The sequence below is a fragment of the Panthera tigris genome, chromosome C1 (assembly GCF_018350195.1).
Source record: "Panthera tigris isolate Pti1 chromosome C1, P.tigris_Pti1_mat1.1, whole genome shotgun sequence".
In the NCBI taxonomy this organism is placed as follows: Eukaryota; Metazoa; Chordata; class Mammalia; order Carnivora; family Felidae; genus Panthera; species Panthera tigris.
This window is the reverse complement of record NC_056667.1, coordinates 204,140,391-204,284,255: the sequence shown is the minus strand read 5'-3', so window position 1 is coordinate 204,284,255 and position 143,865 is coordinate 204,140,391. Positions and strand designations below refer to the sequence as shown.

Below are 143,865 nucleotides of genomic sequence, written 5' to 3'. Positions count from 1 at the left end.
TTTATCTATGTATTCATTTTTGCTGGGGTGTATTAAAGCAATTCAAGACGTCATACTCTTTCTCCTATAATACTTAGTAGACAGAGAAGATAAGAACTTTTTTCATAATCCCAGTGTTATTATTATAACAAGCAAAATCAGCAATAATCCCTTCATATCACCTAATAACAAGTTCTGGGCTCCATCTCACCTGTCTGGGCTCATTGGCCTAAAGGAGAGAGACAGGACACATTTGTCTGACACTTGAGTCTCCACTCTTCCTTCTCCCTGCAGACCCGTCTCAGGAGAGCCTTCCCTGAGCTCCTCAGGGATCCTCTTTTTCAAAGTGGTACTGATTCTTCCACTTCCTTGGAGCTGTAAGGGCATAGTGACTCAGGGGAACTTTGTGTGTGTGTGTGTGTGTGTGTGTGCGCACGCGCGCACATGTGTGTGAAGATTGAAAAATAAATTGGTTTTAGTTTAATATACTTGTGTTATTCCACACTGTCCAATTAACCTGTGCTTTCCTAGGGTTACTTTCATGGGGCCACATGAATGGTAGACCACAGTTAAAACAAACAGGGGGAGGGGCGTCTGGGGGGCTCAGTCGGTTAAGCATCCGACTTCGGTTCAGGTCACAATCTCACGGTTCGTGAGTTCGAGCCCCGTGTCGGGCTCTGTGCTGACAGCATGGAGCCTGCTTTGGGTTCTGTGTCTCCCTCTCTTTTTTTCTCCTTCCCTGCTCACACTCTGTCTCTCTCTCCTTCAAAAATAAATAAACATTAAACAATTTTAAGACCTTCTCCGACAGCAGGTGCAGTATTATATGCTCCTGATTTATCAGCCTTCCCCCCCCCATTTTTTTTTTTTAATAACAGTGAAGAACAAAGTTAATGTTGCCAATAACTTGGTCACTTCTTTTCCAGCTTACAAATCACCTTTTTGGGTAACAGGTCAGTCGGTTCCGGACCGTGACCCTCTCTCTCCTTTCACTCTGGATGGCATCTGGGGTCAAGGAGGGCAGAGGCAGGAGGTGGGGAGGAGCAGGTTGGTCCTTGCTGGCCTCTGTTCAGGTGGCCACCCTCCCACCTTGGTCCCTTGTATCCCTAACGCCCTGCTACTGAGACCTCCTGCCTCGGGCCCACCTGCCTCTTCCGTCTCCCAACTATAATCTCCCTCTGGACCATCTCAGACACATCCGCTCCCCTCAGCGCTCAGGAACTTTTGTGTGTGCCCTCCAGGAGTGCTCTGGAGCATCGAGAGACTCGACACTGTGGAACAAGCTGTGTCTGATTCTCCCCACGTGGAACTGCTCCTACCCCATCGCTATACCACTCTGGGCCTGTGGGTGCGGCTTCTCTTAGGGGCTTAGAATTTCCCCAGGATATGTTCTAGAGGCGAGACACAAACATTCATGTCCCGGAACCCCCTACAATATATCTATGGGCTACAATTACCCTCTCTCCAGTTTTTACTTCAAGAGGGGCTCAAGCAGAAAAGCTTTTGAAAACGTGTCTGATCATTTAAAAATTTTTTCTTACCATTTATTTATTTTTGGGAGAGGGAGAGAGACCATGAGCAGGGGAGGGGCAGAGAGAGGGGGACGGAAGACGTGAAGCTGGCTCTGCGCCAACAGCAGCGAGCCTGCTGCGGGGCTTGAACTCAAGAACTGTGAGATCGTGGCCTGAGCCAAAGTCGGATACTCAACTGACTGAGCTACCCAGATGGCCCTCAACATTCTTTTTCTGCTCTCCCTTCTTTTCAAAGATTTTCCCCATGTCTTAACTTTTCCCTACATCTTCTTCCAGAAGCAGACCCTGAGAGAAGCCGTGATCCCAAAGGAACAGCAAAAGGAGAGTAAGAACAGGAAGCTGGGAAGAGAAGACAGCCACTAAAGGGTACCCTGTCAAGCCAGCTCCCACTCTCAGTGTCTGGACCTTAATTCTGCTGGCAGAACGCAGAGAGCAAGGAGAAAGTAGACACCTCAGAATTCACTTGGCTGAGGAGGGAGGAGGGAGCTGGGGTATGTATACACCAGCCTCTCACTAGTCCTTGACTGAGGACTACTCCTGGGGGCATTGATTCCTCAGTACTCTAGGCAGCAAAGGAGACTGGTTGCAGGAGAAAGTTCTCAGGGATGGAAATTCAGGTGCTGACACTCTTATGACCAAATATCGGCTTTTACGTTATTATATTTTATGTTGAAGTTTCTCACCAGTTGTACTGCAGTCCACCGGTGTGCCGTTAACGGACTGGGAAATACTGCTTCTCTCAGCTCTTTCACAACTGAGTGGGGTCTGGGGTGGATGTGACCCAAGGACCAGTCACCAGCTGTGACAGCCTGATGGGGCTGCAGAGCTTACATGGTCAAGAAAGGAATGGCACGTAAAGATATCCACATCCTAATCCCACAAACCCATGAATATCTTACTTTACATACGTGCAAAAGGGACTTTGCAGATGTGATTAAGTTAGAGGTTTTGAGACAGGGAGGGTATCCTGGATTATCCAGGAGGGCCCAGTGCAATCATGGGTTCCCTATAAGAGGGAAGCAGGAGGGCCAGAGACAGAGCTAGAGATGATGTGAGCCTGGAGTGATGTGCCATGAGGCAAGGAATGCAGGCGTCCCTCAGAAGGTGGAAAAGGCAAGGAAGCGCATTCTCCCCTACAGCCTTCAGAGAAATACAGCTTGTGATTTTAGCTAAATTTACCCCATGGCCTTGGGTAAGCGATTTGGACCTTCATGGTCTAAATATCAGCACCCCTATTATAAAATGGGAGTAGAAAGACATAGAAATTGTAAAATACTGCTGGGAAGGTCTACAAATTTCAGAGCAGAGAAGTCATTTTTCAAATTTCTTACACAAAAGAAAAAACATTTTAAGACACAACAGTTACCCAGGTGCCCCAAGAAAAAGAAGAATCTTTTTTTTTTTTTAATGTTTTTTAACACTTACTCATTTTTGAGAGACAGAGAGAGACAGAGCATGAGCAGGGGAAGGGAGAGACAGAGGGAAATACAGAATTTGAAGCAGGCTCCAAGTTCTGAGCTGTCAGCACAGAGCGTGACGTGGGGTTCAAACCCATGAACCATGAGATCATGACCTGAGCTGAAATTGGACACTTAACCTACCGAGACACCCAGGTACCCTGAAAGCTAAGACTCTTAAAAGCAAATATTAATAGTCCCCTGGGGAGCACAACAGATATGTATTGTCTTGCATAAACTACAGTTTAAGCAGAGAAACACACAAGAGTGCCAAAGTATCAAAACGCCACGAATCCAGTGAAACAAGACAATATATGAGGAAACAGGATGAATTTATTACGTAAACTACAAAATTTACCTGGTTATTCTTTCTTTTTACCCAAATATTGCTGAAACAAAATTAAAACAAGCAATGGAAAAAGAAATGGTTTTAAGACTTACAATGAAGTTCGCAAAGAGAAAACAAATATTCTTTTCGAAAAAAGCTCTTCCTTCATAAATACTAATACTAACAGAATAAAAGCATTTTCTTGGATGACAAAATGTGTTGCTAAATAACAACTCAAACTGTCAAAGGATAATTAATGCTTACTAAAAAGTAAAGTCATCCAGCCAATAAATTTTGCAAATTGCATTTTTCAAGGACAATGGCCTACAAAAATTCCACTTCTGAGAATCAGTCTTAAAGAATTAATCCAAAATATAGCAAAGGCTATATGATGAAGATTTTAATTGCTTGAGGTGCCTGGCTGGCTCAGACAGTGGAGCGTGTGTGTCTTGATCTCAGTGTTGTAGGATCTCAGTGTTGTAAGTTTGAGCCCACGTTGGGTGCAGAGATTACTTAAAAATATATATATTTAAATAAATGATAAAACTCTCTTTCCTAAATTTTCTTCAAAGTAGTTGAACAATTTCTAGACATTTTTAAAAATTACTATTATCTGTACATTGTAAAAAGTATTAAGATGCCCTAATGCAGTAAATACTAAATCAAATGTTGCCTTGGAAGGTTTTGCAAATCTTGCTTACTGGATTTTACTGGAAGCGATACAAATGCACAGTGAGCAGATACGTCTTTATCCCAAAGAACGTTAGTGGCCTTGTGATTGCAAATTCCCATGATTAACCACATTAAAAAATCATAATAAACTTTTTATCTTAGAACAGTTTCAGATTTACAGAAAAACTGCAAAGACAGCACAGAGAGTTCCCATATACTCCATACTCCTTTTCCCCTATTATTTACATCTTATGTGACTAGGCCACATTTATCACATCTAATGAACCAATCTTGATCTACGATGACACTGAAGTCCATGCTTTATTCAGATCTCCTTAGTTTTTGCCTAATGTCTCTGTTGTTCCCGTATCCTATCCAGGATATCCCATCGTATTTAGCTATCCTATCGCCTTAGGCTCCTTTTGGCTGTGATGTTTCTCAGACTTTCCCTGTTTTTGATGACCTTCACAGTTCTGAGGGGTCCTGGTCGGGTATTCAGTAGCATACCCTTCTATTGGGATTTATCTGATTATCCCATGATTAAACTGGGGTTATTGAGAGGTTTTGGAGAGGAGAATCACAGAAAGTGCCCTTCTCAACGCATCACATCCAGGGTACCTGTGATTAACTTGACTTATCACTATTGACGTTAACTTGGATCACCTGGTCAAGATCAGTTTTTATTCTGAATTATTTTTATTTACTGAAAAGAAATGATAATTTCCCTAGAATAAGCATCTTTTTTTTTTTTTTTTAAATCATTGCAGTTTGGGCCTGGCTAGGTGGCTTCTTTTCTCAACATTTTTATGGCACTTATCACGTACCAGGCACTGTCTGAAGCTGAATAAACATTAACTCATTTTGACCCTGCAACAACCCTAGGAGGTGGATACTACTCTCCCATTTTACAGGAGAGAAGACTGAGGAACAAAAAGGTTAAGTGACCTTTTTTAGGACTATGCAGCTAGTAAGTGCTGGCAGCAGAGAACTTGTTCTTAACTACTAGACCATACCGTCTCTCCACAATGAGAGGAAACTTACACCATAAACGAAATACATTCATTCTTTTAAAAGTTGTATCTTTGCAGTATAGAGCAATGAGATCTAGCACCTCAAGTAACCTCTTAATTGATCCGTGTGTCCCCCTTGAGAGTCAGTTCCAATTCTGGCCCACGTATCACTCTCAAGCTCAAACTCCCACGGGCACTCCTGCTATGTGTTGACCATCAACCAGCCAGTTGTCTGCAGAATTAAGCCCTACCCGGCTGGTTGGAAGCATTCCAGGCTTCCCTTGATGGTGCCCTACCCTCTGCACGCTCTCTCTCTGAAGCAGGCCACCTGCCATGCCCTCCACCTACCCGCTTTCCCTGATGCCGCCACGAATGTCTTCCTGCATTTTTCTAAACCCTCTACAATTCACTCACCATGAGTCTGTGGAAACTTCTTACATCCCCAGAGCACCAACAATTTCTCTCTCCTCTTTATTCCCACCGGACCTCACCCCTGGACTACAAGCGTGCCTCATTCTGCCTCTAAGTTTTGCACACATATTTAATGTCCTCTTAGTTTCTGGAAGCCAGGTATCTTATCACATAGCAATAATGCCTGCCAGAATAGGACCTCAATACATGCCTAATTGACGCGATCCTGTTTCTATTTTAAAATGTCAGCTTTTTGATGGACTCCTTTACTACTTGCTTCTGAGTGGCATTATCTGCCTCTACATCTATTCTTCCAATATTACCAATGAGAGATTTCACGTTGTCCTCATATTTCATACAGGGCTTTATTTATTACCACTAATGGATCAATAATACGTGGTTAGATTCCTAGGTCAGGGTTCCTGCTCCTTGTCTTTCTGACCAAGTCGCTTCCTATATCTCTACCTCTGAAATAATGGAAGACTTGGGTTAGGACCGCTCTGTCATTATTGGCTTATCGCCTTGGGTTGGTTGCACAAGCCTTCTGGGTCTCCCTCATAGGGCATTTGGGAGGATTGTTGAGATCAGGAAAAGAAACCCCTGATAGAAACAATAGCGGGTGTTAACAGGGGGTTGGGGTTATGTGTGTAAAATACTCAATTTTCACAACAGACTTATGTTAACTACTCATCCCACATTTACAGTTTGGAAAACTGAGGCACAGAGAAGGGAACGAGGATATCGAACACTACACAGAGAGAAAGGGTGAGAGGAACACCTAGCATTTGGACACAGGACAATGAATCCTAAAACCGAAACATCCTCTCTGTTTCGACAGTTGATGAAGGGAATATATACATATATATCAACTGTCGAATATATACATATTCAATATAGACATCAATATATACATATATATGTATATACATTCAATATAGACATCAATATATACATATATATATGTGTGTGTGTGTGTGTGTGTGTGTATATATATATATATATATATATATATATATATATGAGATTACCCAAGACCATTGGTGTCTTTCATTTACTCAGGTCTTCAAAAAGAACACAAGTCAGACAATACTGATTATCTAATATGTCCAAGGCAGGAGCAGGATTCACGAGCAAAGCCAATGCAAACCCGATGTGAATATTATGTTCCTCGTTTCTGACTTAAGATCCCTTTCAACACAGTTTTTGCCACGAGGAAAGCCTAATTCCTACACGAATGACCAAGCTTTACTATTTACTGCTGCAGGTAACTGTGAGCCCTGGGCCCAAGGGCTCATTAGGGCAAATGCCTGCAGCACTCAAACTCACACCCTTCAGGAATGTCACGGCCCCTCACTGAACTGACGAAGGCTCCCATGGGACACCTTTATGAGAGTCCTAAATAATGAGGGACAGGCCCTGGGGTATAAATAATTGGGAGATGCTGGGTCCCTTTAAAAAGCTATCCAAATTTCCAGAGAGTAAATTCCAGCATCATTAATCGAATTCTGGCAATCGCTTATGAGCCCGTAGACAGAATGTATTATGGATGAAAAGTGTACCTGGACCTCTCAAAGAGGATGCTATGGTATCTAAGAGACCGTGAGCTGTAGAAGAAATGCTGGGAGCTGCTAAATTATTACTTTGCCTACCAACGTGCTCTTTGCTTGCACCAGTTAGAAGCTGGGAAACGTTTCTGCTTTTGGGTTCCCCATAACCGAATCTGTGATGTTGGTGGAGACCTGCGATCCAAGGACCGCCCCCCGCCCCCCACCCCCGGCCATGTCACCACTGGGGAAAGGGTTGCTCCTGACATCAAGTGGGTAGGGCCCAGGGATGCCACTAAACCTCTGGCAGTGCAGAGAACAACAACAATGAACTGTCCATCTCAGAATGTCAATGGTGCTCAGGCTGGAAGACTTCACTACAGCCCCTTCTCCATTCTTCTATCCAGTGCTGAGAACGCAGAATAGAGTGAAAGTTCAAAATCTTCAGTTGTTTGGCCCAAATGCAGACATGTGGACTTTCAGAACTCTTTTTCCACCCCCTTTTGGCATGGAAGTTACACATGTCCCAAGAACTGGGTGGGTGGGAAGGACAAGACATAAACGCACAGGAGCCGTCCTGTTTTTGTGCTTGTTTTTCCCCCCATGACCTGCTTTTAAATGTTTCCCACAACAGCAATATGTCTTTTCTCAGTACAGGGCTAGTCAGGGCTTACATAGAAGGACCCAGTTTAAAACTGCATCCAAAATGCATGATTCCAGGCTCTTCACAATCCTGCAGCTCAAGGAGGGAACGAAAAGGACAGGAAGCTAGTGCCGCCACTCAGAGGCTGGTTGGCATAACTTTGTAATATCCCAAGGCCAGATGAGGGACTTCTCCTGATGTCCCACCACCCTGCCCTCTACTCATCACAGCTCCCCCGTCACAAACTAACATACTGCAAAAAGAAACAGTATTACCCCAAGTCATAGTTATCAAATCTGAAACCAGGAACTAGAAAGCTAAAGTGGTCTCTAGTAAGTTGTCCAAAGACCCCTCACCCTTAAGACATCTATCACATTCACGATTCACAAAGAGTAAACAGTAAATTCCGTTTCAAATATCATAGAAACTTACCAGCTGTTTAGGACAATTCCTGCATTGGTATCTTACTGGTTCCTTTCCGCCATTTTCCTTAAGCTGATTTTCCATTCATCTGTCCTTTCCACAAACATTCTCTGGAGCATCTTACTGCCTTCCGCAGATAACACAGAGAAGAAGTGGAAACACTCTCATCTCATGGGAACCCAGAGTACCCTCCTCTTCACCTTCCTTGTTGTGGTTCTCTCTCTTTTCATGGGGGCAGGTCCAACCTGGAGAAAAAAGGGAAGAACTTTCTGGTTAGGAATATCTGAACAGCACCTTTCAGATGCCCCCCCTCCTCGCAAACCACCAATCCTATGTTCTACTGAGTGCTCCTTTCAAGAAACACTGCTTCTTGCTAAGCTGCCCAGTAGAGTTTCTATTAGTTTTAATAAATCAAGAGGATCTCTTCCAGTTACTCAGGGAATTTTTGGCTCTCTACATTCGCATATTAAAAGTTTAAGTGGAAGATGGTGGTGAGTGATGCGGGGGGGGGGTTAGTTTAAGCTAGACTTTGAAATGCGTGAACCTGTTTGAGAACAGCAATCCCCCCCCCCTCTGAAAACGCCTGCGCACCAACGAAAGAGCTACCTCCTCCCCTGTGGTCAGCGCCAGGAAATCAGCAAGACCTGGCTACGAGTCTCTGTCTTCTTGCCTTCTTAAATCCCAGCAAGCAATATTTCAAGGGGGAAAGAAAGATACCGTTTAGCTCCAAAATTTCCTCCAAACGGTGAAAGGGAACATGCCAGCCCTCCGCTTCCACACTGTGAACGCTGCAGGGCTACCTGGGCTTTGCTAATACAAGTGGAAAGTGTATATAAATGGCAGGGTAATTACTGGCTTTCGCCCTTGGACGGAGAAATGAGATCACGATTTTCACGAACAGGAACCGGAGCTGCCGCCGCTGCCCTGGCTGTCGCTTCCCCTCCCTGCGCGGGTCCCGCATTACATCACCGGTGAGCTCTTGCTGGTGGGGGTGGGGGGGGGGGCGGGCGAGGAGGCTCCGCCAGGGACTCAGCCCCAAACCAAGGGGAGTAAACATGGAATAACGAGGGTAAACGGGAGGAGGACGAGGGAGAGGAATAAGGAAAAAGCAGGACCAGGTTTCCCACCGCCACCACCACCCCTCATCTGTTTGCCGGGGAGGGGGAGGGGGTGTGTGCAAGGGCGCCACATCCTGAAGCAGCCGCACCCCAAATTTCGTTCCTGCACCGCCCCCCCCCATCCTCCCTCCACTTCCAATTCCAACAAAAACTGACATCCAAAGGGGCCAGGAGAGCGGCCTTGAGAAGCTCAGGGGGGGACTGCGGAGAGACGCCAGGGGATTGGGAGGGACCGAGGCGCCCGCGCCTTGGGGCAGCGTGAGGGAAGGCGGTCGTCGCTGCGCCCCCGCCCGGCCCAGCCAGCGGTGCCTCCCCCGCCAGGCGACAGCAGCCCGAGGGGGGGAGGCAGAAGCGCCTCCTCCCTGCCGAGAACCGAGGCGACGACCGAGGGGGAGGAAGACTCCTCACCTTGCCCCCGATGAGGGGCGGATCATGCCATGGCAGCGCCGGCGAGCGACAGCGGCGGCGGCGGCGGCGAGCGGAGCCCAACCAGCAGCCCCGGGAGCTCGACAGGAGCCGGGGTCGCCGCGGCGGGAGCCCGGGACGGCGGGGACGCGGCCGCTCGGAGCGCCGCCGTGACCGTCCCCGGCCTGCCTCCGCTCGAGGACTACGAGTGCAAAATCTGCTACAACTACTTCGACGCGGACCGGCGCGCGCCCAAGCTGCTGGCGTGCCTGCACACCTTCTGCCAGGAGTGCCTGAGCCAGCTGCAGCTCCGCGCCGCCGCCGCCGCCGCCGCCGCCTCTGCGAGCGCCGCGCCTGAGCGCCCGCTGCGCCCGCCGCCCTGGCACGGCCCGCCCGGCGCCATCGCGTGCCCCGTGTGCCGCCACCGCACGCCGCTGCCCGACAGCCGCGTGCACGGCCTGCCCAACAACACCAAGCTCGCCGAGGCCTTCCCTCTGGCCCTGCGCGCCGCGCACGACCCGCTGCCCCAGGACCGCCTCCCGCCGCTGCCCGCGCGCCGCGCCGCGCCCGCCGCCGCCGCCCTGCCGCCCGCCCCGGCCCCGGCCCCGCCGCCGCCGCCGCCCGCGGAGGACGCCGCTCGCGAGCCCCGCGCCCGCGCCGGCCTGCGCGCCCCGGGCGCCTACGAGAGCTGCCAGAACTGCAAGCGCGCCGCGCTCACCGCCGGCTGCGTGTGCGTCGTCTTCTCCTTCCTCTCCATGGTGGTGCTGCTCTTCACCGGCCTCATCTTCGTCAACCACTACGGCGGCGGCGGCGGCGGCGGCGGGGGGGCACCTCCCGGCGGCGGGGCGCCCCCTGGCGCTGCCCCCGCTGCCGGGTCGCCCTCGCCCGTGGGGCCCATCTGTCTGTCGGTGGCCAGCATCCTGGCGCTCTTCTCGGTCGTCGTCACTTGGGTCATCTGCTGGCTCAAGTACCGGCCCGAGGGCGCGGCCGCTGGCTCGGCGGGGGGCGGCGGGGGCGGCCCGAGGGCGCGGGCGGCGGCTGGCGGCGGCGCGCGGAGGAGCGACACGTAACGGGGCCTCAAGCCGGGCCTCCGCCAGCACCTCCAGCCCCCGCGCGGCCCGAGAGGAGGGGGGGGGCGGGCCTCCGGCTCCGCGCGCTCGAGCTGCGCCCCCTCCGTGCGGCACCGGGACGCCAGGCCACCACCGGGCCTCGGCGTCGCGTCTCTCAGGCCTCCCACGCCCCGCCTCCTCCGTGCGGGGTCGGCGACGGACCCCGAGGAGGCGGGGGTGCTGCTGGGGAGTCCCGTCTCTGTGGACTGTGCAAGATCGCCCTCCGCTTCACGCACCACCCAGGTCCTCGCCAGAGTGCACGGCCGTCCCTCCCCCGAGTCCGAGGATTTGCAAAGAGAAGGAGAAGAGGAGTGGGCCCCCCGCCGCCCCGCCCGAGAGCTGATTTTCTAGCTGCCGCGACTGGAGAGTTTCAGGGGAGAGGTGCGCGCGCGCACGTCTGCCGCAGTTGTGAAAGGACTTGAATTGTCCAGAGCAAGGATGAATGAGATGTCCACGTGAAACAAGGGTGTCCCCGCTTCCTGGCTGTCCTGGAAGGCGAGTGAGCCCGGGGCGCTGAGAGTGAAGTCCACTCCCCGGGGACACGGCGCGGGAGAGCGGGGCGGCGGCACACGAGGCCAGCCGCGCGCAGCTGGGCGCCCCTCGCCCTCCCCGGCAGGTGCGCAGCGCGCCTGCGCGCTGGGGCTGCCGCCACTCAGCCGACGGGAGAGGTGGCGGCGCGCGCAGGGCTGCCGGTGCCGCGGCTCCCAGCTCGGCGGAGTCCAGAAGTCCCATCCTGAAAACTTAGGATTGTTTTATTCACAGTGTTACTATACCAGGAAGTCATTTCATCTTCTGTAACTGGACTCAGGGAGCTTAAAGAGCCCGTTCTCTCTTCTCCTCTCAAAACTGACTTACTGTTGCCCCCACCTGGAAGATACTGAAAGCTATTCACGCAGAATATAAGCTGTAGGCTTCCTCTGCCTTTTTTCTTCATTTCGTTTTTAAAATAATTTATTCTAGAATGTATACATCTGGAAATTTTGTGCATTTAAATTTCCAGGGAAGTGTTTGATAAGCAGTAATATTTCTCCCGTACCTCCAGTCCAAATACATTTCAAGATTAGGAGCAGAAAATAAAGGCGTGTTAGTGATTGGTTCAAGATTTTATACCGTGAACAACTACTGACTTTAGATTATCTGATAAAATAGAAAATAGCTCCCAAAGACAAAACTGACAAGTCTTTCTTCCTCTGATTACAAATATATGTCACACTTACCGGGAAAATATTATTTTGAATTTAACTGTTTGATATTGGAAATCACTGAAAGGTTCACATCGGTCATATTAGATGAAAAAGAATACATATCTACCTGATTTTCTAACTAAAAAGATGTATTACGAGTGTATGTTGCAGGTGGATTAGATGCCTTTTTAAAGAAAAAAAACCCACTGTTTCAAATGTATTTTATATGAAAACATTCTTTATTCCATCTCTTCAAATTTGGAATAAGACAAAGTTTTCATGTCTGAAAATCACAGAAGCTGTTGAGGGTATGCTGTTATTCCTCATGTATTTAATGCAAGCTGTCTGCATGATATCCTGACATTATTCTATTAACTGAACTTGAATGGAGCATTTGTATCTATCATAGAGTGAAGTAATTTATTGGTCACTGATAAGTGATATGGCTGCAATTTAGGAATTGCAATATGGTGTGTTTTATGTCTGCGTTGTCTTAATAAAAACGAGAAGCATTTATAGAAAAAAAAACCTATTTTCATGAAATTTATTTCATGGGGAAATTGCTCCGAGTTATTTATGGCACTCTTCTTGAAATACTCATCCCCATCCAAATCCTAATTTCACATTTTGAATGAGGCTGAGAGAAATAAGTCACACATGGGAGGAATGTACATCGCGAGGGCGGGCATTTTATGGAATTGTTTCTAGGGTTTCACAGGACTTCTGAAGGCCAAGGGAGATCTAGCCATTGTATTTTGAAGGGAGAAGCAGCTTACCCATCCACTAATATAACATCCACTAAAACTAAACTCTGCTGTCAGGTTTGGTTCTCAGTTTCTGCTAAATGTTTTCAGGTTCCTAATGTTTTTATGTTCCTAATACTAAGAGTCACATTTCAGAAACTAGCTTGGATTTGTTTACACCTCCAGCAAGTAACTTGTGTTACTTCTCTGTTCGTTTTTATCTGTTACTCTTTGTTTACTTCCAGTGCTGAGATTCTGTTTGCATTCATAACTGTTTCGTTGCACAAGTAGATCTACACGTGTGTGTGTGTGCGTGCTACCGACAGAAGTTGGCTTTGTGTATGTAATGATGTGTTCACATGTGCACACACACCTGTTTGTTACTTCACACTCTCAAATTGGCAACCTGGAAGTCTGTCTAAAGTTATTTGGGGACCAGCTTGCTTCTTATAGAGTTTATTTACACTCCACAGAGGAAGGTACACCAATGACATAAACTGAATTATTCCTTGTAAATGAGAAAAATGTCTGAATCGCCTCCGTCACAGTACAAGCCACATTCTGCTTCCTTCTTAGGTTGCACATGTAAATTTCTTATAATGAGAAATTTGAGCTAGAATACTCCTAAATATAGGAGTCAAAATAGACACAGTTAGTAGTTCAGTACCTAAACATGGTGAGATTTATTTTTTCTTGGCTGACTTTGCATTGCAGCTCATTTCTGACTTCCTTATCAGGAATTAAGCGACAGGACAGAGCAGCGGAAAACATGTGTTCAATTTCCAGTTGCTTTCTGTTATTCAAGTAGTCCCCATTTTGCAGGTGTGCTTTAGTCATCCTAAAGCACTTCCTACATCATGCGGGAAGTCCTGGTATACCAGCTCCTAAGACAAAGCAGTTTAAAAGGTAATTCTTGAAACGGTCCCATGAGTTGTAGAGAGGGCTCCTGATGTCAGTGGGTGCTTTCCTCCCTTCTCATGGAAATTCTCACCTTCTTGGAAGTGCCTGACCCAATTCTGGACACATCTCCACCTCATGAGTGTTAACTGCCAATAAAATCACTGTAAAAAGCCAGCCCTGGGGGCTCCTGGGTGGCTCAGTCAGTTAGGACTCTTCGTTTTGGCTCAGGTCATGATCTCGCTGTTCCCGAGTTCGAGCCTTACATGAGGCTCTGCGCTGGCAGCATGGAGCTTGCTTGAGATTCTCTCTCTTCCTCTCTCTCTCTCTCTCTCTCTCTCTCTCTCTCAAAATAAATAAACTTAAAAAGGCAGTCCTTCTCTGGCTTGCACACCTGCTCAAGAACTTATGGTTTCCATGGTCCAGGTTCTGCTTAGGTTCTGGAGCATCAGGTTAGAGTTACCATCATGATTCTGTAAAGCCTACATTTCAAGCAAAAGAAACTCATCTTGCAGGTCATAGATTAAATCCTCAGCCTCTGAATGCAATACGATTTGGTAAACGGTATCCATATCTAGAAAGAACATTGGTGTGGGATCTAAAGGCTAGGAGCAGCACCCAGGAGATGTGAGTCCATACAGGCTCTCCTTTCTTTGAAAGACCTGGTGATTAATTTAACCTCTTTGAGCCTCGGGCTCCCTCTGCTACAAGATGGGAACACCACGTATCAACCCTGCTTACTTTATAAGACTGGCTTAAGGACTTGTATACAACACAAGGGCATATGAGTGAAAATGCTTTGGAAACTGAAGCCCTACCTATTGGGATGAGCATTAGGTGTTGTATGGAAACCAATTTGACAATAAATTTAATATTAAAAAAAAAAAAAAGGAAACTGAAGCCCTGTGTGGATCTATGGCCTTGTTTTCACTCAGATTTCCTAGGGTCTAATATCACCTCTCCAGAGAGGTGTGCTGTGATCACTCTATGCCAAGGGAATATCTACCAAAATTTTCTTTTTTTCTTAGCACTTATTACTGTCTCCAGTGGTCTTATTTAATGGTTACATGCTTTATCTAAAACTCCAGAGCAGATCTTGCCCTCAATCTCTAAGGGCAGGATCCTTGTCTGGTCACACACTTTACCCACAAAACCTTAGTCAGCCCTCAGCATACGGTAAGTGGCAGAGTTTTTTAAGTTGGCCGAATGGGACCCCCTGGACTGAATGTTAAGCAGCTTGATTCCCCTTAATAACTCCTGAGACCCTGGGGGGCTTAGGTAAACAGTTGCTTTTCCTGATTTCATAAGAATTTTTGAAAGGTGAAAAAATATACTGGAAAACCACTTTGATTTTTCAGAGCAATCAGTTCATCGCAGTGAAAATCCTAAGTGTGTTATATTCAGTGACAAGACAGTGGAGAGGCTGAAGGACATTTCACCTCCATTTCCGATCATTTTCTGCATTGTGAGATTTCAAGGTATGCCTCCTTTTGGCTTCCTTCTTTTAGGACCATGACTGCTCAATCTCCTGCAAAGCTAATAGCACCTGCATTGGTGGGACATGTTTACTGGGCAGTGAAATTTCCCCGCAACACTGAATTTAAATTTCTCATCGTTCGTTATGTGCCTTTTTAATTCTTTCATCTTTGCTATTTCAAAAATGTACCCTTCATAGACCGGCTAAATTTATAATCTTAATAGCTGAGTAACCCCCCCCCCCATGATTCCGTGACCCAACTCAACCTCTTTAATCATTTATTTCCCATTAGCTAATATTTGTGTTTTACATTTCTGCCATGATACACAGTTGATTAAATTCATGTATTAGGCAATGAATTGCATCCCTGCTATGTATGCATTTACGTTTCTTTCCCTTTGAAACAATATGTTTTTATTGTATGCATTACAGTGTAATTGTGAGAAATATCTAGTATTTACTACAGTAACTATTTCTCAAATAAAGGTTAAAACTGACTGCAGCCAGGTCTTAATTTGAAGTTATATGAATGGGGAAAGTGTGAGAGAGATTTTATCTATCTTTTGCTAGATCTCTTTTGATTGTCCATTTAAGAAAAGCTTGGTAATGTATACCATAAACATGTTTGTCTCCGTCAATCAAACTTGAGGCTTCTGTCCTCTTAGGGAAAACTAAAATGTGCTCAAGAGAAGCAAGTTTGTTTCTGTGATACATTTACCATCATTCCTGATTATAAATCAGGAAGAAAGAGTGTTTAATATTTACATTTGGGGAAAGCAAAAGTGTTCCATATTCAATTTCCAAGAATATTCCTAGGAGCTCAAGAAGAATGTGTACACTTCCTTTAGAAAAAAAAAAAATGTCTTTCATGTAAAATTGGATTTTCTTTGGTTTAGAAATACCACATCTCCATGGGGTGGAGTAAGGGAATGTTGAAGACAGAAGAAAGAAGGTAGAAAAGATATGCAAAAAGCTTCTCCCCGCCCCTAATATTTAAAAAACACATTTCAAAATAAAGAGAGAAAGCGTTTAATCACTTCAAGAACAGAACACTAGGTATGATCTTGACCAATTACTATTTTTTAAAAAACCATGGCAATCCAAGGGCGGCTCAATTATCTCCCACCACAATGACAGACTTATCTGCATCGTGTAGAAATAACACATTTATAAGTCTACTGTGTGTGGGTTTAACAATATTTTATTGTCAAACTTGAGTGGTAGAGAACAATTACACCTGACTTGTAGTTTGGGGGAAGAATTGAGTCCAAGTGAGAAATAAACAGTTACTGCCCAGGAAGAATGTTTGGGACCAATCTCTGCACAGCAACTGATTTGTTCATTGAGACCATTTCTTGTTAGATTCACCCGCAGCAAACTTGTCACCAGATGCGAACCTTAGCAGAAGTTCTCAACGCTGACCGCTGACCGCAGGTTAGAATTACCTGGAGCTTAAAAAAAAAAAAAAAAAAAAAAAAGGCACGTGTCTGTCCCCAGAGACATATAGTTAATTGCAGGAGGGGAAGTGCATCAGTATTTTTAAAAAGGCGCCCCAGGTGATTATACTGTGCAACGAGATTTGAAAGCCATTGTATTTCACAACGTTTTTATTGAAATACGACCTTCTCCTTAATCTCACTTTAATGAACTAAACGCCACCAGGTCTCTTAGAAACTGGGAGACTGTGGAAAAATGCTTGGATTTTGCAAGTGGTCAAAATTTAGCTAACTGGTTTGGGTGACTATGTAATCGTTGGTTTTGGTCTCTCTCTTTCCCTCGGTCTCACTCACAAACACACACACACACACACACACACACACACACTCTTGTTGACTTTGTGTTCCCAGGAAAGTTAAGCAAATATTTGCATCTCCATTTGACGTGCTGTGATCTTTCCTAATGCAGGGCGGGTGCCGCTGCGACTCCGGGCCCCATAAGACTCCCCTGTTCCTGCAAAATGGGTGAGTGCTCTCCAGGACCCCTGAGTCATCAAAATTCAGTGACAGTGTGAGGATTTGAGGGCGGATTATCTGGATAACCAGGAAAGTCTCGAGGTTAAATTAACAAAACCTTGCCAGTGACAGCTGTGAGTGTCATCGCCAGTGACAGCTGAAGGAATCTGCTGGTCGCCAGTAGGATGGTTGTGGAGCAGATCTAGTGGTGTCATGTTTTAAAACATTCACTAGGAGAACTATTAAATGCTTTGAAAAGACCCTTCGGAGCAGTCATTCAGCGTGCAAATTAATTCCACGCTGTTGGATCCAGGTGTAAATGGATTTGCTCTGAGACCCAGTTTGCTGCCCGGTGGGTGGGAGGGTGGGGATTACCTCGATTTCTCTACTTTTGGACGCGGACGCCCGTGGTGGCTCCCAGTTGAGCCGAAGGACTCTGAGGCGGGGGAGGGGAAGCAGGGCTTTCCGTTGGAAAGCAGTTGGCTGTCCCTGGTTATTCCCGGGGACCGCCCACCCCGGGGGCCGCCACCTGGACAGGTTCCCTGGGGACAGGTCCTAGGGTGGCAGGGGGAATCCCGCATCCTGGGGCTGGCCTGAGTCCCTCATCTCCAGTAGCCTCCTGGGCTGGAGAGAATCTGAGGCAGCTTGGGGTGACAGGCTGATCCCCACAAGGCTGGGGCCAGCCACTGGAGCCTGTCCCGTTCTCAGTCCCTTGGTCCAATCCTCGGCCTCGCGGACCCGCACGCACTTGTGATCCAGAAGGGCAGACAAGAGAAGCCGGGATGAAAGGCACAAGGACGCTCTCACGTGACCGCTGGTTTCGCGCGGTGCGGTGGTGGTGGTGGTGGTGGTGGTGGTGGTGGTGGTGGGGACCAGTTTGCACTATATCTTGTCGACCCCAGCATCCAAAACCTCCGCTCAGTTTGTTTGCGTTTGTTTGGAACCTGGTCTTCAGCCCAGCCCTAACGCCCTGGATTTTGTGACTGCTCCTCCCGCATTGCGGGGCTGAAGGTCTGTTATTTGTGATCCGATGATGTATTTACCATCCCTGAATGCCCACATGACCTTCCCAGGGCCCTCCTCAAAGCTCTGAGTTCGCACCTGTTCTTAAAAATAGCGGAGAAGCTCAAAATACGGAGATAAAGAAGAAAAGAGATGCAGAGTGGGGTGGCCGTCGCAGCCTGCGAAGGACTTGGAGTGGTGTTAGCTCAGTCCTTCCTTCCTCCTGTGCTTTCTGGGCTGTCCAATACCCCCATTCCCCCACAGCTTTCAAAGACACAAAAGGTGTCCAGACCAACACTGCTTTTGTCCGGGGCAGGCCAGCTTGTCGCGAACGTGAAGGGTGGGGGCTTGGAAGTACCTGAAGAGTCCTTGGGTTTCCTCTAGTCAATTCCTTGGAGTTCCCCCCCTCCCACCACACACACACACACACACACACACACACACACACACGCAGATGCCGCACCAGCTTCCCACCGAGACTTTACAGGACCACCTGTCGGTCCAGCAGAAGGCGACGTTCGCCCCTGGGCTGGGAGCCTAGGAGGACTTCATAAGCCCCAGTGACGACACGTTCCAGATTTATAGCCAGTCTTCAGGGAGTCAGGAAGACTTGGATTCTTTCTGCAAATATTCAGCCCGCCTACCACATGTCTGGCCCGAATTAGAGGCGGGTGGATGATACCAACCTGTCTCAAGTTCTTCTCCGCATGGAATATGGGCTAATAAGTTCTCCCTGGGAGTAAGAAAAAGGGTTGGTTAACATAAGCAAAAATTTTCAGTAGGATTGTATCATTCAGTACGTTTTAAAGGGAGAGTGAGATGGAGTAGATTACCACATTCTTTTCAAGAGAGATAAGATAGGGCGGTGCCTCCCAGAAACATTAAAGGTAACTTTAGTTGAAATTTATTTACAACCAGAACAAAGCAAACAAAGGAGAGGTTAAATATTGGGCAGCCCCCAGATCTCATCCCTTTGGGGTTTAATCAGAGTGGTGAAAACCTACGGCTTTCTTTTTTTTTTTTTAATTAATTTTTTAAATTTTATTTTTTTAAGTAAACTCTCCTCCCAATGTGGAGCTCAAAGTCACCACTACTCCGAAATCAAGAGTAGCATTCTCTACCCACTGAGCCAGCCAGGCAACCCAGAAACCTATGGCTTTCTAACTGATCAGGACTGTCAACAAAATGCCCTGGGTTCAAATCTTAGCTTTGCCACTTCCTAGCTCTGTGGCTAGGGCAAGTTAATTAACCTCTCTGTGCCCCCTTTCCCTCATTTTAACTAGATACAATCTGGTTATTTGGAGAAGTTGTAAAACTGTAAAGTGCTTTGAACAATGCCAGCACCTTCAAAGTGCTCAATACTATTATGTAATACATATATAGCATTATATAACATATAATAGTACTATAATATTATAGTAACATAATAAGCATAAAATAGTAATATAATGTGATTATGTAGTATTACTATTATATATTTATGTGAAGTTAATGTATCATTGTCATCGAGGACTGCTGTCACCGCATAACGGGCTTATGTTCTCCCAAAATATATTCGAATTCTTCCAAAACAGCTTATTCAAGATTGGGAATCCAAGAAGCTGGTTCAAGATACACTAGGCCTTCCAAAGTCTCATGCTGCCAACCCCAGGCCACTGGTCCTCAGAGAAGTCTCCTGGAAAGTGTGGTCCAAATCCTGGGAGTGAGGCTGAGAGAAGCCAGAGCAGTCTTTGGTGGTAGACAGTGGATGAGGGAATCCCCTTCCTTGGTTCCTCCCTGGCAACTTCTGTAACTGATACTTTAAAAGGGTTTGTTTCAAGGGTTGATTTCATTCATATCCATCCTTTCTCCCATCACCCTGCCCTTCGTCAATGTGTAAGCTGGCAAAACTCCAACCTGCATTTCATTTATTTTTGACATAAATGAATTTGAAAACCTTGGGAGCAAGCCACATGGAATTATTCTTAAGTCAATATTAAGCAAGGGTATATGTGACATGTCTGGCACATAGTAGGGTTACAACTATTGTACTTTCCTTCCTAATGTCCTTTTCTCCATCTCACTCCCCTATATCCCGCTATCCCCAATATACAAGTGTGCCCTTCATGCTCACGTATTCTGGAATAGTGAAATGGGGATTCTGGTTACTTCCAGTGCAAATGTGTCCTTCATATCAGAAACAGTCCTTCATCGTTGTGTAGTATGAATCCACCTTGATTGACACCAATTGGGATTCATTGTATCAGAAATATCTTGGAGCGCCTCTGTAGCTCAGTCGGTTAAGCATTGGACTTTTGATTCCGGCTCAGGTCCTGATCTCACCGTTAGTGAGTTCAGGTTAGTGAGTTCGAGCCTTGCATAGGGCTCCATACTGACACTGCAGAGCTTGCTTGGGATTCTCTCTCCCTCTCTCTCTCTGCCCCTCCCCCCTCTCTCAAACTAAATAAAACTTAAAAAGTGATTTTTTTAAAAAAAGCAGTATCTTAGTCATACTGTTTCTTCTGCAGTCATACTCTTTTTCTCCTTCCCTTCCTCTTTCCCTCTTTCCTTTCTCTTTCTCACCTTCCCTCTCTCTCTCCCTCCTTCCTCTCCCCTTTTCATACTGTTTTCATACTGTTCATACTGTTTCATACTTTTCATACTGTTTTTCATACTGTTTCTTCTGCAGTCATACTCTTTTTCTCCTTGCCTTCCTCTTTCCCTCTTTCCTTTCTCTTTCTCACCTTCCCTCTCTCTCTCCCTTCTTCCTCTCCCCTTTTCTGTTTAAAAAAAATTTAATGTTTATTTACTTGTGACAGAGAGAGTCGGAGCATGAGCAGGGGAGGGGCAGAGAGAGAGGGAGACATAGAATCCCGAAGCCTGACGCAGGGCTCAGGGCTCAGGGCTCAGGGCTCAGGGCTCAGGGCTCAGGGCTCAGGGCTCAGGGCTCAGGGCTCGAACTCACAGGTCTTGAGATTGTGACCATGATGCTCAACCGACTGAGCCACCCAGGTACCCCGCCCCTTTTCTGATTTAAAGCAATCTTCTCCCTTTCCAGGAGTTCCCCCCTCCCCCATCCCAAGCCTTCCATTCTGACGGTACTTCCTTCTTTTTGAGCCCCAAAAGCTTCTTTCATTTCTCCTTCCCAGGGTGACCTGCCACTCTGGTCCTGAATGCCCCAGGGTCTGGCTCCTGCCTTCCTGGGTCACTGCCACCCCCCATGAAACCACACTGTTGGCTCTTTTAAAACTGGGGCTTCCTCACCAATCAGATGAGTAGAGTGCAGCCCCTGCCCCCACCCCAGGGAAATGTGACCTTGTTCTGAGGGACCTGAAAGTATCATTTCTATTCCAGGGGTGACTCTTACGACCCCATTGTGACAGGGCAGCCTGGGCTTTGTGAGACCCTCTTCAAACAGCTTTGGAGATTGATAACTTAGGTCTGGAGATGCCATAGGGATTCCCTTTCCACTAAGCCTGCTCAGCTCTCTCATAGTTACACAGTTTCTTTTTTTCTCCTCTGCTAGGTAGCTCCAAAGTTTTGTTTCATTAGTAGTTTTTGTGATAAGAACTGCTCCCTCTAGCTGGGCGGTATATCTGCACACTTCTGAGAGAGCTGTGGCCTCTTTTCCGGCCCCCGCTTCAGGGCTCCAGTCTGTTGCCTCCACTTTATCTGTTGGGTCCCTCGGTCCCAAATCTCCGCAGGGAAAAATGTTTTCAAAGCCTTTATATCAGTAATTTGTGGAGCCTTGTGAAGACACTCTCTCCTGAATGTTCCTGTTTTCCATGTATCTCAGAAGACCACCAGCTGGAGAATGATAACTGGTTCTCTAGGATATTGACTTTCTCTGGAGATTTCCCTCTCCCATTCCCCAAGAGGTGGGGGCAGCTGCCCAAATCACCCAGGAGACACATACATGTCTGCCCCTACGGTGTGAAACAGGGCACTTCTACCTCTTCCAACATTTCCCCTGCCTGGAAGGAATTTCCTCCTGTTTGGGGATGGGAGTGACAGGTCCTGTGACAGGGAGTCAGCCCGGGGGGGGGGGGGGGCCTAGACAGGAAGAAGCTGGGCTTTCGTTTTCTTTCAAATAAAAATACAATTTGCAGACAATGGGGGCCAAGCTGAGGGCCCCCAAACCCAGCGTGGATTTTTGAGCCACAACTATGGGCTCAAGCTGTGGGAAGGGAGGAGACCAGGAAGTCCCAGTCTCCGGGACCTCCAAAGGTGACATCTGCCTTCCTCCCGGAGGCAGAGAGAGGGTTGGTCCTAGGAAGCCTCCACCTGTTTGTGAGAAGATTCAATCCTCCCTGTCACTACTTTGGTAGCCTGAAGGAAGTGTCTTCTCAGAAAGAGGACATCTGCAGGTTTGGCTGGCCAGAGCCTGCCCGAGTTTTCCACGGCTTCAGAATGCCCAGTCACTCACTACTGTAGTCAGTGTATATGGTTCCTTCACTCCATCCCTTTGGCCTTATCCTTCCCCAGATGCTCCTTCCTGCCCTCCCTTCTCTTCAGAAAGCTACCTCAGAGGACCTGCTCAGGCTTCTGTGGCTGAAATAACAAGGCCCCCACCCTACTTCAGCGGTTTATGCCCACCCCTCCTCCCTCAAGTCCTTCAGCACCTCCAGACTGAGCCACATTCTTGCAACCAATCTCCTGACCTGTGGCATTTTTATTCTTTTTAAAAAAATTTTTTTTAACGTTTATTTATTTTTGAGACAGAGAGAGACAGAGCATGAACGGGGGAGGGTCAGAGAGAGAGAGTGGGAGACACAGAATCTGAAACAGGCTCCAGGCTCTGAGCTGTCAGCACAGAGCCCGACGCGGGGCTCGAGCTCACGGACCGTGAGATCATGACCTGAGCCGAAGTCGGACGCTCAACCGACTGAGCCACCCAGGCGCCCCTTTATTCTTTTTAGTTATTTTCTGGACGGTCGGCTCTGCCGGGAGAAGGATGACTTTGGTCTGTTTCCAGGAGGAGTGTAGCCCCAGCTCTTGGAACAGCACGCAGTAGAAGCTGAATAGGTATGTGTGGAATGAATGAAAGTTCTTGCGTGCGCCCTGTGATCTGCTCTGAGAGCCCAGCTGACCATTCAGTGGGAGATAAGGGGTAGAATAAAATAATCAAAACCACATCAGGGAAAGGCTTCAAGGGCCAGCTTTGGCACGTGTCTCGGGCCCTGGAGATGACCAGGGAACAAAGGAGCCTGAGCATTTAATGAGAACTTTCTGAGGGGTTCGTGAACGATTGAATGGGAGAATGTCAGACACCAGAGTTTGCCAGGGGAGGGTGTTGTTAGCAGGCCACTGGCTCTCATACCTATTGGCTCCCCCAGTGCGGGCTTCTCTTCAGGCCAGTGGGTCCCAGGGCTGTGAGCCAGGGCTCTGCGGTTCCAGGGACCCTGCTCAGATGACTGCGAGGTGCGACTTTCCACTTCCGGGGGACACTTCCTTGGGCCAAGATCGCCCAAAGACGCAAGGGCGAGCAGGCCCGTCCTTTGGAGGGCAGAATCGACTGAGGACCCAACCTCTGACGCCAGGCTTGACACAGCATTAACTGGGCGGCAAAACCAAGAAAGGGAACTAGGAATGGACCCAGTGTCCCTCGGGGTCGGATCCTCGCCATCAGAACGCAGAGAGCCCAAGAAGAGAGCTTGCACAGTTTCTACCTCATCTGTTAAGGCCTCTTCAGAAGTCACTGTCCTGTTAGATTTGTGTCCCCAAATCCTTTTTTAATCCAGCAGAATCTCTTTAAGGGGTAGAATCTCAGCCCCAATGGTCCAGGCTCAAGGTACAGAGAGGACAGGACCAGCAAGATGGAGGTGGAAGGATGGGGGTGACAGGGGCTCTGGCTCAAACCAACTCCGGGCCAGGTAGAGAGAGGTGGTTGCACAAGACACCCCTTCCCAGGGCACTCTCCAGGGTGAGCATTGGGTCCTTGCCCTCAGAGTTCAGCAGGGCTGCGGGGAACCTGAATTTGTCGACCTCCATCTCCAGCCAGCTTTCCCACGCGCGACCTGGAGGCTTCGACCTTTCCGGATTTCTCTGCCAAGAAGTGGAGCCTCGATACCCCACCCTCATCCCACCTAACCAAAGCAGGCGTCTTCTGAACCCCTCCGTGCCCAGTAGTGGGCCACCTGGGCGGCTTCTAAGATCTTCCCAATTCCATCCTCCGGGCAGCTTTCCGGGCATCCTTGGGGCCTCTGGACTGGGTTTTCTGTCCCCCAGGCCTGTCTCCTCCACCCGGGGATAAACTGAGCGCCCCCAGGATTGTTGCTGAGCGCGGATTTGGGGTCCGCAGAATCGAGTTTTCTCCGGCTCCTCCAACGAGCGTCGGAGGCCGGAGGGTAGGGAACGGTGTGCACCGGGCTAGGGAACGGAGGGTGAGGGAGGAGAAAACGGGCCGTGAGCGTGTTGACGCCACTGTGTGTCGGTTTCTGTGAGTGTGCACCAGTGCGTGCCCGGATGGGGGCGGGACAGGAGTGGGGGGACGGTCGGGCAGGTCCGGCCTCGCGCGCAGAGGGCTCTGGGGTGCGAAAAGACCTCCTCGCGGGGATCCGTGGGACGCGACCGCCCCACGGAAGGTGGACGGAAGGGAGGAAACGCCAGCTTCTGGCTCCTTCCCCAAAAGCGCTCTGGGAAGGGATTAGGCGCCCCCTGTACTTTCGCTTTGGGCGTGATTGATGCGAACGGCTCTCCGAGGGCCGCGCAATTAATAAAGATTACGCTCGTTTAGTCGAAACGTCCCTCTTAATTAATGGAGAGAAGGGCGCGAAGGGTGATTTATTTGCATTTGCAACACGCTTTCGGCCTCACGGGATTTGCGGCGAGGGCGGCCGCTGGGGCCCAGGACTAATTGGCTACCACCCGGTTGAGGCCGACTTGTTCCGGACCGAAGTGTCCCCCATCCTGTTCCCCTCATGTCGCCGCCTACGGGACCTACTCCCCGGGCCTTACACCTCCATCCCCCTAACTCCGTCTGAAACCACCCCAGATGCAGGTGGGCTTCCCTCCCTCGAGAGCACTAGCCCGGCCCTGGCGGGCACTCCCTGCCCCGCACACTCCCCGTTGCGCCTCATTACCGCCCCCCTCAAGGCTCTGGAGGGGATCTCCGGGAGGCCTGATCACCAATCCCCGCCGCCCCAGCTTCCGACGGTGCCGTCAGGGAGGGGTTGAGTCTTGGAAAGGAGCGCTAGGAGTCCCCCAGGCCAAAGGGGCTCTGGGAACCTACCCGCTACGTATGAATGTGTGATCGTGTGTCTCAATGTGTGTGGGTGAACGTACGTGCCTGTTATGTCTGTGTTTCTAAGTATCTGAGTGGTGCGTTGTTGCTAAAATACCACTCTCTCTCCCGCCTTGCTGTCCACCTGCTACAGCCCGGGCGGGGGAGGGGAAGTGCAAACTTTCCCCGAAGCGTAGCCGCATGAAAACACTCTGGCTTTAGCCGGAGACTTTGTGCCCCTGGGTGGGGGGAGCAAGCGCTTCCCACCCAGCAGGGGCGGGAGCGGGGGGGGGGGGGGGGGGGCGGCGAGAGTTGGGGGGAGCTGCGTGGCCGCGTGGAGGGCGCAGGAGTCAGGAAGAGGCTTCAAAGGTTTCGGTAACGACTCTTCGGCCTTTATTTATGCCCCTATTAATACAATATCCATCATGGAGATATCGATCTTTATCCTTTAAACTGATACGCTAGGAATCAATTAGCCATGCAGATTACATTTCCTACATATCCAAATGTTAATCTTTCAGTCTCTGGGCCAGTGATATATATTTTTGCAGCCAGATAGTATTAGATTTCGTTTAGAAATGGGAAGAAGAAAAAAGGCTCTCTGAAGCGCATTTCTCTTGGGGCTACTTGTCTTAACTCTTGGCCCCCACTGGGCCCTGGGGTCTGGGGGCCAGGATACTTCTTGGAGTTTCCCAGGGCAAAGAAGCAAGACCGCGACGGCGACCAGCGCGCAGGGCCACCGCGGGGACGCGGTACAGCTTTCTGTGACAGGACTCTGGGCAGCCGGTTAGCGTCAGGTCTCCACTTCTGGTGGGGGCTCCTTCCAGCTAAACCACCCTGTCTGGCAGGCCCCTTTCGATCGCTTGTGGCGTTCTGGATGGTCAGTTTCCATCTTTTCAGTTTCCCCTCCAGGGTTCTCCCAACTCCAGGCTTCTAAAATCAAAATTATTCTTCTACTCCTCACCCCCCAAACCCAAGGCTAGTTTAAAGGTCCGTCTCCAGAAAGAGAAACCTAATTTAAAACACGAAATCGGTGTTTTCCTGGGGGAAGGGAGATGGAGAGAAACTTTAAGGTCTACGAAGGAACGTAATGGGATCCTTGATGTTTAAGAAATTGGAAGGGTTGAGGCAACCTGTTTAGCTTGTGGTGATTTCTCTCCTCTCCTCTCCTCTCCTCTCCTCTCCTCTCCTCTCCTCTCCTCTCCTCTCCTCTCCTCTCCTCTTCTCTTCTCTTCTCCTTTCTTTTTTCCCCTTCCTTTTCTTTTTTTTTCCTTTTCATTTCTCTCTTCTTTTCTTTCTCGTTCTTTTTCTCCTCCTCCCTACGAAAGGCTGGTGGAGTCAGGAACGGATGCATCCTGGGGCGGGGGTCCCCTCCTCTGTGCACAGTGAGCTCCCACGGGCCACAAGGAGGCAGGGTGCATGTTGCATGCTTCCTACTGTTTTCCTCCAGTCCCTGGCCCCAGCCGGCGTGGCTCTGGGAGCCTCGGCCTCTTCTACCTCCCCCCACCTGTTGCGCTCACTGCTGGGAGTTGGCTGCAGAGTCTTTCTCGCTCCAGGCGAGATTTTAATCCCTGCGGACTGCGGGTCCTGGGTTTACTCACAGCTCTGCTGCCTTAGGCTCCCGTGCCCTCACTATCCAGCGCATCCTGGTTCAGCTAGACACCCAGGTCTGAACATTCTTCTTGAAGATCTCTCTTTTCTTGCTCCTTGCATCCGCTCCGTCCCCACCCCCTGAAATCCTCGTGGGAGAGAAATTTCCCGCGGGGGCTAAAGATACGCAGGCTGAGGAGCTGTGGCAGATCTGAGTTTTGGCTCAGGCAGTGGGGACGTACGGAGTCAGACCTGGCCTGATCCAAGTGAAAGGCCTGTTAGCTTTCCCCCACCTCCTCCACTCCCCTCCCTCCTCCCACCTTCGTTTCCCACATCCCATCCCCCCCCACTCCAGGAGTTCCTGGAATGGTCATTTGCCTTGCTGGGTTTTTTTGTTTTGTTTTGTTTTTGTTTTGGCCTCAGGCTCAAAGAAACCCTACAGACCCTCCCGCCTCCCGCAGCCCTCCTATCAAGTTCTCCAGCTCTACTCCCAACCCCCCCCCCCCCACGTCAGATCATCTGCCTCTTTCCCTGGGCCCATCGGAAGATGCCCTGCCAAGACCCCTCAGTCCTTACCCCCACGCAAACACCCTGCTTGCTCACAAGCCGAGCAATTGTCGAATTAATCAACCCCCCTCCCTGCGCCGTGGATTCTCACCGAGTTGGGCAGAGCATTTTTGAAGATTAGAGAGGACATATTCTAATTTTTTTACAAGACGCTTCCCCCTCCCCCCCCCCCCCGAATTGGGCTCTGGCATCTTGTCTTCCTTATTTGCACAAAAATAATTTTTGTAGAGCCAAACAAACGTCTGCAGGAGACAATTTGCCGAGAGATTCATTCTCTCCCTCCCTCGCTGCCGTTAAATTTTTTTTTTCCTTTTACATCTCTCTTCTTCCCCTCCTTTCCTTTTCCTTTCCTCGTTCTCCTTCTTGTCTTCCCACAAACCATATGTTCTTTATTGAGAATCCGCTCACACGTTCCCGGCCGCTCCCCCAGCCGCAGCGGCACCGCAGGGGCAAAATCACTGTGGTTGGCGCACATCACATTTCAGTGCGGCGCCCAGATCCCCATCCAGTCCCTAAATCCGACCTCATCCCGACTGATTTTCCAGTGGGGGAGAAGAGCGGCGCCAAAGTTTTTGACAAACAACTGCGGGGGGCCCAATGCTGGTCGCCTCGCCTGGCGCTGCGCGGGACGGCGGGTTTAACCCAAGCATTCACCAACCCCGGATCCTCGCATCCGGCCAAGACGCGCGTGGTCAAGGACTCAGTGCTTTGCATTTCCCTCGCGTGAACGCGGGGCAGCCTTTCTGAGAAATTGAGGGCTTCGTGGTGTTTGCTCAAACCACAGACTGCAACCCCGGGTGATGCCTGGGACTCGGCGAGCGGACAGGCGCGGCCCCGCGGGGCTACCACGCCAGGCTGCCAGATCCCGCGCCCTCCCGTTGGGGCAAAAAAGGCCCGGGTGGCTGCGTGGCAGACGTCCCCGCCCGGGCCACTCAAGAACAGTGTTTTACATAGATCATAATTTTCTTAAGGCCTTTGTCTGGCTAGAAATGGGGTCGCCTCTTAGAGGCCAAGAGAAGTCCGGGGCTCATGAAAGGCTGGGTCCACAAATGCAAGAGCTGCGCGCTGAAGGGCGTCCTGCGGCCCAAAGCAGATGGCACCGGACCGCGACTGGACTGTTGATCCACACATCCAAACCCGGGAGCGGGAGAAGCTTGTTCAAGTGAATGCGGCACGCTCGCCCCAGGCTTGGACAGGCAGCCAGCTGTCTATTTCACCTGACGTTCCTCTGAAACTCGGGGCAGAGGAGGCATCGGCGAGTTATCCTTCTCCCCCGCCTCCCACCATTATCTTCCTATTGCCCTCAAGGCTTCAGTGGCATTTTGCACGTGCACGGATAGCGCGCGTGGACACCACGTTCGTTCTGGAAACTGTCCTAGAGACTTTCCTGCCTGCTTTCTGGGTAATTTGTCAGCCTGGGGAAATGATGCTGCCTTCCAAACCTGCGTTCAGTGCCGCAGGGGCGAGGGCGCTTGCCTTCCAAGACCCACTTTGGGGCCACTCCTTTGTCAATTGGCGACTGTATCGCGTCCAGAGGCAGCGCGGAGACTCTGGCTCAGAGGCTTGGGAACGGGGACCGGGCCTGGGTGGACACTCCCTTCCTGCTCCGGGGAATGGGGGGGGGGGCGGGGGTAACTTCTGCTTCCGGAGAGACTTCTGAAAGAAGGGAGGCACAAGCTTCGGAGATGGGAAAGGAGTGGCTGAAGTGTAGAACCGGGGTTCGTTCTCGAAACCAATCTGGAAAGCAGGGAACCACCCCACCCTTCCGCGACCTGTTGCGCTCATCTATGTCCAGGCTCCGGCTCCGGGCCTGGTCTGGTTTGGCTGCGAGTGGACGCCATGGGCCCGAGAGCCTCAGCCAATGTCGCTGTCCCGGCCTTCCCTGGTCGGAAATCAGGGATACCAAGTTCAAGGAACTTGGACTCCCGAGGTCTTTGGATCCAAAGTGGCCCCGCAGCCCTAATGACCCAGCTGCTGGGAGACTGAGGGTGCCCTCTCACCCACCTCTGAGTCTCCCGGGTCCTCTGACCGCCACCCGCTGGAGAGGGTATGAGTTAATCTGGCTACAGAAGAAGAGCTCTCCCGCAGGGGAAGGCCGGGGAGTAGAGATCCTGGAGCTTGAGGCCCCCAACCCCCCCCCCCCCCCCGCCCACACACACCCTCGTGGCCTCCATTTGTACGTTTTTATAGCAAGTGGTGGTCGGTTTATGGATGCGCATACTGGACTGGCTTCCATGGGTACTTCCAGATCCAGTTCAACCCGCAGTACCTTCGTTCCAGGATGCCCCTGGCCCTGTCGCTCACGGTTGCTGGACGTGCAACCCGGGAGAAGGAGTCTGCAGCCCGCGCACCTTCCCTGATCTGCAAGCTTTGGGGAAGGAGAACATCCAGCCGGAGCGCGCCGGGTCAGCGCCGCGAGGGTTTGGAGACACAGCCCTCGGCTCAGATACAAATGAGACTCAGTCCCGGATGTTCCTGGGTTCCTTTCAGTGGCGAGTTGAGTCCGCATTTGCCCTCTTAAAATACACCTTGGGTACCTCCCTCTTCCAACTACCGCTGACCCTAGAAAGTGCCCTATCGGCTCCACTCAACTTTTTAAAGACGGAAAACTAAAAAAAAAAAAAAAAAAAAAAGAATTTCTAGCTCAGGGGTTGCAATCCCTGAGAAGTGGCTTAGGAAGAAACAAGGACACGGATTTTGGTGATCCCCAAAAAGGAAATGAGAACGTTTTCCCCTTGACAAATTGAATCGTTTTATGTAATATCAGGTTAAATAGGGCTTCATTTTAAGCGGTGACTCTCCTTTGTACTATGAATGCACGTCAGCCCCCCCCCCCCCTTTGGTGAGTGAGGAGATGTCCAGACTTTTTTCCGTGTTTCCAGAGGCCTGTCTCCGCAGCTCGGAAGGTCAGTCAAGCCTTTTAATGTTGAAGCCCAGCCAGCCGAAAGCTGCCTGCTTTTCCCACTTGCGAGTGGATTTTTAAAGAACCAACTCCCAGAAGGTTAAGCAGTTATAAGCTACCCACCCCCCCCCACCCCATCTTCCCTTTTGAGTTTGCCTTAATTAGGGGGTGGGGAAGTGGGGTTGGGGGCCGCCTTCACGTAAAAACTGTCAAAGGAGTTGGGGGATGGGGGACCTAGAGAGAGGGGTGGGGAACTCCGGCGCAGGAAAAATTCAAAAATCGTAAAAGGAAAAGGGGGAACATGAAGCCCAGAAGTCATTGTTTCCTTTATTTCAAAGGGAAAAACCTGCCCGATTCTCATCCTTTTGATTGATTAAGGCCCTGAATACCTCGCAGCCCCAGAGTGACAGTCCTTGAATAGACTTCAGCGAATAAAGCGCAGGCAGAGCGCGGGGCTGGCACTCGGGGTGTAAAGGAGGCGAGTTCGCTGGCACTTACCAAGTTATAAATAAAGGGCTATGCACAATGGTACCTTCTCTAAGGACAGACAGTCTTTACAACACTCCTGGCGTCATATCCTGCTGGGGACACTTCAGCTCCTAGCCAAGACTTCGCTCCTTTTATTTTTCCAGCAGTTTAGTCTGAATACCATAATAAATTCCTGAGAACAAACGCAGCAGCCGGGCAAAACTTTAACATACAGACACATCTCTGCTGCCGCATTGGGGATCTATACCTCGAGATTTAGAGCTGGGGCTTCCCAGAGTGGGTTTTTCAATCAAGAGGCAGTTTTCTTCTCCCTCCCCACCCCAGACTTCAACTAGCGAGTCCTAGGGCCTCCCCAATGGCTGCCGAAGCTCCTCACCACTCCTGCTCCCAGACCGAGAAGACAAAAGAACTTTATCAGCACACTCTGGACTCCTCCTGGGAGGAACCCCACCGGGAGGACCCCTATAACAAACCTAGGCCAAAGGGGCATTGACCAGAAGAGAGAAAGCTAAACAAGGGAGGGGGGGCGGGCAGAGGGTCCCAATGCCTTCTTATTGGAATTGCGCCCCTCCAGTGGTTGTAAAACAAACAAAAAAAAAAAACTAGAAAAAAGAGTCACAGAAAAATAGAGACATAGACAAGGAGACGGAACGGGAAGAATAGAGTCAGAGACGGAGAAAGCCACACAGAGATACACAGAGGGAGACAGAGACAAAGAGAGCAATAGAAAGTCAAGGAGAGAGGGACACACGTGAAGTGAAAAAAAGAAACAGGGACTCCTCTCCTCTGCGCAGCTGCCACCTCCCTCGGGCTGTCTCTTCCAGGTTCCACGGCTCTGCCCTTCTCTTCCGGGGAAGGGGAGCAGCGTGGGTCCCTCTCCGGGCCGGCCAAGGCCTTGGCACCGCCGGGGATGGGAAGAGAAAGTGGCCGCTGTCGCCCAATCAGCGCGTGTCTCCGCCACCCGGGACGGTCTCCCCGTCGGCCAATCGCAGCTCAGGGCTCCTGACCAAGCTTTGGGTGAAAGAACTAATAAATGCTCCCGAGCCCGGATCCCCGCACTCGGTGTCACGACGGGAGGAGATTCAGGCCGGCCGCGCTCCCACCCCCACCCCCCCCCTCCCTGGCTCGTCGCGGCGCTCGCAGCCCCCTCCCCAGCGCCCCCCGCCGCAGGGCCACTCGCTCAGACTCAAACCAAACTTCTCCGTCCTGGGCTCGCGATCCCGGACTCTGGGGCCTCCCTGCCCGCCCCTTTCCCCGGTTCCTTCCCGAGCCGCTCTCTGGACGAGGAGCGGGCAGCCCTCCTGCCCACGTCCCTCCCTCTCTTTCCAGCCTTTTTGGGGAGGGGCTCCCCACGCTCGGGGGCAGTTCCCGAGAGCCGCCAGCACCGCGCTCGCCTTTCTCTTTCGCCTTCACCTGGATATAATTTCCCAGCGAAGCTGCCCCCAGGATGACCACGCTGGCCGGAGCCGTGCCCAGGATGATGCGGCCGGGCCCGGGGCAGAACTACCCGCGCAGCGGCTTCCCTCTGGAAGGTAAGGGTGGGGGGGCGCCTCAGCGTCGCGCGGAGCCCGGGGCCCGAGCCGGGCTGCTCCAGCGTCTCCACAGGCTTCCTCGGCGTGCCCTGGGAGCCCCATTCCCTGGGTGCCCCGACCCCCCCCCCCCCGCCCCCCGAGCTAACAGTCGGGGAGAGATCTCCGCTCGATTTTCTCCCTGCAAACAGAGCGCAGCTCTTTCTGCAAACCCTCGCGAAGCTCGGCGGCCAGGCCTGCTCCGGGCCGGTCCACTTTCCTCTGCTGTTTTGCAAGTGCGGCGGCGGCGGGGAAGGGATGGACCGGCTTCTGAGCGCCAGAAAGTACCATCTCCGCATTTTGCCCACCCCAGGGCCTTTCATAATTGTCGCGGCTGCGCGGACATTTGCTAAGCTCTTGTTAGTTCCGAAAGAATTTTCTCGCCGGCCGCAGAGTGCAGTGGCAGGAGCCCGGTGGCTTCGTGCTTGGAATTTTTAGTATTAACCGATTAATTAATTAGAGTTCCATTCATCTCAAGTGGCATCTCGAAGTTTCCATAAACCCTTTTGGGGGAACTGCCTTGCAGTCATCCAGAAGGGAATCCCAAGGCAGGAAGACTTTGGATAGTTGAAGAGGTTGGGGCAGCAAGAGCGGGGGGAAGCTGATCCAGAGGCGTCCCCCCTTCAGGCTGGGTCTGGAGTAGAATGTCATACCTAGAGCATGGATGGAGGTGAAGGGGGCTGCCTGCAGACCCTGCTGTCCTCTGGGTCCCCAGGTGTAACAGGTGACTCGCTACCACCTGAGGCCTCCTTTGGGGACCCTCTTTGACCTTTGGCTGCTGCACTCTCAGCCAGAAACCCCAAGGGCTGTCAGCTCCTCTGAGTCCCTTAGAAAAGGAGTGGTTCCAATTGAACGGGGTTTCGGGGGAGTGGAGTTCAGGAGGCCAGCGTCTGGGTAACCTTCTCTCTGCCTGGAGGCTGTTTCTCGAGCAAGCTTCAAGATACTGGCCCGAGGGTCTTCCCTTCCAACCCCCACCCCTTGCCAAAGATGCCACTTTCTCCGGGCCCAAAAGGAAGACAGTTTCTCTGGGGCAAGTTAGTTTGCTGTCGTTGCTGCCCCTTCACACAAGATTATGTGCTCCCGAATTGCTTAATACTTTCAACAGATGTGATTGGAAGAGGGGCTGGGGCTGGGAGCCGGCTGTCTTGCATTTTCAGCTGTGGCTGTAACACGCGGATTGTCCCCAAGCGTCAGGAATTAGGTGGGCTCATCTTCCCGGCTGCTCTCTGTTCTCCAGAAGTGACTTTTCCTTTGCCTCTCTTTTCGCCTTCCGCTCCCAGTGTCCACTCCCCTCGGCCAGGGCCGCGTCAACCAGCTCGGTGGTGTATTTATCAACGGCAGGCCGCTACCCAACCACATCCGCCACAAGATCGTGGAGATGGCCCACCACGGAATCCGGCCCTGCGTCATCTCCCGCCAGTTGCGCGTGTCCCACGGCTGCGTCTCTAAGATCCTGTGCAGGTACCAGGAGACCGGCTCCATCCGTCCCGGTGCCATTGGTGGCAGCAAACCCAAGGTGAGTGCTGGGGCCTGGCCCCGGAGGCCTCCAGGCCTGTGGTCTCCCCGGTTAGGGAGGATCAGGATCGGGGCAGGGGGCAAGGACGCTCATCTGGGGCTTTCCAAGGAGTTATTTTTCAAGACTAGAAAGAGGTGTGGGGGGGGGAGGGGAGGAGAACAAGGTTGCTGCCTGGGCGCTGCTCCTTGATAAACGCTAAGGGAAAACTCCAGCCTTTTTGCAAAGGAGATACAGCATTTTTAAGAATGTCCCGGAACCCTAGAATACTCATCAAATTATTTTAATAGGCAAACACATAAAGCATGCAACTGTGCGTGCCCACCTGTTGCTGGTTTCCCAAGAATCTTCCCAGCTCCGACCCACCGCACCACTTTTGCCAGATCTAAAGAGCCACTTTTGGTTTTCTAAATGGTTTCTCTCCCACCTTCTGTCCCCAATCTCCTCCAGTCCAAATTGTCTTCGGGGAGTCAAAAGCTAGGGTGATTTGTTTCCTTTGTAATGGGCAGATTACTTGGCATTTAAAAAGCAGTTTGGTACTATCCTCAAATTATTTTGGTTCCTTTTAAAAAATGAAGGAGTCACACTGGCTAAGACTCAGTGGGAGGGGATTGCAGTGGGTCTGCCTTTTCTTCTGGATGTGGGGAAAATCCAATATAATTTTCTAGTTGCCACGGGGCAAAATCGAAAGGAGGATTCTGGCAAACCGAAGACTTCCAAACACCCTCCTTCCTCCCACTCCTAGCTCCCTTTCCAACCTCTCCGAGAATCTATAGAAACAACTTTTATTGAGAGAGAGAGAAAAAAAAAAGACCCAGTGTTTCAAATTATCCGTATTTGTTTACCCACTCTGATTTTTTAAAACCCATATAATCACCTTTTACATTGCATTCTGCTCTTGAGGGTAGCTAAAATCTTGTGCTTATTTTTGGAGAGGTGCGAGTTGTAGCTGTAACTTGATTTTTCTGCTTCTCCTTCAGACATTCCCCTTTTTAGTTTCGTTTTCATGTTTCTGTGTAAGGAGTTGACTTTATTTTCAGGGATCAGAAAGTAAACCCCTCTCCCCCAAGATGTTGTAAGTCTTCTTAATTTATCCTAAGTGCCCAAGCTTACCTAGGGAGGAACAGGGTCGACAGGGGTGAGGTGATCTCATTTCTACCCCTTCCTAAAAGTAAATTGCTCCAGAGAATGGGGTCCTTTTGCTAACAAGGGGGACCTTCCCAGGGGATTCAGGAAGGAGCATCCCACCGGGCCTGGAGGCGATGGGGCCACCACATTTGGCCCAGAGTCCTGGGTACCAACGCCTGCCTGCCTGTTCTCTTAAAGCAGGTGACAACGCCTGACGTGGAGAAGAAAATTGAGGAATACAAAAGAGAGAACCCGGGCATGTTCAGCTGGGAAATTCGAGACAAATTACTCAAGGACGCTGTCTGTGATCGAAACACTGTGCCCTCAGGTACGAGGCCCATTAACATCTTCCCCAGGCGCCGTCAGTCGCTATTCCCCGGGCGGGTCATCCAAGCCACAATCACCCCAGAGATCGATCCGGGCGATCGGGAGGCAGCCCCTCCCAGGGCCCTGAAATATTCACGAGCCAGACGCGCTCTGGGTGTTTTACCCAGGGAGGGCTGAGCTGCTGGTCCTGGGGTTGAGAGACCGCCAACGGCTCCCCAAAGAGGATTTCTGTCGAGGACGAAAGCAGGAAACGCGAGGCGGAGGCCAACTGTTTATTAATATTGATGTTCCCTTTTAAAGAGAAACAAATGTTTTGGTAACCCCAACCGAAGGGAGATGGGGCCGCGCCAGCCCAGGCTCTGCCTAGTGCGCAAAGGAGGGGAGGCTTCGGCAACGGCCCGGCTTTTTCCCGAGAGTCCCAGGGACCATCCGGCGCCCCCGGCAGCCGGGGGGAAGGCGGAGAGAGGGGCGAACGCAGGGCGAGCGCGCGGGAGCGCGGGAGAGTTTGTTTTTAATTAAAAGGAAACTCCCTCCCCCCCACCACCACCCCTGCGAGAACGAGATATTTCAGAGTATGGATTTGTTTACCAGACTGGAATCTGGAAAAAATAAATGGGGGAGAGTGCATTTTCTTTTGATTTTTTACAATAGGAAACGATTCTGCAGTTGAAATTTAAACCCTTTATAGCCTCAAAAAAACGTTGAATTGCAGGGGACGGGTCCGCTGTGGTTCTTCCTCCCTTAACGCGAACCGAGGGGGTCCAATACCCAGGTGGTGGTAGGGGTGGTGGGCTGGCCGGAGAGTTCTCTTGGATTGGAGATCCAGAGCCCCGTCTATAGAGTCAAAAAGGGGAATGCTTTCTGCCAAGAGGGACACAGACGGCGGCTCCCGGCCCTAACTTGGGAGGTGAGGGCTTCCCAGGCTTCGGGCTCCCAGTAGCTCCGCGTAGATAGGTGCAGACTGTGTGGTGGGGGGATTGGAGTGGGCGGGTGAATGGGGTGGTAGAACGACGGAGACACAGGCGAGGACACAGGCGAGTTGTGCAAGGCAGCCTCTCTACGGCTCGGGTCGGGGGTTCGGGGCTCCTACGGCCCGGCCTGGCACGGCTCAGTCGTCCGCGCTCCCTCCCTCCCCCCCGCGCCTCCAGTGAGTTCCATCAGCCGCATCCTGAGGAGTAAATTCGGGAAAGGCGAAGAGGAGGAGGCTGACCTGGAGAGGAAGGAGGCAGAGGAGAGCGAGAAGAAGGCGAAACACAGCATCGACGGCATCCTGAGCGAGCGAGGTAAGCGGCGGCGCGCTCGGGCGGCGCACGGAGGCCCGCGCCTCGGCCACGTCCGCGCTCTGACGTCGGCGCCCAGAGCGCCGGCCGCTCCCGCTGGTGTCAAGGTCTCTCCCTTGGTACCCACTGCACCCGCGTACGGAGCATTCACATGAAAGACCAGAGACGTACTTGAAATTAAAACAAAAATCTCTGGTCTTTTTTTTTTTTTTTTTTTTTCCTACTTTGTAAGCCTTTCTTCTGTACCAGTCTCAGCCCCTTGGAGTCTGGAACCGCGAGCTGCGGTTTGGTGAAGGGCTTCCCACTTGCCCTCAGGTATACAGGACCAGGCGTGGGGGGTTGAGGGGCTGGGGACAGTCTGTGAGTCCCCGGAAGCTGAAGGAACTTTTGCGCCCTCAGGAAAGGCCCAGATTTCCAGAGTTTCCCATTATCAGAGGAAGGGCGGGGAGAGAAGGATTCAAAACTCTTTGGCGCAGCGGGGGGCCCCCAAATTCCGAGCCTTATACATACATACATGTAAGTTGGCTGTTTTGTGCTTTAAATTGTTTTTCAAATGCGATAGGGTTGGATTTCTGTGTGTGTCTAGGAAGTAAAACCAGCCTAAGATGTGGGCTCTTGGGCCCGCCGTTTTGGCACCCTGTCTCCACGGGAAGGCACAGGCCACCTGCTCCCTGTTGGCTGTGACCTGGCATCATCAAGAGAAAGTCTCTCCTTTGGAGCCATAAGTGCGGCTTCCTTCTCGTCTACCTGCAGCACTTGGTCTGGAGAGTCTAAAGGTGTCCCGCCCCCGCCCAAGGAAAGGCAGCCCCCCAGGGGAGGTAGAAGTTGAACCAGAAAGGGGTCCCTGCAGCAGTTTTCCCGTGAGCAGTTTTGGCCTTGGGGATGGTTGCACCTCTTCAAAGGCATGGACGGTGGGGAGGCACCTGGAGTCCCAGCCATGCCTAGAGTTCCTGCTTCTGGGCCTGGACTTTGGTGGGTAGAAATGAGTTTTGACTTTCCTTAGAAGGGCAGGCGGCTCTCCAGATGGGCTTGAACACCCACTGTGACTTCCAGAGTCAGGACTGTGGCTTCCAGAGTCAGGACTGCGGGTAGAAAGCTGGTTACTGCTTTTGCCTTCATTGCCCAACCTGGCGGATGGCAGCAGCTTTGCGAACCGATGCCAGCTCTGTACACAACCTTGAAGGGACACTCAGATTTAGATGTTACAAACCCAAACAGCAGATTTCAGGGATACACAGAAGCCTAGATGCTCCGGTACACACGGACAACCAAGAAAAGACACCCCCAACCACGGCAGGGAGATACACATGCTGTTGTTTCCCTCCCTTTAAAGCAGGGGACTCACAAGGTCTTAGTCTAAGCCTCTCCTCTGGGAGGGGTGATTTGCTGCTGTAGTCTCTGAGGAGACACCCCAGCTTTTATTCCAGACCTAGATGGAGCAGAGAGGTACTGGTGAGGGAGGAAGGAGAGGAACCAGCTAATCCCAAACCCAATGGGCCCCTGCGGGCACAGGGGCAAGAAGCCCAGAGCTATCAGAGAGGCTCAGGAAGGGGGGGGGGGCACGGCTTTGCTACTTGTTGCTGGAGGCACCGGCGGCCGAGCGGCCGCTCCCTCACAGCACAGGCAACCGAGGCCCAGGAGACAAAACGCCCCAAATGAGCTGGTCAAACATTTGTACAACTTTTCCAGCTTTTACAAAGAAGGCCTTCTCTACACAATCTACACTTGGAGATGAACTTGGGAGACAAAGCCTGGAGAGTCCATTGAAACTCACACTTTAGCTCGGCCCAGACAAAGCTCCAGCTCGCAGCAGCTTGATGTGAACAAAGGAAGGCAACCTTTTTATAATTCAAGGAGAAAAGAAGAGAAAACAGCCCCACAAAGGGCTGAGAATAGACATTATGGGCTTGCAATGAGGGATGAATTATTCAATGAGCTCCAATAGCTGCTGCGCCAGGAAGTTTTATGGACTCTCCAGCGTGGAAAAAGTGGCTATTTCACCTACAAAATGTTTCTAGTCTTTTGGGCCGTCTAGCTGGGCCGGCTGCCATTCAAGGGCAATTGCTACCATTTTTAAAATCAGAGTATTCTCCCCAGCGGGGGCTGTGCCGTTGAAAACACACACACTCCGCGGAGGCTGAAGCCTAATTTAATTTGGGGTTGTCAGAGAGGATACAGCGACCGTTTCTTTAGCGGCTCTAGCTCCCTTTCCAGATAAGCCCTGGAGGGCATATGGGGCCCAGAGAAAGGACAAGTGTAGGAGTGAAGTATAGTTTAAAGGGAAATCTAGGAACCTAAAAAAATTACCTCTGTTCTGTGGGCACCAAAAGTTATCGACTGCCCCCGCTTGTAAAACGGGATGAATGTTGATAAAGGGGTCTGAGTTCTCTGGGGGAGGGGGAGGAGGCTGGCCTAGAAAGGACCTCTGGGTGCTCTGAGCAGGGGACGCGCTCTCTCTGGAGGTTCCAGCTTCCTTGCGGGGTCGGGAAGGGGGGCGACGGAAGCTGAGACTGGCTTGCCAGGAGACGTCTTTCCGCTTGTCAGACTCGAGGGCACAGGAAGAGAGGCACCCCGAAAGAGGTCAGAACTGCCTTCGCTTTTCTCCAGCGTTTGGCCTTTCTTCTAGGTGACCCCCTTTACCTTCTCAACTTTCCCTCGTCCCTTGCCCAATCCAAGGGCAGCGCGGCGTGCTGACTCGGCGCGCTCAGGCCCTTGCGCCCTGGAGCGCGCTAGACGCTGTGCAGCCCTCCTCCGTCCGTCCTTCCAGCTCCTTTGCCCGGGTGAAAGGAGAGAGCTGGGAGGCCAGGGGACAGCAAACCGCCCCCCATCCCCACCCCCACCCCGCTTGGTCCCGGCCCTCCGGCCAGCACCGTGATCGGAACAGGCGCAGTCGCAGGAGCCAAGCCCCGGTCGCAGCATCGGGGGCTGTGGGCACAGCCTCCGCCGCGGCCACTCAATGGGCGCCTCTGTTCCTCCCCCAGCGCGGCGGAGCGGGCCCGCGGGCGCCGTCACAATGGGTCGGCCCCCACTCCTGCGCCCTGCGCCAAAGCGCCGCGCCGCGCCGCCCCCTCCCTTGCGCTCCGGCCGGCTCGAAGCTTAGCTCGCCGGGCTGCAGCCGACTCAATTGCCTCCTTTATGTCCTTCTCACTTTCATCTAGACACAGCCCGCCTCCCCCCCTTCTTCTCCTTTTTTTCCCCCCTCTCTTGCCTGAGGCTCACATTAGTGAAATTTCTGCAGCCTCCCCCCATTTTTTTCTTATTTTAAAGAAAGCCCTTAACACAAAAGCAGTGACTAATCAATAGAAAGTGCTCCTTCATCATCTCCTCCTCCTCCTCCTCCTCCTCCTCCTCCCCCTCCCCCCTCCCTCCCTCCCTCCCCCCTCCTCCTCCTCCAGCAGGGTGACGCTTTTCCTGTTTGTGAGTTTTGGGAAACATTTTTGCTTTGTGCCGTAATGGAATTAGAGGACAGATGAGGACTGTAAATGGACACGCGACGGCAAGACTCTCGCTTAAATATTTAGATGCAACATTACAATTACCGACTTGTTGCAGAGGCTTTGATGTGGCAGTTCGGGAGTGCGGGGGGGAGAGAGGCCAGATTGCCCAATTGATGTTTTGATTGAGGCTGGAGATACACTTTCCTAGGACTTTCCTTTCCCGCTTTAAAAATCACTAGTGAGCGTGGGAGGTTTGCAACAGTTTCAAAGATTGAGCTCAGAGACCGCAAGCATAGGTCGGTTGGGGCTTATACTCCATTCATATCTCTCCCTTCCTATTTGACATTTATGAAAAGCAGGTCTGTGTGTTTTTTTTGTTTTTTTTTTTTTGTTTGTTTGTTTGAGAAAGTAAAAGTGACCAAAGTTTTGCTCCTGTTTTGTTTGAAACCTTGCGAGCTTTTCTGAAATAACTAGGACGCTGTCAGTTTTTCCGCGGGGCAGAAGATAAAGCAAGTAAAAACGCACAGAAGTTGTAAAGGCCCTTGAAATATTTCGTTTCCAATGGAATCATGAAAAGAACACTTTATCATTGACGGGGGCGCTACTGAAGTCGAGAGGAACGAAGGCCATTTCTTCCCCCCGACTTAGCAAGGGAAGGACGTTTTGGCGCGAGGCAAAGCGGGGGAGGGGGGGAGGAACTTTCCCACAGACTGAAATCCCGAGGTAGAAGATCTTAGGTTTGTGGCATCGGAACCTTTATTAAAGTGGACAGGCCACTCTCCAAGTCCGTTTGTCAGAATCCTAAATTTGACCCCAATGTCGCCTTCTAGTCTTTTGAGTGAAGTTTATGTTTTCTGAAGTCCTTAAAATACGCAACAAGGAAATAGCACCCATGTAAAAGTGTATTGGAAATATCAGCACTTGAATTAAATTAAAACACCAGGCTGGGTCCTTTTCAGGGACGTAATGGTAGCGATTTTCCTGTTGGAATGATGAGAGAGAGAGGGAGAGAGAGAGAGAGGGAGAGAGAGAGAGAGAGAAAGAGAGAGAGAGAGGGAGAGGGAGGGGGAGAGAAAGAAAGAAAGAAAACAAAAGAGGAAAGAAAAAAGAAAACCACCAGAGTTCAGATCTTGCAGGTTTTTCTTTTTTGCTTGTTTGTTTGTTTGGCTGCTGTATGCTTACTTTCTGGCCTTACTGAAAACATGCAGATTTTCTAATTAATGCTTGAAATCGTATGTTTATTTTGGGGCTTGATTTGATTGTTGATAGCACCGGAACGGGGACTAGGGGCTTCAAGTGCGTAATAATTACTGAAGGGTCATTTAAGAGTCCCCAGGGCTTCGCAATAAAACCCACCGGGGCGGTGAGGCGGAACCAGCAAGTGCCCCGAGGTTCAGGAGAGTGGGATATGTGGAAATCAATCAGGTGAATAGGAGCGTTGCCACTGAACTCAATTTCCATGAATAAATATGTTTTCAAGACAAAAAAAAAAAAAAAAAAACCCTCCTAACCATAAGGTTAAATGTTTAAGCTGCACATAAGTAAATAGCCAATGAAAGTTAAAAGTCGCAACATCAGCCCTAAACAAAGAGTGAGACCAAGTTTGTTCAGGACTGAGGACAGAGAAGGTTCAGTTCGGTGGGGTTCTAGACAGGTAACTTATTTATGTGGGTAAATAAAGATTAAAGAACCATTAAGAATGTACATATATAACTAACAAGACACTAACAGGCAATTAAGCAGTCAGTTTAATGCCTTATCTCACTGGCTGCTCTGGGGTTGTTTTACAACTAGGAATTAAAATCTGAAAAGGAAGTTTTCAGCAGCTCTGGCCAAATATTGATTAAGTAGCTGTTTGTTGATAGCATTGTTACGCATTAAAAGGCCGGGATCGCGGCCCCTCAGTGGCCATCTTCTATTGTGAGGCATTCTTAACCACAGAGATCAAAGCGGGATCATTTCAACTTATCTGTCTTGGAAAATCCTCCTTTTCCTCTGAAATCTCTAAGGAGGATTGGCCAAATTCTCTTTAAGAAATAGGAACCCAAACCAGTTACACGTCGTAGGTTTGTAGAGAAGAGACGCATGGGGTGTTTTTAATTATCCTATGGTGATTTCTTGTTTAGAGCTTAGGCTAAGATGGTGAATTTATCATCAAGTAGATTCTCATTTTTGGAGGGTGGCCGGAGGCATGGCACCTACCATTCTCTCATCCCTAAATTTCTAAACGTGGAACTTGCTTTCGCCGCAGTTGCCCTCGAAGCTGGAAGGATGGAAAGGAAAGATGTCAGATTTTTATGTAAAACTAGGTGGGGACTAGGTAAATACACAGGAAACTGGGAGTTACACTAAGTATGTTTCTCTACATGTGCTTCTATATTTTTTGTTTACATGAGTCTCATGCATATTTTTAACCCTCTATAATGTAGGAGTCGATATGTATTTGTGTATAGTTTGTGCATCGTTAGAGTTTATAAGTTGCTCACTATGAATTATGCTGGCAGTAAACTATATCCAGTTGCACAAAGACTTATTTGTCCAATGGATTACACTTTCTAGAGTCATCAGAATTTGAGATAATAGCACAACCTCCCAATTCTTATTCAGCCCTTCTGTTTAATGCTAGGAAAAAAATTTCCCTGAATGATTTTATGACTTTTTAGCTGTTGATGTTTAGATGAACTATTAGACTTTTCTTTTAAGTTTAAGAATTCAATATATCTAGATAAATTTTTCTTTTATTATGAGAGTTAAAATTCCTGCAAGACCTTTTTTAGAAATACCATCTCTGTGCTTAATTTGCAAATTCCAACAAATCACTCTGAGGTTGTGAAATTTATGCCAGATTCAGGCTTTGGCTATTCAAATATGCATCGTGGATCTGTCTTTCTGAATCTTCTTCTCTGATTGTGTTCATTGAAGTCCTAAATAATTGTGCATAGGGCTTTATTTTATTTTGTTTTTATTCTTTCTTATTCACTCTTGAACAAGATGAGTCTTGACGTACAGAATTACTAGTGGATATTTTCTATTCTATTATCATCTCCCAATTAATTAATAACCTACCTGTGCTCAAATGTTCTTTGATATAGTCCCAATCATTCAGTGTAGAGCAACTGTCTGAAAAAGATTAAGCTGGAAGTGTGAGTCAGCTCAGATCTGTTATGGTTACCCTGTCCTGGGTCCAGATGCAGCATTAGGGCGTTCTTTGTTGCATACGTCATATGTACATGTATATGAAATATACATATGGAGCTTAAGTGACTGTTCCCCCTTGGGTATCAGGCTATGTATTCCTATACTGTGAAGGCGGGGGGCAGCAGAATCGAGCTCCAAACTGGGTCTGATCTCAGTACCAAGGCAGAATTCCTGATATGAGAATTGGCTTATGTCAATAATATCTCAATCAAGTTGGGGGGGGGGAATACGATTTGATATTATTGTAAAAAAAAAAAAAAAAGGATGGGTTGCCTTTCACCGAGGAACTATGATCAGAGAAAGTGGAAGGGAATTTCAGAAGTTGTCTTTCTCTTGGAAGATGCACAGCAAATCAGGAACAGAGGACCATCTTCTGCTCTATTGGGAAAGATTTTCTTGCCCTGTACCTGCCAGTCTCTGGTGGAGAGGGTCACAGTGCACCTTTCAGCTCTGCCTTGTGGTGTCGGGCCAAACACTGAGCCTCAAAAGCATGGAACTTTTGCTGGAATCAAGACCTCTGTCTTCTAAGAAATCTTTCTCTCAAATTATCTGTATTAGGATTATGCTCCCCAAACATATAATTTCCAGTTTGTTACTGGAACACGCACAGTTATCAAAATGCCCATTAACATTAGAAAACATATGTTCAGGGGAGAGGAGTTAGAAACGTCATCATTGTCAGAAGCAGATATGAAAACCATGCAAAGCAGTTGCTGAGGACACTTGAGGAAAGGTTTTATGAATTCGTACCTTCAATGTTGGTTTTCCTTCCTTCCTGATAAAAACTAAGACTAACAGACTTCTGCGATGGAAGTGACCACTTCTCTTTAAGGTAGAAGAAAGTGCCTCATAATAAAGGGTGATGCGAAATTTAGAATTTGATTCAATGCACATTTCTCCTAAGAAGGGCAATCTTGAGAAAGAGTTTTATCCCGCACATTGCATGTAGCAAAGTTTGTAGCATTTTGATTTTTGTTGCAGGATTTTAAGTAAACAACAACAAAGAAACTCTTCTCGTTGGGGTGAAGCAACTTGATCAAAGTAGTCTGAGTTTTTATGTCCTCCTTACTGCAGTGATTGAGGAATCAATCTCCCTCAGTAAAACAAATTAGAAGACATGACAGGCAACAAGAAGCTAGCTGTATATTTGTCTCCTTCACCTATATTTTTGGATTTTGTGACTATATGCACTTTTCTTTGGCCAGATTCAATGCATCTACAACAGTATATTAACATAAAATCTCAGTTCTAGGGGGGTAATCAATGGATTCCATTTAAAAATAGCTGTTCAAAACACTTTGTGACGAGGATAGGAGAGACTCTTCTTGGCTGAGGGAGAGGAAATACCACTGATTTTCAGCATTAACAAATGTCCAGGGTCATATTGGGAATTCAAATAGTATAGTTTTACGGAGGCTTAAATGTAAATTTTCAGAATTTTTATAATCGGCTGGTAGGCATATTTCTGGAAACTGCCGCAGAATTAAATGTCCTTGCCTTTATGTCGTTAGATGGAAATAATAAGTAAGTTAGGGTAGAATAGTTAAGAAAAGAAAGTTAATTGCTGTGCAATTAAACCAGTGGGATTGGTTTGGTTTTTAATGTACTTTTATAGTAAATATTTACATGGTCACGCACAAATTTGCATTTTTAAAAAAAAATTTTTTTTTAACGTTTATTTATTTTTGAGACAGAGAGAGACAGAGCATGAACGGGGGAGGGGCAGAAGAGAGGGAGACACAGAATTGGAAACAGGCTCCAGGCTCTGAACCATCTGCCCAGAGCCTGACGCGGGGCTCGAACTCACGGACCGCGAGATCGTGACCTGAGCCGAAGTCGGACGCTTAACCGACTGAGCCACCCAGGCCCCCCACAAATTTGCATTTTTAATAGAAAGCTTGCATTTGTAGGCTAGTGATTTTATACGTACACCGCAATGCTAATAGTACAGTCAATATATACCCTTCTTATCTCTGTTTTTTGGCAAACCCTAATATAGACATGACTTATCCAGTCGACAGGCACTTGGGCATTGTATGGGGATATTAATATCTTCCTTATTTTCTTTATAGGGCTTATGTTTTTTAAAAAACATTTTTTAAATGTTTATTTTTGAGAGAGAGAGAGAGAGAGAGAGCGAGCACAAGCAAGGGAGGGGAAGAGAGAGAGAGAGAGGGAGACACAGAATCTGAAGCAGGCTCCAGGCTCTGAGCTGTTACCGCAGAGCCTGAGGCAAGGCTCAAACCCACAAACTGTGAGATCATGACCTGAGCCAAAGTCAGATGCTTAACCAACTGAGTCACCCAGGCACCCCCAAAAGCATTTTATTTTTAAATAACTGTAGACTTATGGAGTCTGTCTTCAAACATATTAAAGTTTGGCCAGTTTTCAAATATATTACCATGATTAAGAAAATCTTGGCGTGTGTGTGTGTGTGTGTGTGTGTGTGTGTGTGTGTCTCAGTTACCATGGTTGAGCTTAACCTGAACTAAAGAAAATTAATTGGTCCAATTCATTTTGTTATAAGAAAAGCAACAGGTTTCTTCTTTTTGAATTCCTACTTGGCCAGTTTCCTGATTGAGTGTTTCTTGTATGTTCTGACTTAATCACACCCAAAGTCCTCTTTCCTGCCTTTGCTTGCATTGTAAGAGCCTAGTACCCAAGGTAAAAGGGGCCTTGCCTCCCTTATTTCACTCTAAAATTGAGACCAACCACACTTCAGGTGTGATCCCCTTGAACTTCGGCTTTGAAGTCTATAAGATGGGGCACATCATACTACTTTCCCAGGGTGATATGAGAAGAAAATGAGAAAATGCAAGTTATGTGCAAATTACACGTATGATAGGAACACTCAAAATCTTGGGGAGAAAACCTTCTGAACGTGCAGAAAATGACCAGCCTGCTGGCAGATGGGCTCTGCCCAAAGGCAGATAAAAGCTTAATTCAGGGCTTAGGAGCAACAATGAAGAACACACACACACACACACACACACACACACACACAGAGTCCACTTTCACTGAGTCAAAAAGATTGAGTTTGTAAGCAACTATTTAATGTAACAGATTTTATTGTCTTAATAGATAAGAAAAATAACAAAATTCTAAAGCCATTCACTGAGATGTCAAAAGATATTTCTAAATTATGTTTTTCTCCTAGTTCTACAAAGATTACTTTTCTCTCTTAGATTCACTTGGCTCTTTAAGAGCCCTCCATATCAAACTTTTCTTCGATTTTTTTTTTTTGCACAAGTTCTTTTCTCTCCAGAGATTGACAAACAAGTTGTTGTTTGAAAATCGGTCTCATACATGCATTCTTACTTGTGAAATTCTGTTGCAATGCTGCATTTTCCGGAATTGGTCTGGCATCATCTCTCATTCTGTCTGTCCCCTCTTCAGCCCCCTCCGTGTTCTTAAATACCTCCTTAGCTCCGCACGTGAGATTTTGTGCATTCTTCTTTCTTTGTGCATGATTCTTCTTAACCCCTCTCCTATCAAATTCGAGTTCAGAAATATTAAAGAAACTTTCCAAAATAGCATTCGTGAAGTTGGAGGATACATTTCGGTGACCTTTCTATTCGATTTCCCTCCATCCAGTTCCCCGAGCTCGGGAACTTGTGTGTTGTGTTTTCCGGGGTGCCGTTTGGAGAGTTGAAAACAAAGTAGCCTGGCTTGTGAGGCTTGGGGGGAGGGGGCTGGAGAGCTCCTGGCCCGCGTTTCCCCTGCTGGAGCGCCTTGCTGGTGCAGCCACTGCAGAAAAGGAAGGTTGTTTTCTTATCCCCGCATGCACTGGTCTGACCTGTCTCTGAAATAGGTCAGGCTGGGGCACAGCCAGTTTATGCAGCTGTTGGGGCTTAGGCGTCCCGGCAGGCGGCCCCCAGTGAACTGATAAAAATTCGCTGGCGAGCCATTGGGCCTTCCTTCTGGACTGTGCTGCACCCCTGCGCCCTCCCCCCCCGCAAGGCTTTTAGATGCAAGAGGACTCCTGGATTATGGGGGCCAACTCTCAGCCTCAAAAGGGAAGCGTTCTTTTATTCCGGGGATTGTACTCTTGTTGATGCAAACGTTCAAAAGAAATATATACTTTGTCAGATTTCAGTTTTAAATCGTCCCATTTACTTTGACTGAGTAAAGCATTCACTCTGCGCCTAATTCCAAAGATACAGAAGGATTTACAGGAGCAGGTGTTAATAGGTTTTCTTCCCATCTATGTCCCTCAGTATCTTGGTCACCCCTCTAGTCTACACATAAATAATTACATTGCTCTCTCTCTTTAAAAAATATTCTCCCTCCTTTTGCACAAATGGTAGCTCACTATAGAAACTATTCTGTGCCTTGCTTTTTTTTTTTCTTTCCATTTGAGACTATATCTCAGCAATTACTCCACATCAGGGTCTGATGGTCTCCACAGCCTTTTGTATAGCTGTATAATATTCCATTGCGATGGCAAAAGGTGATTTATTTAGCATTAGATAGTGTCCAATCTAACGTGTGTGAGTTTATTTATAAAATAATTCCTCCATGGTAGGGACAAAGAGAAAGTGTTTGCAACTTTGGTGGCTTTGGTGGAATTTTAGTACTGTGTCGAGAACAAATCATGGGATACTTAGCATGGAGCAGGAGCATGCTGGCCACGTGCACGAGAGAAATGAAACCGTTTTCTCTACCGCTGTGTGTTTATAGGAGCCGAGATTTTTGAAATTTCTGCTTAGGAAGTTGGTCTTCCAATAGCGACTACACTCTGGAAATTTCCTCTACTCTCTTTTTGTTCCAAATGGAGAAATCTCTAAATCCCAGGAAAGCTTTTTTCTTTGACTTTTTGGTTCCTCTTTTTTAAAAAAAATTTTTTTTAACATTTATTTACTTTTGAGACAGAGACAGAGCATGAACGGGGGAGGGTGAGAGAGAGAGAGGGAGACACTGAATCTGAAACAGGCTCCCGGCTCTGAGCTGTCAGCACAGAGCCTGACACGGGACTCGAACTCACGGACCGTGAGATCGTGGCCTGAGCCGAAATCAGATGCTTAACTGACTGAGCCACCCAGGCGCCCCTCCTCTTTTTTTCTTATCTACTGTTCGCTTCACTCCCCACCCCCATCATTTATTAACATATTTATGTTAAGCCTTCTTAGTTATTTTTCCTTCTGGGCTGGAAAAACTATGGCTAATTTTATAACAATTTAGTGGCAACTTATCCTGATGGTTTAGTTACGAAAGAGAAGTTGTCTTTCAGGGTCACCAAATTCGGTTTGAACTAGTAAGAGAGCAGGTCATGAATAGTAAAACACGTCTTGTATTTCTGATTCTTGAGACGGGCTGGCCCGGTGCTCTCGGGGGTTTCTCGAGTTTGGGAAAGGCTGATTTTTAATTTTGCAAACTCTTAAGGGGCATGTATCCATTCCCTCCTATGCACAAAGGACTTTTTATGTTTTTGCACATACCTCGCCTCCCTCAAATCATTTCAGCCTATTTTCCCTTCAATCTGATGCCCAGGAATTCAGTTGTTGATGCTGTTAAGTACCTGGCTTACCTAAGCTGGAAGTCCGAGTCTGTGAAATGAGCCAGAGAGAGCTGTGTTCCAACCCTATGAGAAAAACAACCCGCTGCAAACCCTCTTGGGAAAACTGAAGATGTGAACGCCAATAAATGTTATGAAGTGAATGTTTCGAGTCATTCCTTTTTAGGAATGGGCCTTGCAGAAATGGGAGAATAAGCTAGGAGCTAGGATTTGCTTTTGAGAATCAAAATCTTGATTTGGTTAAAAAAATAAAAATTACCGAGAAACAGAACCCGTCTTCTTTCTTGACCGTTCTTGCCGCCCGTCCCCGGAGCACGGTTGTGCCAGGCAGTGGCAGGAAGGTGAGTTCTTCTGCTAGAACTTTTGTGTGTGCTTCGACAGAACGCAGCTAGGTGGATCCTCTCGGTCCTCTCCCTGCTTCCTCTCTGACTTGCTTATGGAAATCTAAAGGAGTCAGTTTGAACATGCAAACAGGCCTGGTGTCCAGAGCATCTGTGAAGAGCTGAGAAGCATCAGAAGCAGCTTTTTTTCCCCTGCCCTCTCCCAGCTCGGTGCGTAATTTGGATTGAATCAGGCCCATAATTTGTGACCTCTGATTACTCCCGGCAAAAGTAGGCAACTCTCCACATAGGATGGGTGGTGGGGGTGGGGGTGGGGGTGGCTAGGGAGGGGTTAAGTTTGAAGAAACGTTGATTTGTTTGTCAGACTGCTGTGACGTTCCCAACAGAAATTTAGACCCTGGGAAAGATGCGGTTTTCAGAGCTGTGTCGGCAGAGTAACCGAACTTGAGATACTTGACGCGTCTTTACACGGTTCTCATCCGCACAGGTACCGGGAGAACATTCTCCAGCGGGCTGGCTCAGGGTCAGCGAGCAGGGATTTTGGTGGGAGAGCAGCTCCCTCTTCTGATTTGTACGTTTGCCGTGTTTTTTTTTTTTTTTTTTCCAATAAAAAGGGACCCATGAATTCGTTAGGGGAAATACTTCAACTTTCCATTTCGTGATTCCCAAGTCAATGGGACCTCAGGGTCCGGAATCATTGGTTCAATTTGAAAAATGTTGGAACTTCTAACATCTTCTCAGACCATTTCTAAAAGGGGCTGGGGGTCCATTTCAGGAAGTCCAGCAAATAAATGGGGTCTCCTCACGGTGCCTCCGGCAGACTAGCAACATGCCAGAGAGGAATATGATTTGGGAAGCCATCCAGTGTGGAAACTTTCCAGGCGGTGGGCTTGCTTGGCTTTTGTGCAGACAGGGCACATCCGGGGTTTGTGTGCGCACGGCACACGTTTGTCAGAGGGCGGCAGAAAGGCAACTTCTATGGTTTCTTCCTGGAAGCCAATGTCTGCTTGTGGTCGCTGGCCCTGCCAAGCTCTGAATACTTGCTGAATTTTTGTCTGAAAAAAAGATGGCAAACGGAAGACTGGGATCTCAGCATCAGGTCAGACACTACAAAGAGCCAGGCTGAAGAGTCCAGGGCTTAGGGGGGATGCTGGGTATTGGCCCCCCCACCACACACACACTGGGGGTTGGGTTCCAAGATGGAGGCCAGGCTGGAAAGTCAACTGGCCTATTTGGGATTTAGCTTCTGGGCTCTTCTCGGGGAACTTTCTGGGCCCTGAATCCTCAGTGTCTTTTTCTTCCCTGTGGAAAATTGTCAGCTGGTGTGTCTCAGGCCATTCCTGAGCCGAAAGCCAGTTGGTGGCTGGGAAGGCCGCCTCACCTTGTGTCCCTCAGAGGCTCATGTGGTGGTCAGTAGAGGGTGGGGACATACAACTCTTGTGCAGGTGGGAGCAAGTCCTCATTACCTGGTGCACCTGTGTCATGGGGTCTGTCCTTTTTTAGGGAAATTGAAACTAAGTTCCTGAACGGGCTTTTCTTTCTTTTCTTTTCATGTTTATTTATTTTTGACAGAGACAGAGCATGAGCGGGGGAGGGGCAGAGAGAGAGGGAGACACAGAATCTGAACCAGGCTCCAGGCTCCGAGCTGGCAGCACAGAGCCCGATGCGGGGCTCGAACCCACGAACCATGAGATCATGACCTGAGCCGAAGTCGGACGCTCAACCGACTGAGCCACCCAGGCACCCCTAATGGGCTTTTATTTCTAATGGGGTATTAGCATATACCTTGGGCAGATAAGGAGAGGAACAATTTCCCTATTACAAAATACAAATGACACAGAGCACCAAATTTGGTCTGTATTTGGTTTGCTGTCTAACTTTATCATTTTATTGAATTACTATAATTTAATGTTACTAGTTTAACAATTTTCCCCCGGAAATGAATCCTTTTTATTTTTTCCTTTAGTTGAAGACCCAAATTAAATTCATTAGGAAGGACAATGACAATCTTTCACGTTGCAATTCCTGGTACTTGGAAAATCCTTTTGGAAAAGCTTCAGGAAAAATAGAACTGTCACTCAAACTGTAGTGTATAGGAAACGATATTACCGGAACAAGTTTGGGCCTTCTACAGGGATGTTTGAAAATCTCCCTACCCCAGTGCTCTGCCTTTCAAATCTTTTGAAAATGTTTCCCCCCATTTTCCTTTCACAAAGGGCTCTCTGGGCTGACCTGGGGTAAAAAGAGGGAGGTCGGTCTTGGATGTCGTCTCCTCTCCTTCCCTGTGTCCCCCACCCCTTGTCCTATTTCCACCAACTCTTCCTCGTTCACGTCGAGACTCAACCCATTACCTCTTCCTGGGATGTTGGCAGTTTCCAGAAGGACCCTGGGAGCTCATAACCTACCGTGGAAGAAAGAATCTCTAGTGGTAGAATTCTAGGTGTCCATGTAGGAAGGACATTTTTGTGGGGGGTGGGGGCAAGGGATGGGTTTCTGGTGCCCCTCAATCACACCCCTGTGGATCCTCTCTTCACTGTGAGTGGTGAGACTCGTTCTGAAATGAGGGAGCTTCTTGCTGGTGAGTATGGCCTGCCCGGGTGTGGTACACCACTGAGCTATCCAGGAGGAGGCAGGTCCAGGTAGGGCCGAGAGCATTCTCCATCGCAGGTAGATTTTCCACACTTCCTGGGTGCCAGGGAAGGGCCTTGGCTTGTGTCCTTTGGACTTCCTGAAGAACAGAAAGGGTCTGTTCTGGCCTAGAGCCACAGGCGTGGAGGGCACTGAGGGGCCTATCTTGCCTCAGAGCTCAAAACCCTCCTAAGGAACAGACATCCGATCTGAGCTCTTACGCTTTTAGTGCCACCTGGACAGATGGCAGAGGTCAGAAGAAGTGAGGCTCCCTCCTCTAGAGGACTGGGGCCCAAGGGGCAGCCATGATGGATCCACTGGCTGGGAAAGCTTCTGGCAAGTGCACTGAAGCACTTCTAGGAATCTTCTGGATGGCCAGAGACTCCTAGACTCTCAGTACTGGAGTCCTGGAGAGCCTCAGCAACACGACGCTTTGGAGAATGTATGCCACGAGCGCCCCAGGGGAACAGCTGGGATTTATTGCATCCATGATATATGGGGTTCAGAAATAGCCTGTCATGTTGGTGGACTATTAACTGACGACCCTGGATTCCTGCTGAGCCCCCAAAGTGGGGGCTTGATCACTCAGACTTGATCGACCTTTTATAAGTGTTAGGTAATGACAGCAGGCACAAGCATGTAGAAACAGTCTACATCTCCCCCAGGCCTCCTCAGGTGGAGGATAAAAGACGAGTCCTTGTCAGAGAGGTGAGCGTATCGTACAGTGAATGAACCTTGAGTTCCGGGGCTCCTCACCTGCGTGGGCCCTTCCAGGCTCTGGAAGGGTACCTACAGCGTCTTCATGCCATTAGGTTTTTGGCAAATGGTGCCAAATTAAGGTCTGTTCGTATTTACTGCTCAGAAGGGGCTCCCTCAACTATAAAAGCTTCAGGTCCCTCAAAGCTGTGTTTATCCTTGTCCTTGCTTAGTTTCGGGTAGGAAAGGTAGAAGTGAGCAGAGATGGTCCCTGAGCATGGAGACGGCCTGGTACACCTGTGTGAGAGCAAAATAGTAGTAGTAATAATAATAATAATAATAATAATACTCAATTTCCCTCCACTGTGTCTTAGGCCTTAGAGTTGGCCAGGATGCTTCCTCATTTCTCATGCCTTATCCTGTTTACTTAGGGGACCAAAGTCTGAGCTACTGAGAGTTTACCCATGTGGCCCTGATATCGGACAGCATCTTAGGTCCTTGCAGGGAGCCCCTTAGAGGGATCCTGGACAGATTCCTTACCAGAAGATGAGGAACATCCACTCCCTGGACACAGGGAGGTGGGCAAGAGCCCTAATTTTGGGTGGGAGGGGGGAGGCTTTGATTTCCTCAGGTGTAGAAGTTGGATTGGGCAGTTTTTAGATGTTTCTTGTAGGTCTCCAATACCATTGCTATGACCAGGTCGCTTTCCCTCTCTGGGCCTCATTCTCCTTTCCTCCGAGAACAGAGGCATTGGCAAGGTGAAGGGTATGGTCTGCCCCAGCTCTGGCAGGACGTGGTGTCTCCGGCCACGTGTCATGTCTGTTCTCAGCAGACTCAGCCGGGAGCCCCAGGCAGCTGTTTGAAGAAACAGTGGGGCCTCTGGGCAGCCGGAGAATCAGGGCAAGGATGTCTTAGAAGGAACTCCTATCTGTCTCGTCTGTGGAAAGAAGGATTCCAGGTGCTGGAACGGTGAGGGTGGGAACAGAAGCTTGCTGTACTGTTGAACAGGTGGACCCACTGGCTCTTCCCCGTCCATGTGGGGCAGTGCACGGTTTCTTGTACCTCCTGTCAAAACTGTGGCTTCCAGAAGCGTCTGGAAACCCCTGGGGATATTATTTGGAGAGCTTCCCCTTAAGCTAGAGTTGCTGAAGCAGGACAGTAACATTCCCTCTTTCAAATCATCTGTGTCTGGACATATTTCCCTGTGACCGGAGAGGGACACATGAGATTTCTGGTAGCTGACCAAGTCAGAGCTGGAAGCTGGGCTTGAGGAGAGAGAATCAGACAATGGTGCGTTCACTTCATCTGATTCTGCTGTCAAATTTTAAACATAAATTAACTCCCCCATCAGTAGTTGTCAAAAACTAAATCAGATAAAGTGGCTTTTTTTTTTTCTTTTGCCTTGGGTTAAAAGACACGCATAGACACTCGTGAATTAAAAACAAATCATATTTGAATCAATTAAATTTTTTCATGCATAGTAGAGTTTGAGAGAAAACTCAAAGATTAAACAGTATATAATTTCAAATCCGAAAAGTTTTGTTGTTTGTGCAAGGCCTTTGCAATTAAGCGTTTTAGAAATTTGAAAAGAATGTAAGAAATAATTTTCTTGCATTGAAAGCAATTCAAGGCAAGATGTCATAGCCTATCGAGATGAGATTTGAATTTTTTTTTCTCTTCAATGTTTTATTCTTTTATTTTTGCGGAAGAAAATTATTTGAGGAGTCAACATCTACATATTGACTTTTTAGGTCTATATTCTGAAAATAGACGATGAATCATTCAAAGATGGTGAACCTTCACTGCAGAGGCAAAATGACGAAGCTAACAATGTAAAATGCATTGTGAAAATTTATTTTTTGAAGAATTTTTAGAGCATTAAATTTTCCAGACTAATCTCTGCATGCATAATTTTTCTTACGTATCTGATAATCTATGGCTCAAGGTTTGTTGAGGCTTTCCTTATCTTAAACAAATGGGTTTGTGGAAACACGTGTGAGCAAATATTGCTACAAAATATCAACTAATCTTCTGAAATAGAAGCTGAACATTATAAAACGAGAACATCAGGAAGGGGAACTCTACCCCTTTATACGTTCAGAATAATAAGAACTACTGTTTACCATACGAAAGAGTTTGTTTCTATTTTTCTTAGTCATTATCCTGTAGTCAGATCCAATGTACTGCGATTTTGAACTTTGAATCGCAAATGAAAATTTTTATGTGATAAGAGAGAAAGTCACCACTTGACCTGCAGATTAAAGAAGAAATCTGATCTTAGCTACTCTTAGCCAACATTAGAATTTTTGTTGAGTAACTCCATACAAATCAAAACAATTCAGGTTGTCGACTCCCCTTTCCGTACCCGTAAGCCAACCTCTGACTTACGCTGCCCACGAACTGCACTCCCAGCAGGTTTGAACAAGTTGATTTGGTGAGTTATGGCATATATTTGTTTAATATAGTTTGAATAGTAAGATAACCACATAACTTTTAGAACGGCAGGCATTTATAATGCGTTGCCAAGTTTGGGGTGGTGAGCAGTGCTCGATCTAGTATTTGATTTCCTCCACTTACTTTTCTTTCATGTTTTCTTAGGGAAGTGCTAGCAAGATTCGAGATTCGGAGAAGAGTTGCCATTCTATTTAACTGTATGAAAACATTAAAGCGTTTTAGGGAATGCAGGAATACATATGCTTCAGGTTAAAATATTGAGACATCTTGGATATTTTGATAATATTTCCACTATAAAGTAGCAAGAGCAGACTTATTTTTCAACTTCCTTTAGACAGGAGGTTACATTCGTTGATTAAAGTAATTTGAACACTTTGGAAGAACACTTCAACTTTCTTGTGGTGAGGCATTTGCTGTTTTCTGCTGTGCTATTAAAAGAGGTGTTTTTGTTTGTTTGTTTGTTTGTTTGTTTCTCAGTAGAGTGCTATTATGGTTGTTTTGTGATTGCTCAGAGGGATTTTAAAGTCAGTGTGAATACAGATTGATATTCACTGAAGAAATGAAATCAAATGCTACAGCTAACCGTAGAGTGACAGTCTATGACATACAAGGTTGGGATGCATTTCGCTGAAATTATTTATGTTAACGAGGCTGAAAGACTTTGTTGTACGGTTCATTTTGGGTGCTTGAGATTAAAAATATCCGTTTAGGATTCGGAGAAAATGAAAGTGTTGCTGTGTGCAAGGAGAGGGGCTAGCTGAGCAGAAAACGTTCTAGAGAGAACTTATTCTGAACGTTCTTCAAACGCTGCGGATACCGTCTATTTCATTTCTCAAGGTCCTTTGTGAAGTTGATTTCTCACATTAGGATTAAAAAAGTAATTTCCCTAGAAAGCAAATAAACGCCAAAGTCCAAATTCGCTAGCAGGGCAGATTACGATTTAGGCTCGCTTTTATTCAAACGATGGGAATTTTCTAACAAAGGGAATGAGTTGACGAACAAATTGAAGAAATTATAGCACCTACTTTGTCATATTGTGGTTGAACTTTTATTCTCTTATAGTCCCAAGGGCTGCCAGATTACCTAAAAAGAACAATGAGTTTCTCAACAGAAAATTTAAAAAAAGAAAGAAAGAAAAAGAAATTACCGAGGGATGCTGTAACCTACAAAACAATTGTTCTTGCTAAGCTTTGTGCAGCTTTAAATACAATTGAATATTAATTCTATCAGACCCAGTTGACTTAAAAGCTACGATGGATCAGGAGCTGATTTTTGGCATTCCTTCATTTTTCCACTCTTTTGTTCACTTGACACACAGCTTTTATACACTGGCTTTGCGGGAACCACTGGCGTGATCTCCGAACAATCTGTTCGAGGAGGAAAGGGCTCGTCCAACCAGCAGCCAGAGTTTTAATTAAATACTGTTCATCCTGTCTATCTCAAACAGCTGAAGAAATAGCTGTTGGCATAAAGGTATCAATGAACTTATGTTCTCTGGTGTTAATGGGGCAAAGAACCTTCTTGGCGCTTAAAAAGCAAAACAAAACAAAACGCATACAACGCACACACCCCAAAATCGTGTCATTATTATTTTTTAAGTTAAGAAGAATCACATCGAAGCAACAGTCCCGTTCTGTGGCGCTAGACTCTGTATCATGTTGTAAGGGACACGCAGGTTGAAGAAATTATTTTGTTTATTAATTCAGGTTACACGTCCTGCCAGGCTGGCTGGACGAGAAAGGCAAGAGAGGTGTAACTTTCAGCACACACTGATTTGTTCTTATTACATCACAAAAGTCTATTTCTTTATCATGTTATCATTCAGTTAATAAAAATTAGCTACAATAACAGCATCAACTTAAAAACCCCTCAAAGTCCGGGGGATTTTCTTTCACAATGAACATGAATACTGTTCAGAAATACAAACAGTCAAAGGATAACTTTAGGTCTGAAAGGGAAACCTGGCAAGGGTAATTGAATAAGCCTGGGTCCCTTGACTTTGTCATGGTGAGGGCAGTCAACATGTCATAATTAGGTTTATTGAGGGCCATTCCAACAATCTGCTTCTTTTCTTCCTGCCTTATTGTCCACAGCTAGGCAAATAGCCAAGGGACAAAAGGAATCAAGTGCTGACAAAACATGAAAGAGGAAAAAGATTTAGCTGCTTTTATCAAAGAAACTGAGAAGGACTTTGTGTAAATAAAATAAGCGACTGGCCATCCTGCATTTAGGCAATGCCGTTTTCATTAGAATTAATTCTTGACATATTGGAAGAGTTCCAAGGGAAGGATTTCTACTTCTGACAAGTTTAATTTGTAAATTAAAAACAGTTGGTTAAACATGAGCCTCCATCAACAAAACTTAACCAAAGCCATACACGGCAAAGGCCTAAGCAGGTGAAAAAGAAGATGACTTTGAAAACAGTCTTCCCCCAAATTATGCAAATTCTTATTACTTCATGACAACTGTTTCCCATTGAAGGCCTACAGCAGGATGTCTGCTCCTAGAGGTTTGTTTGGATCACATTTTCTTCCCCTCTAAGCCCCTTTAGTTGACATAACACTCACTCCGGGCTGGTTCTTGGGAGAAGTGGCGAGAGCGGAAGAGGTAGACTTCACGTGTGTTAAGAAGCCGAGCGAATGCAACTTTTCGAAGTCTGCAAATTGCAGGACAGGCTGCTCTGTTTTTTCTTCCCTGAAGGTGAGAGTTTCTTGCGAGCACGCTTCTGATTCCTAACGGGGGATAAAGGGTAGGAGCTGTGGCTGCTGTGTCTTCGGCACTAAATATTCATCAGACCCCCCGGGCCAGGTTGTCTGTGTGGAGGGTAGTGCGCAAAGTCAGCAGCTCAGCTCTGTGGTCATGAGTTGGTTAGAGAGGCAAAGTGCGAACCTTCAGGACGGAGGTCCAGCTGGCCTCTGGACAAGACTCCCATTTACGTTTAGGAGAGCCCTTTAATAAAAACAGCTCTCTGTGACGTTGGGTACGTTCCTGTTCCCGTTTTGGCACGTTGCAGGTTAAGCTTCAGGGAGGGGTGGCTCCCCCGGACCTGAGTTTCGGAAACTTCTTTTGCCAGCTGTGAATGGAAAGGTGGCTAGAGAAGAGAAGGCGAGCATGAACGATCTGTCCCTTGGGAACATCGATTCTGCTGGAGTATCAAATGCCCCTGAGTTTGATCGAGAGTCACAGAGGAAATAAGAAACCTGTTACTCGGGCAGCTTTAAGGAGATGACTGTTTAGATGTGAAAACTTCCCGATGCTTTACTTCACCTGACACCAGGGCATATTCGAGATTCACACTGCTTCGTTCCTAGGCACTTGACATGAAAGTGAAAACATACTTTTCCCCCCATCTGAAAAAATAGAATGACGTCAGGTAGTGGGTGTGAAAACACTTGTAACTGTAAAGCCCTGGACGCATGTGAAGTATAATCATTACTATTGGCGCTGCTATTATTGCTTCGTTTGAATGGAGCTAATCAATGGTTGCATCTGTATGAGGAAATTGAAATACATGGTCCAAACATTTCTCTTGTGGCCCATTAAGCTGGATTTGCAGTGTGTTGAAGTTTATTCCACTTGTGGCTGTCGGTAAAGAAACCAGAGCACGTTGGGCTGCCAAAATCTATTTCTGCACCAGATGTAACTGTGATTTCATGAAAGACTTCGGAGTTAAATGACTTTACTTTCCGAGCCGGTCTACTGTCTTTACTAGCGGTGTGATGGAGGGAAACTCGCTCGCCACCCTGAGCTGGATTCTTCTGAGGTGGGACTGATGATATTTGCTCCACCAGCCCCAAGCGTGGTAGTGAGGTATTAACGCCCTGAACACATGGGGAGTTCTGAACAGGTATGAAGCATTATTTCCTCCTAATCTGCTCCTTGCTTTTGTGCTTATTGAAACAAGATTTGGGAGCTGATTGAGTTGCCTTAATGCTTTCTGAGTACGGTCTAATAAGAATTAAGTGGATCTTCCTGTGGTCAGTCCAAAACAGAATTCCTTCCGTATGCGGGACAGAAGGGACCTAGCTGTTGAGATCACACTGCTTTACTGCAGAGCAGCACCCTGGTGCATTTCTGGTTGAAAAGCGGGATGGGGGAAAGTGCTGTTAGGGGTTTGGATCTGGGCAAAATAAGGCTTTTGATTTCCACATTGTTCTGATGCCTGTTGGCTCATGTCACAAGATTAGAAGGCCCAGCAGGCCAGGAAGGAGTTTCTCTGGAAGGAGTTGGAGATTTATGCAGATTGACTGCCTCTCTGACATTTATTTGCTGCCCTTTTCTCCCTCTGTTCTGGCAACTATGAACCAGATGGACAAGCTCATGGAAAATAAGGCCAGTGAAGAGAAGGTGCTTTTGATTTCTTCAAAGATAAGCTCTCTCTCTTGACCTAGCAGTGGCAATTTTCTAAATTTTTTTTACATGTTTTTATTTATTTCTGAGACAGAGAGAGACAGAGCACAAGTGGGGGAGGGGCAGAGAGAGAGGGAGACACGGAATCCGAAGCAGGCTCCAGGCTCCGAGCAGTCAGCACAGAGCCCGACGCGGGGCTCGAACTCACAGACTGTGAGATCATGACCTGACCCGAAGTCGGACGCTCAACCGACTGAGCCACCCCGGCGCCCCCGCAGTGGCAATTTTCTGCGCACGAATTCAAAATTGGCATCTCACTTTCAGAGGCCGTTTGAACCACTTGAACAAGGACCTTCCTTGTTACGTCATGGAGAGTAAACTGAACTCTGTTTATCAGGCATCCGCCGGGGGAGGAAAGTCCAGGGGATGGTCCGAATGTTGCGTCTACCAGAGGCCAGCCATCCATCCACTTGGTAGCCGGGCACCAAGGATGTTGTCTGAGCTTTAGTTAAGATGATAATTCACTGAGACTGAAACCCTTCCTTCAATCACCAGCCTCTCCAAAAGAAGAATGATGGAGAGGAGAAGCAAGGCTTACTCTTTCACTGTGATCACTTACGATTTGAGCAGTATTTTACCTTCTGTTGACCTCCGGTGCTGCTGATAGACTTAGTCCATTGTTGCAGCTACAGTATCACAAGGGGGCAAATGAAGGCACCACCAAATAGTGATTTCCCTGGGACAGATCTCGTCTACATCTAGAGATGACTGATAAAAGTGTTTTACTATTTTAGACTCAAACTAAATTCTCTGCACTGGAAGGGTTAGTGAAGCATCAATCATTTCAACACAAATGTTCACATCCAAAGTAATTATGTCCGGAGCACTGGGACTTTTTTTTTTTTTTTGCGAAGGGTACATGTTTTCCCCCCTACGTTTTAAAGTCTTAACATTTTACCTCGGTGTTACCAATGGCACGAAGCGAAAATACTTTATCTCCGGCCTGTTGTTAAGTCCCGCCCTTGGAATTTCAGTGTTGAAATATGGGATTAAAAATGGTGAATGGATTTGCTAACTACATGCAGGGTTTTTTTGTTGTTGTTTTTTTTTAACGGATGTTTGGGAGGGGATGTGCGGCTCACGAATTTAGCCTTATTATTTATTTCATGTTGTCGCTGTTTGTAGGCTTTTTTTTTTTTTATTTGTTTACTCTTGTTTGTTTGAACTAATCACTACTTAAGGTCTTTTCCTCCCCTTCCCCAAGCCTTTAGCTGCGGTGACCATTCAGGCATAAAAACGTGCTTATCTGCAAATGAATGGCAGCTCTTCGCTTCATTAAAGCCCCTTTCTCTTTTGGCACTCGCATTGTGACCCTTTGATATTAATTCAAAGGGCAATTAAAGAATGCGGCCCATCTTTGAAGTAAGGCATTCAGGGCAAGGGTAGGGATGAACCTGGGCCTCTGATGGACTGTGTGTATTCAACAGGCCTTTTCAAGGCAGTTTGAAGTGAGTCAAAGAAAATGGGCAGGAGAAGGTCAAAGAGAAAAAAGGGGCTAAAGAAACAGTCTGTATTTGTTCGGAGTATTAGCCAAGCAAACTGCAAATAGCAACAAAATGAAACAGTTAATAGAGCAGCCAGACAGAGCCATGTCAATCACTTAACTTGGACAGCATTAGGCCTACGGAGGCTCCCTCCGCTGTGTTACCTAATTATCTTGGGAAAGGCAGTAACTGGAAGTAATGGTATTGTATTTCTTTCTGCTTACTGCCCAGAAAAGGTGATAAATACTCACTGCTCCATAATTATGCAACATATATACATAAAGGAGGAGGAGGGGGTAGGAGGAGGCTGGAGGGGGGGGCGGGGGCTGCATTGAAGTCGAGTTCCTAGGAAAAAGTCCGAATATGGCACAAATATGGGATTTTCAAACATTAGCATGCTGAAGAGTCACTTAACTCGATTCATATGGAGCTGGCTGAAATATGCAGGATTTCTTCTTTAACAACCCTTAAAGACAAACATGTTTACCCATCTAGGAAAGTTCTTTAGGAAAAAAAAAAAATTAGCCAGCAAAAGCTGTGCTTAAATAATGTGAAGGATTTGGCTAACACTCCACTCTGCCCCCGTGGAGAAGAGGGGATTCGGAGCGAAGTGGGATTCCTGTCTTAGCTTTCCCCATCGTGGCTGGCTGTTGACACACCCTTGGGGGGAAGTGGCTGGAAAGCCTTCCTGGGTAACCGCCGAGCTGGGGGTTTGTAGACGTCACCTAGGGGGGTGAGGTGGGGTGGCAGGGCTGGGGGTCTGATTGGAGGCTCGATCGGTTTCTATTAGTGTGTTGAGCAGGGATAGTTTTGGATTCCACTTTTTATGGGTCATTTTGAAAGACAAAAAACCTTAACCAAGCACTTCTTTGCAAGTGTGAGCAAACTGATTTTAAAAAAAGATTTCCAGGCTTCCCCAGGGGTGGATAGGTAAGAGAGGGAGAAAACCCCAAACACCTGTATAAATGTCTGCAGCTAGGTCGAACCAAAGGTGTCTCTGAATTACAAAACACCGAGGCTGGCTTGTAAAGAGGTCCCTGAGGACGCTGTTCGGATTTTTTGAAACATGGGCTGTTGCACATTGTCGTTTGATGTCGCGTTTTGGGCATAATGGATTTTGTTTGGAGGGACAGTAATAGATCTGAAGGATCTGTTATGCAGCTTTTTGACATACTGTTCCAGAATGTAGCTATTAATGTAAATGTTTCTGCCTTTGTTAAAAAGTCCATTATTGAAATAAATACTGCATCACTCTGCCTTTTAACGCACCAATCATACCCTGGTGCTTGAAAACTTTCCTTGTTTAAAAAAAAAAAACCCCTGATTTGGGGGGTCACCAATGATGATCGGTATACAAAACTAGAAAAACAAATTATATGGTTAATTTTTGAATCTAGTAATGACTTTAGCTATATAGTAGAGTCAACCTACACATTCTCCCTCCTTGTCCTGTTTAAGGCTACGACAGAACAATGTTTGAGGGGGTAAGAGGTGTTTTCTACCACAGAAACAGTCAACAGAACAGTAGCAGCTTAACTAGCAGGAATCAACTATGTGATTTTGTAAATGCCCTTAGGTGTCTCGGGAGGAAAGTACCGCCAAATACTCCAAATAATAAAAAAACCTAAGTAAACAATAATTGTAAAATAAGGAAAAACACAGGCAATAATAGAAGTAGAATAAATGAGCTAGGACATTTCACCAGTAGTAACCACGGAAACTTTTCTACTTCTAGAAGGAGGGCGTTTCTTTTATCAAAGGACTCCTTTGGATGTCCTTTTTCAGGGTGATTAAAAATCATAGTATCTGGAGCTATTAGGAAATGTCCATGATCCTAGAATACTGAAAATGCTGGTGTACCTTTCAGATCAAAGTCAGCTCTCGTGGGAAAACTGGGGGTCTTTGCTGTCACCATGCTCTCCCCACTTCTGGGTGATTTACAAATTTCCACCAACTTTTACCCTTCTAGCCTCTGTTTTCTTACTCCTTTTCCCACACGAACTCCCAGTTTCTGTTTCAGTAAGTGAAGGCTGGGGACCCGTGAAGAGCAATTTATGATCCTGTTTTCCTCCCATTTTAAATTTGCCCACCGGCCTGAACTATCAGAATCACATGCCCCTTTGGGTGAGACTGTGGTTCGGAAGTCCAGATAGATTATTTCATGGGCTCCGCCTACCCCGTGGTGCATTTCAGATTGAAAGGGCTGAATGTAGTTTACAGAGCAAGGTTATAGTGATTACACTTGTAGGTCCTGCTGTAAACAGCTTCGATGCCATATGCTTTCTCAGGTTTACGATGCTACCCACCTAGTTCTGTCCTTCCAGAGCTGCATCCTAGAAGCACATAGGGAATTCCTGGAATCTGGATGATCTTTGGGATCTGTTGGTGTTAATGATTCCCCCCAGTTAGAATTTATCCTTGAATTCACAGTCGGCCCTTTAGGGGCCAGACAGATAACAACAAAGCAATAATGAGAATGTACGTCCTATCTGATAGCTAAGGATGCGAAAGTTTAGAGAGGTTGGGTAATGCATCTTGTCGAGGTGGTTCTGGGCTCAGAGTCCAGGTCTGCCTGACTCCAGAACTTGTATCCCAACTGGCACACTGCTTAACTGGGTCGTGGCTTCTGGGAGACAAGCTGCACTGAGTGAGTATTGAAGAGCGGGTCTGTTTTCAGGGAGTGTACTTAAGTGCTTCTGCAGCTGGTAGGTTTATGAAACCTACTAATGGTAGGTTGCCGTATAGAATCGTGATTGAAAATTATATGAGAGAGTACACAGGGACACTTTGTGCCCCGCAGTAAGCACCAGACTCTATCTTTGTTCATCTTATTCGTGGGGTGTGGCTCAGAGGTGGGATTCCCAGGAACTTACTTGAACCCCTGAGCATGCTGGCTGTTTGCTGGGTGTTGTAAGGTGTTCTAGGTGGGGAGGGGAAGTCAGGATGCAGTCACGAATTGTTTCTGTGTCGTCGTTCCTAGCAAATCGCCTGGACAGAGACGCACCAGAGGGAGCCCCTAACTTATGGTGATTTTTCTCCCCATTCTAAGGATTTTGTATTTGTAAATCTATTTTATTTTATTTTTATTTTATTTTATTTTTATTCTATTCTATTCTATTCTATTCTATTCCATTCCATTCTATTCTATTTTATTTTTTTTATTTTAAGTTTTTAAAATCCCTGCAGTTAACACAAAATAACGTTAGTTTCAGGTGTAGTGCCTAGTGATTCACCACTTACACACAACGCCTGGTGCTCATCACAAGTGTTCTCCTTAAGACCCACCACCCATTTAACCTGTCCCCTTGCCCACCTCTCCTCCAGTAACCCTCAGTTCTCTGTAGTTAAGAGTCTGTTTTCTGGTTTCATCTCTCTCTCTCTCTCTCTTTTTTCCCCTTCTGTTCATGTTTTGTTTCTTAAATTCCACATATGAGTGAAATCACATGGTATTTGTCTTTCTCTGACTGATTAATTTTACTTAGCGTAATACTCTCTAGTTCCATCCCTGTTGTGGCAAATGGCAAAATTTCATTCTTTTTTATGGCCGAGTGATAGTCTATTATATATATATACCGCATATCCTCTATCCATTCATCTGTCAATGGATATTTGGGCTCTCTCCATAACTTGGCTATTTTTGATACGCTGCTATAAACATCAGGGTGCATGTATCCCTTTAAATCAGTAATTTTGGTATCCTTTGGATAAATATCTCGTAGTGCAATTGCTGGATAATAGGGTAGTTCTGTTTTTAACTTTCTGAGGACCCTCCATACTGTTTTCCAGGGTGGCTGCACCAGTATGCATTCCTACCAATAGTGTAAGAGGGTTTCCCTTTCTTTGCATCCTTGCCAACACCTGTTGCTTCCTGTATTTGTAAATCTATTTAAAAAAGAGAGTCTTTCGAAGAGGCGTCTGGGTGGCTCAGTCAATTGAGTGTCTGATTCTTTTTAAAAAAAAAAATTTTTTTTTAACGTTTATTTATTTTTGAGACAGAGAGAGAGACAGAGCATGAATGGGGGAGGGGCAGAGAGAGAGGGAGACACAGAATCTGAAACAGGCTCCAGGCTCTGAGCAGTCAGCACAGAGCCCGACGCGGGGCTCGAACTCATGGACCGCGAGATTGTGACCTGAGCCGAAGTCGGACGCCCAACCGACTGAGCCACCCAGGCTCCCCGTGAGTGTCTGATTCTTGATTTTGGCTCAGGTCATGATCCCAGGGTCATGGGATCGAGCCCTATGTCGGGCTCTGCACTGAGCATGGAGCCTGCTTGAGACTCTCTCCCTCTCTCTGCCCCCCCCCCCCCCCACCGCTTGTGCATGTGCTCTCTCTCTAAAAAATAAAATTTTAAGAAGAAAAAAAAGAGAGTCCTTCAAAACCTAGGTTAGCTACTGGATACTTCTGGCACTGTTGTGTTTGTCCTGCTTTTAAACCCTTGGAGAGAAACCCTCTGTAGGCACGGGGAGCCAGGTGATGGCAGGAGGTAGGAGATGGCTTACTTTCCTGATTTGTTGGTTAAGAGTTTGATTCATTCACAGGCATTAACTGAGAATTCTAGCTGTGCTGTCGGATTCTATGCATGTGTACATGAGCTAAAGAAGTCAAAACCATCATCCTGTTCTAGAATTGTTTGAAGTCTGGCTTGCCAAATGTTCTAACTTCTGGTATTCTGAAAGAGAAGAAAAACCTTGTTCCAGATATTAGAAGTCCACACGAAACTAACTTAGAACCACTGGGAAAATATAGAACCTGGAGAATCAGAATTGATCACAAAGCGAGAGTAACAACCTGTGTGAATGAGGAGAGACTAGAACTTATTCAGACACCAATCCAGATTGTTTTATGAGAAACATACAACAATCCACACAAACCAACCACACTTATCGAATGTCTACTCTACAGTAGTTACTGGAAAGAATAATGATGAGCAAAGTATGCCCTCTCCTCTTGAGAAGCCTATCGCCTGGGGGAAAGATGGTCACGTGAGCAGATCACTGCCAATCACTCGTTGAAGGGCTTGTAAAGCCCAGGGCACTGTGGGAATGCAGGGGGAAATTGTTTGGCCATCCCCAGCCTCAGGGATGCTTCCTGGACAAGATCTCAGAGCTGAGTTTTAGAAGATGACTAGGAGTTGGCCAGAGCCAAAAGCACTGAAGAGGAAAGGTATTAAAGGCAGAGGGCACAGCATGGGCAAAGACACAGAGCGGCCAAAACACAGTGTAGGTGGGAATTGGCAAGCAGCTGAACACAAAAAGGGGTCCTGTCACCAGAATTCCTCAGTCTTAAAAGGCAAAATAAGGGGCGTCTGGGTGGCTCGATCGGTTAAGCGTCCAACTTCAGCTCCGGTCATGATCTCGCTGTCAGTGAGCTCGAGTCTTGCATCGGGCTCTGTGCCGACCGCTCAGAGCCTGGAATGTGCTTTAGATTCTGTGTCTCCCTCTCTCTCTTCCCCTCCCCTGCTCATGCTCTGTCTCTCTCACTCTCAAAAATAAATAAACATTAAAAAAAAAAAGCAAAATAAACTTCCCCCTTTTCATCTCTCTTCTGTTAAAAATTAACAGGCGGTATGCTCTAAACACAGCCACATTTTCCAAAGGCTAAGTGGGTCGCTTACCCCCCACCCCAGCTTTATTAAGATATAATTGACAGATAACACTGTGTGAGTTTTAAGTATCTACCGTGATGGTTTGATACACATTTATGTATTGCAAAATGATTACCACCGTAGCTGAGCTAACACCTGCATCACATCTCATAGTCACTATTTCTCGTCCCTTCCCTCATCCTCCAGCCCCTAGTAACCACCATATGGTCTCTGTTTCTATGAATTTGACTTTTTTAGATCCAACGTAAAAGTGAGATCATCAGGTATTTGTCTTTGTCTGACTTAGTTCACTCAAGATAATGCCTTCAAGGTCCATCTATGTTGTCCCCATAGGTAGGTCAGTTTAACATGGTTATTAAGGAAGTGTTTGAAAAGAAAATGAATTTCAGACAGCTGAGGCTTTTTTTTTTTTTTTTAATTGGACAAAACATTCTCCTCCTATGAGTGACCGTCTTGCGGGAGCAGTTTCAGGAAGACCGGAGCCTAATGGACACAAACGGGAAGTCTTCTAGAATGTAACATCTTTACTTTTATGCTCTGTTCAAGGAGGTAATTGGAGCCTGGAGTTATCAACTCATTGCATTTTTATAATTTTCCTTTTTTTTTTTTACTTTAAATTTATTGTTACAAAATTGTCCCAAATAGACTTTCTTGGATTTCTTGTATTTGTGAATTTCAAAAAAAAAAAAACACGGAACAATTCGGTGGCATTTAGTACATCCGTGATGTAGTGCAACCATCAGATCTGTCTACGTCTAAAACATTTCCATCACCCCAAAAGGAAAGCCTGCACCTTTAAGGAAATGCTCCCTAATCCCTAGTAACCACTAATCTGTGTTCTGTCTCAATGTCCTTAACTCTTCTGGGATAGTTTTTCTTTTATGTAAGTGGAATCATAGGATATTTTATATAAATGGAATCATAGGATATATGATGTGTGGTTGGCTTTTTTCATTTAGCATAATGTTTTAAAGGTTCGTCCATGTTGTAGTATATATCAGTACCTCATTCTTCTTTATGGCTGAATAATACTCCATTGTGTGCAAATACCACAATTTGTTTACCCATTCTTCCATTGGTGGACACTTGGACTGTTTCTGCCTTTTGACTCTTATGGATGGTGCAGCTATGAACATGCGTGCTTGTTCTTTTTTGGAATTTTAACACATATATAAATTCGTGTAACTGCCTCACAATCAGGATAGGGAATAGTTCTGTCACCCCAAAACTCTCTCTGCTGTCCCATTCAAATCATACCCTCCTCCCACCCCTAACTCCTGGAAACCACTGATCTGTTGTCCATCAGTGTCGTTTTGTTCTTTTAAGAATATCCTATAAATTGGGCTGCCTGGGTGACACAGTCAGTTGAACATTGGACTCCTGATTTTGGCTCACGTCATGATGCCAGGATTGTGGGATCGAGCCCTGCATTGGGCTCTGCACTGAATGAGGAGCCTGCTTGGGATTTTCTCTCCCTCCCTTTCCCTCTCCCTCCACCGTTCCTCCTGCTTGTATGTGCACCTGCTGTCTCTCTCAAATTAAAAAAATAAAAAAGAATATCCTATAAATCGAACCATATAATATGTAGCTTTTTAAGATTGGCTTTTTTCACTTAGTATAATTATTTTGAGATTCCCTCAAGTCATTGCATGTGTCAACATTTTATTCCTTTTTATTGCTGAATAATATTCAATTGAATGGATGTGTCATAGTTTGTTGATCCATTCACCTGTTGAACATTTCAGTTACTTCCAGTTTTTGTTCATTGTGAATAGAATTGCTATAAACATTTGTGTAAAGATATTGTGTGAACACAAGTTTCATTTATCTTTACCCCAGGTTGTGGAATTGTCAGGTCACATGTTAAATGTATGTTTAACTTTCTAACTTTGTAAGAAACTGCCCAACTGTTTTCCACAGTAGCTATATCAGTCTGCCAGCAACACTTGAACATTCTTTTTTTTTTTTTTTTAATTTTTTAATCTTTATTTTTGAGAGAGAGAGAGAGAGAGAGCGGGGGAGGAACAGAGAGAGAGGGAGACACAGAATCCGAAGCAGGCTCCAGGCGCTGAGCTGTCAGCACAGTCCCGACACGGGGCTCGAATTCACCAACCATGAGATCATGACCTGAGCCGAAGTCGGATGCTCAACCGACTGAGCCCCCCAGGCGCCCCACAACACATGAACATTCTAGGTGCCAGGTACATCTGTGCCAGGCCTTCGTATTATCAGTATTTTTTTCTTTTTTAAATTTTAGCTATTCTAACAGATGTGCAGTGAAACCTAATCATGGTTTTAATTCACATTTTCCTAATGGCTAATGATAAAGAACATCTTTTCATACGCTTTTTTTGCCACCCATATATCCTCTTTGGTGAGTGTCTATTCAACTCTTTTGCTCATTTCTAAATTGCTGTTTTGTTTTCTCATTGTTAAGTTCTGAGAGTTCTTTTTATATTCTGGATACAAGTCCTTTGTCAAATATATGATTTGCTAATGTTTTCTCTCTGTCTCTAGCTTGGTTTTTGTTTGTTTGTTTGTTTCGAATTCTTCCAAGTGTCTTTTGCAGCACGAAAGTTTTGCTTTCAATGTAGTTCAGTTTGTCAATTTTTAATTTTATGGTTGTGCTTTTTAGCATCACATCTAAGAACTTTTTGCCTAGCCTCTGGTCATGAAGATTTTCTCGAATTCAATACAGATTTAGGTCTGTAGTCCATTTTCAGTCAATTCTTGCCTGTGGTTTTATGTGTAGGGCAAGGTTTGTTTGTTTATTTTTTTCATTTGTCCAATTGTTGCCATACCGTTTGTTGAAAAGACTGCCCTTTCTTCACCAAATTGCATTTGCTTCGTTGTCAAAATCAACTGGCCATATTTGTATAGGTCTCTTTCTGTACTTTATTCTGTTCCATTGATTTATGTGGCTTTCCTTTTACTAACACCACAATGTCTTGACCACTATAGTTTTGTAGTAATTCTTAAGATCCACTAATGTGATTCCTTCAACCTTTTCTTCCTTTTCAAAATTGTTTGTATCCATTTTGTTGCTTTTCCATGTACATTTGTCTGTATCTACTAACAATTTCTGCTGGGAAGAATTCATTTATTGAAAGCTATTTTGTTTTGGTCTTTAAACATTTTAGCAATCAGAGGGTGATAATAAAATGAATCTGTTTCTATTCCATGTAAAATTAATAACGTTATCTACCAAATGGGGGATGTCGTTCTATTACCAATTCTTCCTCTGTGTAAGCACTTGATTTTAGTGAAATGTTTGGCTGTAAGTCAGAGAGGTTGAGGAAAGTCATGTCTACCCCAGAGATGAACTTTGAATCACCATGCGTTTCACCTGCTTCCTGCATTTGTCATGCAACATTTAAAATTGATCTCGGAGAACAAGGAAGGTATTTGATGTATGTTCATGAAGACCAGGTCAATCTACCCATGGCTTTTTTTTTTTTTTTAATCATTTATTAAATTTATATGGTTTGAAGTCTTTGGGTCCTTTCAAAAACATTTGTAAATGTGCAATATTATAGGGTTTCCAGGTCAATGATCTAGCCCATGAGTTAAATGCTAAGATATCAGAAACTCAGGGAGGGAAGTAGACGGCAGGAGGCTTTGCTTTTTTTTTTTTTTCTTTTCTTTTTTTTAACGTTTATTCATTTTTTGAGAGACAGAGAGAGAGAGAGTGTGTGAGCAGGGGAGGGGCAGAGAGAGAGAGGGAGACACAGAATCCCAGGCAGGCTCCAGGCTCTGAGCTGTCAGCACAGAGCCCGACGCGGGGCTCGAACCCACGGTTGTGAGATCATGACCTGAGCCAAAGTCGGCCGCTTAACCGACTGAGCCACCCAGGCATCCCCTTTTTTTCTTTCTTGTTTTGAGTGAAGAAAGAAAACCACCTCTGCTCTGCTTCAGAAAGGAATAATGAGAGAGGTTATAATCTTGGTATCCTTTCCTCCGCGTCTAGAATTTCTTTGCCAAATTCCAGTGAACTTTGAATGCTCTGTCCTAATGTTTTATAGAAATTGACACATATGCCAGGTATTTAACATGTTTTTTTTTCCTCCCCACTTTCTAACATTTAGAACAGAATTCACAGTTAACACTTAACCAATGATTCAACACGTGAATCTCAAATGTAATCAAGGATTCAACATGTGGCTCTCAGATTGGCAGAGATGGCTGTAACACTCCTGGATTTTCTAGGGAGGTTGTTAAAACCGATCATCCTGGACAACTTGGCAGCTTGTCATGGGCACTCCAGGTCTGCCAGAATAGTTCAGTGTGTCGACCTGATTTTGAAAACTTTGGACTAGATAAGTCCGCTGAATTCAGGTTACTCCGTAAAAACCGTGTGTTGAAATGAATATCCAAGGTTAATCAGTTAAGTAGTTTTAGGAATTTTGCCTTGAGACTGGGCTGCACTGAAGGATTCGGTGCTCCATGTTTGTGACTACTTGAGTTCATTTCCGTGATTTATACAAAGTCTAGGTGATTCTTCAGTGATTCTAAGCATTACTCTTAAATTTTACGTTGCCAGAAATACTTTTAGTTTTGTTCCTCAACTAAGACCATATGGTGTTGAAATATAGCCACACGTAAATGAAAAGTAGTTATTTCATTTCTGAGTTAAAGAAAAAAAATAGAAATCTAGCTCAGTAAAACTGTCACAATCCAGCCATGATAATTATAATGTGTCATTTGGCTATAGTTCTTTTACATGTAGTTTTTAAAAAAAAATTTTTTTTAGCATTTATTTATTTTTGAGAGACAGAGACAAAGCATGAGTGGGGGAGGGGCAGAGAGAGACAGGGAGACACAGAATCTGAAGCACATTCCAGGCTCTGAGCGGTCGGCACAGAGCCCAATGCGGGGCTCGAACTCATGGACTGTGAGATGGTGACCTGAGCCGAAGTCGGACGCTTAACCGACTGAGCCACCCAGGCACCCTTACCTGTAGTTTTTATTAGCCATTTCAGTGTTGTGATGGCTGTAAAAAGGCATTTTGTTGCCCACCGCAGAGATGAAGAAAGCAAGGCTCAGAGAAGTTAAGTGACTGATCCAAGGCCACTGATAAACTTCTGATTCGAAGGCACAAGCTATGAGATTCCCCTCTCTCCCCTCCCCCCCCCCCCATTAAAACAAAAAGGAAAAAGGCAAAAGTGTTGAATTCTGTGGCACCAGCTCTGGCTTGGAACTATTTAAACAATATGGGCACTTGCATTTTCTTTCTCTAAACACAGTGTTATTTCCCAGTGTCATTTCTCTGTTTGGACTCGGAGTTATAAATCCCTTTCATTTTGATGTTCTTAATAGATGTTGATTGGTAGAATGCCATGCCTAGTCTTTATGTTCGATATATCATGTATTACCTGCAAAGTGCTTCTTTGCTTCGTACAATCTTTTGGTTTTACCTTTTGATCTAGAGATAAAACAGGCAGAAGCAATGTGATTCCTGTCTTTAATGTAATAGGATTCCAGACATTAGGAATTTCCACTTCAGAATGCAGCCGGAAGTGGGGAATGGGTTCATTCAACAATGATGTTTTGTTGGGTGAATTGTGTTGGTTGCTTACAAGGATGTGTGTGTTCATTTAGAAGCAGTAAGAGCAGGTTTTTGCTTTCCAACAAATCATTCTTGGAAAGTGGTTCTCAGCTGCTGTAGATAAGGTAAAATATAGAATACATTTGGTTTAGGAAAATTTTACATTTTAATTTTTTTTTTTTTTTCTTTTGAGGAAGCCATGGAACTTCCAATCTGCGGGAAAAAGTTTCCTCATTCCAGTTTTCTTGTCGAGGTCAGTTTAGCGGCTCACTTATGCCTCAGGGGTTGAGATTTTTATAGTGTGTGTTAAATCAGTGCCATGATTTGACCCAAGAGAATAAGACTTAGGGAAAAAGAAAAGAAAAGAAAAGAAAAGAAAAGAAAAGAAAAGAAAAAAATCTCAGCATTGCCAGTAAGAGACTTTTTTTTTTAAGAACCAAATTTCAGATCCACACTTTAGAAAGATATAGTCAGCAACCCAATGAAATTTAGGATGAGGCAAATTCTCCGTCTGCCCCCGAATATTCTCTCACTGCAAACAATACACAAGGTTTAGGAATCAAGCCTAAAGGTTAAAGGTTCTTGCTGTCAAGCCAAAAAGGGAGGAAAGAGGTATACTGAAGCATGTCAGTTTCCAGATTCTGGGGCCAAGCTGCTGTTCTTGAAAGGAACAAGGCATCTTCAGAAAAATGTGGTTATCAAACAAGGGGTCAAAGTTTATCTCTAGGTCAATGAAGGGGGGGGGGAGGGCCATCCTTCAGGCTCTGAATATAAGCTTTGTATTTAAATAAATTTGTGGCGAAATATTCAGTTCTTAAAAAATTACCCTATAAGGATTATTAAAGGTTATTTACTAATGGAATAAAAATTGTTCTCACTTATAATTCATATGGAGTAATAATACTAATAATAGGTGTAGGAAAATAAATCTTCACATATGTAGTTTAATCGTCAAAACAATGCTGTGAGGGACATACGCCCACTCTGTGGATGAAATACTCGAGGCTTAGATGCATGAGCATCTCTTCTAAGGTTATAGATAGGGCACATAAATACCCTGTTCCTTCCACCCCTCTTCCTCCAAAAACAAACAAAAAAAGGATGGTGGCGATGTGAATTAGTCCTCATTTGATTTAACATAAAATACAAATGTGCCCCAGAGCATTCCAGAAAACCAAGTGGGTTTTAGGATGGAAGGATGTCTCTCGAATATTCCTCTTCCTTGAAGCGGTCTTTTTTTTTCTCCCCTTTCCCCCAGAAGGGTCTGCGGTTCTGTCCCCGCCTGGGTTCCCACAGCCCTCCGGTGTGGGAACGCCTCGAGGCCGAGGCCGGGGCGGCGCAGGCGACCCCCGCGGGCCCCAAAGCCCTAAAGCGCAAGGTCCCTGCGCTGCCGGGAGCCTTCCAGCCCCGGAGGCCCTGGGCTCCGCGCGCGGCTCTCAGATGCCAAGGGCCCCAGAGTCCCCAGGACTCCTCATTGTTTCCTGGAAAAATATCCCAGTGGGACTTTTGGATCGGTGGCCACGGGCATGCACGTCCCTGGGCCTTCTAAACAGACCAATGAGCAGGTAGTTCATTTGGTGACCTTTCCTACACATAATCACGAGTGACTTTGCAACAGTGTCTGGAAAATAGTCAGTGAGTTGCTTCGTGGAGATCACGGGCAACAGGAGTCTCCGGAACGAGCGTGATAAAGCCTCCAAGAATTATTTAAAAGTTCACTGGTGATGCAGTTTTTAACTTCTCTGGTAGCTGTTGGGGCAGAAAAATAATTGTCCTAGGCTTGTACGAGTGCTCAAAACATGTAAGTGTAGTATTAATTGGCCCTTTATGTTTGGCTGCATGAGTTAAAAGCGAAGGAAAACAAAATCCATCTTGAATTACGATGATGTGCAAAATTCCAATAGGCAGACAAAGAGGGTGAAGAGTTAGAAATTCTGAAGGTCTGAACATGCGGAGCCATTTATTGAAGAAATATTGATTGGGTCCCTGTTGGGAGAAGGCACCCGGAGACATTTAAACGAAGTGTAGACAGTTTAAAGTGTATATCTATGTGGAACCTGCTCCCCCCCCCCCCATTTAGTACTGTTTTTCCTCACCAAAAAAAATGGCCTGTGGACTGTTGCCCCTGTTGTGTGCTCATTCTGTGAATATTTTCCAGATTTTACTAGCGGGTTATACAACCTGTTGTGACTATTACTAGTTGTATTTCACTGTCTCCAACGTGCCTTATTAAACAAAAGTTATCTCACAGCTCCAGGAGTCACTTCGGTGCTGCAGTTTGAGCTTTAGGGTTTAGGGGTCGGGTGGCCGCATCTGTGCTTTGAGGGAGAGTCGGTCTAGGGACAGTGTACAATTTCAAAATGGAGAGCCAGTTCATCAAATTCAATGCCGGCTTTCTGGGATGGAGTCAGGTTACTTTCCCCAACACAAGTTGTGTCCTGGGAGCATCGCATTAAAAGTACCGTATTGGCACTCACGTCCTGAGTTTCAGGAAAAGGAAACGTGAAAGACTGTCCGTACATCGCTGTTATATACAGTATTTTGTGTTTGTATTTATGAGAAGTTGAGACTTCCAGGCTACTAGGGAAGAAAAGTTAATTCCTTGCAGTAGAGAAATCAAAGAGCAGTTTCCGAGTCTCCCCCGGGCTGAGCCTGGAGGAGGTTAGGGGGTCTTTGTGCCTGGGGGATTGTCTCAGTGGGAGTGGAGAGAGGGAGCGGGAGGGATCAGGAAGTGCCTTCCTCGGTGTGAGCCCAGGGATCAAGGAGGGATGGGGGAGGAGAGGGGGGAGCGGGCTGAGAGGGAGGGGTGGCGGGGATCAGGGAATCTTCCAGGGATGGTGAGCACAGTCCTTGTGGCTGGTTGGAGGGAAGAATGGTTTTCTGTGAGCAGAAAAAGTCCCTCGTGGGAACTGTGAAAACACTCAAGAGGATGTGCCTGTCGGGCCAGTTTGCCCCCTTGGAATGTGATCGGACCTAGTACAGCCCCAATCCCGGAAGGAAGAAAAGAGTCGGCGGGCTCTGATGCTTCCAATGACAGGACCTGGCACAAGCCATAGGGAGGTGATAGCTCATCTTCAAGGAGGCTCTTGAACTGTGGGTAAGGAATATGACTGGGCATGTATATCATCACTGCCCAGTTAGGGACGTTTTCTCAAATGCACCTGAGCTCTCGTGGTAGGAAAGTGTGCGCCTCTGTCAGTTCACAGAGGAGTCTTGGAGCACATCTCTTTTGAGCTTAATGTGTAGCTGAAATGCTATCCTCCCCCACCCCCCCCAAGAAAAGGAAAAAAAGAAAAGAAAGGCCATCGTCACAACACCATGCAAATTAGGAATGATCACCCTTGTTTTACACATGAGTTCCTTGGGGTTGGAGGAGATCAGGTAGCCTTTTGAGGGCCATAGTGGCAGAAAAATGACAGATCCAGGATTTGACTCTCCACGTGTTAGGCGAAAACCTAGCCCAGTGGCACGCCGACTTCACGGAATCTACCAGTCGCACATAAGAGAACCTGAGTTAGTGTATGTAAGGTGCTCAGAGCATTGACTGACGCGGTAAACGCCAGACAAATGTTATCAGTATTACACTTAATTTCTGGGTTCCTTGCTTAAAAGACCATTTCTAGGATCAATTTCAGGTGATTTGGATTTTGCAGAACAGGGGTCGGGCTTAGATACCATCATTTTCCTCAAACACCTCAGGTGATTCTGATGCAGATGTTGGTAGATGATTTGCACAATATTCCCATGTAATAGTGATGCTGAGATTTTATCACCCAATGAGGACGCTCCAGCAAGAAGGATACCCCTTTCCCATCTCCTTGAGGCTTTGACCACATTTAGGCAGGGCAGACATTTCCTACCATCACCTACCATACGCCTGACTCATTCTCAGTATTAAAATCAGATCCCATGGCTCACGGTTTTGAAGACTGTATACATTCCCTTTTTCTCCAGTGAAATCTGTAAATGTGTTTGGCTATTGAGCCAGACAAAATCTCTATTTCTATTGATATTGCAACGTGCTCAACCGAATTGAGAATAGAACGTTTAATTGTAAGCCTTAAGCATAGGACACTCTGTGATACATGTGTTTTGACATTGAGGTGTTTGATATCCTCATACCCTAGAGCGATAGGAAAATACTATGAAAAGAAGATCTCGAAGAGATCTTTGGGCGTTCTCAGCCAGCCACGATACTCTCTTGCATCCTAAGTAATCATGGCATTGATGTCTCCATCAGTGGAGGGGCAGACCCAGAGGTGGGTCTCAGAGGTGCCTTTGTGGTAAAATAATACTCAGAGACTCTGGGAAACCTAGATTTCCAAAGGTCTTTCTGGACATGGAAGAGTCCTTGAATTTCAGACCTCCAGGGTAACCTTGTATGTTTAAAGCATCGATGGTTCTTATTGTAGGAGGAAGCATGTCAGAACAGACCAGCATACTTGGATCCAACAAACCCAATCTAAATGTAAGGGTGGGACAAGACTGTGACGGCCACCCCCTCCCCTCCCCTGGCAAAGAATGTATCTACCGAACACATATTGGGATTGGGAGTCCAACTGTCTTGTGAATAAATGAATGCAAACTTAGAGAAAAATGTTGTGACGAAGTTATTAAAAACTTTGACCTTTTTTTTTTTTTCCCTCCCTGGGAAAGAGAGCATGTGTCTCAACGTATTTATCTTTGACAACTTGTTTTATTGCCGTTTCTGGTGGTGCACCATCTAGATTGATTGGTATCGACATCCAGAGTCTTCCTTAGCATGAAGTGTTGAATCCTTGAATCACACCCCAACGTGTCTTCAGTGTTCGAGAAAATTAGCACACTAATGTCAAACCAGGATATACGTTTTATACTTCAACACCGTGGCTTACCTTTAGGTTGCCTTTCTGTAGTACTCTGCATTTTTCAGGGACTCTTCATACCCCTGTGAATTGGTTCCTCATAATCGCCTGTGGCTTGTTATTACTCCTTTACAAATGGGGAATGTGAGAGCGATACAGTTTAGGCAACGTGCCCAACAGACCATCTGGGTTGAGAACAGGATCCTGGGAATAGAATATGTCTCTCTTCTGTGCTGCTTCTAGCTTCCTTGTTTAGCGGATTGGTAAATTTGCTGCCCTGGTGGTGGCAATTTGGATAAACAGGGTGAGAGTGGTGTATAGGGCATCAGGGCATAGGACTAGGGAGTGAGGTGACAACTGCGTTTCTACCGTTTCTGTGGGTGTAACCGGTGGCTCATGGCAGAGGTCATCGAGTGTATCACATAGAGATCCAAGATAATCCAAGAGTCCGAAGTCAAAGCAAGCGTCAACATGAAACTTAAGTGACCGCAACAGCAAGACTCACATCCCCCGGAAAACTGTTGTCCAATCAGAAGAGTTTCCTCATTCTCTGTCTTCTTGTGAGCTGAGCAATAGCGTGGTTCTTGGGTGTAATTAGCCCATGAATTACATGTGGCACCGGCTGTATGAAGTTGAGTAACAACACAGAGACCTGGATTCTTGTGGGAAAAAGTCCCCCACAATTCTGGCTTCATTCATGCCTGGACATGAGGGAATGACAGCAGCAGGAGATGGGGCCAGGCATCCCCTCCTACACACCACAGGAGGATTGGGACTTGAGACATGCTAGGGAAAAGTGAGAGTTTGGGCTCTGTATTTTGCGTGCCCTCGGATGGCGGTAGTGATGGTGGGCTTTGGGGATGAAGCTTGGCCCAGAATCAATAAACATGAATCTCCGTATACATTACATCAGACCCACCCCTCCACACCATACTAGCCACCCGACTGTTTCTGTGCCTCAGCATTTCATCTGCAAAACAAGGGATGAACACAGTGTTCATTTGGTTTAGATGAATGAAAGCAAGTAAAGGTGTTTGACATGGTACCTGGTGCAAATTGAGTCCCCATAAAATGTTGGTCGTTGTATAGGCCAGGCCATTTTTTTTTTTTTCCTGCAAAGGGCTATAGAGTGAGTGTTTTTGGTTTTGCAGACCTTTGGTCTCTGTCAGCTTGCCTTTGTAGCACGTGATCACAAAAGATATAGAAGTGTGTGGCTATGTCCTAATAATCTGTATTTATGGACGCGGAGATTTCCTTTAGTCTTTCTGTGCTGATGTTATTCTTAACAATTTTTAAATGTTTTTATTTATTTTTGAGAGAGAGAGAGCAAGCAGGAGAGGGGCAGAGAGAGAGAGAGAGGGAGATACAGAATCCGAAGCAGGCTCCAGGCTCTGAGCTGTCAGCACAGAGCCTGATGCGGGATTCGAACTCACGAACTGCAAGATCATGACCTGAGCTGAAGTCAGACACTTAACGGGCTGAGCCAGCCAGTTGCTCTTGATGTTCTGCTTCCTTTGGATTTTCCCCCCAACCATTTAAAAGTGTAAAAACCATCCTTAGACCACAGGACATGCAGATACCGACAGTGGCTTGTGTTTGGCTGGTCCCTGGTGTAGACCTTCACGTCTTTAATTTGGAAGAAATTATGTGATTTCCTAGCACCACATCTTTGTTTGTGGTGATTCTCATGCTTAGGGTTCTTTCTGTTGGCATCTTCTGGTTATGCAGCAAAGCACTGACAGTGGGAGGGGTGGGGGGGTGGAGAGAGGGGTTGACAGTCCTCCTCACTCACCCCAAATTGGCTATCCAAATGGAACACTTCGAGAAGACCATTGAAGTGATAGGGTAGATGGTCCATAAGTGCAAATGTCCATTTTTAATTTTGTGGAGTCTTAGCAAGGTCGGCTCAAAATTTCATGTGTAATAAATCTTTCTCACATGATGCGGTAGAACTGCTCTGAGATAAGCGGAAAGTAGTGTCTGATGTATTTACAAGTGCGAGGAAATGTAAAGGAATCTAGTCCCCAGTGAGTCATTTGGGGTAAAGCTATATGACATCCTATACCCTATTCAGGATTTAAGAAATCTCAGATGAGAATAAAGCCACATCTTCAGATGCAAGTAAAGAAATGCAGGGGAGCCTGGGTGGCTCAGTTGGCTAAGCGTCCGACTTCTGCTCATGGTTTGTGGGTTTGAGCCCCGCGTGGGGCTCTGCGCTGACGGCTCAGAGCCTGCTGGTTGGGATTCTTTGTCTACTTCTCTCTCTGCTCCTCCCCTGCTCTCTCTCTCTCTTTCTCAAAAATAAATAGATAAACATTAAAAAAAAAAGAAGAAGAAATGGAAGGTAGTATTTCACTGAGTGAAACTCTAATATCCTTGCGCTTGAAATAGTCAAACACTTGAAGCAAAGGCATTATTTTTCTCTATAACATTGTGATGGCCCCATTTCTTCTACTTCAGTTTCTAGAGTATCATATCTGGCCTACGTCTGGTGCAAGTCTCATTTTTCACGATATTTCTTTCCAAGTCTCTGTGCTGTGAATGTTTCCTAGGCAAGGTGTTACAAAGTCAGTTAACACGCACAACCTTTTTGTGGTGTTTGTGATTAATTACTCTGCTATTTTTTCAAGTTTGGGAGGGTGCGGGTGGCGTCATCTTGTAGGTACAAAAAGACCTCACGCGCTGGCTAAAACGCTGAACTGATTCACGAGGTTGCTTGCAACTTCTCATAAGAAGACCCAGGCTTTTTTGAGGGTACTTCTCAACACTGGAACTGTTTCCATTATTATAAAAGCCATACGTATTTATTGCAGAAAACATCTTAAAGTAGACTTTCCCCAAACATTTCAATTGCATTCCGTTTGAGGCCCTAATGGGTATAAGCAACATGCACGTGGAAGGCACCACACCCGTGGTAGTGATTTCTCGAGGGTGTCACCAGGCTCATGAGATCCCTACCTAGGATATGTTCCAGGTTCCAAGATACTTCCTGAAGGTTAGAAGACAAAGCAAAATGGCTCCCCATATTTATCATGAGGTTCTCTGAACGATCTGTGAAGGGCGTGTCTCCACTGTTATAGTTTATAGGATAAGCTTTACTCACAGGCTGTGGAAGTGGCTACGTCCAAGAGTTGATTTCAGCAGAATTGGGCAAGAAACGCCATGCCCCTGTGAAAGATTCTAGGTGGCTTATAATTATGATTACTGGTTGACTTGTCTGTCCCTGCTACTTGTGGTAGGATGGGTTGTCATTGCCACTGTTGATGGGTGTTTAGACCTTTCGTGGAGGGACGTGTGGATGTAGAAAGTGAGCGTCTTTCTCTTGTGCGTTGCATTTAGGGGCTTTCTGGCTTTAGCAGCGATTCATGAGCGGTAGTGGGTTTACAACAAAGCAAACTTCGGAACCTTTACTGATAAGGATGCCTTTCAAATTCCTGCAAAGGCCTCAACAGTGTGTCCCATGGCCATGTAATTTTGTAAAACATGCCAAATTAAGCTAGTTTTATGTCATTTAAAAATATTTCTGTATTTGTTATTTCTTTATTTTTGAGAAAGAGTGTGCACACGCACAAGCGAGTGGGGGAGGGGCAGAGGGAGGGTGGGGAGAGAGAGAGAGAATTTTAAGCAGGCTCCCCACCCAATGTGGAGCCCAACACAGGGCTCAGTTTCACAACCCTGAGATCATGACCTGAGCTGAAATCAAGAGTTGGACGCTTAACCGACTGAACCACCCAGGTGCCCCTGTTCTTTGTTTAAAAGCAGCATTCCCAGCCACCAAACTGTAGAAACTTTAGGCTCCACAAAACATCGATCTGCTTCTGGCTCTATATTTTCAGGGTGGGACTTACTCAAACCTTTTTGGAAGGGAAGAAGAACGTCTTTGTTGAAAGATAAGTAGGATCCTGGAAGTTGAGGGTTCATCTTCCATAAGGCCTACAGTTGAAGAAGAAATTGTGAAAGGGAAAGATCTTCTCTGGGAAAGAAGCACGTAGACGCTGTTGGTGTCCTCCTGTATTCAAAGAAATTTGAGAAGTTTGGGAAGAAGAGGGGCACGTGTCTTCAGCTGATCAAAGAAGAACCTCTTATACACTCATCTTTTTCTTTTCTAGAGAAAGTGAAAGCCTTAATGCAATGCCATTTTAATTTGACATTGGCTAATACATTCTGTATAATTGGTGCTGCATCATCTCCTACAATAATAATGACAATATGGCGGTGATGGTGATGAGAAAAACATGCATGTTATGCGACTGTTACAGTTTACTGAGCACTTTGCCGTATTTTTTTCCTCATTGGCAATAACCGAAACCAAGAGAAAGTCTCTTTACCTATGGCCTGTGGATGCCTTCCAAATTAACTGGAGTCCTATGAAAGATTGAGGTAGAATGGAGTCTCTGTGCTTCTTTCAATATTCTTTCCTTATTTTGTGATGGAGCCGTGATACCATCAGTCAGCTTCTCTTTTGCAAATTCTTCAGCATCATGGCAGTCAAAATAACCATTGAACTTTGACACACAAAGCCAGCGCTCTTAGAATGGCCTCTAAGTTTTTGCTTGCAAAACTACTCATCTGGCAAGCACAGAACCAAGATCCCTCAAAACCTGCTCTCGGTGGTGTTTGCACTCATTAGATTTGTCTGTATGGACTTACTAGTTGCTCTGCTGACCTCTGACTGTTTGACCCATTAAATGAAAAAGCACTATTGGGACACACAACTAAATTTATAGTAATTCAAGGAAGTGGTCAGTCAGAGAAATGTATGGTTGCAAAAGAGCTGACCTCAAAGTTTAGTCAATAGTTCAGTTAAGAAGCACAAGTGCTGAATGTATGGAAAGTATGAAGTGCCCTTGCAGTCCAGAGAAAGGAGGGGTATTGATGGGTGGGGGGTTCCTGGGAAGTTTGGGGACCTATGAGGACATCATGTTAAGATGGGCAGAAAGGGCACGCCAGGTTCAGTTAGTTAGGGTGGGAAAATCAAGATAGGACCAGCCCTTGGTCCCTTTTGGCAAGCTCATGGGATTCTGGAAGAGTATGTTTGTTCCAGTCCAGTGAAAATAGTTCCATACAGTGAACCCTTAGCAGATTTTTGCGTATGTGTTCAACTTTGCGTTAATTATTAGTGTTCAGGATGCCTGGGTGGCTCAGCTGGTTAAGCATCTGACTTTGGCTCAGGTCAGGATCTCACGGTTCATAGGTTTGAGCCCTGCTTCTGGCTCTGTGCTGACAGCTCAGAGCCTGGAGCCTGCTTCGGATTCTGTGTCTCCCTCATTCTCTGCCCCTTCCCGGCTTACGCTCTCTCTGTCTCTTTCAAAAATACATAAACATTAAAAAATTAAAAAAATTAATAGGTTTCTACATTTTAAAGCTGATTTACTCAGAAATACACTAATCATTATTTCTTATAAAAATGGTTATTAGTCATCTATATTTGAATATATATGTTACTTGAGCAAAGAAATTTGCTAATGGTACTAAGATGATAGAAATTATTTTCATGCATTTTGAGAGAGAAGGCCTGATGATTATATTCTCAACACTTATTTGGCTAATGCCTAGCTGGCTTGTTGAGACTTTGGGCAAATCCTTTTAAACACTCTGAGTGTCAACTTTATTTTTTTAAAAAGGATAATACTGTCTAACTCACAGAATTGTTAAAAAGATATAATAAAGAGTGTTAAAAGTCAGGAACAAAAACAGCATCATTTAATGGTTAGATGTACATGGAATGGTTGAGAGGCTACATGTTTACTTTTTCCCCCCCAAGGCCCAATATGAGTCCAAAGTCCATCTCATTTTGTTCATATTTATTTAAAAAATTTTGTTTGTTTGTTTGTTTGTTTGTTTGTTTCAAAAAAGCTGTACACTCAACGTGGGGCTTGAACTCACAACCTCAAGATCAAGAATTGCCAGCCAGGCGCCCCTGATTCATCTTTAGATTCAGTGGTTCTGGGAGGGGGACTGTAGCTACCAGAGCTGACTAGAAAATAGAAGTCAATTCAGCCACAGATCCACAGAAAATTATGCACTGACACTGTGATAAAAAGGAAAGAACCAAAATTTAGAATTCAAAGATGTAAGTTTGAGATTTAACTCTGCCACTAACAAGCCAGGTGATGACAGAAGTATCATTTCATCTGTTTGAAACTCAGTCTTGTTTTGTTTTGAATCTGTAAGGTAAAGTACAGTCTGATGATCTTTGAAATGATTTCTAGCTTTTAAAGTTCTAATGCTAAGCAGCACGTTTAACATAAAGCATGACCACTAGCAAGTAGTCGTAAAAAAGATTTTAAACAGTGATGTATTCATATCCCCGCCCCGCCCACCCCCCCGTAATTTACATTGTTATTTACCTGGATGTCATCTTGCTGTGCTTCTGCTGGATTTCTTCTCTAGCCGGCGTCCAGCTCTGTGTACATACTGATCCTACTCTGGCTTCTATCAGGGAGAAGGAAGCATTTTAGGGGCCCCCTCTTACTTAGTGATAGCCTAGTTAGAAATGGGGATAAGGATTGGGAGGAATGGTCAGTAAAGACAGCCACCTTGGATGCTTCAGGCCTTTGAGAAGCTTTTAAACAAGACTGGCTTATTTATAGTGAGATGTACGGGAACAGCTTCTGTGCTTGTTGGAGTGAATTATATGCTGGTGTCCTGTGAATGCAGTGCGAGCACATGTCATTTATCTTGGTCCCTATATAGAGAGATGGGCACATGCTTATATTTGCACATTCAAATGTATCTGCAGGTGTATATGAGTAAACAGGAAGGAGTAGTGCTACAGAATCTCAGAACTCAAGTTAAATTTGCACATAACAATACTATCAACCAAATTTGTTATTACCAAAACGACAAAGATAAATTCATTTGAATGCTTGCTGGAGGGAAGAGCTTTATTTACCTTTTTAAGGTGTAATTAATCAAGAAAGAGGTTTTAAAAACTTACATTTTGTTAATGATATACACAGAACAAAAGAATGGAAAGAAACAAGTAAAGAAGTTTGGTCAACCTATATCTAAGTCTTGCTCTGTCCATCCATTCATCCAACCAGCCAGCCAGCCAGCCAGCCAAACGTCCATTTATAGAATCTAACTCCTTAATTTAAAATCAATAGTGATTGTTTTGGATTCTGGGGTTATCTTTTTTTTCTTTTTTTGCACTGCCCAAATTTTATTTTTTACTGTAATGTACATTTACCATGTGAAAACAAAAGTGCCCCCAAAATAGAAAATATATTTTGTCCACGAAACTCTTCTTAGGAATAAACTTATCGTTGGGTAGTAAAGAGTTAGGACTTGAGTTTGAATTGGATTAAATATTAGCACTATCCTGACATGCTGATGGGGTGATTCCCAGTTAAAATCACTGGCTGGTGTGAGTGGAAAACATGAGTAGGACTATCTTTGGTTTCCATCCAAGAGGGTCTGTAATTTATTCAAAGCTGCCAAGGATCAGGACATGTTTTCAGACCCTCACTCTCCCACTCTCGTCCCTCAGAGCAGGCTTTCCCAACTCAAAAGGACTTGTCATCAGTCTTTTGGGAAAGGAGTGCCTGGGGTCAACCCACTGACTCTAAAATCACTTACTGCATTATTACTCGTCTTTGCTAGGATGGACAGCTCACCCTCTTCTTTCTTCTCTCCTCTCCATTGCTCCCTTCTACCCAGCATTTCCTTATTAATTTCCCTTCAGTTCTGAAAGATTATTCCTGAAAAGGCAACGTAGAGGGGCAAGGCAGTTGTCTAGTAATTCACATAGAAGCCGGCTACCAAAGACATCCTTGTATTTTTTTTTTTTTTTTCTTCTTCTGAGACTGGGTGCCTGAGCTGTTCACACTGGCTGGGAACACTAATCAACACGATCAGAGAGTGAATTGCTTAAAACTATATTTCAATTTTGTTTTTTAGACGTGTATCAGTAGACATAAAAGCAGATGCGAATTTGCCTCCGAGCAAACATATTCAAAGCTCTTTCCCATGGAAACCAAAATGAATGTTGGCATAGAGGGGAGGCCAAGTATATTTAATTTCTTTTAGGCTAGTTGCCTGATTTTTGATCCATCAGCCTTCTTGTTCAGGCCCTGAGGTACTTGGGAGCACAGAATTTATTTACTTTCAGAGCTACCTTAAACATTGACACACAGCACAGACACGTGTCCTGGGTCAGCAAGAGTAGAGTACCCTGGCCAACATTTTGGATTTCTAAGGGAATTAGATATGCAGCAAGAGTTGAATATCCTTTTTAATTGGATACATGTATACCGGCTGATTATAGACAGGATCTTTGGAAGAGGTAGCAGATGAGACATTGGACGAGGCTCTTGTTTCACGAATTTGGGAATTTCTACAAGGCTTCAGTGGCCACTTTTCCCTCAGTCTTAACCTAGAGAGAGAATTTTCCTCATGCTAGTCCTTTATGCCTGGTGAGCTTGGACAATATGGTGGTGAAGGGAGGCAGAGGGGGGCCATATTTGCTGAGGATATATTGCTCGTCAGGAACTGTTCTGTGCTTTACAAACGCTCGCCTTTCCTTTAAATCAGCCTTTGAGGCAGGTGTATTGAGCCACACTTACTAATGAAAGAACCGGTTTCAAGGGTTAAGCAGCTTTCCCCATATCAGAGAGGAAGTGGCCCATTGGGCATTTGGAGCCGACTGGCCTGTCTCCAGGGCTGGAGGTCTTCTGCCAGGACGGCCAGCTTTGTGTGCCCAGACCTCTGGAATCACTTCTGAGTTCAATGGTGACTGTTGCTCAGACGCAAAGAGAAGAAAACAACATTTCAAAAAGCGGGGAGGTTGATAAATCGTTCATATCCTCTACTTAGTCATCTCGACCGGTTGGCCAACTTCCCAGACCTGAGCCTCATACCTCTGCAGGCCGAAGGGGTGAAATCACTGTCTCTTCCTCGTTTTCCCTTCCCTCCCAGCCTCGACTGAAGTTTCTTGCGCAGTAGGTATTCCGTGAATGATTTTTGATGGTGACCTTGATGTTGCCACTAATTCCTGTGCCAGCGAGAATTAAGCTCAGCCTCCTCTCTTGCCTCCAGGAAAAGTTTCCTCTTTCGCTTATGTTCAGTTATTACCTCTTTCTCTCTTCCAAGAAGCCATAATTGGCCCAGGTAAGATTTGGATTTTCAAAACCAGCTTCCTGTGCTGCCCCTTTTCTGAAATCCTCACGGAATCCCGTAGGAGACAAAAAGCAAAGAAACAATCTTGAAATGCCATATGGGAGGTGTCAGTGAAAGCATCTATGTATGAATTTGATCTCTATATTAAAGATCACAGGCTCACAGAATCTATGGCTCCGTTATTTGGCAAATAATGTATCTAGGTGTTTCAGCCTTGAGAGGCCGTTTAATCCCCCTGTTGCTGCAGGACACGGCTGGATTATCTTCTGTGTGTACCCAGGCTTGGCCTCCGTGGAGAGAGCACTGCGGTGGGAGCCAGGTGATGCGACTTTTGCTTTCTGGCTTTAAGTCCACACATTATTCATTTTTGCATCCTCGGTGCCGAGGACAACATCAGCCGCTGTTTCCCGAAGCATGTGTGTGAATCTGGACAACCCTGCTTGCTCTCTGGGCTTCGGCTCTGAGACGAAGGGACTGGCCTAGGGTTTCTGATGTTTCAGCAATTGTAGGAATGCTTTCCCCTGGTCTGTCCAGGCTGTCAGGCCTCTATCTCTTTATGTAGGTTTCTGGCACAAAAGGTGTCGTATTTAACTTCCTTCTTAAATCTGCCTTTCTTGTGTTTGGTTCCCCCCCCCCCCCGCCCCGAATATCTCCCACCATGCTAATCCTGACAAAGTTTAGTTGTCGGTAAAACAGCGTGGGTCGCGTGTGTCTTTGCTAGTCCTGTCTCAATAAGGGTGGCAAAAGCGTTCTTTTGTTTTTCTACCCCCTGAAAGGCTCTTTGTGCAACTTGTTATCTCTTTTTTATATTCTGCTTTGGATTTATTTGTCGACGTGAAAGTGACTGATGCACACAATGGCAAAAATATCCAGTCGTGGGAAATAAAGGTGAAGGCAGGGTGGTTCTTTGTCTTTGTCCACTGTGTCGCGAATCAGGTGGTGTCTTATTTTAAAGCTCTGTATACATAGCTAGGGTTTCCGTTTCATAGCCAGCGATCTCTGTTAGTAACTGTGCATAACATAATTTTCACACACACCAACCACCACTGAGAATACCACTCACCTTTTATAGTCGTGTTTTCACAACTGATTTGCAGAGTTGACTGTGACATCTGAGTCCTGGCAGTGTAGACCAGGAAGAAAAAAAATGTGATGATATTGGCTACAGTTTTTCTTCCAGCCCACATCAATCTTCCTCCTCAAATGGCAATGCTAATTAGATCTTATATTTGATACATACGATCTTATATTTGGATAACCTCTCTGCGTTCTCATGGATCAGGTAGGTTACATTACTCCCCAGACCTCATTTTTTCCCCCCTCTCATCTTTAAGATGGGGGTGACAACACTTCTCCAATAGGGTTTTGGGAAAAATGAAAGAACGTGTACATGAAGGAGGAAGGAAGCAGGAGTTGACTATAGCAGGCAGTCAGTGAGTCAGAATAGCAGCCTTTCATATATCACTGTTGCTACCGTTGACTTAATTTTGCCCAGAATGTTGAAGGAATCATCACAAGAGGGATTTTGAGGGACCCATGTTCTGTCTCTGGGTAACCAGTTTACAAAGACATGATTTCAGAGGTAAGCTGTCCTGCATGGCAGTGGATGAACCACACTTGGACTGGGGTGGGGGAAAAATTTTGGTTTCAATTCAGATGCAGTAACAAAAACAGTAGCCAAATCTCAGACAGCAAGTCTTTTGCAACATGGTGTCCCCCACCCCCCACCATAGTAAAGAGATATGGAAGAAAGATACCTAATTACCACATGGAACATCATCTTGTGGTCCATTTCACAGGTTCCTCCCCCCCCCATTTGTAACATCTTAGAAATGCAGACTTAATCGTGAGAGATTAAAAATGCCTATTGTTCTTTCAAAGGGTTTGCAGTGTTCGGATTCCTCCCCCGGCCCCAACTCCCTTCTGTTGAAAATCTAGGAGTTGTCCCATTTTTAGCAAGTAATAACTGTGTCAAGCTGTGCCGGCAAAAATGTCCCAACACAACTGTTAATAAGCATTGTCATTTTAAGCATGAAACAGTTTAGCTAATGATTTATCTCTTATAATGTAGCACTCGGGGCAGCTGTATGATTGGTCTCTTTAGCAAGTCAAGTAATTTCTTTAACAAAATGTTAAGCACAGATGGGCCAGAAGCTGTCAGTTAACTATTATTGTGTCTACATCTGCTTGCTTTCAATGCACTGTTTTATGTATTCAGTCAGTAACTTAGCCGCAGCTCCGTGAAAAGGCGAACCTACTCTGATTGGCAAATAAAATGTTCATTTGTCTCTTCTTCCTATTGTTTTGTTTTGGTAACACATGTCAGCAGCTCAATTACCCAGTTCATTAACAGCTCCCAAAGGACATGATGGCCAGCCCGTGATAAGAGGGCCATTGTGGCACATATGGTCAATAATGGCCTCTCTCTTGGCAATTGTAAATAAAAGTCACTTGGCTCTTTTCCTTTCACGAGAACTACCGTTTTCCTGTTCCCCTTCAGTGTGCAAATTACCTTTCTTTGCTCCATGCAGCCCAATCCCCGGGAAACCAGAACCTAGCTTCCCTGCTTTTAGGGCCATGGGGACTTAACACGGAGAGAGCGAGCTCTGGTTCTTAGTTTTAATTATGACTGACTTTTAAGCTCTTGAGGGGGGAAATTCTTATCATGGGAGACTATTCTTAGAAAGCTGTTAACTGATTAATTAGTCAACTAATCAGTTTTCCTAATTGAATAGCAACACATTTTCTTGGGGCTTTCCTCTGTTTCTCTTTGAAATGCTCCAGTGGCAGTGACCGCAGCGTTTTTAAAAAGCCGTTAACTGCAAATAAAAATCGTTTGCAGGGGTGGGGTAGGGAAGTGTCACTTCATCTTTTCCCTCGGTGAGAGAGATTCATGTTGTTGAGAGCAATTCTTGTCACGCGCACCTCCAGGTCGTAAACCAGAGGGTTCAAGAAGCCACCGAGGTAATCTGGGTCAGCGTCAGGGTCTCTAAGCAAGTAAGGATGCGTCCTGCACTTGAAGCCTGGGGAGGGAGGTGCTGAAACACTTTGGTCACGATTCTGCGGCTCCCCCAGACGAGATGCTGCTGTAATCGCGGGAAGAAAAAGGGCCCAGGCAGGTTTTTCCTTAAATGTATCAAGTGCATATGGCTGTTACAGGCCATTTACTGGCTGGGCTGTGACGAACAAGGAAGCATAAGCCTTTCTTTCTGGCTTTGTTGTTACAAGGGAGGCCTTTGCGGTGACCGATGATCAGGCGACGGCCGCCGGCCGGCCGGCCGTTGGGACGAACTCCACTCGGAGTTAAGGTGTCTCAGCGTAACCTAGCTGCAGGTGCGGCGCGCACCTGACATTGCGCCGAGATCGGGACCTTAGGCTCTGGGGGGTCTTTGGGGCCGTGCTGCTCATCGCCTGGGAGGCAGCTTGGCCGCTCTGGCGGCTCCATAGCTCTTATCTTAAGTAAACACCCAACGGTCCATGTCGTGCACTTGCGAGAACTCCGGGGCGGGTGTGCAGCACGCGCGGCCGGCCGGATTCATAACCAATCTGTACTCTCCTCCCGGGGCGGCAGGCACTCGGGGAGTTGTTGAGTGTCAGGGTTTATTTGTGCTATTTTGATTAGCACCAACCTGGCAGGAGCTTATTTTCCTTCTAATGACCCCGTGCTGCGAGAAGGCGGCTTCCGAGGGAAGGACCTGGGGCGGGGGGAGGGGAATAGCGTTACATCTCTGCAGCCCCCAAATGGGGACTGCGGGGCAGGGGCCGCAGTGGGGAAGTGGCTGCGGGTCTTAATTAGATGGAGTGTTCTGAAAAGAACCTTTCTTGGAGAAAGCCCAGAATATTCTTGCCACAGATCATCCTACCTCCTTTTATTTTATTCTTATTCTTTTTTTTCTGGCGGGGGGGGGGGTACTTGTTAAAGATTCTTGGCTGGCACCTTCGGAGAAGTTGTAGAGGCGACAAAAAGCAAAACAGGACCCCCTCCCCTCCACATGGACCACCGATGAGGTGACGGGCCATTTCTCCCTGTTTATCCACCAGCAAAGTAACAGCTCCTCAAATCGTCCCTGAGTCAGGAATTCTGGGAAGTTCTCTTGAATGCTTGATCGTTTGTTAGGTCACTTGTGCACTTTCTACGTCCACCTTTGGATTTGGTCGTCAGTCTTCCCGTGTGTTCCTTTCAGGAGGGTATCTCTTTTCCTTTCTGTGTCTCTTTTCTTTTCTTGACCTAGATAGGATTTAAACACACTTAAAAAAAATAATGTCGCCGATTACTTCTCAGCTTGTGAATTAATGTGGAAGAGAAGGTTCCAGGTGCTGAAGTCTCTAGACTGGCTTGGATTAACCCCTACTGTGCATCCATTTCAACCTCCCCCCCGCCCTGGAAGAAAAAAAAAAAAAAAAGCCAACCTCCCCTTTCTCATCCACTCCCGGCTTTCTTTGTGTCTGCTGCTCCCTGCCAGGCAGGTGTCAGACCCCTGAATGAGGGTAAAATGCCCCGTTGATGGATTCCACAGATGGAGCGTGGAAATCGGTAGAATAGGCCTCAGCCACAGGCCATTTCTTGGGATCCAACAAAAGCCTCCAAATAAGTCAACAAAAATCCCAAAGATCACAAAGGGAAAATGTCATTTGTCATTTACTCTGGGTCTGTGAGGGAATATCAGTCTTGCCTCACTCCTCCTGGCTTTCACCCGAGTAAACACGAGAGAGGTCATTCACATCTCTCTCAGTGGAGAAGGGCCACCTCACATCAGAAAACAGTTAGCTGTCCCATCGTCCCCTTCATGCTGGATGGCAAAACTCACAAACGCAGGAGACATTCTGCAGTTAGCCAAGTGGGTGCCTCAAACTTCGAGCTGACCCGTGAAAGACCTTGTGGAATATACCTGCCAGGTCCCCTAAGACCTTCAGATATGGGAGGAAGTGATCTCAGGGAGCTCTCAGGCACGATTCTTACTTTAATTTGTGTTGTATTATTGTTATTTTTTAATCAGCAAGACACAGCTTTGAGTACAAATGCTGATAGTTCGAGCTTGCAAAGATTAGTACAGACGAAAAGACCGTCCGATTTGGTCTGGGGCCATCTTAGAGTGAATGACTGATGATGACGTTCAGCCTCAGAGCCCGCAGAGAGAGATTCCCCCCCACCTCCTCTGTGTCTGTAAATTGCATCGTATTCTATCTGGGACAAACATAGAGTTTAAATGGTTGTCATGTTTTGATTCTTTAATTATTCAAATGAAAGGTCTTGCTGAGAAGAAAGACAGTGTGCCAAATTCATGCTTGTGAATTATTTTGTTTCTCCATTTTTTGCCTGTCTCCCATCTCTGAATTATATTGGTCTGGAAACCAATAATTATAGAAGTTCACGTGACTAAATCCCTATAAAATTGAGGTAAGATCTCATGTATAATAGCGTTAACTAGGATGAAATATTTCTTCAGGCTACAGAAGAGGTCACAAGGGGTTAACGGACAAAGACATACTCTCTAATTCTGTAATTCCTTCTTTAATTAAACTTCATGGTTGGTCCGCTGGTGGTAAATACTTCTGCCTTCTCCTCCCAGTTTGATTTGTTTCCGAAGGAAGAATTTGTAATCCTGTGGGGGTAATGATTGTTGCCTATGCTTGACCTCTTTCTCTCTCTCTCTCTCTCTCTTTTTTTTTTAAACTGATGATGTCCACATTCCCAAGGTTAATCTTGGGAGTTAATGTGAAATCATTGGGGTCACTAAAAATTTGGCTCCTGAGACCTAAAATTAGCTTGAGAGGGAAAAGGAAGAAATGACCTTTCATACAAAGCACGGAACTGAAACACTGAGGCACCTGGGGAGAGGTGACTGTTTCCCCGGGATCACTCTGGGGCATGTACTGAATAACTTGTGAATACCCCAACAGATTTCAAGTTATTTATTCCTGCACTTTTGTCTGAAAACAGTTTGAGGTTACTTTACAGGGCTTGAGATCCTTTCACTAAGATGTTTTTAATAGCAAAAAAGAAGGATTTAGTAAAGCTGTAAAATGAGTGATCAGTTCAACTGCTTGTGACCAATAGTATCTTCTAGATTGACGCTGGATCTTATGACCAGGGCTCTGCGATGATTCTTAAGGGAGACTTCAAATGGTCAGACTATTTTGTTTTCTTAAATAAATTCATTCAGCATCTTGGCAAATGGATTAGTTTCTTAGGGCTTTACCCTTGTTTAACGACTACACTTGAATATACAAAGAATTCAATAAATGTTCATTGAATGGAATTAAATTCGATCAGGAAATTGATTTGGTGTCTAATATTAAACGGTTGTGTTTTCATAAATTTCCTTTGATTCTAGGAGGTTTTTGAAAACCTGGGACAAATGAGTCATTGGTGGCAATCAGCTAAATAACTTGTATTAGAATTCCTGTTTGGATTTGTTTCTGGTATTTCTCTTCAAAAGGACCGTGTGTGTGTGTGTGTGTGTGTGTGTGCGTGCGCGCGCGCGCGCGTGTGCATGTGTGCACACACACGTGAGAGAGAGAGAGAGAGAAGAAGGAACTGAGCACCTATTTAGAACATACCAGGCTAGAAGAAAGAATGTCCTCCGAAGCCCCATACACCTGGGTCAAATCCTAGCTTCCTTAGTCACGTGATCTGAATAATGTTGTCTCTGAGTCTCAGTTTCCTTTTTTTGTACAAAGGGGTATTTATTTCACAGGGTTTTTGTGTACTTACATTGGTAAGAGAGAGGTTTGCTCCAGGCTCATTGGAGACATTGAATTACACTCATGTATAAGTCAGAAAATGGATTGTGAGGGGGTTTTGAAAATAGAGTCAAAACTTTCAAGGTCTGATAAGAATATGGATTGGGGTAAAATTGGAGAATTATGCAATTTAGAGCAATAGAATCTCCACTCAGAAAGTCATGTATCATATGTTGGTGTGGGTTTCTTATGAGAGCTGTTCTGGAATTTCAAGTTGGGGAACAATATCTCTATTTAATGAATAATAAAGCAAACTTTGTGAAGGCGTGTGTAGAATATGACTGAGTAACTTAAATGCCATTGAAAATCCCCTCTTAATATTAAGGCTAGACAGAAGAAATAATCCAAAGAGATTATATTACTGAAGAGATTATATTTAATCTAGTTGTTATATCCTGGCAGTCTATTTTAGAGAACTGTCTTGCGGGGTCCAAGTCACAGCATTAGAAAAACTGTAATTTCTTTGTGTTGAGCTGTCTGAAAAAAAAAAAGCCTTGTTTTTACTTTGCTGTAATATTTAGGAGGATTAGGTATTTTGTATCTAGTATCTAGAGGAAAGTTGAATATGTGAAATAGATGAACTTCAAAATACTTTTTCTTGTGCTGTTAAAATGTAAGTGTCAGACTTGTTTTTGGTAAAAACGGAATGATTCAAATTCATGACATTATTGTGATTTGTGTTCTGCACAGATAATGCATCTTATTTCTATTGGGTGATACAAGGCACAGTAGTGTTTCCGTCTTTAGAAGTAGCTAGTATCTCCTAGCTGGTAGATTAGTCTTGGGTGGCTGACTTAACATATCTTCAAGCCCACATCCTTTTGGGCTGTACAGATGGGGACAAGTTAGAATTAACTGGTACAACTGTGGCTTCATGTTGCCAGAAACGATCCATTGGTTCAGATAATTTTCCCGCAGAGAAATCAGGCAAGTCATTTCCTCAGTGTCTTTTGAAATGGTGCTTTATGGAGGTTTTCCTAGTTAGGCACAACCATTGGACTGCTCTTGAATAAGCAGTATAGAAATACAAGTAGCGACTTATTAGCTTGTCAAAGAAAATTTCATTTTTAGTGGCAAAGCCTGTATTATTGAACTCCTAGACGTTCTGAGTCTTTTTAATTTTTTTTAATGCTTATTTATTTTTGAGAGAGAGAGACACAGTGTGCGTGGGTGAGGGGCAGAGAGAGAGAGGGAGAGAAAGAATCTAAAGCAGTCTCCACGCTCTGAGCTGTCAGCACAGAGCCCGACGCGGGGCTCGAACTTGGTGAACCGTGAGGTCATGACCTGAGCTGAAGTTCGACGCTTAACCAACTGAGTCACTCAGGCGCCCCGTTCTGAGTCTTTTTAATTACTAGCTGTTGGTGATCAACTTGTTTTTTAAAAAAAAATCATAATCCTCAGAAAAAATTGATAATTATTTCCCAGAAAAATACAGTTACGCAAATACTTGCAAAAACTTCCAAATAATGTTTGAGGATTTGTGGACTCCTGAACCTCATTTCAGTACATGCTGGGAGACTCAGAAGGGCAGCATTTCCATTTCAAGGTGCAAAATAGTGGCAGAGAAATCAGTGTTGGTCCAAAACTTAAATTCTACCTGGTGTTTCCATTCAGTCATCTTGTGTTTATTGAGCACCTACGGTGTTCCAAGGCTTCCAACAGTGAACAAGATGGAGAGAGGCTCACAAAGCTTATTTTCAGGGGGATGTGGATCGTTCAGGTGAAACACGGTGGCCTTGACCCTCAGAATTAACTCTCACTGGTACTCGCAAATGTAAGCAGCCCCCTTTCTTCAGAAACTAGAGGTGATGTTGATTAATTGACCTGACAGTGCATGGCACATCATATTTACTTGGGAGGATTTAATAACCCTAGAGACTCCCAGAGGAAACATGAAAATTTCCACATACTATTATCCTAACGGGATCATAGTCAGAGAAAGGGGAAGCAAAGATTTAAGGTTCTCACAGGCAGAGGAAGCTGTTGGTCAGCCCTTAAACGCTGTTGGGGTTTGCACCTGAATTTACAGAAGACAGAAAAGTCAGGGCAACAGAAACCGGAAGCAGGGAAGGGAAACATTTTATGGTACGCAGTGGTCTTAGGAGAACGACTAATCCATTTCTTGAAAAGTGTATTATGTATGTGGAAGTGTTGCTTTGATAAATTACAGCAGGAAAAATATTATATACTGGGGAATTTGGGGAGAGAAAATGAGAGTCTGGAATATTCTGTAGAGGTGGTTCTCAAAGTATCGTTTAGGATCAGTAAAGTTGGCATACCACCTGTGAAAGCAGAAAACTCTGGAACGGGGTGGGGGTAGCAATCTGTGTTTTCACAAGCTTTTCAAGTGATTCTGAAGCTCCAACAGCTCAAGATCCACTGCCCTACAATGATGCACAAATTACCGCTCTTTTAATCGGACTCACGTTTATCAAACACATACACACATAAGTTGTATTGGGAGCGTTTGAAGTTTATAATGCAACGTATGGCACATTTCTTAGCGTGTTACTGCTCCTTTAAAACATTCCCACACTTAAAGAAAGTCTGGTTTTATTTCCTAAGTAGCCTAAAACAAGATTTGTATCAAATTAGACCATTTTAGGGGCGCCTGGGTGGCTCAGTCGGTTGAGCATCCAACTCTTGATCTCGGCTCATTTCATGATCTTCTGGCTCGTGAGTTCGAGCTCTATTGGGCTCTGTGCTGACAGTGTGGAGCCTGATTGGGATTCTCTCTCTCTGTCTCTCTCTCAAAATAAATAAAATAAACTAAGAAAATGAGACCATTTTATGTTAAATTAGACAACATAATTGAAAAACCAAGCCTCATGGCTAACATATAGCAGATGCATTATATACGATGCTTCCATTTTGCTTTTACGTACAGGAATTTGTTTTTCTTTAATTTGTCATATAGATTATTAATTCGCTCTCTTAATTTTCAAGTTTGAGTGTGAGTAAATTACAAAAGTATTAAATATTAAAAAATTAAAATTATATTTATGGGTTATGTTGGACGTGTACCCCTTTTGGGCAGCTTATAATTGATACTGAAGTAGAATGAAATTTTTGATTTCTGTAGGGCAGAGTTGTTGGAGTTTAAGATAAATGAGAATTGGTACTTTTTTGCATTTTGTCATCGCTTCTGGCACCACCTGTGTTTCCTCGGGTCCTACAGCCGGGGTGTGCAAAGGAGTTACCTTGACAATGACATTAATGATCTACAATTCCTTCCTCATTTGCAGATAGCACACTTCAGCCCCTTCCCCAGAGGATCCCTCAGCTATTTGGGGAGTTTTCAGAGTGCATTTGGATATGCTCAGGAGCAAGGCCCTTGGGTGTCCTGAGCTCTGCTCAGAGTGTGTGGCCTGAGAGCCCTCTGATGGCCCCCTGCTACTGCCCTGATGTCCAGGGCCTCCGGGAAATGGCTGCGCTCCTGCCCAGAGCAGGCCTGTGTCTGCTGTGCCCACAAACCTCAGAACACTCTCCAGGCTGACAGTTATTGTGTTATTGCCAGAACTCACGGATGCCGTATTGCATCATTAATGCAAATTCCTATCTAATTTCCCGGTTCCTTCCTCTCTTTCGGAGATGCTCACACACTAACTATGGAAAATCTCCTTCCCTGATGTCTGCTAACACAGACAAACTCAAACTTGCTGGGAAGGGGCCTGCAACGGGCCTGGCTTCAGGGACATGTGACCTACGCAGTCGCCCACTCATGGCCCCATGCTCAGAAGGGTTCTGTGTTTGCTTTTTATGCTCTGTTGTGGCCATGTCACAATTGCGATAATTTTTGAACACAGGCACTCGTATTTTAATTTTTTACCGTGTTCCTCAAACGAGGCGACAGCCTCTGGGCAGCTGCTTGCCGTTCAGCAGAGACCCAGGCTTTGAACTTTTGGTGTAGGGACAGGTCACTAGACTATGCCTGCTTTTTCTGGAGTCAGTTCAGGAGGTTTACATCAACAGTATCTAAACTCTTCTTAAATATTTCTCAGTATCTGGTAATAAGATACTAACTATAAGTATGATTTCTTCCGTAGGAGCGGTAGAGTCTATAAATTTGTTGGGATCCTGTAACAGTTCACTATTATTGGCTTTTTATTTTTTTTTTTATTTTATTTTTTTTTTCAACATTTATTTTATTTTTGGGACAGAGAGAGACAGAGCATGAACGGGGGAGGCACAGAGAGAGAGGGAGACACAGAATCGGAAACAGGCTCCAGGCTCCGAGCCATCAGCCCAGAGCCCGACGCGGGGCTCGAACTCACGGACCGTGAGATCGTGACCTGGCTGAAGTCGGACGCTTAACCGACTGCGCCACCCAGGCGCCCCTATTATTGGCTTTTTAGATACTACATTAGTTTTGGAATTTTTTTCTTTTCTTAAATTTTTTTTTTAAACGTTTATTTATTTTTGAGACAGAGAGAGAGCATGAACGGGGGAGGGGCAGAGAGAGAGGGAGACACAGAATCGGAAGCAGGCTCCAGGCTCTGAGCCATCAGCCCAGAGCCCGATGCGGGGCTCGAACTCACGGACCGCGAGATCGTGACCTGAGCTGAAGTCGGACACTTAACCGACTGAGCCACCCAGGCACCCCTGGAATTTTTTTTCTAAAGAACCACCGTTTTAAACAGATTTCCTCATGTAAAAGTTGGAGAGAGTTAATTTGGAACCAAATTAAATGATTCATTCATCAAACACAGACGGAGTACCCATTAAGTGTTAAGGACAAGGGCCCTAAAAGTGAAAGAATGCCTGTCCCTGTTTGCTAAGATCTCATAATGGACCACGACTGACAGATGCAGAGAACAATGATTTCTGCCTGGGGGGCCTGGAGACAAAATAGGGGAGGAGGTATCATTTAATAATATAATATTGCAGAGAGGGGCTTGGTGTCCCAGGGAAGACATTGGGAATGGACGTTAGGATTTGAATCTTTAAGGCTTGGTCACCCTTGTCTTTTGACCCCCATTTTATCACCTTCTCTCTCTTGTGCCTTTAGCCTCAGCACCCCAATCGGATGAAGGCTCCGACATTGACTCCGAACCAGATTTGCCCCTGAAGAGAAAACAACGCAGGAGCCGAACCACCTTCACAGCAGAACAGCTTGAAGAACTGGAAAGAGCTTTCGAGAGAACCCACTACCCTGACATTTATACCAGGGAGGAGCTGGCACAGAGGGCGAAGCTCACGGAGGCCCGAGTGCAGGTACTGACTCCGGACAGCCACGTCCTGATTAAATCCGGACAGGAAACAAAAAAGTGTCCTCTCATCTAAAGCAGATTTGAAACCAAGAAAATAAATATGTTAGCGAAGGCACTTCATTGTGAACTGTAGCCTTTAGTAGTATAAAGGTCCCACCTTTCTCTCTAGTGCCTTTTTAAAAATGTTTATTTGTTTATTTTGAGAGGAGAGAGAGAGAGCGGGGAAGGGGCAGAGAGAGAGGGAGAGAGAGAATCGCAAGTAGGCTCTGTGCGGTCAGCAGAGAGCCCAATGAGGGGCTTGAACTCACAAACCGTGAGACCACGACCTGAGCCAAAACCGAGAGCCAGATGCTTAACCGACCGAGCCACCCAGGCATCCCTCTCTCTGGTTAAGTTGCCTCATCTGGAAATGCTGTGTTCTTCCTGGCGACTTGACTTTCATAGTCAAAATGAGGTTGGAGACTCAGCAGTGAACTGGTCAGTCGATCTGGTCTCTAGATTGATCATTGCATCTCATATGCAGCTGATTACCTCTCCTGTTATAGACTTGTTCAGAAATAGCCTCTTCCAGGCTACAAAGCCTCGTCAGAAGAACTGTCTCATTCAACTTGGCTTTCCGTGTATCATAGTGCTAACAAAGTGAAGGAACGCTAAGAGGGATTAAGAGAAATCGCTCAAGGAGCTGCAGTCTAATATGGTTAATGAAGTCAGCACAAATAATAATAATAAAAAACCAGATATAATAAGTACCCTAAGACAGAAAGAGTGCAGTGAGAGTTAAGAAGAGGAAAGAATGAGATCTTGCTGGAGTAACAGGAGGAAAGGCTCACGAAGAAGGCCGATTTAAGATGAACTTTCGAAGCTACAGAGAAATTCACTGGTCAGGGAGGGTGGGGCGAGTACAACGTGAGTCAACACACGAGTTACAGACCTGGTGACATTTCATTTCCATTCATGTTGAAGGCACAGTGAATTGTTCAATTTGGCTGGAGGCTAGGGAGAGGTAAGAGGGGGCAGGGAGGAATATAGTTGGACATCTAGGCTGAGGACATCCTGTGGAGGGCTTGGGTTTCAGGGGAAGGCTCTCACAGTTGATGTGATAGGCAGTGGAAGCCGTGGGCATGAAACGGGTCAGTGGCCATGGGAGTGGAAGGGAAAGGACGGTGGCCAAAGGTATCCAGAGCTGGAATGTAGGCACCCGATTGTGTAAGCAGGACGTGGATGGAAGGGTGAGTGAAGAGAAGGGCCACAGATTTGGGGAGGTGTTACGGTGCAAGTGTTTTACAGCTGGAACTATTGAATCTCTCTACCTGTTACATTGGGATACAGTGTTCCTCTCCAGAAATGACCACCACTAACCACAAATTATGATAATATGTGTACATAAATACTGTATTATATAATATATGTAGTGTATGTATTCTGATATTACATATAACAGTGTTACAAATATGATATACCTCAAATCTAATTGTTTTATTATAGTTCTGTGATGACCTGATTTAAATCTGAAGTCAGATCCATTCCTATCTCTATTCTTCCAGCAAACTTTTATTGAGTGCCCACTAGATTCCAGGATTTGGTCCCTATACTCCCTGTTGGTCAAGCCCACATCCCGAGTCTGTCCTTTTTAGACAGACAGAAGACAGCTCTGAACTCGGAGTCAAAAAATAAGCCCGGAGTTGAAAGAAATCAGACAAAGAGAGTGACGGGAAACTAAAAGAATGTTCAGTGTTGTTGTACCTCGTTCCTGCCTTTGCCAAAAACAAGGACGGGGGACAGAATGAATCTCAAGCCCTTGCAATTTGCGCAGTGCCCTGCATTCACATCTGGCTCAGTGAATGTCAGAGGAGAGTGAGAAAGGCCCATTAACTTGCAGAGGACATGGGATCAAACCAATAAAGAGTGGTTCATATTTTTCTATACAGTGACCTCCTCTCCAAAGCAGGGCCCTCATTAACCTAACAGCTGTCCTAATGTGGCTTTAACCCGGTGACTCTTTACATTCCTTATGGCTTCATTAGTTCCCTTGAGACACATCATGTCTTGCACCACAGCTATGATCTACAGCCTAACAAATTCCCTACAACACCCGGCATATGGATCTTTTACTTAACACAGCAGGAAAAAGAAGGGAGTAGTTAATCACTGATTAAAATGCCAGAACAAAATCCTTTAGTTTTTAGAAGGATCTGGGAAAGCAGTAGCAAAGTCAACTCAGTTTGAGTGATAGCCAGAAAGTGTGAGTTAGTTTAATTTGGGGCACCTGGGAAAACCAAACACCAAACGAACCCCCCCTCCCCACCTCCAAACGAGTCTACATTCTATTTTTTTCCCCTGAGTAAAATATTTCTAAAGTCTTCTGGGTACAGATGGCATTAACGTATAATAACTTAGGCGTTTGTCAGTATTTCATAAAAATTTGTTTAGACGGTAGCTATGTTGTGTTTATCACAACTGAATCTGAGTACACAATCTAAGAATTATTGTACACCAAAGACTGATTTGCCCAATTCCCCTCCTGGGTATCATTATGCAAATAATGGGAAGCATTCGTTTTGTGGGGAAGAATGCAAATATTTATGATGTGCAAAAGTTTTGGTAAATATTCCATCTGAGAACTCCACAAAGCAGAGAAGTATCACTTTTCCCACCAGGATAATGGAAGACAGCAAAGGAAGCTGTTGGAGGAAACAGCATTTAATTAGGAGTCACAAGATGTGGGTTTTGGTCTCAGCTTGCCAAACGTGTTTTGTTGAGGAAGTCACTTGATTCTGCTGTAATCCTGCTGGCTTCAGTTTTTTGTTGTCGTCGTCGTCGTTGTTGTTGTTTTGTTTTGTTTTAAAATATGGGATAGGTTAGATCAGATGATCTCAGTTTGGGTCCACAGATGACCAGGATAATCATGGAAGAACTTCAAGAAATCTAGGGGACTTGAGATTTGTACACACAATTTTGTGCCTTTGCCTCTGTGTGTGTGTGTGTGTGTGTGTGTGTGTGTGTGTGTGTGTATGCATATACACAAGCATTAACCAGAGAGGGGTCCCTGACTTTGTCATATTCTCAAATGTCATCTTCCCCTCTCCCATCCCCCGATTAAAAATAACTAAGGGGCACCCGAGTGGCTCAGTTAATTGAGCATCCAACTTGATTTGGGCTCAGTTCATGATCCTGGGATCGTGGGATCAAGCCCTGTGTTGGACTCCACACTGCGCGTGAAGCCTGCTTTAGATTCACTCTCTTGTCTCCCTCTGCCCCTCTCCCCTGCCCTCTCTTGCTCTCTTTCTAAAATAAAATAAGTAAATAACTAAATATCTAGGATGCATGATTTCTCATCAGTAATTTGAGATTCTCAGGGAAATCCAATAGGCACTGAGTGATTGATTGATATTTTAATTTCAGTATAGTTAACACACAATGATGTATTAGTTTCAGGTGTACAATATAGTGAAATTCAACATTTTTATACGTTATTCAGTGCTCATCACAATAAGTGTCCTCATAATCCCTTTCACCTATTTCATCCATCCGCCACTCACCTCCCCTCTGGTAACCATCAGTTTGTTCTCTACAGTTAAGAGTCCGGTGTTTGGTTCATCTCTTTTTTCTTTATTTTATTTCTCAGTTTTCACATGAGTGAAATCATATGGTATTTGTCTTTCTCTGACTGATTTCACTTAGCATTATAACTTCTAGATCCATCCATGTTGTTGCAAATGGAAAGATTTCATTTGTTTTTATGGCTGAGTCCATTGTATGTATGTATGTATGTATGTATGTATATGTATATGTATATCTATCTATCTATATATATATCACATCTTCTTTATCCATTCATCTATCGATGGACATGTAGGCTGCTTCCATAATTTGGCTATGGTAAATAATGCTGCCGTAAACATAAAGGTGAATATAGCTTTTTTTTTTATTTTCTTCTTTCTTTTTTTTCCAATATATGAAATTTATTGTCAAATTGGTTTCCATACAACACCCAGTGCTCATCCCAAAAGGTGCCCTCCTCAATACCCATCACCCACCCTGCCCTCCCTCCCACCCCCCATCAACCCTCAGTTTGTTCTCAGTTTTTAAGAGTCTCTTATGCTTTGGCTCTCTCCCACTCTAACCTCTTTTTTTTTTTTTTTTTTCCTTCCCCTCCCCCATGGGTTTCTGTTAAGTTTCTCAGGATCCACATAAGAGTGAAACCATATGGTATCTGTCTTTCTCTGTATGGCTTATTTCACTTAGCATCACACTCTCCAGTTCCATCCACGTTGCTACAAAAGGCCATATTTCATTCTTTCTCATTGCCACGTAGTACTCCATTGTGTATATAAACCACAATTTCTTTATCCATTCATCAGTTGATGGACATTTAGGCTCTTTCCACAATTTGGCTATTGTTGAGAGTGCTGCTATAAACACTGGGGTACAAGTGCCCCTATGCATCAGTACTCCTGTATCCCTTGGGTAAATTCCTAGCAGTATATAGCTTTTTGAATTAGTGTTTTCATATTCTTTGGGTAAATATCCAGTAGTAGAATTACTGGATCATATGATAGTTTTATTTTTAAGTTTTCACGGAATCTCCATAGTGTTTTCCACAGTGGCCGTACCAGTTTGCATTCCCACCAATAGTGCATGAGGGCTCCTTCTTCTCTACATTCTCGCCAAACACGTGTTTTCTTGTATTTTTGATCCAATGGGAATTTGAAGCCACCCAGCAAATCTGTGTCGTTCAGAAGTTACGATAGGTATGGAACATTTGGGCCTGAATTCCGTAATGATGCAAAAATATCATCACCCTGAAATTCTCAGCAGGAGTTTGCTCTTGGGGTGAATGAAGATGCATGCAGTTGAATTTGCCTTTCTGTGTGTTCACGGTCCTCTGACATTCCTCAGAGCCTGGCGCTTCTCCTTGTCAACCTTACCCATTCTTCCCCCCGCCCCCAACCTGTTCTCTGTACAGTGGTCACAGCTGGAAAGCAGCACTGGGAGAGTGGGATGTGGAAAGAGAGGGGGTGTGGAGTGAATGAGAAGGTCCAGGGATATTGCATCTTATCCTGAATTTACCTACTTGGAAAGTACTATGTTGGCATTGTCACATTACACATCGCTGAATGTTGTGTTTAATCAAGCATTTTAAATGTTGTGAATTCCCTTTCTAAGCATTAAGTATTATATCCTCTCCCCATTTTTCCAATTACATTTGAAATAACCCATCTGGAATAATGTAGGTTAGCTTGCCTTTGAGAACCACACCAAAAATCTGAACCAGTAATTTCTTGATGGGCAAAATTAGACTTACACCATGGGATAATTAGCACTAATCCATGAAACTTGGAAGCAAATTTAACCCAAGTCTCCATTCAAGCCAAACTGGCTTTCAATTATTTGAGGTGTTATTTGGGCACTTTCCTGTTTGCTCATGGGCACAAAAGGCTTTGGCTGTAGACCACAGAGCTGGGAAGACAAAGCAAGGGTTTAATTCTTGGGTGTCTAAGATAGTGACGGCAATGTGATGTTTATACTTCATAGCTAACTTTTTTATTATTATTATTTTTTTTTACATTTGTTTATTTTTGAGAGACAGAGAGAGACAGAGCATGAGCAGGGGAGGGGCAGAGAGAGAGGGAGACACAGAATCAGAAGCAGGCTCCAGGCTCTGAGCTGTCAGCACAGAGCCCAATATGGGGCTCGAACTCACGAACCGTGAGATCATGACCTGAGCCGAAGTCGGACGCTTAACCGACTGAGCCACCCAGGCGCCCCAATAGCTAACTTTTATTAAACACTAAATACTTCCTAGGTGTTCTTTCAAGGGCTTTAATTGTAGTGTCTTATTTAATTGTCACAACAATCTTGTGAAGTAGCTTTTTGTTTCTCCCACTTAGAAGATGAGAAAGCAGAGGCCCACAGATAGTCAACAATTTGTTCAGGGTCACAGAGGTAGCAAGGTGGGGGGCATGGGATTCAATTTTTGCCCGGTCTGCATTGAACCTGGGCGAATAAAAGGTATTATTGTATCTTTTAAAACACAAAGCTTTCTTCAACTTGTATTGTTGAAAGTCTAGACAAATTGGTTACTTATGTGACCCAAGAAGAGAAAAGTTTAAGAAAACCCTATTCTCTTTTTGTGGATCATTATCTTTTTTTCCCATAGTTATCATGATGTGATGAGGATCTTTCAATCAATTTAAATTTTGCTTCAAAAATTCATTGGATATTACAGTACCTCAGAAATGGGTCTGAGGATCATTTCCAAAGGCAGGAATACAGCTTTGTGGAAGGGGTCTGTAGAGGGACCAGTAGGGAAAGATCCGGGGGCAGATGAAAACGAACCAGGTGGCAGTTCATCAGATGAATTAAAAACTTGCTTTGAGGGAGGGTTTTGATGCCCTGTGGTATTATACAGGTTAATTATCAGCATTTAGCTGTAGCTAATATCGTTATCACCCAACGTACGCCTCCTGCCCCACTTCCTTACCATGTTAGGTGTTATGTGGAAGGCCAGGTAATGTGTGGGGAGGGTGAGATTACATTGAATTATAGATCATAGACTTACATTTAACACGTAGGTAGCCAACTTTGTAAAACTTGTTCTTTCTGCCCTACTGGCTAAGAAATTGATGCAAGACCCATATTCTCCTTTGGAACATCAGAGGCCAGTTTGTTTCTGTTGCCCATGCTATTCTTTTCAGAACAAAGAGCAGTTTCTAGTAATTGTAACAACTGAGTCATAAATGCATTCCACCCGTTTCAGATGAAGTTATTCAGTGTTGTGCACTCACCCAGTTCATTTAGTAGATGAATCATTGATGTTTAGGAATTAGTGATACAATATTGAATACAATGTTAGTGATACAACATAAGACCTCTGAACGCTAAGAGAATGTCTTTCAGTCAAAGATGGGGTCATAACAGTACCCCAGGATCCCTGTGCTTGGTCAGTTTAGATATTGAAAATGAAGGTTATTTCAAGGACACTTTTTTTCCTATTGAAAACAGTAGGTACGTCTTTTATGAGTTTCAAAGTAGAAAGAAGGCAAGGACTACTTTCTGATATATATATGTAATTATATAATTATATATAAAATATATTATATATAAAATTATATATATTATTAATATATATATTAATGTTTCTTTTGGCAGATACAGCTGGTTCTAGGAAATGCAGAAGGCTGGCAATGGCAAGATAATAAAAAATCTGGTTAAATGGCTAGAGACAGGAAGGACAGTCCTTAGGAATCTCTGGTTCTCTCAGGAATAGCCCTCTGGATTTATTTAGCCTAAATTTAAACATCATTTAAATTCCTTCCACTGGCAAACTCTTGAACCTCCTGTCGAAGGTTTGTTTTGCAGTAAAGATTTGCTTCCCCAAATGATTTCTCGTCATCTTTTGTTGTAGGTATAATAGATACCGCATTGTAAATACTTTAAGAACTTTTAAATACAACTCCTGGTAGGTTTACTCAGTGTGTCTTCAGTATTTGTATCATTTTGGAAAAATGAAAAGAAAACCCCCAAAAACCATACATCCCTAGTCTTTTGGATGCCTGAAGATATTTGTAGGAAGTCATGATGTTTCTTATTATTTCTTGTTTGAGCAAAGACATTTTTCATGTAAAAAAACAGTGGGTTATGGAGGAGTTAGAGTGATCTTGGATCAAAAGTAGGTTGAGATTGAAGGAGTGATCAGGCATCACCACCCACTGGATAAATCAAACTTGGTTTACTTATCTAAAGGTTACAGAAGGAAGTTGGCACAGAGAGGTCGGGAGCATGTTCTGATAACAATGGAAGTACGGACTCAGTTCTTCATAAACGATCTCAACAGAAGAAGGGAGGATAGCTAGTCCGAATGAGTGAACTTTTGAAAATTCAGCTCTCTTCCCAGCCTACAGTGCACATAGGTGTCAGAAATCACTTCACCTGGGCTGAGTGTGACTCATTAATCTGAAGGGTTTGTAATATAAAATACGACCATGGTGTGTGGTATAGTACAATACACTCAGGCTTGAATACAGCCCACATTCCTTACTCTCAGCCTCCTTCAGCCCCAAACAGCTTGTTCTAAGCACTTCTGGGAGTCATGATAACAGATGCTTAGCTTTGCGGAGAGAAAACACAGTTGATACAAACCTGAAATTGACTGCTTGCTGTTCATGGTTCTATTATCCCAGGTGGCAATTTATTAAGTTAAGTAAAACTCTAATTCAATTATGTATCAACATGGGAAAATATTGACTTACCTTCTTTTCCTGTTGGAAACTTAAGGAGTATTAAATGCTAGTATTTTGCGGAAGTTCAAACAGCTTTCCTTACCAGTGTCTTACAACATGCCAGGAGAAGACCAGACTCCTTTCCAGGCAAATACTTGGGTGAATCACAAAAGTTTAAGCAGATACCTTGGCAAGGTATTTGTTAAACTGGGTTTTCTTGCTCCAAGATGGAGAAATTCTTCCCCCCACTCTTAAAAGTTTCCATAACTTAAAAAAAACAAAAAACAAAACAATTAAGTTGTCTAATTGTTAACTTTGCTCTGTAAGGAAATCAGGTCTTACCTTTTCTTGGACACTCTGGTCTCCTGTATTATCACCTCCATCAGGAGTGACCTTTTGTTAAAATCATACCCATATTCTAAAACGAATTCAAATTCCGTCTCCACTCCAAACTCTCCCTGATTCTCTGCATTTCCAAATATGGAGCTTCTGCTTCCAGGGAGCGATTATTTTGGTTTCCTTAAGGGCTCTGTGCATTCCAGAGGACAAGTCTGAAAGCTGCTGGAGTGCAGGGAATTCTGGCTTATCCTGACATTTTATTCATCCCTTTTTCCCTCTGAACCCCAAGCACAGTACTTTATCCATGTGAAGTTTTCAACGAACTTCTGATATAGGACTTAGACTATCTTTAGTTGGTAGAAATACTCTCTAATTTTTTTTTTAATTTTTTTAAGTTTATTCATTTATTTTCAGAGAGACAGAGACAGTAAGAGTGGGGGAGGGGCAGAGAGAGAGGGAGAGAGAGAGAATCCCAAGCAGGCTCCGCACTGGTAGCGCAGAGCCCGATGCGGGGCTCGAACCCATGAATCCGGGAGATCACAACCCGAGCCGAAACCAAGAGTCGGCTGCTTAACTGACTGAGCCACTCCGGTGCCCCAAAATACTCTCTAATTTTAAGGGAACGTCACATACACACTGTCTCAAATCATCCAAAGTTCCACATTTAAGGGGTGCCTGGTTGGCGCAGTTGGTTAAGCGACTTCAGCTCCGGTCATGATCTCATGGTTCATGAGTTGGAACCCTGCGTCAGGTCCGTGCTGAGAGCGCAGAGCCTGCTTGGGATTTTCTCTCTCCTTCTCTCTCGGCCCCTTCCTGCCCTCAAAAATAAATAAACTTTAAAAAAAGGTTCCACTTTGAAGCTGCAGCTGTAAGAATTGAGCAAGATGATGGGTCCCATTAAAAGCCTTGTATCACAGTTGCTCAACATTTGGGTATACGGTTACATTTCTCACCCCTATGGTTGCCATTTCTCTGGCTACTTACTTTGAATTCTTTCAAGGCATTTTACTATATTATACCAAAGTTTTTCTGAGTATATGTGGTTATCATAGTGCTTGGCATAGCGTAGTATAGGTGCTTTAAGCTGTTGTTGAGAGAAATAATAAACTAATTATTTAAGGGATCTTCTTAGATAAAATGCTTTCATTTCTTGAAATACTTACCTCTTTGGCATGTATTTCCATTAAGACCAGAACAATGTGTCAGCTTTGAAAGAGATGGTAAGATGGCTTCATTTAATCAATTATCACGAGCTATGCTTATAACATAGAAACGCTAAGTCAGACTGATGAAAATATTAAATACAAAGTTAGCGTGATAGGCAAGCCCTAATTAGGATATATGTCACGTACGGGTCCGAGAGGTGCTCGTGTCCTCGCTTCGATGTGGAAAGAGATCGAGGTGGGTAGGTGTTGCTGATGGGGACAGTGGAGAGCTCCTGTGGTTCCCAGTCATGCTCGGCCATCCCTGCCCATGGTCGCCATGGGGCTTGTGGGGGCTCCGAGGGCCCATGGTCGGTCCTGGAAACCCCTCTCCCGACCCCTGACATTGAACTCTCCTTTCTCCCCTGACAATACAACACAGAAGGTAGAGGGCTCTTGCATCTATTTGCCCCGTCCGTAAGGGGCCTTTCATCTGTTTTAGCATGAAAAATTCTTTAAGAATGTACTATTATTTCATCAGTGAAATCCTCAAATTTTAAATTAAATCCATAGGTTTGGTTTAGCAACCGCCGTGCAAGATGGAGGAAGCAAGCTGGGGCCAATCAACTGATGGCCTTCAACCATCTCATTCCGGGGGGGTTCCCTCCCACCGCCATGCCGACTCTGCCAACATACCAGCTGTCGGAGACATCTTACCAGCCCACAGCTATTCCGCAAGGTATGGAGGAAGGGGGAGTCCGGGGGTTGAAGCGTAACTCCCAAGGCTTTCTCTGCTGCTTGTTTTACACAGCCAGGGGAACCCGGGGCGATGCTGACGTTGTTGCTACTTGTAGGTTAATTGCATGGTATCAGGTGATCCTACATGTACCTGTCACATTTCAGAAACATAGTTGGCTCTATGACATTATTTGGATCTCTCTAGATGAACCGTGCTATAATGTAATACTATTTCATTATTTTAAAACAAAAACAATGAGACCAAACAAAACAGCTCTCCCAAATCAATATGGGATTAGCTTTGGCTTTATTAAAGTTTTACTTCGTTTGTACTCCAGTCTGCAGTTAACTAAAGTCCTATGATGGTTACTAACAATAGTAATCGAGCGAAGGTAAGCTTTGATAAAGTCACTGCTGGATGGCATACAGAGGTAAATGGGATAAGTGATAAATTACTTGGGATTAAGAAAGATAGCACTGCAGACGTTCCACACGAATATTTAGGTGCTTTGAAAGTACGTTTGACTGGGGGCACCTGGGTGGCTCGGTCGGTAAGCGTCTGACTCTTGATCTTGGCTCACCGTTGGTGAGTTCGAGCCCTGCGTTGGGCTCCGGGCTGGTAGCAAAGACCTTGCTTGGGATGCTCTCTCTCTCCCTCTCTCTCTGCCCCTCCCCTGCTGGTCCTCTCTCTCTTTCTCTCTCTCTCAAAAATAAATAAACATAAAAAAAAAAAAGAAAGAATATTTGACAAGAAATGTGAGCCTTGCGATTCTGACACTGGTTAATCCTTACCCTGATTAATAACATTCGCTACCAAAATAGGCTCGTTATCATTGTTAATGTGATTTCTGCTCTCGTTTTCTGGGTGAGTATGCCAGGAAAGTACGGACGTCAGTTACGTACTTGCGCGTAAGTGCGGAGATGTGGCTGTGGCTGTTATGAGTGGCTCTATACGCATGTTGTGGAATGCAGTTTGAAATTACTGTTTGGTCTGAGCGGTAGATACCGCTGGTGGCTCGGTGATGTGACCGTCTTCTGCTGGCCTGCACCGGTGCCTCCGAGCTGACAGTCTTCTCCCTTGCAGCCGTGTCGGATCCCAGCAGCACCGTTCACAGACCTCAGCCTCTTCCTCCGAGCACAGTACACCAAAGCACTCTTCCTTCGAACCCAGACGGCAACACTGCCTACTGCCTCCCCAGCACCAGGCATGGATTTTCCAGCTATACAGACAGCTTTGTGCCTCCGTCTGGGCCCTCCAACCCCATGAACCCCGCCATTGGCAATGGCCTTTCACCTCAGGTCAGTCCCGTGTTTCCAGACAGACGATTTGCTGTATACTAGAACCGAACAGTCAATTCCCCGAGGCGGTCGTATAATGAATTGCCAAATTTAAACCATAATGTACTCTTTCTACAAGCCACATGATTTCAGTTTTCTGGTTTCCTTTCTCTCCACCCTTCCTACGGGCCCGTATCAAAAGTTGGAGCTTGGACTTAAAACCCAAGTGATTTTTAAGGTCATCGTGGATATTCTGTGTTTACACCGAGTTGTCAAGGCAGTGGTTGGCTCCACCCCTAGGTCTGAGCTTTGGGTCAGAAGCTCACACACATTTGTTGTTGCTGTTGTTGTTTTCAAAAAGGTACGTGATCAGCTGATACGGTTGTGAACAAAAGCACCCAATATGAAAACACCAAAGCTTTTATAAAGCGATCGGAGGGGAAGCAAACAAATTGCGTGGGGAGAGATCAGCTGATGACTACAGAACTCTGGGATAAATGAGTTATAAACGCACAGATTAGGAGAATTACTGCGACTTTGGGAATATATAGATATTTGAATGTTGTAATTGTTTTTCTAATTTGCATTGGACTGTGAGCCTTTCTTCAGAGATCATATTAATAAATTGCCTTGGTAATTGCATGTTGGAGGGTTGGATAAATTTCCTACATGTGGCATCTGTGTGAGGTTGACATTATTAGCAGTAGTTTAAATACAGATCGCTTGATTTTATTAGGAGAGCTCTTGGCCCAGGTGGCGAGGATAGCTGCCCACTAAATTTGGAGAAATGTCACAAAGGGGTTGCAATCTATAATTGCAATCGAGAATCTCTTCAGGGCGGAGAGTGAGAGTTTTAACAGCTTTATCTTTTCTTAACCCCCTTTTTCCTCTTGGTGGTGAGAAAAACAGAGAGAAGCTCAGAATGACAGAAATGAAAAGTGAAAAGACAATTATACTCAATTACACACTCATCACCAACTATCACCGCTGCCTAAGCACCAAGAGGGCATTCTAATAGGCAGAAAATGAGATTTTAATGGCACAAAGGGTGGCCAAAATAACGACTCATATATCTTCGCCTTCTTCGTTTTCTTCAACTTGTGGTTTGTGTGTTGGGAGTGCAGTTCCTGGGCTCTGCACGAGGGTGATAACTCTGAGCAGCTGAAAAGTTCAAAGCCGTCGGAGTTGAAAAGAATGAATAGCAAAGGCAATGAAATAAACATTTCTGCCTAAAGGCAAAAGTTCATAAATCCTTTTTTGTAACAGTCAATGTAATTAAGTTTCATAGATTCCTATAGCACATCCTGGGATAAGAAATAAGAGGTGGCTTTAAACCTCGGCTGAAAAATAACAACATGAAAACAATGAACGTGCTTCCTACAGGACTCTAATACATTGAATTTCCAAGTGCTGGCATTTGTAAATGTGCTTTTGCCTGAAAATCATAGACTTCGATTAGTAGATTCCTCTTTAAAATGCCCAGATTTAGAGGGTATAAGCTTCTTCCACAGTTGAGAAGTTACATCAGAAGTAGTTATCTCTGCGGTTTTTAGCATCAGTAGTCTGGGGCCATAGCAGAGCTGTTTTGAACACGGTTTGGTTGAATGTTTTGATAAAAGTAACCCTCAATAACCCTAACTGCTTCTGTAAGGTGAGACCCAGCACTCCCTTGGCATTTCTTTCCTGTTCGGCGGCAACAGGAAGAATGACACAAATCTGTATTCTAGAAGTGAAACTCCTGACTTCGTGTAAGCGTATGAGCTTGTATGTTATAATCAGTATATTATATTTTTTATATTATATAATTGGAGCTATTAGCACTTAGTCTTGAAACTGTTAATCTTTCATTGTATGATTCCAGAGTTGACAGTAGAGTGGGAATCATTCCAATATCAAGCAATGGAAAATTCCACAGGCAACTCCTCCAGTATTCCTTTTCTACACTCTGTTAATTTTCTCACCTGTTACTTCATACATATTCAGGATAGTTTGCATTTCAACCAGACATTTCCCCCTCAAACTACCACGAGGAATCCATGTTGTTTTAGTCCTTACAACATCCCCAGTGAGCTGGAAAAGGGACAAATAATACATGATGAAATTCCTCCTTATTTCTTCAGGCAGAGTTGGGGAGTAAAAGATGGTGAGTGGATCAGAATCATGCCAAACATTTAAAAAACAACAGAGGAGGAGAATTGGAAATTAGAACTTGGATTTCTATAGCTTTGGGATTCATCACTTCTCGGGATCGCCTCTATTTAAGCAAGGGGGGGAGGACCAAGCCTTGGTTGTTTGGCTTTGTTAGGAATATTGTAAAGAAAACTTGAAGACGAGGCCACTTTGAACAGCCCGGATTACCTATTAACCAAAGAAGAGAGTAAAGAAAGGGTCTTTAGGGGCACCTGGTTGGCTCGGTCAGTTAGGCATCTGACTCTTGGTTTTAGTTCAGGTCATGATCTCATGGTTCATGAATTCGAACCCTGCGTCAGGCTCTACGCCGACAGCGTGGAGCCCGCTTGGGGTTCTCTCTCCCCCCCCCCCCCACCTCTCTGCCCCTCCCCTGCTCACTCTGTCTGTCTCTCTTTCAAAAATAAACAAATAAACTTAAACAAAGAGAAAGGGTCTTCAGCCTTCTGAGTTATTATATAGAAGTGCTTATTAACATGTTAGATCATATGATATTCAAAATGGAACTAATCCTTCCATGTCTCCTCTTCCTCTCCTACTCCTCCATTTCCCCTGCTTCTCTCTGGACCATCTGATATGCAGACAAATCAGCCGAGGCTCAGAGAGCTTGCTTGAGGCCTGCTGAAGACCACCAGATAGAGAGATTTGAGGTTGGAAGCTGGGAGGCTTGGCCCGTAGTAGGATCTCCCCCACGAGAGTACACAGTTGGGCAAAGAGGAAACAGATTTCATGAAAAACAGCGGCGGGGCGGGGCGGGGGGGGGGCTTTCGCCATATTTTAAAATCATTTAGTAGAGACAAATTTTCTAAACTTTTGGTTCAGGTTAACTGATACTCTTGCTAGTACATTTTGTACATGGTTTTTCAGCTTCACTCAGTTTGTCTACCAATCTTTTAACTTCCCCCAATAATAAAGGTACTACATGGTTATTGTAGAAAATGGAAAACATTTTTTTAAGAGTGTCTTCAGAGTGGAAAAAAAAAACTCCCCTGGGCAACACTGTTAATATTTTTGCATATTGCCTTCCAGCTTTTTTGAGTCTTACGCCTTTAAAGAAACATACAACTGGGGGCACCTGGGTGGCTCAGTCAGTTGCACATCTGACTTCGGCTCAGGGCATGATCCCGCGGTTGGGGAGTTCGAGCCCTGCGTTGGGCTGTGTGCTGTCAGCGCGGAGCGCGCTTTGGATCCTCTCTCCCCCTCGCTCTGCTCCTCCCCTGCTTACTCTCCCTCGGAAATAAATAAACTTTGAAAAAAAAATATATATATATATATAACTGAGATACTAGTAGTATATAGCTTTCTTCTTTCTACCGCTACATTTCATCAGAGGCCTTTCCCTACCTACTAACTTAAATGGAATTGGGCCTAATGGTTTTGGAGTTATTACGGTCAGTTCATGGTAGATCTTTCCAGTGGAGGCTGGTTGACATGTTGAAAATAATTTGCCCATTTTATTTGACTCTTTTTCTAGTGGTGTTGGCCATTCACACTTGGAACTCACGAACTAGGATGTGTGCGAACTGTGATGGCATGGGCTTTCTAGTTTCCCGTCAAGAACTTAATAGACACCACCATAAAGAAGGGCAGGTTGTTTCTCCGTGTGTGTGTGTGTGTGTGTTTCTTTTGGAGCCTCCGACACGTCTGCTCCCTCAAGCAAAGATTCCTCTGCAGCTTGGAATCGGAGCCATTAGCCAAATGGTATTTCTTAAATGTCCTCAGTGCTTTTCTCGGGGAGGGTCTCAGCCTCATGAGGGACAGGTGTGAAGCAGCAACTCGGGAAGGTCACACTTGTCCAGCTGGCCAGATTTGAGCAGCAGTGGACTGACACGTATCTGAACAAAATATCAGAATATTGACGGAAACTTTTAGGAACTTCGGGCATAGCCTTCCTCGAGTTGCCGAAAGGGTCTGTGCAGCGCCTAATCGTTGGCAAGTTTATCTTGTTCTGAGGAAATCAGTAACTGTAGCTGAGGAACACGGCCATTTTTCTTATGGAAAAACTGAGGCCAGGGCAACGCGGTCATCTAAATGACAGGGTGAGTTACCGGCGGACTTAAGAGCCAGATCTCTCTCTCTTCCAATTGTTATTCTTGTATAAACACAAAGTACACACATTTCGCCTGCTGAAGAAGCGTCATAGCCTAGCAAGTTTTCCATAGGCTCTGGCACTGACGATATTTGACCCGATTTCCCTGCAGGCGTGGTCAAAAGCTTTACAAATGGAGGGTTTGCCTTCATATTCCCCTAAAGACTGGATCTGTCAGGGGGACCTGAGGCAAGAGTCTCAGTGATGGGTGACAGAGGGGGTAGGCTATGGCCCGAACCTTTTCTGCTGTCTCTGAATTGCATTTTGTTTGAGCTACCTAACGCCTTGAGGAGATGGGGCTTATATCATGAATGACAAACAGCCCCGGAGAAGAAAACCGTTTGAGTCACTCTAGCGAGGGCTTTCCCCCCGCCGTGGTAGCAGCCTTCTTTCGAAAAGTTGTGTTCTCTTGGTGTGGGGACAATGCAGACAGAACGCAGGGAAATAGAGACCACGCGTTTCCCCCTGCAGACCCGGATGGCATGTTACCAGCACCTTGCTGCACATGCAGGAGAGAAAAAGGAATGTCGACTTGGAGTATGAAGTGCCGAGGAAATACTACCAGATGCTTAAGACATGAGACTAATTAACATTTGGCCCATGTTCTTCCAATTAACTTTCCTTTGCAAGAAACACTCCCTTCACTGCCCCCCCCCCCGGAACACACATAGCCAAACCCCAAAAACAAGGCCAATTAATTTCACAAACTTCTATCATTTCGTGCCCCACCCCCATCCCACGTCTACAGTCACCGCAGTTTTTGGTCACAGCTTCTAATGATTTCTTGAGTAAAATACAGTATCGGTGGGGTTACATGGTTTCTAGAAAGCTCTCTCTCTCTCTCTTTTTTTTTTTTTTTTTTTTTTTACTGTTATGTTGTATACAAAAATGGGCCAACTTGGCTGCATTTAGGGTTCATCAACCATTGCAAATGATTCTTCAAATGTTTTGGGTTTGGTAAAACCTAAAACACATTTTGCCAAGCACTTTTCCTCCTTAATTTTTCAAACTGTGTATTTTAGGGAAAATTTGATCCATATGGTTTTGATTCATTTACTCTTATATCATGGGCCTTTTTTTTTTTTTTCCTATGGAGCCATTTGATATCCAAGAAGCTTTCTGAGCCTTTCCTATGTTCATTTAAAAAATTTTCCTCCTTAAAAAAGAGGAAATCCTCTTTGCAACCTCAGAGGCCATAAAGTTTTAGTGCTCTCTCGATTCAGCAATACTTAAAAATACATTTGGTATAAATCTGGATTATTATGAACACATTTTATGTGTAGAGCAGATGGGCAGATTTTCGTTTCTGGTTTATGAGTGAAACCAACGACAAAATAAGAAAATAGGCTTAAATTACAAAAAAAAAAAAAGTTTTGTGTTAAGCAACCTATAACTGTTATTAATAAGTCCCCACGGTAAGAGCTATGCTCGGAGGCCTCATCTCAAATTTTCGTCCCGGTCTTGGATAAGATGTAATTGAGTAACCAGTACACCTGTCCTATTTCATGGATAATCTGCTGAGGAAAGAAAAAATTCTCCTGCAGACTCGTTGTGTTCAAGGCTTAAAAATGCTCGAATGTTTGCTCGCCGCTCGTCACCTAAGGAACAAAGCACAGGTCTGCACGTCTCATCAAGGCTGTCGACCATTCATCTGTGAAGTCTGGTTGTATCCTCGCAGCTCGGAGGGAATGGGGCAGACCCAAGAAAGAGCCAATAGCTCTTCACAGTAATGAGATCATGGTTAACGGCAGAGGACAACCAGGATCAACTTTTGTTCTTATTCGCATTTTACAAAAGAAAACCTTTAGCTCCGCCACCCATCCAGTCGCTTTTAAAGAATAATATTAAAATTGAGATTATTAGTGTGTAATGTATGTAAATTGCATATTTGGTGGCAGCCGTGCCTGTTAGCCAGTGTCCTCATTTCATGCATATATGTATTAGACCGTCGTGGTTCCATTTCAAATTAGACTTCAATTGCTCAGCGCAGTTTCTTTTGACAAACATTTGTTAATCCCGAAACTTATTAGGGAGAAGCATTTGAGTGTTAATATGTGTACACAAAACTCAAGACTGCTTTTGATTTTGCTTGTCACGTTTTTTTTTTTTTTTTTTTTTTTTTTGCACCATGGTGTTCGCATTATCTCAGATTCCTTAGCTGCAAGGCCGGTTGATGGTTCTTTGTCCAGCGAAGGAATAAGGGCTAGCTTACCGCGGATCAGTTTGTTACGTGGATGAGGTGTAGTCATTAAGAATGGTTGCGAGGGGTGCTTTTCTGTTTCACGCAAGGAGCAATCTTCTTCACTGTGGCGTGGTAATTCCTTGACCTTTTCTTGTACCGTTGATCCATGGAAAAGCGGTAAGATTTACCCTGGTGGCGGGGCCGGCTCCTGTTTCAGGAGAGCGATTTTTCTGGATGTTTTCGGGCGTACACGCAGAAGCCGCTTCATGCCAGGCCATTTGTTTTGGGTTGCAGGATCTGTGCCCTCCGCCCTCCTTTATCATTGCAAAGAGCCAGCCCAGCAGCCCATGTTCCAAAGAGGTGCTTCCCTCTGTTTACACTTTCCAGAAAGTCACCTGTGGAGCAAAGAGGAGTGATTTTGATTTAAAGAGATTGGTGGGGTGTCAAACAAAGCTCGGACGGACGGAGAGACAGACATGCCGTGCAAAAGCAGCAGCCCTTCCGAGGCTCGAGCCTCATTGTTTCATTTCTGAAGCAGGCCGTGAGCTCAAATCCAAGGCTGCCAAGCCTCCCGTATTGAGGAAGGCTCCAGGATGTTTATGACCATAAATGAGCCCATTTCAGCCACACCAGGATCACTGTTGACCGTGTGCATGTTTCTGTTCCCCCCGCCTAGGTTTTCAGATGTTCTCCGCGGTGAAAACATTGTTGCTAATCCATCTGTTGAATTCAGTGCAGGCTGTAATTGACCTGGTGCCTTTGGTTTTTCTCCGAAGGCTGTGGTTGCTACCCTTACAGAATATGAGGAAAGCCCTGGTTTGTGTCAGCTCTGGCCACAGCCTCTTGAGTTAGTTACAGATTGGGAGAATTTTGAAAGAAACAGCTACTTGGCCGAAATCTCCTTTTGAAAGAAGGGCGGGAGCAGCATCAATGACTGAATCTTACATCATCTCACTGAAATGAGCCACAAGCAAACCTTTCTCGCTGAATTAAATTTTTTGTGTGTCTGCTGAGTTGATTTAAATAGAAACTCCATCAGCTGCTTTCTCCTGTACATTGCACAAATCAAAGGCAACACGCCCATGGTTTTTTAGGCCCATTCCGATTTTTTTTAGCTGTGGGGGAGAAAAAAATTGTGTGTGGTTGCTGGGTCTATAAGGAAGCTACTAGAATAAAAAGTTTTTCTTTGTCGTTGGTAAAACACAGGAAGACCGTGCTGGATCCTAGTGTGAGGCCACTGGTCTGAATCAACCCTTTATATGTGGTTGGAATGCAATGTAAAGCTTTTAATTTATTACTGCATTTGCAAAATGGCAATATCTACAGAAATCTGAATACTTGCATATTTATTCAATTAGGGGCTGAATGTGTGCTTTGTAGTGCAGACGCAGAAGACTGGATTTAGTCATTAGTTGTGTACTATTTTTTGTTTTCTTTTTTTCTAAAGAAATCTGTTTTTGCGAAACAGTCTGGGTTTCATCAGAGGTGTGTATTTTTCAATGTACTGTATGCTATTTAAAAATTACTCTTGACATTTAGCTGGAGTTCGGTAAACCAGAGTTGCTGAGATGAGCGACAGCACTGTTCCTGCTGATTGTTCCTATGAGAACGATGGGAGATTGTGAGACAGTGCATTTTGTAGACTCACAGGGTAGTGTTTCCACCTGGAAGGGGGTATTTCCTCCTGGTGAGAGAACCTCAACCCTGAACAATGAAGGAAGCAGGCGTTCTTGAAAGAAGTATCTTTTTCTCTTACAACAAAACAAAACAAAACAAAACAAAACTGATGTCTCATTTTGGACAGTTTGCATTAAAAAAATTTAACTAAACTTCTGATTTAAGAACGCTCCGTAGTGGTGAGCCTCTATTTATGTGTGACTCCATAGGAAAATTTCTAGTTCAGTGTCAACCCGTCCATGACTCTCGCAGGCAGAATTTTTTCTTTCAGCCTCTGTGGACGTACATCGTTGTGTTTGCACCTTGTTAAAACACATACCAGGCTGTGTTACATAACAATGCACCCGTTCCCCCTTTTACTGTGAGCTTCTGGAGGAGTGGTGCTGGGTCATAATCATCTTTGAATGATGATTCAGAACCCAGAAACCAAACAGTGCCTCGTAATCCAGGCTCATTCCCCATAGTGGGCTCCCTGAAACAGTGGTTTGGGGAAAAGGGATTCGGAGTCAACAATTTGATAAGTGTTATCTTTCAAAATCCCAGGGCCCATGAGACTACTAAAGGCTCTGACAAGGCTTGCAGTATGGAAGCATGTTTGTCTAGCTCAGCGTTTTCTAATTCAACTGTGGAGCCCTTTTGTTGAGTATTAAACTACCAGGTTTTGTGGAACACTTCCTAGGAAGTGCTAAATGAGAGAAAACATGGGTGGAGATCTGCTCACGAGTTGTCCATTTCTAAAACGCTTCCCTTGGGTTTTTTTCGCAAGTGAATTTTCTTTCTATATAATGTCTGATGTTATCTTTCACTTGGACACATTGTCCGCCCCATCCCCACCACCTGTATAATAATAACGTAGCATGCAAAAGAGTAATTTTAAGGAAGAAGCTATTAACTGCTTAATAATGTTTAGATAAAGGCAGAGAAGGGTGTAAAGAGAGGCAAGAGAATTCTAGTGACTAGATTGCAGTGTGGATGTAACTCATTGATCTCAAGAAGGAGGCCTCAAGGTCAAAAGCAACTAGATTCCAAAACTGATCAGCTGTGTGTCTTCAGGCACGTTGCTTAAACTGTCTTCACTTCTGTTCCATCTTCTTGTTAAACTGGTACAGAAGTAAGGACTCCTTTTTGGTGTCTGCTTAGAATGCAGTGATTGTCATGTGCCTGAGACAGGAGAGTCCCCAGAAATACAATGTACAACACTTAGTTTTGTTTGAGAGATTCAGATCACGGGGTGCCTGGGTGGCTCAGTCGGTTAAGCGTCTGACTCTTGATCTCAGCTCAGGTCCTGATCTTACCCTTTGTGAGTTTGAGCCCCATGTCAGAGCTGTCAGTGCAGAGCCTGCTTGGGATTCTCTCTCGCCCTCTCTCTGCTCCTTCCCTGCTTGCTCTCTCTCTCTCTCTCTCAAAAATAAACTTTTTTTTAAAGAGAAATTCAGATCCCTAGAATGTAAGAACACTCACTCCAGCAAGAATAAGGGCCACGATTCGTCATTCCATGGGCCTTAGAGTGGGGAGGGGCAGGGTTATCCTAGTGGTTCCTTTGCTCATTCTCATTTTGATTTATTGAGATACAATATTGACATGAACACGTTTTGAAAAATCTACGGTTCAGCTCCTATGGGACTGGAAAGATAAGCGAATCTGATGAACGCTATGCTTCTCTCTCATCAGTAGAAGATAAAGGTAGCTAAAGTAACAGGTACAGTGGAAGGATCTTCGAAAGTAAGGGACAATCTGAGTAGTTGAGTTACTAATTGGGGAATAGTCTTTTAGTCAGTAAATTACAAAGACTCTGTTTAGTCAAGATCGGGAGGCGCAGGTTTAGTTTCTGTAGCTCAGAGAACCATGTAAGTGGTTTCACTGTGGGCCCCATATGTTCCCAGCATCTATCAAGTTGCCTGTGCAATAGGAGACATAGCCACTGTCCAATTTATGATCAAGGACACAAGTACATTTTCAGGTAGATGAGCAACACAACATCTTTGTGTTGACTCGGTGTCCCTGGAGTTGGGTAAGAAAGGGAATTAAGGTACATAGGATTTTAGCTTAGTGGGGTAGTAGCTTCTGGTTCTTGGAAGACTGTCTTCTCAGACGTCCCATATTGATGGCCTTGCTGCAAGTGTCCGTGCATCTCGGAAATCCTGTGAAATAGGCAGGAACACATTTCTTAAAAGGTATATTCTTTGACGTTTGCAAGGCTGCCTTCTGCTTTCCCATGGTTAATAGAAATCGCCTTCCTGAGATCTACTCATTAGATTAGTATGACTTGGTCTTTTCAGTTGGCTCTTTTCTCTACCCTGAGAACATACCTTCTTTCACTTGAAGAGAAGGGTAGGGAAGCTTCTCTTCTATAATTTTAGGCATTTAGTAGATGGAGCCTTAGGACTCCATCTTAGGACTTGGGCAGCCATAGAAATATTTGCCTACGTCACACATGGTCTAGAAGGAAGAAGAGATTTCCTTGTTGAGATGGGCCACTGTTTTTCTCCCTTGGTAGGCTGGAATGTCTGTCCTCCATGTTGTTAGAGCACCGGGGGGAAGGGAAAATCTCGGGGGAAAGAGAATACAGTGTAGCCCAACATCCTTGGTTTCACAGGGGCAGCGTTGAAGCCCTTCTTTCTAAAAGCCAACGTGGACTTCAAGTTTATTATAAGTTTGTGTGTGTGTGTGTGTGTGTGTGTGTGTGTGTGTGTGTGAACCTTAGAGCTGGGCAGTTAAGGTGCAGCAAGATTGGCATTTATGAATGGTTATGAAGGTGAATCAGCCCTCCAGTTCCTGGAATGCAGGTTTAGTTTATGGGCAATTAGAGATGAAGTTTTAATCCCTGAAGTATTGTGGGATGCCCAAGTGTAGAGCTTTTCGCTTTTGTGATTTGGAATCCTAGATCCCAAAGGGTCAGTGAATATTTAGCAAACATGTCCTGAAGTGGTCATGAAATTAAACCCAGATATATGTTTGATTTTCTACAGTCATGTGCTCAGGCAGGTTTTTGAAGCGGTGATGGGTTTGAGTACTTACCTTGGAGAGGACTGTGGTGGTGATGGGAAGAGTTAACAGCAGGTAATGCCATTCCTTCCAGAGAGAGTTTGAGACTCTCTGTGGTAAGTGATGAATGAGGGTATCTGACCCACATCTGTTTTCCATTAGAATGGAACATTGCCCTGACATCGTTAGGAGCATTTGTCAAGATTCCCTGGACAGAGCTTCTGTAAATTACATGCTGCAAATGTGTCAGGGTCAGATAAGAGGATATCATTAACTCCCTCAAGTTTACTCAGGGCTCTGTCAGTCCCTCTTAATATGCTAACAGCCAACGATTTTCCTTGAGCCGTTTTGTTGTATTTTTCATTCATAGAAGAAAAAAAGTCTGCGCTATACTCTCCCCCCCCAATATTGCACATGTTCTTTTCCCATAAATCATATTAATTGTAGACATGGTCACAAAGCATATTAAATGCAGGCATGCGTAAATGAATTAAAACATATGAGAATTTTATTATGACCCATGGTGGGTCTAACATAGTCAAATACCAACTGTATTAACTGGCATACTTTTTCATTTAGGTGGCGTAAGCGTTCTCTTAATGGGCTTTATTTTGTTGGTACTAGATGGACGTGCTCATCATTGGCCAGAAGTAAACACTGTATACGTGCATGTGTGTATGTGTGTGTGAATGCGTGTGTACATACACGTCATTACCGCAAACCATTTCTGTGCTGAGACTTTGCCTGGTTTTAAGTGTTAGTCGGCAGGGCCGAAAGAGTATTGCTATCAATTTAACAGCTTAGCTCTATTGAGAAATAGGTACCCTGGAGAACTGATGAAACAAAAGTTATTCTGTGATTGGCCAGAGGGCTGGAGATGAAAGGGCATCTAGAACTTAGGGTTTATCCGAGACAATACTTGCTGTGCTCTTTTCAACTAAATCTTAGAAATCCGCGCAGCGTATGAACCACACTTGTCCGGCACTCATACTTTTGAATCATGCATTAAACATAGCTACTTGCAAAATGTAAGCTAAGGATTAAAATTAAAAATAAGGATGTGGTAGCTGTTTTATAAGCACGGTGTTCTATCTGGTTAGGTAAAGGTCGGCCATGCCCTTCCCATAACTGTGGGTGTGGGTGAGAAGGTCACCATACTTACCTTAAAGAAACTCTGCCCTCAGGCTACTTCCCTCTTACAGCTTTTAAACCGACAGGGCCAAAAATCTAATTATTTCGATACTAATCAACTGCAGGATAATTCCTAAGGCATTTGAATCTGAAGGCAATGTTCTGGTTCTCCCTTGTCCAAATTTAGGCTTTTCAAGCCTCAAAGGTACAGTCACTGAAATATAACCATCAGATGACTCCCAGAGCAGCTGTGTTTGCAAAACACACACACACACACACACACACACACACACACACACACTCTTAAACGTTCGAGTATTTTTGTTTCATTTTGAAAATAAATTAGAGCCAAATTCAATATATATACAATCAGTATATAGAGTTTGGGAGGGGAGGGTAGAAGCTAAAAAAAAAAAAACCAAACTAAAAAAACCCCTTTATATCCTACATAGCTATATTTCACGACAGTTTTCTAAAATGTAAATAAATGTGCATCATTAAATGTGAAATCACAAGAACATCTGATTAGTTCGGCACAAACAAGAAAACAAAGACACGAACCAGGATTCCCACTGAGGAAAAAAGATGCACCGAGATATACACCATAATTTGCTAAATCATTTGAGATTTTTGATGAGCTCTGAGCCCTTTCAGCTGATGGCAAAAACCGTAACCTGCGAAGACAAATATTTTCCAGACACGTTGTTTTCAATGTAAATCTTCATTTGGCCCATAGTTTTTATCTTTTATATTTCATCTTGCAATAGGAAAATTAATTCAGGAGAAAGATGTCGTGGAACAATTGTCGAGAGTTAGTTTTTCCTGAACCGTATAATCTTCCAATCAAGATAGGAACACCCCGTTCGGAATTCTGAACCTGGAGAATGACTTTAAGGAGATCTTCAGAAAATGTCTCTGATCATTCGAATAACTGGAGAATCAGCGTTAGCGTCGGCACATGATTCTAAGGCTTTGAATTTTTTTTTTAAAAAGCTTATCCTTAAAACAATCTAGAAACAGTGTCTGGGAAGTGTTTTTGGAGGTAACAGTTTAGAAATATACTTAATAGGCCTTTTCAGACTCCTCACCTGGGAGCTGTACTCAGACTCAAAGGAGTTGTATATCCCAGGGGGACACGACAGCGATCTTGGTCATTGTATCTTCTGGGCTTCTGTGGCATTTAGTAAGAATGTGGTCAGTGTTCCGTAGACAGAACTGAATAGTTCCAAGTGCACTTATTTTCCTTTGAAATTGTTTGTGAAAACTGGGCAATTATTCTTCCCTTGACTCCAAATTAAAAAAAAAAAAAAAATTAGCAAAAATGCCAGTCCTGTAGTAGAAATAGCTCACTAATGGTTTATGAGGGGGGGAAATACCCCACTTTGCAACAAATGGAGATTTTATTTTAGGCTTCAAATGACAAATGGCTGTAGGAAAAACATGTATAAAAGAAATCGTGACAATATTCTTAGAAAGAAAATATGGCTAGAAGACATTCCATAGCCATATTGGGGGAGCTCTAAGAAGTTCGTTTACCAACTTCTTTGTGGAGCAAAAAAAGAAATTTCCATAGCTTCTCTTGAACCACATGAAATACAAAATAGCTTTTAAAGAAATGTACATGAAAGTGTAATGGGACCCTTCCATAGAGATTTGAGGTTTTAAATTATGTTAGGGGAAAGTAATGCATGTTGCCTTGATATATTCACTGTTTTACTTCCCGACGCAGATATCCTCTTCAGTTTTCAAATGAGAAGTTATTTGAAAAGATGTACATTTCTCAAGTTTTCTCCATGTGAAATCCTGAAATCAATCATGTTAGTTTATAATTATTTGTTAGTGTCCATTTTGGGCCAGTGCCTCTTGCCCATCCTTAAATAATTCTGGAGAAAGAAATGATGGCAATATGTGACCATCCCAGTGGAAAGAACTGGTAGGAAAATGTGTGTCTCTTAGGCTCTATCAGGGAAGACCAAAGTTGGGCTCTGGTCCTTTTAAGTGTTTCACATTGGCCACTACAAGTCCTGGACTGCTGAGCGAAGGGCTCTTGCTCAAGCAGAAGCTGTCACTTGCTTTCTGTGTGTGACATTGGCAATACTGATAGGAAGACCCAGTGTGGATTCCTTCCTGTTCCATTTACGCAGCAGCCATCCCTCCTGACCGGGTCGTGCTCTGCAACGTCTTAAGGACGCTGTGCCCTGGAACCTTAAGGAACTATCTTTCCAATGGCCCTGGAAAACGGCTCTGGCAGATACGGCTGTATCTTCTCCATCCTCCTGCAGATATACTTCTAGGTCTTAGATTTAAGTCTTGTCCTAAAGTATTTCATAAATTCAGAACTGCAAAAAGTTTCTCCCTGAACAACGTAAACTGAATTTTGCTTACAGGAAGGACTCATTTCTTCTCTTTTCGGATCTTCAAGGTTTTCTCCAATGGACAAAATTATTACCGCTTTCAAAGTTATGCAGACTAAGAAATATATGGCAGAGGATGAAAAAAAAGTTTATCACAAAAATGTACAGGATACCTCATGGGCGAGTGTGCGTGTTTTGAATAACATTTCGCTCTCACTCCTCAACCTTCATTGTGTATAGAGTACTCCTTTTCTCCCTTGAAGTGACATAATATTAACTATTTATTAATATTAATATATTATAATTACATAACATATAATTATAATATACTATAATTACATAACATAATTATAATATACTAATATATATTTTATAACATAGTAATATATAATATATATTATATTTGTAATTATAATAATATAATATAATATTATAATATTAACTACAAGTAAGTATTTTCACAAGGGGTGCTATTTTAGTTTAAAATGTATTTCCTTTTTACCCAGTGCCATTGGCCATTTTTCTTCTCTGGATTCATGTAATTACAAAACGGCTTTTTCTAAGTACTTGTTTTTACTCACACAGCTTATTTGCAGTAAAGTATTTGTGCCCTGTGTCCTTACCCCCCTTTCATTGAAATAGCTACATTTTTCATATTGTTATTTTCCCCATCCAGATACCCATGATTTGAAGGGATGTGCTTGGCACTGAAAGACTTCCGTTTTAGATCCTTTTCTTCTAAGAGACACGAATGGATAATTTGGGCTGAAACAAAATACTTAATAAACTAGACTGTCAATAGCATTTTTATGAATGTTCCAAACATATACTGTAAAATCATCTACACAAACTCAAAGGCAAAAAAAATAAAAAAAAAACCCATGCAGGTGGAAGAACATTCAGGAAATAACTCAAATGCATTCTGGGTTATGTTCACAGTTTTTAGAAGGAGAAAATGAAGCAATCAACTGACCGTAAACGGTGTCGGGTAGGGCCCATGAGAACCCCATGTTCTAGAGACCTCTATCGTACTGCAGCTCTGAATCAGACTGATTCTTTATTTTGTGACTTTCGTTTTCTCCAAATGCCCAGTAAAATAAAACTATGCTCTGTCACATGTGATTATTTTTTAAAATATATGTAGTTTTTAAAGCTTTTTAAAAAGCTATTCCGCCACATAACTCAAGGAAACTTAGAGCCCCTGGAACATCTTTAAAAATTTGGGTATTGCTGTGTCCCTTTCTGCACACTGGCCCCCCCTTTCTCACATGCTCACACACACAAGTCAAATGAAAGGCAGACAAGGAAACAGAGAATAGCTCTTAAGGGAAAAGGTGAGGGAAATCGGTGCCTTGTTAAAACACAGGAAGAAAGGGTAATCCATAGAAGGTTTGTAAGCAGACCCCCCCTTTTGTCTCATGGGGCTAATTGAAGATAGATCTGTTTAAAGCTGCATTTCAAGAAGATTTTGTTTGGCTATGAGGATTATGCAGACCTCTCCCAGAGGGGATTGTGGCATCCTCGGTTTTGAAATCTAATTTAGGATGCCTTTTCTGGGATGCAAGAGTAGTCCCTTGCTGGAACTCCTACATCCAGGATTTTGTGGTCTGAATTACCTCGGGGGACAGCACGAGGCCGGAGATGGGGCTTGGGGTTCATTGCTACTCTCTCCTCCTGCCCTTATTTGTACTTTTAATTTCTTCCTCAGATACAACAGGAATATTTTTTAAATAATTTTTTTAAAGCGTTTTTATTTATTTGAGAGAGAGAGAGAGAGAGAGAGAGAGAGAGAGAGCGCAAGCATGAGCAGGGGAGGGGCAGAGAGAGGGAGACAGAATCTGAAGCAGGATCCAGGCTCTGAGCAGAGCACAGAGCCCAATGAGGGGCTCGAACTCATGAACAGCGAGATCATGCCCTGGGCCGAAGTCAGATGCTCAACTGACTGAACCACCCGGGCACCCCGATATAACAGGACTATAATGGCATTGCCTGCAGTTGTGGGCTCCTGCACTAAAATACTTGGGAAACAGGTAATATTTGGGGGGGGGGGGCTCTACACACAGTACCAGATTTCTTCTGCAACTGCTTGTTGACCCCGGCTGCTAGATCAGAGCAGCGGAGAAAAATCCCTCCCTCTCTCGGGTGGCAGTTTTCCAGCTGCCAAATTAATTAGCCACTTAACTTCCATCACAAGGGGCTGTAAGGGTCAGCGAGCTTGAGTTTGCGAAACCCTTCCCCATGCGCATCTGAAAGTCATTCTGTTTCCATAAGGTGGTTTTTCTTTCTTTTCTTTTTAAACTTCTCTTGCTCTCCAGGGTTATTTACAACACCTAATGGACTTTTTAGAACATGTTTGCATTGCCACCTTTTCTTTCCTTTTAACACTTCTTATATATGAAATGTTTAGAGAAGAAATGAAAAGGCAGGTAGTGGAGGCAGTTGGTTACTACTCCCTTCCTTCCTTCCATTCATCCATCCTTCCCTGCCTCCCTCCTTCCCTCAGTACCTAATATGTGACAAGTACCAAGTTAGGTTCTAGGACTATAAAGGTAAGTAGGTTATTAGCCTCAAAACTCTCATAATTCAAAGTAGGTGAGCAAAGTCATGATCGCGTAGTGGGAGGGATGAATAAAACGCTTGGGAACATCGGGGAGGGAGTAATTATTTCTGATTACTGAAAGATGGCCGCGTTAGGGAGAGGAACCTTCTGGAGAGGGAACGCTATGAAAGCAGACCTAGACATCTGAAAATACACAACGAGGATTTCATTTGACTCCACTGAGCTTTTTAAAAAACATAAGCAAACGTGTGTTTAAAAATCACATGTGAAACTTCCAGATGTAATCTATGATTAGCCAGCGCTCTACATGAACAGATATAATGTCTCCCTCTGTCCTTCTGTCCCTCCTTCCTTTCCCCTTCTTTGAAATTCTAGTCCGATTTTATCATGAGAGGCATGGTGAGTCTCTCTTTCCACCTCTTTTTCTTTTCCCTCCCCGCTCCCCCCTACACCTTCCTCCCCCCCTTCCTTTTTTCTGAAACTGCAGTCAGATGTTATCGCTGCGCACGAGGCGGTGTCCACGCCCCTTTGCCTTGCAGTCATCGTCTTCTGGAAGGCCCTGTAACAGCAGATTTCCGAAGAAATAAAAAAGGGACCTTTCCGGTGATTCTTTCAGCTCTCGGCTCTGATCTGGTCCGCCCTGCATTCTTACTTCCTCCCAATCTGCCCGTCTACTTTAGGTAATGGGACTCCTGACCAACCACGGTGGTGTGCCCCATCAGCCCCAGACCGATTATGCTCTCTCCCCTCTCACCGGGGGCCTGGAACCTACCACCACGGTGTCGGCCAGCTGCAGTCAGAGACTAGACCATATGAAGAGCTTGGACAGTCTGCCAACGTCTCAGTCCTACTGTCCACCCACCTACAGCACCACGGGCTACAGTATGGACCCCGTCACCAGCTACCAATATGGGCAGTATGGACAAAGTGAGCCTTGGTCTTTCTGGTGGGGGGAATTCCTCCTGAAAGGGCGAAAAGTCCCCACCCTTCCTTAAGAAAGGGGGGAGGCACCATTAGGCCTTACATCCCAGTATCAATGTTGCGGCAAAGCCAGCCGATTGTCCCGGCAAGGGCTCCCTTGTCTAATTATTTTCTTAACTGATGTCAACGACATCTTGCGATTATTAATTGCCAGAGATGTGAAACCTGATTGCCACTAGGTAAAACACGAGGGTTGGCCAAAATGAAATAACCCCTGGCATTAGAAACACATGTTCTTAATGAGGTCAGCTCAAGGATCACATGGGGTATAATCCCAAGGACACAGACTTGTGTCAAACTTGTCCCGGAAATAAAAATATTGGTCTCGATCCTTTGATACCGTGGTATGAAATATGACATCGTCAGCCTGTAGCTGATTTTGCCTCTTGCTGTGAATTGTCCCAACGTGACCTAAAGAGCTGTGTGTGTTTCCTTACAGGTGCCTTTCATTATCTCAAGCCTGATATCGCGTAAGTGAACTGTCCACTTGCAGCTCGAACTGGCCTTGTTTCCGGTCTCCCCAGCCTACACGTGAAGAATCTCCTCAGAAAACAAAAATCAGCTTTTTGGGGGGCAGTCTCGACAGGAGACCAAGAAGAGTGGTTTTTTCTTTTTCTCCCCCCTCCGGTAGTTGGTCTCAAATTCTTTTGAACATGTTGGACAAACGCGATGGAAGAAAGAAAGGCCGGGAACCGTAAAAAGACAAACACAACATTTGAAGGCAATGATTTAACGTGGCTACATATCAAATACCCCAACTCTTCCGTGCTGATGATCAAGGAGCTAAAACATTCCATTTGTGTGTGCGTGTGTGTGTGTGTATGTGTATGTGTGCGTGAGATTTATCTGGACTGGTTCAGGCAAGCAGAATGTTTCTAAAGTAAAGTCAGAAAGTACTCTAAAGTATGACATGTTTGACGTTTCAATGCTGACACTTCTACGATCTTAAAACTGCTCACGTAACAAAGCAGGAACGGAGGAATCCTTGACCTTTACACACTGGAAATCGATATAAAAATAAGTGACACCATTTTTAGGAAGCTAGACTAGATGTAAAGGACCTCCCAAATAAATTATTTGTGATCTCACCTTCCTTTGTAACCCAGTTGTCAATAAATAATGTCCCGGGCGGGCAGCCTTGCTAACAGGATATGGGATAACAGGAAGAAAAGCTTGTTTTTTTTCTCGGTGTGGGGAGAGGTATGTGACATTTTCCCAGTTCGTTTTCATTTGGAAGCCGACCTGGCCAACCTGGGGGGAGGGCGCGGTGGAGAAGAAGTGACGTGCGTTCCCACAGCTGCTTATCGGTGTGCAATACTGTGTACCTCACGGATGCTCTGGCAGTGGCCAGGGCCGTAGAAACAGAATCAGAACTCTATTTTTGCAGGTGCTTTATTTTCGCAGCCCATGATTCATGGCGGTAGAATGCATGATGTTCGCCATTTAATGGACAACCAACACCCGGCTTGCTCCTTTTGACTAGAGACCGTGTTCGAGAATAATGCTTTTAACATGATGACGTTTACATTCTTCTCTTTTCTATGAAAGGCAGGGCAAGAACAGAAATGTCCACGTGGCTCTCATGTACTTTTAAATTATACAAGGGTATCCAACATTAAAAGACCAGAGGAACTGAGGTTTACATACGTTTGTGTGGTGACATTTTAGAATGTCAATAAATTTGTTTTTCGAGATGTTACGAGGAACGAGAAGGTGGAAGGCAGTGTTATTTATTTCTTTCTATTCTTGGAACCATGGCGAGGTAGGCACAGATACATTCCCTTTAGAGTTAAGGATGATGACGTAGTCGGTTAGTGAGATTAGGCATAGTTCCAGAGTAGTTCATACGTTGGTCCTAGAAGGCGATGGGCTTTGTGTCGCAGCCTCAACCAACAACGATGTGTTGTAAAAATGTCTTTCATGTAAAAAGTGCAGTAAATATTTACTATTTATAATGAATAAACAGTTATGAAAACTTGCCCAATACTGCTTTTTTGGGGAGTTGGTGACTATAGGGTTAATAAAAATGTGGGTGTGGGAAGTCCACAGAACACACACTTCACTGACAACGGTGACTTTTGGATTAGACTATACCGTGGACAGATAGGGTCACATACCTGACGATTGTATTGCCTTGAACAAGCTTGGTTGAGCACACTTTTTAAATGATGGAAGGTTTCTTTTTTTTTTTTTTTTAATGTTTATTTATTTATTTTGAGAGAGAGGGAGAGGGAGAATCCCAAGCAGGCTTCTTGCTGTCAGTGCAGAGCCCAATATGGGGCTCGAGCTCATGACGCATGAGATCGTGATCCGAGTGGAGATCAAGAGTCGGATGCATAACCTCCTGAGCCCCCCAGGCGCCCCTGAAGGTTTTATTTTTGTATATGTGGTGTTTAAGTAGACCCCTTTGCCCTCTTTTCTCTCTCTGTGGTTCTCCAAGCGATCGAATTCCTCAACTACCACTTGGGAGCGCGTCTTCCTCCAGAAGTACTTTCTCTGTCTTCGTCTTCAGTGGTCACCCTGCTGAAATTTTTATTGAGAGCTTTCATATTGTGTCATTTATTTTATTTTAGAAGTTGTCTTCACTCTTCATGAAAAACCTTACTGCCTACTTCATTCACTCTTCTGTCCTCCTTCATCCCCCCCCACCCCCCGCCTTTCGAGAGAGAGAGAGAGAGAGAGAGAGAGAGACAGAGAGAGAAAGAGATTCCTAAGCAGGTTCCATGCTGTCAGTACAGAGCCTGACGTGGGGCTCGATCTCACAAACTGTGAGATTATGACCTGAGCCCAAATCAGGAGTTGGGCGCTCAACCACCTGAGCCACCCAGGTGCCCCATGAGCACTGTTACTATCGAGTAAATGGGTCATAATACCCTTGGAGACTCTTACTTACATTAATCTATTTATTCCTCCCAATACCTTATATGAGGCAGGCATCATTAGCATTGCTCTTTCACAGTTGCGGAAACTGAGGCATAAGGCACTTTTGTGAGATTCCCCCAGTGGCAGAGCTGGGATTTGATTCCAGGCACACTGCTTCCAGAGCCTGTGAGCTTAAAGTCACTCTTCTGGCTCCTCAGGTCCAGTGTGAGAGAAAGTTCTAGAAGAATCTAAAGGAGCGCTAATTCCATAAGCAGCTAGCCACGTGTGACTGTCATTTGTAATAGAAGTAAATAAAACTAAAAAGTCCCTCAGTTGCACTAGCTACGTCCCAGGTGTGCAATAGCCACATGTGGGCAGAAGCCACTATATCAGGCAGTGTAGACATGGAACATTTCCATCACTGCAGAAGGTTCTGTTGGTCAGCTCTGCTCTAAGGCATGTCTTTTTAAAACCCCCAGGACTTGAAGTGCAGGAGGTAAAACTTCCAAATTCTTTAAATGTGTCAGGCGTTCTTAGCTCACTTGTTTCCAGTCAAGTATGTTGCTCTTTTTTTTTTGACAGTTATCTTTTCCAGGGGCACCTGGGTGGCTCAGTCAGCTGAGCATCTGACCCTTGATTTTGGCTCAGGTCATGATCTCAGGGTTTGTGAGAGCTGCGCTGATGGTGTGGAGCCTGCTTAGGATTCTCTCTCTCTCTCTCTCTCTCTCTCTCTCTCTCTCTCTGCCCCTCCCCCACTTGCCTACACATTCTCTCCCTCTCGCTCTCTCAAAAAAATAAACCTTAGAAAAAAAGAGACAATGATCTATTGCAAAATTATTTTTCAATGTTTATTTATTTATTAAAAAAATTTTTTTAATGTTTATTTATTTTTGAGACAGAGAAAGACAGAGCATGAACGAGGGAGGGTCAGAGAAAGGGAGACACAGAATCCGAAGCAGGCTCCAGGCTCCGAGCCGTCAGCACGGAGCCCGACGCGGGGCTCGAACTCACGGACCGTGAGATCACAGCCTGAGCCGAAGTCGGATGCTTAACCGACTGAGCCACCCAGGCGCCCCTATTTATTTTTGGGAGAGAAAGAGAGCAGGGGAGGGGCAGAGAGAGGGGGAGACAGAGAATCCCAAGCAGGCTCCTCACCGTCAGCGCAGAGCCCCATGCGGAGCTCGAACTCACGAATCGTGAGACCATGACCTGAGCCGGAACCAAGAGTCAGATGCTTAACCAGTTGAGCCACCCAGCGTCCCCCTCCCCGGCCCCCAAATGTTTCAAGAACAGGGTAGGAAGGTCATCTTTACCACTTTTTTTATCCTGTTTAATCTTCATGCAATCCTGTGAGGTGGGCATCATTAGCCCCAAATTATAAATAAAACTGAGGCCCAGAGCTGTTTATTAGGTGGGCCAAGGTCATACACAGTCAGAAGTAGAAGCAGGCTTTGACTTCTGCTCAGCCTGGTGGCAGAACCCGTCTTCATTTTACCTTCCCCAATCCTGCTCGCAGTCCTCACTTCCTTACGTCAACCTACCCTCGGGCCAAACTCAAGCCGAAAGCAGGTATTAAAAAAAATAATAATAATTCACTCCCAGGACATGAGAGCGGAAGTTCCAGGAGGTGGGATTGCACGACAGAACCTGATCGTCCACGTCACTTTCCCTTCCCTCCCAATCTCAGAACTTGGCGTGTGTGGCTCACGTCTCTTGCTGATACGCTTCTTGACGCCCTTATTTCTGCGTGTCTCTGAGATCTCTTGCTCGGCTCATGTTCCTCATGTTGAAAGTCTCTGTGAAGTCATTTTTTCCCCTGACGTATTTATGTATTTTTGTTTGTACCCAATCAGTCTCCAGAGGAGCAAGGACTTGACTCCCCTCGGTCCTGACCACTCGTTGGAGTCCCTGCTCCTGTAGTTCGTATAGTTATACAGTTTAGCTTGAAAACTCACAAGGAAAAACTGAACATTAGGACCTCAAATTATTAAATAATGGGTGTAGTAATGTCAGTTGCTGAGTCATTCCTTCCTTGGCAGCAATTTTCCGAGGAATAGCTATCATATTTCACATCTGCGATGGGAACGAACTTAATTGTTTTAGTCCCGTTTGGAAAGGGGTTTTCACACGCACTGGGTATTTGGGGGAACATCCTATGTTCGGAGGGATCTTCTCAGTCCTGGCAATAGAGCCAGTGGAAGGGACAAGGTCACTAGCTCGTGGGTGTGAGTTTAGAAAGAGTCTGAAATGGGGGGAGGGGATAGATTTATTGATGCCCTTTGTGCAGACATACGATGGACGACTCAATCCTCAAAATACAGAATTACTCTATGGAGCTAGAACCAAGATGTCTACGGAAAGGAAATCTACTTGGGGACGCAGGCTTGGGCCTCATTCTGAGTAAATGATTTTTGGTGTTTAATTATTTATGGATAAGGAGAGCTGGTGTCGAACACCAAGGAGCAGAACAAGTGACAAGGAGCAGGGTTTAGGCAAAGAGATCCACAAGGCCGACCTCAGCCCCAGGCAAGCACTCATGGGTCTGGAATCAGTGTTGGATAATATGTGAGAGAGAAGAAAGAAACAGAACTAGGCTCAGGCTTCTTGGCAATGCTGGTGATACAAACTAGTCTCTTTCTCATAGATCCACTCTTTGGTATCACCGGCCGTTGAATCCCAAGAGCCTAGCACCATGTCTGGCTCATAATGAGTACTCAGTACCTGCCGGTTGAGTAAATGAATAAATGAATGAATGAAGAGCGACTCTCTTGTACTGTACTCCTGACATGATCTGAAGAAGAAGCTCAATCTTGAGGGTGTGTGAAGCGGGGTGAACAAGTCTGATGTTGCAATAATCCTTGGGGCGGGACCAGCTAGGCGGCTAATGTAAGACCAAAAAGGCACACAGATTATCTTGGATTGGATTAGTAGAAAAGCTTAGGGAAGGAGCGGGAGTCAGGGGTCTAACAAGTCACTCGAGAGTCATCTTTCTGGTGTTTCTGACCGAGGCAGATGGCACAAGGCAGTGAAAGAGCCAGTTGGTTGATCGCTGATGGCACTGGGTCTCACACCTACCTGTATCATAACCTAATTATTAAAAAGACACTATTGCTGGGTCTACCCAGCCTTGTGACTCAGAATCCACGGAGATGGGCAGAGAGAGGGTCGACGAAGCAAGAGCTCAGAGAGAAGCCTTTGGCTGGATTGAAGTCTTGGCCACACTTGACCAGGGAACTGGCTGATGGGCTTTCTGGGGCTCAGAGCTACGGTCAGGGTCATTCTTCACAGCACAGCCGAGGGAGGTCACCTTAGCCTTATATTCCCCCCTGTTCCTGAACCGGAGGGAAAAATGTAGAGAGGCGGCAATCGGGTGACATAAATGAGGGTGAAACGTGTGGAATCACTGTTTGATTGGCATTGTGTTATGACCCCATCACCTCTCCAGCTGGACATCACCACACAACAATCGGTAGTGGTGGGGCTTTTCCCCAAGTGGTGCATTGACATCTTGTGCCCCAGGCTCTTGTGATCCTGTGGCATTCGGGAGAGTTTGAATCATGGGACCGAAAACATGACTGTCGTTTGGTCCCGCTCATCTGGGTCCACCCACTCAATGACGCTGAGCTCCTGAGCATTGAACAGAAACCCACAAATGCCGGTTCTTTTCAGTACTTGTAGAGTGACGGAGGGAGGTAGTGTTTTTTATTTCCTAATTAAATGATTTGTTGGATACTTACCGAGCTCCTCCTGTATGCTGGGCAGTGGGGTTTGAATGGAAAGTAAGACAGTCCCTGCTTCCAGAGGACCCCAGCTCCGAATTAGCTGGCTCAGTAAATAACGTGTTGGGACACAAAGCGATACGTAAGGGAAAGTGAGTGTGGGAACACCAGGAGACAGGGCATCGCTCCGCCTGGCATTGTATACTTTTCAGAGGAAGGGACCCTGGGGCAGAATATCTAAGGAGAAATAGGAAGTTACTGGGCAGATGCAGTGCCAAAGGGCATGTCAGTTCCATTTATTTTTATTTTTTAATGTTTATTTATTTTTGAGAGAGAGAAAGAGAGAGAGAGAGAGAATGAGTGGGGGGGAGAGGCAGAGAGGGAGGGAGACACAGAACCTGAAACAGGCTCCAGGGTCTGAGCTGTTAGCACAGAACCCGACACGGGGCTCAAACTCACGAACTGTGAGAACATGACCTGAGCCAAAGTCAGATACCTAACTGCCTGAGCCACCCAGGCACCCCTAGTTTCATTTTTATATGATGTTAGCTGTGGGGGCTCCAGACAAAAGAAGCCAGAGCCTTCTGGGAGTCCCTAGTTTATAGAGTTCAAAGGATAGGAGATTAGGTTAAATGAGCAATTACTTTTTTCCTTAATAATGGATTGAGAGACTTTCTACCTAGGGGGCCTGATAAGAAACCTGGGGGAGAAGGAACACATATATGATCATTGCCTTTTTTTTTTTTTTTTTTTTTTTTTTAAGTAGGCTTCACGTCCAACACGCAATCCAACACAGGGCTTGACCTCACAACCCTGAGATCAAGACCTGAGCTGAGATCAAGAGTTAGATGCTTAACCGACTGAGCCACCCAGGCACCCCCCGATTATTGCCTTTCTAAACAGATCCTCGAAAGCTTGGGAGGGGTGTAATGCCAACTCTTGTGGTCCGGCTGCATTTTCATCAGTGGAAAGTTCTTTGTCGCGGGTCTGGAACCTGCAGTACCTTTCATTACAGGCTGACTGGGACGATCCACTGTGACTAATTATCCAAATGTGTGTAATGGGGTGCTCCGCTGAGTTTCGGCCCCAAGATCTCTTTGCTCAACCTTGATGGGCAAAGACGGGAAGCAATACTTTTCTTCGTTTTTAAGCTCCACATTTAAATTCTCTTTTTGGACACATTGTACCCATTCCCCCTTCCCAAATGCACCCTATTGGGTTTCTTGGTCACATAGAAGGGAGCAAATATCCTCTCTGGGATGGGGAATAAAGAACATATAGGTGGAGGTGCAGATGACGGGAAACTAGGCAGCTTTGCGTATTATATTTACTTGTAGGGGACCAGTTATTTCTTTCTGGGCTTACAGCAGCAGAGGCCTGCTTGAGAGAAGTCAACTGTTCCCAAAAGCACAGTGGCACGCTGAGAGTCCTTCTGGAAACGTTTGGGTCTTGGGTGCTGGGGAGGGGGCTGTGCTCTCAGGCAACCATGGTTTTGTCTCAGTCAACAGAAACAGATGCCACACTTGAATTTGGAAATTTAGAGAAGGATTTCTAATAAGGAGATTATCTATAAAGTTGGAGGGTGTAGGGCAATCACAAGGGATTATGTGGAAACCTGGGGAGAGGAGGAGAGCTGCTTTGGGACGGAAAGGGAGAACTTACTGGAACCTGGAAAGAGAGCATCACATAGAACAGTTGGCTCTGAGAGCGATGGCTCTTGAAAGGACACAGACATCCAGAGGCAACTGCGAGGGAGAGGGAGCCAAGGGAAAAATATCCTGGCTTCATTTTCCTCCTCTCTCCCAACTCCTCCTGGGGGTCCCATTGGCCGAACCCAGTTAGAAGCCAGAGGGTGCAGGAGCCACGCATGTGGGCCCGGATAGCAGCCTGCTACGTGGAGAGCAGGGTGGGAAGGACGGAGAGGGATCTGGGAGGGTCCACAAATTGCACCTAGGTTTGAGTGCTCTGTTTTGCCGTCTTTTCCCGTTGTTCCCAGCTCTCCACAGAAGTCAGGCCTTAGCTGTCATCCTAAGGAATTAAGGGAAGGGTCCATGCCCAAGTTGGGGCTAAGGGTACACGCAAGCAAATACTGTTTGCTGATATGGGGAGGGTAAGGGGCGTCATGCACAGCACCTTCCCAAAGTCAGAGGGTTGACTGAGGTGGCAGGTCAGATTTACAGGAGAGGTAGTCATCTGCCAAGAATTCCCGGGGACACTCGGGTGAGAGGAATCTAGTCACAGGATCGACTTCTTGGGGTTAAGCAGGATGGTCGTGTTCACTCTAAAAAGCTGGACATAAAAAAGAAAGGGACCGTGTTCCTTTACAGTTATCATAGCAAGAAACCTGGAGTATAAGCCTTGCCCATATAATTTTATAACTGTTTTAAACTTGTCTATCTCCTCCACAATTTAAGTTTCTGGAAGACAAGGCCAGTGGCTCGGTTATTTTTGCCTTTCCAGCTTTATTTTGTTCGCTGTCAACTTGCTTGACACGTTTATTGAACGGAACCAAATCGTCACTTACTATTTATGCTTGGTTGTTATGAAGCATTTGGACAGTTTTTACACCTTGAATACAAGAGATTCACTTGTTTTCAGCTGTAATTGAGTCCAGCACTAAATTCTACAGCATTTTATAGATTTTTATGTAGTATTTTAGTGTTTATTGTTTGCTGAAAATATAACGTGGACGGGGTCTTACACGTGGAAAAATAGTGAGAGTGTGTAGGGCTTCAGGGAATTCACCGAATCTACTCTAGTTCCCAGGACTGGGGAGCTTGAAAAGACAAAACAAACCATGATTCCTGCTTAAAGAAGCTCATAAATACATCTATGGATGAATTTATGATGTAGTTTGTAAGACTGTTTGATGAAAGCTAAGTTTTAGTATACCTTTGTGTTAAAACTGAAGAAAGCATTTGCCAAAAAAAAAAAAAAATTATGGTGTAAATATGATTATACCGATGTAATCAGCCTCCTTAAAAAGCTCAGGTCTTGGAGATCATAACAGGAATCATTAAAGAACAAAGTTAAGGGCGTCTGAGTGGCTCAGTCGGTTAAGCGTCCGACTTCGGCTCAGGTCATGATCTCGAGGTTTGTGAGCTTGAGCCCCGCATCGGGCTCTGTGCTGACAGCTCAGAGCCTGGAACCTGCTTCAGATTCTGTGTCTCCCTGTCTCTCTGCCCCTCCCCTGCTCACGCCCTGTCTCTCAATAATAAATAAACATTAAAAAAAAAAAGAATGAACAAAGTTATATGGTAGTTATTATTCAGAGGAACGTGTCTTTTGTTTTGAAAAGACTGATAGAAATTTATACCTGGCAACATTTTATTTGTTGGTAATTGAAGTTACTATACATATTTGACAGTAATAAAACTGTTCTATAATAAAACAAGTTCTATCAGTTCAATTTGGTTCCAATTCTGAAACAATAAAGACCATAGTCCAACTCTGGAGAACGTTTGACAAATACGTTGTTCCACCAACGTAAGAGACATTTTCAGCTTTGCGTATACTTTTCAGTCTTTTTTTTTTTTTTTTTTAATGTTCTCTTTTCGAGAGCACGAGCAGGGGAGAGGCGGAGAGAGAGAGGGAGAGAGGATCCCAAGCAGGGAAGCAGGCTCTGCGCTGAGCAGCAGCAAACCCGATTCAGGGCTCAAACTCACAAACTGTGAGATCATGACCTGAGCCGAAGTCGGATGCTCAACCGACTGAGCCACCCAGGTGACCCTGTCTTCAGTCTTTAACTAAGTGTACCAATATATTTTCATGATCATTCAATTACACTGAGAGTGAGTTTGAGCCGCTACAACAGAACAGCAAAGACTGGGCATCTTATAAACAACAACCATGTACTTCTCACAGGTCTGGAGTCTGGAAAGTTCAAGATCAAGGCACTGGCAGGTTCCGTGTCTGGTGATGGCTCGCTTCCTGGTTCGTAGGTGGCTGTCTTCTGGCTGTGTCCTGACCTGGCAGAAGAGGGAAGGGATCCTCTGGTGCCTTTTTCACAAGATCACTAATCCCATTTATGAGGGCTTCACCCTCATGACCCAATCACCTCCAAAAGGCCCCAAGGCCCCACCTTCTAATACCATCACATTGGGGGATTAGATGTCATCATCTAAGTGTTGAGAGGACACATTCAGTCTATGGCAACATTTAAAACTATTGTTTCAATTTTTTTTTAATGTTTATTTATTTTCGAAGGAGAGAGAGAGAGCATGAGCAGGAGAGGGGCGGAGACAGAGGGAGACGCAGAATCCGAAGCGGGCTCCAGGCTCCGAGCCGTGGCTCGAACTCACAAGCTGTGAGATCATGACCTAAGCTGAAGTCAGACGCCCAACCGAGTGACCCAGCCAGGGGCCCCAAAAACTGTTCTTTAAAAAACAGTAAAATGGAATCATAGAAAGAAAAATAAATCATTTATATCAATCTCTACATCATAGTTCTCTCTCCATGTATGCACTGTAATTTTCAAGAAACGTAGTTACCCTCATGATTTAGTCTGATACAGGGCTTTTTATGAGTTCTGTTTCTTTTTTGTGTTCAGACTTCTGCTCTACCTACAGTGTACAATAAAGAAAATATAAATAAAAAAATAAATTCCTTAAATCTGTTTTTTTCCCCCCCAAAATCCAAAAACTTTGGGTTCTGTTTGTTTGGGCTTCTTACCTGACTTCAGTTCTTTTCCTTTCTCCTTTGTCTTTACTTTCAAATTTAACACTGGAAAAAGACATCACCTTGAGAACTGATTGTAAGAAAACGTCTCCATATGTACTTGCAGACTTTCTCTTTCATTATAAATATCAAAGAGTTTGAGGAGTAGTATTTATGTACCCTCAATGGTCTGGATGACACTTGAGAAATTCAAGGAAGGTTCACACACATCATATTGATCTTCCCAGTATCTTCATGAAGAAGGCAGGTCAGGAATATAATCCTCAGTCTCTGGCAAGAATGTTAAGCAACAGGATGGTGAAATGATCATCCACAGTTTCACACTCAGCCATTAATGGTAGAGTTAGGAATACAATTCGGATGTTTTGATTCTCAGCTTGTGATTCTCTACAAGACCATGCATCCAGCAGAGCATGTCCTCAGTGGGTTCTCAAACACACGCTCAACATTGTTGTCTGTCTCTGCTTACATGATTTAAACTTATAAGAGAAAGTAGCTTTCTGAGTTTTCTGAGGCAGTAGGAATCATTGCTTGTTCCTATACTATAATACAGAGCCAGATATTGCCAGCTGGCTGATACAAAGAGGAATGAATGTAGTCACTCAACTTTACAATATTGATGGCTCCAGAATTGCTGTGTAAAAGCAGGTTGAGTTTCTCAAGATTCCGTATGAGTGAAAACATAGGATATGTCTTTCTAAGACCATGGGGGAAGGGAAAGGGGAAAAAAAATAGTTACAAACAGAGGGGGAGGGAGGCAAATCATAAGAGACTCTTAAATACAGAGAACAAACTGAGGGTTAATGGGGGGGGGGAGAGGGGAAAATGGGTGATGGGCATTGAGGAGGGCACTTGTTGGGATGAGCACTGGGTGTTGTATGGAGGTGATGAGCCATGGGAATCTACCCTAGGACCAAGAGCACACTTTATACACTGTATATTAGCCAATTTGACAATAAATTATATTCAAAAAATAATAAATGCAGGTTGAGGGGGAGTGGGAGAGAAGAGCAAGGAGAATGGGGCAAAGAGATCTAAGCTGCCTTTGAGACTTAATGATAAATATAACATCCGTTGTCCATATGACAGAATGATGAGCTTGGAGAGGTGGTCTGGGTCCAGTCCAGAATGCCTTATAGCATACCATGTTCATGGATTTGTATTTTATTTTATTTCCTGTGATGACTTTTTTTAAATATTTATTTTTGACAGACAGGGGAGACAGAGCATGAGCAGGAGAGGGGCAGAGAGAGAGAGAGATGGAGACACAGAATCCGAAGCAGGCTCCAGGCTCCGAGCTGTCAGCACAGAGCCCCATGTGGAGCTCGAACTTACTGACCGTGAGATCATGACCTGAGCCGAAGTCAGACGCCCAACCAACTGAGCCACCCAGGTGCCCTAAGGATTTGTATTTGATTTTAAAAGTGAAGGAGAGGGGGGCACTTGGGTGGCTCAGTCAGTTGAGCATCTGACTCTTTGATTTCGGCTCAGGTCATGATCCCAGGGTCGCGGGATTGAGCTCCGTGTCAGGCTCTGCACTGAGTGTGAAGCCTGTTTAGGATTCTCGCTCTCTCTGTCTCTCTCTCTCTCAGCCCCTCCCCCACTCACTCTCTCTCAAAATAAATAAACTTTAAAAAATGCAAAAAAAAAAAAAAGTGAAGGGATGCCATTGAAGAACTCTTAACTGGAAGACTGACAACATAGATTCGTGACTTAGGAAATTACTCTCTAATTACAATAGTTGTATTTTATTGAGCTTTTGCAGAAATGTATTGTCTAAAAACCTTCACAGCAACCCAACAATGTGGTAACATTATCTGATACTCAGAAAGCCGAAGCACCTTTTTTAAAGCCACATGGTAAGCTTTGTTGCCCAGTGAGAGACTGGAGGTGTAAAAAAAGGAGGTGAGTGACGGTCAATGAGGGAAGCAAGTAGGCCCGGCAAAGTAGGAAGGGATTGAGCGAGATGCAGTGCAGTTTTAGACAGACTGGCTTTATCCCGGATAGAGAGCATCATTTTAAACCTTTCCTGCTTAAGTAAGGGCAGTAGGGAAGGACACAGACGTGTGTGCCGGCCGAGAGGGAGGCCGTGGAATTGCGGGAGTTCACTTGTGCTGCCTGTTGTCTCCGAGGCTAACGGCGGCGGGGAGGGCACAAGCATCTCCAGTGGCCTCAGTGGAGCGGTGCGGGCTCTGTCTTGGGACACGGAGGTCGTGGAACAGCCCTGAGGCCCCGGATGAGGGTGGAGTGCTTTTCTTTAGCTGTGCTTTGTGGCTCAGATATAAGGGACTGAGTGGCCTGGAGACCAGATTGGCTCTTTGAGGGGGATTTGCAGGATAGTGAGCACGGTGTGAGTGGCAGAAATGGCATCGGAGGAGGTGGCAGGGGCCTGGGTCTTGCTGGGCCTTTGAGGGCCATTGAGGCCATTGGAAGGTTTGCTCCTTAGTACATGTGAGGCTGCTATGCTATGGTTTGAAAGCAGAGAGAAACCACCTGCAATACATTGTTGGAAAGATCACTAAGAGAGCTGCTTTTGGGGACAATATAACCAAGATGGGCTCCATGGCATGCCAGAGAAGAGATGAACTCATGTCTCCCTATGGATCCCCCAGATACCTCAAGAGGCTGGACTTGATAAGGTTCCAGAGCATCCGAGACAACCCTACCTCTTTAAATCTTCTAAGTCCTTAAAAATGGCGCGCCATCGTAAAGATAGTAGAGGACTGTGTAGCCTAATGCTTACAGACCTCTGGGGACTCAAAACCTTGGTTTGAAATTCTGGATTGGCAACTCAAACATTTGTACTAGCTGTGTGATTTTGGATACGTTATCTGATTTCTTTTAAACTAATTTCAAATTCTGTAAGGGGTGCCTGGGTGGCTCAGTCAGTTGAGCGTCCAACTTTCGCTCAGGCCGTGATCTCACGGTTCATGAGTCCAAGCCCAGCACCAGGCTTCCTGCTGTCAACGCAGAGGCCGCTCTGGGTCTCCTGTCCCCTTATCTCTCTGCCTGTCTCCCTCTCTCTCTCAAAAAAGAATAAAACATAAACAAATATTCTCTAAGAAAAGAAAAAATGATGGTTTCTTTAATGGGTTCTGTTGAGGGTCAAATGTTACCTTGCATATGCCTGACTGATGGTGAGCTACTGGTGAGTGTTAGCAATGAATAGTGTTACTTTTTTTTTTTTTTTAAACGTTTATTTATTTTTGAGACAGAGAGAGAGCATGAACAGGGGAGGGTCAGAGAAAGAGGGAGACACAGAATCTGAAACAGGCTCCAGGCTCTGAGCTGTCAGCACAGAGCCCGACGCGGGGCTTGAACTCACGGACCGGGAGATCATGACCTGAGCCGAAGTCGGACGCTTAACCGACTGAGCCACCCAGGTGCCCCAATAGTGTTACTTAATCACATTAATTATGATATGCAGATTGTACATGTTCCTGGGCTCTTCAACTTACTCATTCGCTTATCTAAGTTACTAAAATAACGGAGAGATTATTTTTAATGACCGTGAATGGAAAAGTCACAAAAAAATGGCTTTTATGTGAATATAATTTATTGAGAAGATGTATTCATAGTTTCTTCTTCTTTTTTTTTTTTCCATGTGTGGTCATAATTTTTAAATGACTCTCTCTAACCACTGAGAGTTCCCAAAGTAATGGGACTGAAGATACAAAGAAGAAAATAATGAGCTGACCTCTGCTCCAAAGAATCTTTGCCAATGGTGGCTTATTTACCATTGCAACTTTAGTCATGAAAACAGGTATGTGTCTAAGACCCAGTGAAAGAACAGCAAGGATCAGTCTGAAGCTATAGTCTTCAGGGTTTCTCACCCCCTGGGCTTATACACTGGGGACTGTCCCACTGCAAGACCGATTTCTAACAGTGAGGGTGGCACTGGGGCAACAGTTCTGGGGGGACGTCAGGAATCTCTTGGAGGGATGGCTCTTTTTTGGTTTGGATTTTACAGAATTCTGTCTTTGGCAGTGGGTGGGGGGCAGGGGGAAAGGTGAGTTGATTTTACAGGCACAAGTCTGTGGGCAGGAGGTGGTCATTCCATCTGTCGTCTTCTTTGCTGAAAGAGCCCCAACTTTGTCCAGTTGCCTGGCAGGTGGATGCTCAGGTCAGATGGACCTACTGGAATCCAGGGCAAGGGTTGGCGGTAAGGAAGGATTGTGTTCCGATAATTCCACTGACACACTCTTGTAGACGAGAGGAAGGCAAATGTGACTGATGACACAGTGGGACCCAGGCAGGCCAAATGACCTGGAAGTGAAGTAGAATGTGAACTGGGAGTCACCGGGACTTAAGCCTTTTATGCGTTTATTTGGCAAATACTTTGTGCGAATCTGCTGTCAGCCGGGAATCACTTAATGTCTTTGATGTTTTGGTCAATATGGTTCCTGGCAGATTCTGAACCTCACATAGGGAAGACAGACAAAAACGAGTAAAGAAGCGAACCTATAATTAGGCATCGTGCTGAGTGTGGGGAAGGAAAAGAGGATCGAAAGGGTGAAACATGGGGCCTTCTTACACCGAATCGTCAGGGAGGGCCTGGCAGGTATGAGGAGCCTGGGGAAGTGAGCAGAGAGGTTTTCTAAACAGAGGGAGCAGCATGTGAGGTGGTCTGGATCTGAGAAAGAGCTTTGCCTGTTTGAGGTACTGAAATTAGGTCCTTATGTCTGGTATGCAGAGGGGGAGTGCGGCATGGGATGAGGCCAGCCTGGGCTGGGCCAGGGCAGCCACAATAAGGAGCTTGGATTTAATTCCATTTGCAATGGGAAGTGACTGGCGGCCTCCAAGCAGAGGAGGAACATTAGCTAATGCCCCTCCTCCATGGAGGATGTATTGGAAGGAGGCAGGATGGAAATACTGTACTGGTAGCATGACGGACGAGGATGGCCTGCGTGTGTCGTACCGGAGAGGGTATTGGCTGCGAAATCGGTCACGCGGGGGCTTGAATCCTGATTTGTTCTCCTGTTGCCCGTTTACTAATGTCCTTAAGGTAGTAGTTTCTCTGAGCTGCCACTTTCCAGATCACGTGAGTAGATACTTACAG

At 45.3% G+C, this 143,865-nt stretch overlaps 1 protein-coding gene and 2 long non-coding RNA genes across 4 annotated transcripts; 1 reads left to right on the top strand and 2 right to left on the bottom strand.

Moving 5' to 3' along the window:
• Positions 1-16,115: 16,115 nt before the first annotated feature.
• LOC122241488 lies at positions 16,116-21,170 on the bottom strand. The gene is made up of 4 exons (XR_006221655.1): positions 21,130-21,170; positions 20,000-20,098; positions 18,573-18,619; positions 16,116-16,383 (listed from the first exon to the last, which is right to left on the bottom strand). It is a non-coding gene; the product is annotated as an uncharacterized LOC122241488 (long non-coding RNA).
• A 10,906-nt stretch (positions 21,171-32,076) lies between these two features.
• Positions 32,077-128,636, top strand: PAX3 (paired box 3). Of its 2 annotated transcripts, none has more exons than XM_042995434.1 (9): positions 32,077-32,167; positions 33,484-33,719; positions 35,043-35,172; positions 36,320-36,454; positions 97,482-97,687; positions 107,960-108,125; positions 109,209-109,423; positions 127,248-127,494; positions 127,988-128,636. In XM_042995434.1, the coding sequence occupies exons 1-9, from the start codon at positions 32,083-32,085 to the stop codon at positions 128,020-128,022; spliced, it is 1,455 nt and encodes a 484-aa protein (XP_042851368.1). In that variant the 5' UTR covers positions 32,077-32,082; the 3' UTR covers positions 128,023-128,636. The 2 variants fall into 2 exon arrangements, with proteins under 2 accessions (XP_042851368.1, XP_042851367.1); XM_042995433.1 differs by having other exon boundaries at positions 32,083-32,167; positions 35,046-35,172.
• Positions 36,768-39,320, bottom strand: LOC122241028. Its single transcript, XR_006220943.1, has 3 exons — positions 38,759-39,320; positions 37,797-37,880; positions 36,768-37,627 (listed from the first exon to the last, which is right to left on the bottom strand). It is a non-coding gene; the product is annotated as an uncharacterized LOC122241028 (long non-coding RNA).
• Positions 128,637-143,865: the final 15,229 nt, after the last annotated feature.

Coding starts and splice junctions, on each gene's coding strand:
- PAX3 (XM_042995434.1), top strand. CDS start 32,083: ATGACCACGCTGGCCGGAGCCGTGCCCAGGATGATGCGGCCGGGCCCG. Junction 32,168..33,483: donor CAGCGGCTTCCCTCTGGAAG/GTAAGGGTGGGG, acceptor TTCCGCTCCCAG/TGTCCACTCCCCTCGGCCAG. Junction 127,495..127,987: donor ATATGGGCAGTATGGACAAA/GTGAGCCTTGGT, acceptor GTTTCCTTACAG/GTGCCTTTCATTATCTCAAG.